The 144179-nt window shown below is 42.5% G+C and overlaps 3 protein-coding genes across 6 annotated transcripts in view; 1 reads left to right on the top strand and 2 right to left on the bottom strand.

The window, feature by feature from the left end:
* Window positions 1-470: 470 nt before the first annotated feature.
* Window positions 471-44796, top strand: LOC129701136 (testicular spindle-associated protein SHCBP1L-like). Of its 2 annotated transcripts, XM_055642150.1 has the most exons (10): window positions 471-899; window positions 15893-16042; window positions 16439-16653; window positions 16740-16826; window positions 28015-28233; window positions 33433-33538; window positions 36259-36412; window positions 40516-40766; window positions 42049-42171; window positions 44151-44796. In XM_055642150.1, the coding sequence occupies exons 1-10, from the start codon at window positions 603-605 to the stop codon at window positions 44394-44396; spliced, it is 1848 nt and encodes a 615-aa protein (XP_055498125.1). In that variant the 5' UTR covers window positions 471-602; the 3' UTR covers window positions 44397-44796. The 2 variants fall into 2 exon arrangements, with proteins under 2 accessions (XP_055498125.1, XP_055498126.1); XM_055642151.1 differs by lacking the exon at window positions 16740-16826.
* A 2581-nt stretch (window positions 44797-47377) lies between these two features.
* On the bottom strand, window positions 47378-111868 carry dhx9 (DEAH (Asp-Glu-Ala-His) box helicase 9). 2 transcript variants are annotated; one of them, XM_055642148.1, is made up of 28 exons: window positions 111649-111868; window positions 109403-109549; window positions 103742-103882; window positions 103264-103366; window positions 102389-102486; window positions 98663-98811; window positions 88154-88200; window positions 85253-85389; window positions 84881-84970; window positions 83416-83577; window positions 82465-82542; window positions 78341-78532; window positions 76831-76972; window positions 73426-73508; window positions 71943-72099; window positions 70381-70484; window positions 70008-70221; window positions 69316-69410; window positions 67263-67336; window positions 64984-65136; window positions 63168-63328; window positions 59040-59151; window positions 57370-57531; window positions 57122-57249; window positions 55003-55232; window positions 54467-54582; window positions 51110-51307; window positions 47378-48476 (listed from the first exon to the last, which is right to left on the bottom strand). In XM_055642148.1, the coding sequence occupies exons 2-28, from the start codon at window positions 109511-109513 to the stop codon at window positions 47792-47794; spliced, it is 4122 nt and encodes a 1373-aa protein (XP_055498123.1). In that variant the 5' UTR covers window positions 109514-109549; window positions 111649-111868; the 3' UTR covers window positions 47378-47791. The 2 variants fall into 2 exon arrangements, with proteins under 2 accessions (XP_055498123.1, XP_055498124.1); XM_055642149.1 differs by lacking the exons at window positions 98663-98811; window positions 102389-102486; window positions 103264-103366; ... (1 more) ...; window positions 109403-109549; window positions 111649-111868 and adding an exon at window positions 89689-89826.
* A 3771-nt stretch (window positions 111869-115639) lies between these two features.
* npl (N-acetylneuraminate pyruvate lyase (dihydrodipicolinate synthase)) overlaps window positions 115640-144179 on the bottom strand; it is a 44099-nt gene continuing 15559 nt past the window's right edge. For both annotated transcript variants that reach the window (XM_055642152.1, XM_055642153.1), the window contains exons 5-12: window positions 141752-141809; window positions 131592-131667; window positions 129954-130046; window positions 129731-129876; window positions 127803-127849; window positions 124273-124357; window positions 120276-120315; window positions 115640-117298 (exon numbers count right to left, since the gene is read on the bottom strand). In XM_055642152.1, coding sequence (XP_055498127.1) covers window positions 117153-117298; window positions 120276-120315; window positions 124273-124357; window positions 127803-127849; window positions 129731-129876; window positions 129954-130046; window positions 131592-131667; window positions 141752-141809 — 691 coding nt within the window. In that variant the 3' untranslated portion in view covers window positions 115640-117152. The remainder of the gene's footprint in view (window positions 117299-120275; window positions 120316-124272; window positions 124358-127802; window positions 127850-129730; window positions 129877-129953; window positions 130047-131591; window positions 131668-141751; window positions 141810-144179) is intronic.

The raw sequence follows: 144179 nt of genomic DNA on the forward strand, positions 1-144179 counted from the left end.
GGGAGGGGGAGGACCACAGTCCAGGGTCCTTCCTCTGCTTCACATTGGGGGACAGGGTGTGGTGGAGACACCCCTCAAACAAGGGAAGGGATATATATCACCCCCGGGGGGGGGTCACACGAGTGGCAAGGGCGCTGGGTATAATTATGTTTTGGGGAAACACCACCAAAGTTTACGCTAACGAATGTATTATAGCAGCGGAGGAATTTTGCACAGTTCTTGTTCTGTGCGTATTTTTTAAATCATGAATAAAGTTTATTTTGATTTTGTTTTGAACGTAGCGGTTAGCGCACACATGCTCCCAGCCCCACCTGTTGCCGTGCGTCGCCGCCATCGGGCTGCCCGGGGAGGCCGGCGCTGGGTCCGTTGGGTCGGGTGTTTGGCGCCCGCCGGTTTAAATGAGAGCCTGTCGCGCGTTTGCCGCGCGTGCCCATTGTCTCGTGCCAGCGTGCCGTTGGTTTGCCCGCTGCTTGTTTCACCTGCGGCCGGGTCGGGGTTTAGACGCCGATTGTGACCTCCCCTCCCTTCCCCCACCCACCATCTCCTCCTCGCGCTCCCGTGGGCAGTTGGCCACAGCCCCAGAGCAACGGGCGGGTGTGGTCATGGCGTCGGCCTCTACCGAGACGGACACCTCCTGCGAAAGCAGCCAGAGCCAGGCGGCAGAAGTTGAGCTGGATGATAAAAGTGCAGGAAAAAACAGTGGGGCCAGTTCTGTTCGTCCGTTGACTTCATCTCCTCGGCCGGTTAAAGCGGCGCAGCGGGAGCTGAAGCGCAGACCGACGGAATCGGAGGAGGTGGAAGAAGCGCACGTTCTGCCCTCGGTTTACGTGTCAACTGTCAAATTCACCCCAGAGAGCAGGATGAACCTGTACTGCGATCAAATTTTAGCTTCTTGCAAGGTAGTGACATGTAAAGCAACGCTGGTGGGAAAGGAGGTGCATATATGTCTGGGTGGCAATCAATTCCATTCACCATTCCTCAGCAAATGAAGCAGCCCATGCCTGTTGAGTGCAGCAGACCTAGACGACAATTGGACATAATTTAGAAGTGGCGTAACTGTCATGCCACAAAAGTGCCAGGCAATGACAATGTTCCACAAGAGTAAATGCCACTGAAAAAAATCCTTACCCCACTCATCTCTGTCAATCTTTGCCCCTGCCACCTTAAAGTTATGCCCTCTACTCTTTGACATTTCCAACTTGGGGTAAAAAGTTCCAACACTAGTCTATCAATACCTCTCATAATAGTCTCCTCAGCCTCCAACACTCCAGAGAAAACAATCCAAGTTTGTTCAACCTCTCCTTGTAGCTAATCCTCTAATCCTGGCAGCATTCTAGTTTTTAAAACGGCTCGAAGTGCGGGAGTAACTGGGTCAGGCAGCATATCTGGAGATCATGATAAGGTGATGTTTTGGGTCAGGACCCTTCTTCAGACGTGCTCAGTGGTTCCAGCACTTTGTGTCTTTTTTATGTAAACCAGCATGTGCAGTTCTTGTTATCCAGCATCCTGGTAAACCTCTTATGCACTTTCTCCAAAGCCTCCATATCCTTCCTGCAATGAGGCGACTAGGATTGGACACTATTCCAAATATGGCATCTGAAATATCAAAACTCTGGAACATTGAATTACCAGTCATGTCCCTCTTCCAACCAAGCCTCTGCAATAGCAACAACATCACAGTTCCAAACACTGATCAGGCTCTAAGTTCATCTGCTTTTCCCACAATACTCCTTGCATTTGAAATAAGCATGTTCTTCAGTGCATCAGTTTCATCATATTTCTTAATCTTGCCTTACCTGTCCTTCCTTTGAGACTTACTGACCTAACTTCTACTTCCACATCGGTCCTCCTATTTGCTGACTTTGTACTCTGGTTCCCACTCCCCTACCACTCTTGTTTAAACTCTCCTGAGTAGCACCAGTAAATCTTTCAGTAAGGATATTGGTCCCCATGGGTTCAGATGCAGCCCATTCCTCTTGTATGATACGATATAACTTTATTTATCCCAGGAGGGAAATTGGTTTCCCAACAATCATAAAACACAACAAGATACATGAAACATTAAATTATAGTGACAAGTGGAAAGTCAAGGATTTGGGATGTGCACAGATTGGGGAGGGGATGACAATGGACAAGATATCTGAATTTTTAATCTGAAAAATCTGAATAAGATTAATGTAATAGAATTCTTGATTTCTGCAGGATATTATCGTTTCTCAGATATTGGTTTACTTATATCGATGTCAAGCATAATTATGCTGTTTGCAATTCCTTGGTTGGCCATCAAGGTTCAGTGATTACAGCAATAGGGTCTGCGTTATCCTAAAATGAAGCTAATGTAATGAGAGGTGGCGGAAGGGAGAAAACAAGCAAGATAATGACTATTTTCCTTTATCATATTATATTTTTTACAAATAAGCCTAGCCAAAGGCAGGTTGGATATTAGTTGAGAAAATTTCCATTTCACTCTACATTAGCTTAGATAGGTGGCATGGTGCCTAGAAATGTCTTTGCCTGTTTACTGTGACTCGCCAAGTCTACATTTCAAATTACCCGAAAGAAATACCACACTAGGATTTTGTTTTTACTGTAAGCAAGATTTAGAACAAGAATAAAAATCGCAAAGAAAAAACATTTTGGCCTGTTGTGATAACAGCTCTTTAACTGTTCCCTGTTTAACTTCCCTGTTTTCAAATCACTCCAGAAATAACCTTGGTACTACCTACATCTGCGATTTTTATGACTTACTGCCTTTGAAACTACAATTAGTATTTGGTCTGTTTGCCATCTATGATTCCTTTGATCCTATTCGAGCGGTGCAGGCTCAATGGACCGAATGGCCTACTCCTGCACCTATTTTCTATGTTTTCTATTCCCACTCAGATTCACACCTTTCAGATGATATGTGTATTCTGCTTTTCCAATTTAACTGATATGTGTCATTGTCTGTTATTGACCATTTGCAAATATATGAATATCCTCCTCTAAACTGTTCCAGTCCCACTTGAATTCACCATCTCCGCCCCATTTTGGTGTCATACACCAATTTAGAAATTGATTTTAATCCCATAATCTACAATGTTATTTTTAATTATCATTGGGAGGAGGTGGTATCCAAAACTCAAGGGCATAAGTGAGAGTAAGGAGGTTGAAAAGAGATCTGTAAGAATCCCCTGCACTCTAAGGAATAAAGACCTAAACTACACAACCTTTCCCTACAGCTCAGGTACTGGCGATATTCTTGTAAATCTTCTCTGTGATCCTTCTAGCTTAATGATATATTTCCTACAGCAGAGTGAACAAAACAGAACATAACACTTCAAGTAACACCTCACCAACATTTTGTACAATTGTAACATCATGTCTTTAGTTAATTCCCTGACTGATGAAGGCAGTATGCCAAAGGCTTTGTCACCTACCTGTGATGTCGCTTCCAGGGAACCATGTACATACTCCTCGATCCCTCTGGTCTGCAATACCTCCCAGGGCCCTGCCATTCTTTGTGAAGATCCTGTCCTGATTTGACTTCACAAAATGCAACACCCTACACTTACTTGATTTAAACTGCATTTTCCATTCTTCGGCCCCTTTGCCCAGTTGATCAAGATCCTGCTATATTTTTTGATAATGATCTTCACTATAAATGATGCCATCTGTTTTAGTGTCATTTTCAGATTTGCTATTCATGTCTTGCACATTCCCATCTAAATTGTTGATATAAATGACAAACAGCTGTGGGCCCATCACTGACCCCTGAGACACACCACTAATCACAGGTCTCCAATCCAAAATACAAGTTCTCACCGCCACCACTGCTTTGTACCAACAAGCCAATTCTGTATCCATTTAGCTAGCTCTTCCTGGATCCCATGCGATCTAACTTTTCAGAGTAACCTATCATATGGAACCTTTTTCAACTGTACTGATGTTTTGAGTTGATAACGGAAAGAGTAAACATCAATAAGGTAGTAGAATATTGTAGGAATTCCCAATCTCACTCGGTGACTCGGTGCCCTGCTCCGTCTGGGGCTCTCCAGGCGTTCTCAGGGGGCTTCCATGCACAGGGCATTGGGGTCGTTCCTGGAGGGCAGCTTGGTGCAGTCCAGGGAGTCGGGCCAGCCAAAGTTGAACTGCGTCATGATGGGGTCGCAGCGCTGGCGTGCCCGCTCACACAGGGTTCTGCAGGCAGGGATGGAGGTGGACACTTGATCGGTGCACATGGGGTTGTAGAGCGAGCACAGGGAGAGCCGGAGGTGGACGTACCAGCCGTACTCGACTAGCACTCGACTGGTGGCTTCCCGCTGATTCTGATGGCCCATGTAGTTAGGCATGCTTGTCATATTGTAGCCTGCTGTCTATGTTCATGGCATATGGACTTCAGCAAGGCCTTTTTGTAAGGTTCCATAAGAACGTTTTTTTCTTCTAAAACGTACACTTTATAAACATTTAAAAAATAATTTAAAAAAAACGTACACTTCCCCATATCTACTTGTCATTAAACTGGAAAGTCTACAGAGCAGATTTCAAAGGGTATGAGCCATAAGGAAAGGTTGTGCAGCTCAGGACTTTATTCCTAGGAGTGCAGGAGGCTAAAGAGTGATCTTGTAGAGGGGTATAAAATTATGAGGTGAATGCAGAGTCCATTACCCAGGGTAGGCGAATCAAAAACTAGAAGACGTAGGTTTAAAGTGAGAGGGCCAGGATTTAATAGGAGCCTAAAGGGCAACCTTTTTATTTAGAGGGTGGTAGGTATATTTAATGAGCTGCCAGAGGTGGAAGTTGAGGCAGATATTATAACAGCATTTAAAAGGCACTTGGTCAGGTATGCAGGCAAACACGACAAGCTTAGATGGGGATTCTTGGTCAGCATGGACGTGTTGTGCCAAAGAGCCAGTTTCAATGCTGTATAACTCCATGACTCTACTTTCTACTGTACTTTCTCTTAATTGTTTTTTTTTTCTACCATTAATGTTAAACTGAATGTGTTGTTATGCAAAATATGTGTTCTCTCCCAGCTTCTGTTCTCAGCCATGAATATCATGATTTCTCCAATGTATTCACATCATGGTTTACATCATAATTGTGACCTTTTCTGCACATGGCACAAACACTGTTCTCCACATCATAAATATACCGATTCACTTCAACCAATCTGTAGGCATTCTTTATTCTCACCATTCTTTGGGTAAACAAGATTCTTCTGAATTTCTTACTACATTTTTGGGGACCAGCTTGCAATGAAGACCTCCAGTTACGTATGAACCCTTTCAATATATATTTTAATGGTCACCATTGCCTAGATAGCCATCTGCTTTTGTGTTTTTATCTGGTGTAATTCATTCCCCATTGCTAGAAGATCCAATAGTAATTTCTCCTTCACTAGGATTTATACATCTTAGGTTCGAAAACATTATGTTGAAACTGATTCCCTGATTCCTTACCTCTTCAGTTCAGTTAATATTTTGTCGTTGAAATCTCCCATCATTATTATTCTGCGTTTTCTCTTTTCATTGATTTATCTGCATATTTCTTTATCCACCTTTCATCTGTTATGTAAACAACCCAATATAATAATAATAATAATAATAATGTTATTTATAGAGCACTTTAAAAACAAACATAGCTGCAACAAAGTGCTGTACATCACTAATCATTGACAAAAAAGTTAATACACACCAAAAATAACAATCAAAAGAAATAGTAGGAAAAGACATGCAAAATAAAGAAACATCAAAAACACCACAAACAGAAGCAAAGCCTCAGGCATGGTCAAAAGCCAGGGAGTACAAATGTGTTTTAACACTGGATTTGAAGATGGACAGTGAGGGGGCCTGTCTGATGTGATTGTTCCTTTATTAGATTTTGTTTTGATCTCAATGGATTATATTTTTGTCTTCATTATAGCTGTGTACCGATTTCCATTGCTTTCAATTTATCCCTTACAGGTACCACTATTACATCTTTCCAGTTACCCACTGTATCTTATGTTTACATTCCCTTACATCGGTGAAACCAAGCGTAGACTAGGCAACCGTTTCTCTGAACAGTTCTCTGAATAGTTATCATTTTTGTTCTGCAATGTGCAAAATATGGAAAATATCTGCATTGAACTACATCTTCCAAGACCCTGATTATCTCTATAATTATAAAACTCTGATCTAGGATGTGGATGTATTTTGTGTATTTGTTCGTTCGTCTCCTTGAAAACACGATGCGCTAACGGTGAAATTTTTACACATTCCGATAAAGATTTATGCCATGATGTCAAAAATCGCCTGGGAAATTGATCGAGGCGCCCATTACTCCCTCTGGGAGAGGCCGTCTATGGAGACCAGCGATTCCTCCGTCGATCGCAGGGACTCGGGGAATCGTGACACCTTTTCCCACCTGGTGATCTCTGGCCATCACGGGGGACAACCTCCTCTCCGCCTCCCCCGCCCGATCGTCTGTCACGCGGGTGGGTGGGCTTCCCCTCGCTGAAGCCACGATCGACCGCCCCCCCCCCCCCGCTGCTTTTGACCATCCTCAGATCGCCACACACACTAACCACCCCCCACACACACACTAACTACCCCCTTTGATATATTAATATTATTAATTTGCTCCTTTTACCCCATAACCACCCTATCCACCGACGCATAGCCCCCAACTCGCAGGCGCGTCTAGAGAGGGAGGAGGTGGGGGGGGTAGAGAGTGAGGACAGAGAGAGAATGGGGAGAAACAGAGAGAGAGGCAGAGACAGAAGGGAAAGACACAGAGAGGGGGGTGGAGGGGAGGAGGAGAGGGAGGGTGGGTGAGGGGGGAGAGTGAGGGAGGAGGGAGGAGAGAGAGATGGGAGGAGAGAGGGGAGAAAGGGGCTGAGAGGGGGTGAAGGGAAGGGGGGAGGGCGGGGTGGGAAGGGAGGGGAGAGGTGGGGGGGGAAGGGAGGTGGAGGGAAGGGGGTAGGGGAGGGGGTGGAGGGGAGTGTATGGAGGGGGAAGGGGGATTAGGGGAGGGAGGGCAGGGTGTTGGGGGAGAGAGAAAGAGGGGAGAGAGAAAAGGAGGTAGGGAGAGGGAGAGAGAGGCAGAGAGAGAGAGGGGGGAGATAGAGAGGGGTGAGGGGGGGGGAGGGGGAGAGAGAGGAGAGAAGTGGAGAGAGAGAGAGAGGGGGGGAGAGGAGGGAGAGAGAGAGGAGGGGGGCGGGGAGGCAGCCCGAGTGAGGCATGGAGCGATCTGAGGACGATGAAAAGCAGCTGGGAGACCAGCCGATCATGGCTTACGCAAATGTAAGCGCACCCACCAGCGTGACAGAGCCGGCCCGGGGGGGCAGACGATCGGGCCTCCCTGGAGAGGAGGTCGTCCCCTGTGACGGGTAGAGAGGAGATGGGAGAGAGGTGAGAAGTGGGAGGGGGGGGGGTGGCGGAAGTGGAGGGGAGCCGGGCGAGTGAGTGCGCTATGAAATGCGGAGACAGAAGCGGCTTCTGACTTTGGAAACCCACAGCTGGAATGAGTGCGCAGGGGATGGGAGGGGCGTGGCTTCACGAGCTGCGCCGACAGTGAGGAGAACCTCGTTCAGCGCGTGAGCGATCTGCAGAACAAAGATCCGATAGCTGAGCGCAGCTCTAGGATCTTTGCTGCAGAACATTCTCGTTCTTTCTGCGCTTTTTGAAAAACGGGGGGTGGGTGGAGTAACGTACCTCGTGGAAAACTGCGCATGCGCGATGAGAGCAGCTGCATTAATCCACAGCGGCGGGGTCAGGAGGCAGGCGGGCCTTGATTGGTGGGCATGTGGGCATTGTGATGTCAGCAGCTGGGAAGTGGTGTTTTTTTTTTTAAGTGAGTTTTGTGAATAATTTTATTCAAAATTGGGGGAAATAATTGATCAAATTTAGAGAGGAGTGGATTTCTGAAATCATGTTAAATCCCTGCCGAAATATGTAAAATCTCTGCGTTTTTGCGTCTGGTTCTCAAGGTAATACGTTTCTAAGGCAAAATGACACCCACCCACACACAGAGTTTTAAAAGTATACTAGACCAAGTCTGTTACCCCAACGCGCATTTGCGGGGGGGGGGGGGGGGGGGGGCGGCATGCGGCGTTACACACACTAACAACCCCCACACACACATGCGGCGTTACACACTAACTACCCCCCTTGAGATTGGAGCAATATATTAAAAACAGAATCCTTTTTTAACCCCATAACCCGCTCCAATCCATTCAGAAAATCATAGCCCCCAACTCACCAGGCACGGCTAGAGAGGGTAGTCTCCCCATCTCCCCTGGCCCTCAACAGAGCGTGATCTTTGATTCCACCCTCTCCCTTGAGCCTCAGGGAGCCAGGTCATTAAAAACCTCCTTCTTTCACCTGGCAGGCCAAAATCAGACCCTCTCTCACACCTGAGGCTGGGAAGACTCAGGGAGGAGTTCAAGAGAAAACAGAAAACTGCAACTCACTCCTCCTTGGCTCCAAATCAGCTCCACCTAAATCAACCGACCCCACTGGTCCAGAACATCACTGTCAGCCGCCCCATCCCCATCTCCATCACCCCCACCAACCTTGGCGTGATCACATCACTCCCACCCTCTCCCAAGCCTCACATGGCTTCCCATTAAAACCCGGATCACTACAAAATCCTGGTCCATCACCAAAAAAGACCCTCCCTCACACATCTGGCCCCCACGCTCTGAAAGACTCATCCCATGCCTTCACCAACCCTCACGACTGGACTACTGCAACTCACTTCTCCTTGGCATCAGCTCCACCTACATCAACCGACTCCAACCTCCGCAGTTTTGGGGACAGAACCTTCTCCAGGGCAGCTCCCAGGCTCTGGAACTCCCTCCCCCAACTCATCCGCAATTCCGTGTCCCTCACCATCTTCCAGTCCCGCCTCAAGACCCATCTCTCCACCTCTGCCTATCCTTAGCCCCACGTCCCCCTCCCTTTTCATCTATGCTTGATTTGCCTCATATTGTGTTTTCTATTGAATTCTGTCTTTAATTTGTGTACTAGTCATTATCTCTACTATTTATTTCATTCCGCTTACATGTTTTTCCTCTACTTGCTAAATTTTTGTAAGGTGTCCTTGAGACTCTTGAAAGGCGCCCATAATAAAATTTATTATTATTATTATTATAAGAGATGGGAGGGGAGAGAAAGGGGGAGGGGGTGGAGGGATGGGGGTAGGGGAGGGGAGACGTGGAGGGGAGGGTGTGGAGGAGGAAGGGGGTTTAGGGGAAGGGTGTTTAGGGGAGGGAGGGTGGGGGAGGGCAGGTCGTTGGGGGAGAGAGAGGGAAGGGAGGGAGGATAGAGAGAGGGAGGGAGGGAAGAGAGAGGGGAGAGAGAGAGAGAGAGAGAGACGAGAGAGGGGGGAGAGAGAGAGGGGGAGAGAGAGAGAGGAGGAGAGAGAGAGAGGGGGGGGTGAGAGTGAGATTGGGGGAAGGAATGCGGCGTCACACACACTAACTACCCCCCCCCCCCTCCCCGCACACAGGCTAACTACCCCCCTCGGTGCGTCTAGAGGGGGGGGGGGGTAGAGTGCGTGGGGCAGAGAGAGAATGGGGTGAAAAAGAGAAAAGGGGCAGAGACAGAAGGGCAAGAGACAGAGGGAGAGGGGGGGGAGGAGGTGAGAGGGGATGGGTGAGGGGGGGGGATGAGGGGTGAGAGAGAGGGGGGGAGAGAGAGGGAGAGATGGGGGCTGAGAGGGGGGAAAGGGAAGGGGGAGAGGTGGGGGGGGGGGGAGGGTGGGGCGGAGGGAGAGGAGGAGAAAGGGAGGGGGAGAGGGAGATGGGAGAGAGAGAGCGAGAGAGAGAGAGAGAGAGAGAGAGAGAGAGAGAGGGGGAGAAAGAGAGAGAGAGAGAAAGAGAGAGAGAGAGGGAGAGAGAGAGATGACCTGGCAGGCTGGGGGGCGGGGCCAGGAGGCAGATGGGCCAGGTGCAAAGGCATTGTAAGGTCAGCAGTTGGGCACACACACTAACACCACCCCCCCCCCCCCCCCCCCCCCACCCACACCACACACACACACACAATGGGTCCGATCTAAAACTGTCAATGAAGAAAGCAATTTTTTTTTTTAAACTGTCTGAAATTACACGTAAATGTTAAGAATTAGTGATGTTAAGTGAGAAATAATTCAATTCAATTCAATGACAAACAATGGAGTCAACAACCTGGCAAGCTGGGGGGCGGGGCCAGGAGGCAGGTGGGGGGGGGGGTCAAAGCCGGGCAGGGCCAAGAGGCAGTTGGGTCAGGTGCAAAGGCATTGTGAGGTCAGCAGCTGGGCAACCTTAATATTTTTTTTAAATGTCAGTTTGGTGATAAATTTTAGTAAATATCTCGGGAAATAAAGTACCAAATTTATAGAGGATTGGATTTTTGAAATCATACGGAAATTTTCTACCAGAAGATATAAAAGTGTCACTGTAATTGTAACGTCAGCAGCTGGGCAGCGGTCAGATTTTTTTTTAAAAAGTTTAGATTGGTCAACAATTTTAATTAAAAAGTCAGGAAACTAATGTACCAAAGGTGCAGAGGAGTGGATTTCTAAGCTTGCAAGGAAAATCTCTACTGAAATATGTAAAAAATTTCCCGTTTTGGCGTCTGGTTTTCGAGGAGATACGTTTCACATGCAAAATGACACACACACACCCACACACACACAGAATTTTAATATATACTAGACCAAGTGCAGACCAGTTGGGTCTGTTCCCGCAACGCGCGGTTCCAAGGGGGGGCGGCCTGACATCATCGCGCAACGTCACACGCTAGGCGTATGGCGTCAAGACGCTGCATACGACGTCAAGACGCTGTGTACGACGTCAAGACGCTGCGTACGACGTCGAGACACTGCGTACGCCCATCGAGACGCTGCGTACGGCCGTCGAGATGCTGCGTACGCCCTCAATGCACCTGCGGGCCAACAGGCCATTGACACGCGGGATTTTCAGAGAGTGCAAACCAGCAAGGACGGTGAAAAGCAGCGGGGGGAGCATGCGATCTTTGGCTTCGGCCATTGTGACAGAGCCGGGGGGGGGGGGGGGGGGGGGGGGGGGGGGGGAGGCAGTGGAGGAGAGCCAGGTGGGAGCAGCAGCGAAAATCGCTAACAAAATGTGAAAAATGTCAGCGTTTTTGGAGGAGAGCCGGGCGGCAGCAGCTGTTATGGTGGCTGGCAGCAGGAGGCGAGAAAATGAGTGAATGGGGGGTGGGGGAAGGATTTTATTAAAAAATGTGTACATAAAAATGTCTAAATGTAATGAGTGCATTAGTGAATGTAAAAGTGAAATGGCTAGCGAAATGGAAAAAATCTCGGAGTTTTTGCGTGTGGTTTTGGCTGACCAACGAATCAAAGGCCAAAAATCTAATCTGAAAATCTAATCTGACATACACCCACAAACAAACACACACACACACACACACACACTTTTAAAAGTATACTAGACCAAGTGCAGACCCGTTGGGTCTGGTCCCCAAACGTGCTTCAGACCCCGAGTACGGGGAGGGTGGGGGGGGGGGGAGGGGATGGGGATGGGGGTGAGGGGGGGTTGTGTAGTTACTGAACTGAACTCACTGTGGAATGAAGTAAGTGAAAGTGGCGGTTAGAGAGTGTGAGGCCTGGCAGCCTCGACACTTCTGAGATGCCGGGTCTGTCGCGCTGGCTGTTCCCCCCGCTGCTGGAAAAGCAGCGGTTGAAGATCCGATCCTCGGCACTTCTGAGACGCTGGCTCTGTCGCACTGGCTGTTCCCCCGCTGCTGGAAAAGCAGCGGTTGAAGAAGCGATGTTTGGCTTGAGGCAGCGTGACAGAGCCGGGCCGGGCACCAGCTGTAGGGAAAAATGTCGGCGTTTTTGGAGCAGAGGCGGTCGTCAGCATCTGTTATGGTTGCTGGCCAGCAGGAGGCGACAAAATGAGTGAGTGGGGAGGGGGGGGGGGTGGAGGATTTTATTTAAAAAATGTGTACATAAAAAAGTAAATATGTTTTGAAGAGTGCATAATTGAATGTAAAAGTAATGAGCTAGCGAAATGGAAAAAATGACGGAGTGCTGGCGGACCAAGGAATCAAAGGACGAATCTGACATACACCCACCCACACACAGACACACACACACATACACACACACAGAGTTTTAATATATAGACTAGACCATGTGCAGACCCGTTGGGTCTGTTCCCGCAACGCACGTCATCGCGCAACGCCACGCGCTAGGCGTATGATGTTGAGACGCTGCGTACGCCCTCAATGCGCCTGATTTTCGGACAGTGCAAGCCAGTGAGGACTGTGAAAAGCAGCAGGGGGGAGCAGGTGATCTTTGGCTTCGGCCAGCGTGACAGAGCCGGGCCGGGGGAGAAGTGGAGGAAGTAAAATCGCTAATGAAATGGGAAAAAAGTCGGTCGCTAGCGAAATGGGAAAAATGTTGGCGTTTTTGGAGAAGAGCAGCCGTTATGGTCGCTGGCCAGCAGGAGGTGAAAAAATGAGTGGGGGGGGGAAGGATTTTATTAAAAATGTGTACAGAAAAGTGACTAAATTTAATGAGGAGTGGATGAGCGAATGTAAAAGTGAAATGGCTAGCGAAATGGTAAAAATCTCGGCATGTTAGCGTCTGGTTTTGGCGGAGTAATGAATCAAAGGCCAAAACAATGACATACACACATACACACAGAGTTTTAAAAGTATACTAGACCAAGTGCAGACCCGTTGGGTCTGTTCCCGCAACGCGCGGTTGCAAGGGGGGGCGGCCTGACATCATCGCGCAATGCCACGCGCTAGGCATACACCGTCAAGACGCGTATGACGTTGTGACGCTGCGTACGCCCGTCGAGACGCTGCGTACGCCATCAATTCGCCTGCAGGCCGACAGGCAGTTGAGAGATGGGAGGAAAGAGAGGTGGGCTGAGGGGGGGAAGGGAAAGGGGGAGAGGGGAGTAGGGAAGGGGTGGAGAGGAGGGGAAGGGGGTTTAGGAGAGGGCAGGGGGGGTAGGGGAGAGGAAGGGAGGGGTAAAGGGGGAGGGGGAGAGAGAGAGAGGGGGAGAGAGAGAGAGATAGGGGGGAGAGAGAGAGAGCGGGGGGAGGGAGACAAAGAGGGGGATAGAGAGAGAGCTGGGGTTTCCGATTTGCGGCGTCTATTGAGTGGGCGACCATGCTGGTGCGAGTGGAGAGCTAACGATCAAATGCAGCAGAGGGCCGGCCAATGGAGAGAGAGGGCAGTGAGAGAGGGGAGAGACAGAGAGAGGATAGAGGCATCGTTTGGAGACCCCTGGTATGCAGAGTCACCGGTTTGGCACCATTTCCAATTCCCAGTTGTAGTAAGTGAAGAGGTCTTGACCTGACCATGAAGGTCTGTTTTCTGAGGGGGGGGGGGGGGTGTGAGGACAGAGAGTGAGGGGGGGGGGGGAGGGAGGGGGAGGGAGGGGGGGAGAGAGAGAGGAGAGAGAGAGGGCAGAGACAGAGAGACTGCTGGCGGGTATGGGGCGGCTTCTTTTTGGCCTCGGTCACGGCCCCATCACAATCCCAAAACCCGGGTTTGGCCCTCACTCCAGCTCCAGGCTCTGCTCAAGCACAGGCTCTGCTCCAGCCCAGGCAGCAGCCTCCCCACCAGGCGCTGGGCGGCGGATATAGACTCGAGGGAGGCCACAGGCGGGGATCGACCTGAGGACCTCGAGCGAGGCAGCAGGTGTCGAGCCGGCTTGGCCTGGGGCAGCAGCCTCCCCAACAGGCGCCGGACCCGAGCGAGGATGTGGACGGGCGTGGACCCCGAGCAAGGCCGCGGCGGGCGGGCTTTTGAAAACCTTTCTCGATATTTCTGAGCTCCATGGGCTCGCATCCTCAGCGCTTCAGACCCCGAGTAGAGGGAGGGGGGGAGAGGGCGGAGTGGGGGTGAAGGGGGGAGAGGAAGGAGAGGATGGGTAAAGTGGGGGGGCGGGCAGGCGCAAAAATTATAGTATCCTCTAGTATCTGGGCAGGCAGGCGCACTGGAGTCCAGCAGCGGGAGCCATGGCGCGAGCATACTTGGAAGCATACTGGAGGCAGATTGGTCGGCATGTGGGATTGTGACGTCAGCAGCTCGTTTTAGATTTTAAAATGAGTGAGTGTGGTGGGGGGTAGGATTTTATTAAATAAACATGTACATAAAAATGTCCAAATGTTTTGAAGAGTGGATGAGTGAATGTAAAAGTGAAATCGCTAGCAAAATGGAAAAAATGTCGGAGGTTTTCAGTGTTTTGGCGGACCAAGGAATCAAAGGCCATCTGACACACACAAAAAACTATCTGAAATTGAATCTGACACACACACACACACACACACACACACACACACACACACACACACACACACACACACACACACACACACACACACACACACACACACACACACACACACACACACACACACACACACACACACACACACACACACACACACACACACACACACACACACACACACACACAGATACATAGATAGATAGATAGATAGATAGATAGATAGATAGATAGATAGATAGATAGATAGATAGATAGATAGATAGATATGAGTTGGATCAGTGGCTATAATTCTTTTAGTTTCAAAAATAGTGAGAAAAAAGATAAGGCAGGTTTGCAAATTAAAATCCCAGATTGGGAAAGGGCTAATTTTGATGGCAAAAGGTGATTGGGAGAGACTGTTAGCAGGTGGTGGCGGGTCTGGCAAGTGAGAGGCTATAAAAAGTAAAATAGGGAGAGTTCAATCAACCATGTTCCATTTAGAGTGATGGACAATGCTGGCAAAATTATGGAAACCCAATTGATGACGGATATTGAAATATTGTGGAATATGTCATGTAAAGGCAGCTAGGATGAAGCAAATCCCGTAAGGATTGTAAGAGATGTAGGAAAACAATTAAGAAGGGGATATGAGATATTTCTGCCAGACAAGGTAAAGAAGAATCCTAAAAGATTCTATGAATATATTAAAAATAAAAATGTAGCTATGGAGAGAGAGTAAGTTTGGTTGCATATGTGTGGAGCCATTGGAGATGGGGTAGGGCTCAAATGAATGCTTCTTGTCTGTATCTTGGAAAAGAACATGGGCAGTCAGTTCACGGAAGAGAACAGTGGTGTTCTGAACATTCAACGTTATGAAGGAAGAGGTGTTGGGGTTCTTAAAACATATAAAGGTGCATGTTTCTGGGGTCTGACCAGGTGTATCCAGGACTTTGTGGAAATTGCTGGGCAGGGCAGTAGACTTTGGACAGAAGAAATTGCTGGGCAGGGCAGTAGACTTTGGCTACACAGAATTTAGCAAAGCCTTTGAAATGGGATAGGCTGGTCTAGCAGGTTAAATTACAGGGTGAGCTAGCAAAATTGGCTTGGTGTTAAGTGTCAGAGGGTGGTAGTGGAGGGTTATTTTTCACATTGAAGACCTTTGACATGTGGTGTGCCACAGGAATTGGTTGTTTGTCATACAGATGATTTGCATGAGAATGCAGGTGGCATGATTAGTAAATTTGTGGATGACACCATGATTGGTGGTATAGTAGACAGTGAAGAATGTTGTCTATAGTTGCAGGTCTAAAACAAGAAGGCATAGGTTTAAGATGAGAGGGAAAAGATTTAGAGAGGAGAAATTTAAAGGGGATCCGAGGGGCAAGTTTTCAGAATGTGGTAGGTATATGGAACAACATGCTAGAGGAACTGATTAACTGATATAACCATGAAGTGTAAAAGACAATTGGACAGGCACGCGGATTGGGTAGGTTGAGAGGGAAATTTACGAAACGCATGCAAATGGAACAAGCTTTGGCAGGTACCTAAGTTGGCAAGAATAAGAAGGGCTAAAAGGCCTGTTTCTGTGCTGTATAACATTGATTTAATATTAAGTATAGTTTAGCCAGAATAGAATATTTAAAAAATAATACATTTGTCATTTCTACAAAGGCGGAAGAAGCAGATGAAGCTATGAGCAAGTACCTCACTGAAAAGCTACGTGCCAAAAGCACATGGTTGGGAATATGGAAAACAAATCCTGAGCTTTTCTTTGTAAAGTATGATGAAGGATCTATACCATATGTTGGTATTTTAGTTGAGGTACGTTATTTTTTTTTAAATTCCAGAAGGTTCTAAAGCTAGCTCACTAAAATTGTTCTGTTTGTTGAGAAATGGGGAGAAGCATGAGTGTATGAAGCATGACTATATCAATGGCAGACAGCCCAACATTCTTCCTTACCTAGTTACCTTTTCAAGCTCTTAAAGTTACTTGCCTACTCTAGTTATAAAATCAAAGTATGCAGTGAAAAAAGGGTTATACAAAGGTACGTAGAATACCAGTTCATGCAGAATTAAGTAATGTTGAACAGATGGTGCCTTAAATGATTTTCTCAGTATGATGATAATCTTTTCACATATAGAACATGCGCTTCTTAGTGAAAATTGAATTTCACATTCTAGGCAATAACTTTTCATGTTGCATTTAATGCTTTATAGGTTACATGTAGGCCACGACAGAGCCAATCTTCTCATCTGCGAGCTAAAGTATCAGTTATAGAACCATATTCTTCTAATATCGCTAATCTGCCAAGAGAACTTGTTGAGGAAGTTTTGGATGAGTTAGACCACTGTGTTCCATTGTTGGAAGTTTATCCAATAGATGATCAGGATCCTGTTGTATGCAGTATTGCTCAAGCTCTGGAAAATGTTAGGTAAATAAAAAAAGTATTATATCAATAATTACTTCAATTTCTGTTCATCCTTTTTTCCAATTATATATTTATTAATGACTTTTCAGGTTTTTTTATGATTTTCTATGGAGAGATTGGGATGATGAGGAAGGCTGTGAAAATTACACTGCACTAATAGAGGAGCGCATACGTTTGTAAGTTATTTCCATAAAATTGTTTCCAACAGTAACAACTAAAGACCAATGGAAATTTTAGAGAGCACTGAATGGAATGGAATGGAATGCCTTTTATTGTCATTCAAACAACCAGGTTTGAATGAAATTTCATTTACTAGTTTTTTACATTACAAAAAAACCCAAGACCCACGCTTAACACAGTTTACATAAACATCCATCACAGTGAATCTCCAACACCTCCTCACTGTGATGGAAGGCAGTCCAACTGCAGCATCGAGGCGAACTGGGGCGCCGATGTTAAGCCCCCGGCGGGGGATGGTAAGTCCTGTGGCCGTTTAAGCCACGCCGGGCGATGTTAGGCCCAGGCTCTGTGTCCTTTGAACCCCGCGATTCCAGCAGGAGAAGCTGCCGTTGCGGAGCTCGGAAAAGCGGTCTCCCACCCGGGACCTGCGAGCTCCGATGTTACTGTCCACCGGGTTTGCGGCCGGAGCCTCCGAAGTTCCAAAGTCGACTCGCAGCCGTGTGCCACCACAGCTCTTCCCGCTCCGAAGACAGCCAGCTCCGCGATGTCAGGTCCGCAGCCTCTGCGACTGGAGCCCTCAGGTTAGTCCCCGGCCGGAGGCCCTCGCCGGCTCCTCGATGATAGGCCCAACGACATCCAAGACCCGACAGGGAAAAAGTCGGGTCCCCGCACAGGGCAGAGATTAAACAGTTTCCCCCACAGCCACCCCCCACCCCCCACATATACACAGCTAAAAAAAAAAATAAAATCTAGCTCAAGACATACATTTAACAAGACAAAATTTAAAAAGAGACAGACGACTGTAGTCGAGCTGCTGCCGTTAGGCGCCGCCACACCACATTCAGCAGTATATTGAATGTGCGTGAAAATGAACTTAGAAATTGAATTGATTTTAAAATAATCTATAAATTCCAATCACTGTAGGCATAGAGTGTCCAAATACTGATGCCATTTTACATGCCAGCACTATTTCTGCCGCTGAATATATTATATTAATCTTTACATGAGGCTCTAATTTTGCAGAGGCTTGGAGGCATGTTCAAAGCACTTCACAGTTGCCTTTGAAGCAAAAAAACTGCAAATTATGTTTGATTAGGTTTAATATAGTTGTGGATAGGGATACAGAAGGGACACAAGTTATAATGCAAAATTGGGGTACAGCCAACTTTGAGGGTATGAGAGTGGGACTTTCTCAAGTTGATTGGAGTAGATTGTTTGAAGAAAAAGGAATGTCAGGAAAGTGGGATGTTTTTAAAAGAGGGCTAACAAAAGCTAAGGACATGCATGTCCCTGTTGGAGTGAAGGGCAAGGCAGGCAAATGTAAGGAAGCTTGGATGATGGGGGAGCATTTAGTCATGCATCTCATCAGCTGAACACAGCACCAGTGCAGGGCATTCAGAGGCAATCTAAACACAATCGCTCAAACAAGCAGTGTCCGAATTGTGGCCGGACACACGCTCCCGGGGAATGTCCAGCGTACGGTAAACGATGCGACGCATGTTCAAAGCTGAATCACTTCGAGAAAGTATGCCGGTCATCGAAGGAGAAGACGTCATCTGTCCGCCACGTAGATGATGAATCTCCGGGCAGACACGACGTATACTCCATAAAGGACAGGGCTGACCAGAATGTTCGGTCAACAGGGACTTTCAAAGACTGCATGGTCGCGATCGCTGGGACCTTGGTATCGCTTCTCATAGATGTGGGCGAGAAGGTTTCTATTTTGAGTGTCGACCTCTACAAAAGGTACTTTTCAGACTACCCACTTGCTCCCCCGAGGGACACTATTCACGCTTATGATGGTTCAACCATACCCACGAGAGGGCTAGTGACCGTTCCTGTTTGCGACAAAGGAGTTAACCTCGATAGCTTCACATTCTACGTCGCAGAAGGAAAGAGTCTGATGGGAGTCAATTTGTTTGATCAACTAGGGTTCAAGCTTCAGGACTCAACCGGCATGAACATCAATGTGATCAGCGACACGGACTATAGGCATGAGTACCCCTCCCTTTTCTCGGGTTTTGGGATAGTTAAAGGGTACTGCCACGCACCTCGTGTAGACACATCAGTCTGGCCTGTTTCACAACACCTACGGCGTCTACCGTTTTCCGTTCACATGGAAATCTCAATGTAACTGAAACGATTCGAAAAGGATGGTATCATTGAGCGCATCGATTCATCCCCTTGGATATTGAATCTGGTCTTCGCGCGACGCAAGAACGGTGAACTCAGGCTGTGGATCGATCTCAAATTGGTCAACAAAGCCATCATTCCGGGCAAATACCCTCTGCCAACAATGCAAGAGCTAGCTGTGTCGTTCCATGGTTCAACGGTGTTCACAAAACTGGACATACGCCGAAGCTACCTTCAGGTACCACTAGCAGAACGCAATCGGCATTTGTCAGCATTCATTACACATGAAGGAGTATTTCAGTACCGTAGAATGCCGTATGGACTGTGCTCAGTGCCTAGCGCATTTCAAAAAATCGTGGCGCCGGTTCTGGCAGGCATTGATGGAGCACTCAATCTCCCCGATGATGTCATGGTCCATGGAAGGGACAAGGAGGAACACGATCGACGACTGCATGCAGTGTTAGCTCGTCGGGCGCAACACAACTTGACGCTCAACGCAGCAAAGTGCACATTTACAGCATCCATATAACCATATAACAATTACAGCATGGAAACAGGCCATCTCGGCCCTACAAGTCCGTGCCGACACAACTTTTTTTCCCTTAGTCCCACCTGCCTGCACTCATACCATAACCCTCCATTCCCTTCTCATCCATATGCCTATCCAATTTATTTTTAAATGATACCAACAAACCTGCCTCCACCACTTCCACTGGAAGCTCATTCCACACCGCTACCACTCTCTGAGTAAAGAAGTTCCCCCTCATGTTACCCCTAAACTTCTGTCCCTTAATTCTGAAGTCATGTCCTCTTGTTTGTCCGAGATTGACTTTCTCGGGTACAGAGTGACAGCGACTGGAGATGAGCCAACTCAGGACAATGTCCAAGCATCAACGTGCTCCCCGCCCCAACTAATGTGAAAGAGTTAGCGTCATTTCTGGGCACCACCAACTTCTACCGCAAGTTTGTGCCGCAGTACACGCAGATCGCAGAACCTCTACAGATGCTGCTACGGAAAGACACACAGTGGGAATGGACGGATGAGCAGGACTTTGCGTTCAACACGCTGAAAGACAAAATAGCATCTCCGCCCGTTCTCGCACACTTCGACCCAAGTGCGGAAACATACGTCACAACAGATGCTTCCGGTATAGCCATCGGAGCAGTGTTCTTGTAGAGTATCGATGGAAGCGAACGACTGATCGTATATGCGTCCCGTCCCTTGACTGCAACCAAACGCAAGTACTCCACCGGGGAGCACGAAGCATTAGCGTGCATATACGTGTGTGAACACTGGCACGTATACCTATACGGGAGACTATTCACTCTCCGTACAGATCACCAAGCACTAACTACGTTGCTGGACACGTCAAGCTCAGGACATCGTCCGCTCAGGATCTACAGATGATCGCCTTGACCAGTACAACTTCAAAGTAGAATACCTCGCAGGTTCACGCAATCGCATCGCAGACATGCTCAGTCACATCCCGACGGTGGCACCCGCAAGCACACGCGATAGCGACGCATCAAGCGACATCGACAAATACGTTCTCGCGGTAATTTCGCATGCAATGGCGAATCTAGTGACGCGGGGAGAGCTGAAAGCAGAGTCGACAGCTGACGGCACACTGCAAATCGTCTGCCAGTATCTCAGGACAGACTGGCCCAAGGAGATAGCAGACGACTTGGTTCCTTACCACCGGGTACGCCACGAACAGCCTGTGGTTGACGATACATGTGTCACGCGCGGAACCCGAGTGGTTATACCCAAATCACTGCAACACCACATGTTACAACTGGCACACGAAGGACACCCGGGCATTGTTAGGATGAAACAACGGTATCGTGAGGCAGTGTGGTGGCCAGCAATAGATCGTCGCGTAGAAGATTTCGTAAAAAATTGTGAAGCGTGCACAATTAGTGAGAAAGCAACTAAACCATGTCCTGCCCCTCTTCAGCCAATCCCATGGCTGTACAAACCATGGAGGCACTTGCAGGTCGACATCTTCGGAGAGGTGCAAGCTGCGCCAAGAAGCCAGCAGTTTCTACTTGTAGTACACGATCTCCACAGCAAGTGGCCTGAGATCGCAACTACTTTCTCAGTCACGACAAGCTCGATCATCGCGATTCTCGAAAATCTGTTCACTAGGTGGGGACTGCCGGAGGTCATAATGACTGACAACGGCCCTCAGTTCATATCTGAACAGTTCTCCACTTTCCTCGCGAGTTATGACATTCAACATCAGCGGACGTCAAGATACAACCCCCAATCGAATGGTGGGGTTGAACGATTCAATCGCGTGATCAAGGAAAGCATAAAAGTGGGCATGTCGGAGGGGAAAACGTTCGAACAGTCAATCCATTTCCTCCTCCGATCCTACAGATCCACACCACACACGTTGACTGGGAAAATGCCAGCAGAGCTGATGATAGGGCGAAACATGCAAACACAACTGAATGCTTTTCGACCATCATTGCACCCAAATCCAGACACAAAAGCGAGGGTGAAATGATAGCACACAGACAAGCAAAGGGGAAAGCGTACTGTGATGCCAAACGCAGAGTACGAGCGCCGCGGTTCAGGTCGGCTACTGGGTACGAATCAGCTGCCCAAACAGACAGCATAAGCTCGCAAGCGCACTATCCAAGCCGATACAGATTAAACGGAGATTTGGCGAGAACGCATACCTCCTCCAAGATGACACCAGATGGAACGCGAGGCGTCTAATTGCAAGTAGACAGGGGCAGGAAGAAGACGAATTGGACATTTTTCCTTTCCCAATATCCAGTCAAGACAATGATTGTGGTCAGCATACAGCAGAGCAGTCTATTCCCGCTCGACGCTCTCAGCGACAGAAGAGGAGACCTCAGTGTCTGCACGATTATCAGCTGTGAAGCCATAAATGTTATGTTCACTGAGCTGTTATTTTGGACTGATTGCATATGGACATATTTGGGTGGATAACTGGAAAGTTATCACCTTCATTTACAAGGAGGGAAAAGTGTTGTGTCCTATAGTCACCACTAGAGGGCTCTGTCTCGAAATGAATGTTTCCTCAGGGAGGGTCCCTGGGAATCTGCTTGTAATAAATACACTTCGGGTTCTGGACACCAAGTGTAGTTTGTGAGTTATTTAGCCCTCGAATACAACAGTATCTACCATGGAAGAGGACTGAGGAACTTGGGGCAGTCAATGGAAGTGGCTTGAGAACAGTCAGTATTATGGTCGAAGAGTTGCTGAAGGTCCTGACACTTATGAAGGTAGACAAATCTCCCAAGCGAGATCGATATATCCGAGGACATTGGGAAATTAGAGAGGAAATTGCAGAAGCATTAGCTGAAACTTACGAGTCATCATTAAATACAGGAGATGTGTAGGAAGATTGAAGGGTGGCAAATGTTGTGCTTCTATTCAAGAAGGGCTGCAGGGAAAAGGCTAGCAACTATATGCCAGTGAGCTTAACATCTGTAGTTGGAAAGTTACTAGAGAGTATTCTTAGGGATAGGATATACATGCATTGAGGTGGACAAAGACTGATTAGGGAGAGTCAGCATGGTTTTGTTCGTGGGAGGTCTTGTCTCATTAATCTGAATGAATTTTTTGAAGATGTGGCCAAAAAGGTTGATGAGAGCAGAGCTGTAGATGTTGTATATATGGACTCCAGCAGGGCTGGCCTTAGGAGATGCGGGGCCCGATTGGGAACAATTTTGGTGAGCCTCAGGTTCTCAGCCAAGGTCTGTAGAATCATAGAAATACAAATAAAGTCTATTATAGACTTTATATCTCTATGGTAGAATGGAAAGTAATCAAAAGGTGCGCTTAAAAAGTACCTGTGAGTTAATGGACCAAACAGATCTAAGCTACATTTATCTATGATATCATATCTATCTATATAATAAACTGTGCTGTGTGTGTGTGTCAGATTCAATTTTCAGATATTGTTTCAGATTACATTTTTGCCCTTTGATTCCTTGATCCGCCAAAAACACACGCTGAAACTCCATGTTTTTTTCCATTTCGCGAGCGATTTCACTTTCACAGTCGCTAATCCACTCCTCATTAAATTTTGACATTTTTATGTGCACATTTTTTAATAAAATCCTTCCCCCTCCCCCACTCACTCATTTTAAAATCTAAACCGGACTCACGAGCTGCTTGACGTCACAATGCCACATGCCGAACAATCCAGGCCCACCTGCCTCCAGGCCCCGTTAGCTGTGGATTAAAGGATTAAAGAATTCCATAGAGCTGCCGACAGAATTCGTGCATGAGACGTGCACGCTTCATTTCCACAACATTCTGAACGCGTGACGAACTGTTGCCTTTTGCTCTCTCTGTGTCTCCCCCCTCTCTCTCTCCCCATCTCTCTCACTCTCTCCCCCCTTTCTCTCTCTCTCCTCCCACTCTCTCCCCCCTTCCTCTCCCCCACCCCCCTGCCCTCCCCCACCCTCTCCCCTAAACCCCCTTCCCTCCACCCCATCCCCTCCCACCTCTCCCCCCCCCTTCCCCCCTCTCTCCCCCCCTCTCCCTCTCCCTCCTCCCGTCTCTCCCCACCCCTCCTCCCCCCTCACCCCCCCCTCTCCCTCTTGCCCTTCTGTCTCTGCCCCTTTCTCTCTGTCTCCCCCCATTCTCTCTCTGCCCTCATTCTCTACCCGCCCCCCCGCCCCCTCCCTCTCTAGACGCGCCTGCGAGTTGGGGGCTATGCGTCAGTGGATAGGGCGGTTATGGGGTAAAAGGAGCAAATTAATAATATTAATATATTATCAAGGGGGTAGTTAGGGTGTGTGCGGGGGGTAGTTAGTGTGTGACGCCGCATGATGCCCCCCCAGCCCCCCCCCTCCCCCGCAACCATACATTGGGGGGACAGACCCAACGGGTCGGCATTTGGTCTAGTATACTTTTAAAACTCTGTGTGTGTGTGTGTGTGGGTGTATGTTGTTTTGCCTTTGAAACGTATCTCCTTGAAATCCAGACGCAAAAACGCGGCAATTTTTACAATTTCGGTAGGTAGGGATTTATCTTATGAGTTCAGAAATCCACTCCTTGATCAATTATTTCCCCAGATTTTGAATAAAATTGTTCACAAAACTCACTTTTTAAAAAACAATCACTGCTTGCCAGCTGCTGACATCACAATGCCCACATGCCCACCAATCAAGGCCCACCTGCCTCTGGCCCCATACTTGGGCTGCCCGCACCCAGCCCAAGTACGATCGCACCACGCCTCCCGCAGCTGGACTCCCACGCCCGCCCGCCCACTCCAACCCTCTCACCCCCACTCCCCGTACTTCAAAACGCGCAGAAAGAACGAGCGTTCTGCAGATCGGGAGGTCACCGGAGGTCACAGCAGGCTACAGCCGGTCACCGGAGGCTGAATCCTCTCTGTCTCCCCTGCCCGATAGTAGAACATGGTGGCGACGGCGGCTGTTATCGTCACGCGGGGCACCCGATGAGAAGGCGGGCCTGGCGGCCATTACTCCATCTGGGAAACCCGGCGCAGCGAGTCAAGTCACGCCCCTCACACCCTCCCTCCCGCTGCAAACCCAATGCGCTGCCTGTCGCGCCGCTTGCAGGTCCTTTGATAAAAACCTTACGACCCCCCCCCCCCCCCTCCCTCCCTTTCCCCCCTTCCTCCCCCCCCTCTCTCTTCCCCCCCCCCTCCCCCCCCCCCCTCTCCCTCTTCCCCCCCTCCCTCTTCCCCCCCCTCCTCTCCCCTTCCCCTTCCCCCCCTCCCCCCCCCCCCCCCCCCCCCCCCCCCCCCCCCCCCCCCCCCCCCCCCCCCCCCCCCCCCCCCCCCCCCCCCCTCCCCCCCCTCCCTTCCCCCACCTTCTCTTCTTTCCCCTCCCCTTCTCGCCTCCCCCCATCCCTCCTTCACCATTCTTTCCCCCACCCCCACTCCTTCCCTCCCTCCCTCCCTCCTCCCCACCCCACAACCCCCCCCCCCCCCCCTCTTCCCCCCTCCCTCTTCCCCCCCTCCCTCTTCCCCCGCCCCCCCTTCTCTCTCTGCCCTCACTCTCTACCCCCCCCCCCCCTCTAGCCGTGCCTGCGGGTTGGGGCTTTTGCGCCAGTGGATGGGGCGGTTAGGGGGTAAAAGGAGCGAATTAATAATATTAATATATTAACAAGAGGGGTAGGTAGCGTGTGTGCGGGGGGGGGGGGGGGGGGGGGGTAGTTAGTGTCTGTGTGGTGGTGGTTAATGTGTGTGACGCCGCCTGGCAAACCAATAACTATTGGCGAAAAACCAGTCCAGGCATTAAATTTTGTGCTTCAGCCCCATCCTACCCTTTGGGCTTCTACACCATCCTAACTTAGTTGTGTGTGTGTGTGTGTTAGTTGTCTGTGCGTGATGTGTGTGTGTTAGTTGTCTGTGCGATATGTGTGTGTGTGGGAGGGTAGGAGAGAAGGGAGGGAGGGAAAGAAGGGAGGAAGGAGAGAAGGGAGTGAGGGAAGTAGAGAGAAAGAAGGGAGGGAGGGAAGGAGAGAAGGGAAAAGAGAGAGAGAGGAAGGAGAGAAAGAAGGGAGGGAGGGAAAGAGAGAAGGGATGGAGGGAAGGATAGAAGGGAGGGAGGGAAGAAGGGAAGGGAAGAGGAGAAGGGAGGGAGAGGGTCGGCGGCGGGAGCGGATGCCGGAGTCCGGGCGAACGCATGTGAGCTGAGACCGAGGTTTGTAAACGTTGCTCCAAATCCCGGCCCGGCCCTCCCTGTATTGTTCACCGCGTCTCCCCGGGGAGAGAGAGAGAGGGGTGGAGCCGGGTCTGTGTGCGTGAAGCACGGCGACTGAAGGGCGGGAGCGCTGCCCTGGGACCATGGGGGACCTCCCCCTCTCCCCCTTCTCCATTCCCCCTCACACCCCCTTCCACATCTACCCTCTCTTACCCCGAGCCGAGAGTAGATTACTCCAAAGATCCTAGAGCGGAGCTTTGGATTACGAGCGTGGGGCCACCCTTAGGCGCGGGGCCCAATTGGGAGCAATCGGTCCAATCAGCTTAAGGCCTGCTCTGGACTCCAGCAAAACATTTGACAAGGTTCCACATGGTAGGGTGCTCTGGAAGGTTAGGTTGTATGGATTCCAAGGAGAGATAACTGAATGGGTAGAAAATTGGCTTCATGGAAGAAACAGAGGGTAATGATGGAAAATTGCTTCTCAGATTGGAGGCCTGGGACTAGTGGTGTGCCTCAGGTTCGGCGCTGGGCCCATTGCTGTTTGTCATCTATATCAATGATTTGGATGAGACATGCATGACAAGATTCGAAGTTTGCAGATGATACAAAAATGGGTAGTGTAGCAGATTGTGAAGATGGATGTCAAAAATTGGAGCAGGATCTTGATCGCTTGGCCAGGTGGGCTGAAGAATGGTTGATGGAATTTAATACAAAGAAATGTGAGGTGTTGCATTTTGGAAAGTCCAACCTGGGCAGGACATGCACAGTGGATGGTAGGGCTCTGGGGAGTGTTGTAGAGCAGATGGATCTAGGAGTGCAGGTACATAGTTCCTTGAAGATGGCATCACAGGTAGATTGGGTGGTCAATAAGACTTTTGACACATTGAGTATTGAGTATAGTAGTTGGGAGGTCATGGTGGAGTTATATAAGACGTTGGTGAGGCCACAATTAGAGTATTGTGTTCAGTTCTGGGCACCACTTGACATATGCTGTCAAGTTGGAGAGTATAGAGAAGATTTACGAGGATGTTGCCAGGACTCAAGGGTCTGACCTATAGGGAGAGGTTGAGCATGCTGGGACTATATTCCTCGGAGCGCAGGTGGATGGATGATTTTATAGAGGTGTACAAAATCATAAGAGGAATAAATTGGGTAGATGCACGGAGTCTCTTGCTCATCAAAGTAAAGGAAACAAGAACCAGAGAACATAGGTTTAAAGTGAAGGGGGAAAGATTTAATAGGAATCTGAGTGGTAGCTTTTTGACACAAAGGGTAGTGGGTGTATGGAACAAGTTGCCAGAGAAAGTAGTTGAAGCAGAGACTATTGCAATGTTGAAGAAACAATTAGAGATGGATACATGTTACATGGATTGGGCAGCTTTAGTGGGATATGGGTCAAACGCAGGCAGGTGGGACTAGTGTAGATGGGACATGTTGAGCAGTGTGGGCAAGTTGGGCCATCCTGTTATGGCTCTATGATTATTATGTAAATCTGAATCAAAAACAAAATATACAGAAACAGATCACAGCTGAGTAGTTCTGACATTTTCTGCTGCTGTTTCATAATAGACAACCATTTGGATGATAATAAGAATCTGGACCAGCAATACATTTGTACATTTAAAGAGACACAAAGGGAGCAAAATACTGATTTCATCCTCCAGTTATTAGTAATAAATTAAGTGATGGAGGAATTCAGCGAGTTAGGCAGCATTTGTAGAGGAAATAGACAGGCAATGTTTCAGAGGAGCAACAGACGAAGAAAGATCCCAGCCCAAAATTCTGCCTGTCCATTCCATCCACAGAAGCTGGCTGGCCTGCTGAGTTCATCCAGTACTTTGAGTTTTGCTCAAGATTATAGCATCTACAGTTCCTTGGGTCTTTGTTATACTTGTTGGCCTTAATTTTGTCTTTGCATTAATACATTGGCCCTGAACTCTCCCTGTTTGAATGGCTCCCACAGATCTCAAGTAGACTTACCTGCAAAGCAGCAGTTCCCAGCTGCATTTAACTAACATGTAACACATTGTAAAAATCCTCATTTGAAAATGGTAGCCAACAATATAAAAACTCAGTGTGCTTCTTACAAGATTACTGTATGTGCTGGTACCAATCAAGTTCATGTAAAAATTTATGCTGAATTTTATTTTTAAATGTAACAACTGTATAAGCTATTTCATAATTTGAAGTTAGGTACTGGGATAAATTCTCCATTGAACTGTAACTTAGATCTGATTTATTTTTAAATGCTACCAGATGGGGAATAATTGTAATTGTTAGTGACCATATGGTGGCAAGCAGATTTTACCAAGCTGCTGTTAAACTGCTGTGTTATATTATTTTTTGTTTGCATATATTCACCGATTGATCTTTGTTAACCTTTTTTAGATTTTATGATATTCAAGACGGTACAATACCAGGCCCTGTAGGCCAAAGATTTAAAAGAACTCTGGAAAAATATAGGAACAAACGTGTAGAGCTGATTGAGTACCAGAGCAATATAAGAGAAGACCCATCAGCAGCTGAAGCAGTGGAATGTTGGAAAAAATACTATGAGATCCTAATGATTTGTGGATTATTAAAAATCTGGGAAGATTTGCGTCTTAGGTAGTAACATCTAAATACATCTTCAATATGTAACAGTTTAATCCTAAATCAAATGTTGAAAACTTAATTTGTATTTTGTTACTCCTATTTTACAATAATCGTTCCCTTGCTCACTGCACAATTATTGCATTAGCGTATATAAATTACTTTAAAAGAAATTTGGTAACCATTTGAAAAAGAGGAATGTCAGTAGGTTCTCAGTTGAGTAATGGATTTAGGAGACCAATGTACAGAATTGCACTGGCACACACTTGACCAACTGAAAGCTTATTTCTGAGGTATCATTTTCAACTCCTTTTTCACACAAGATTATTCTTGGCTTCTGTTCCTCTTTATGTATGTTGTTGTGAAACTTTCTATCCTTTCCCCACTGTCTTGTCAACTTTGAACGTTTTATAGATTACATAATGGCAACGTGGAAATTCTCTATTGATTTTCTCTGACTACCCTAGAAGCTCCATCGTCTGACACACGAGCGAACGAACTCCGATCCTAGAAAATCACAGTTATCGTTGCATTTTTCTCCCTTGTTAAATAATAAGTTAATTCTGGTTGAGTGACAGCCGCCAGTCAGTTCAATGTTGTTTTGAGTCCTTGGCGATGCTGAGCGCCCTCCGCAGAGTGTTTGCTTTGGACAGACTCAATGGAGGGGGAGCGTGGAACCGGTGGTGATGCGTTGGGCAATTTTCACCACCCTTTCGGAGACAGAGCAGTTGTTTATTATTCCTCAGGAAGAAGAGACGCTGATGAGCCTTCTGCAAAGAGTAGAGGTATTGTGGGTCCTTTCATCGGATTTTCTTGGTTGTCATATTTACTCTCAAACTCAAGCTTGAAAGCAAGCAGTCAATATAAACCCTGTACCTACCAAACATTTTACTGATACCTTGCAAGTGTCCTTATTATTCAGGGATTATAATCCCAAATAGCTAAAAAATATACCTCTGAAATTCATAAAGCACATAAGCATATTCAAGTCAGGAGCAGGTACTTTCTTCTGAAAATATATCTTATCTTATCTGAAACTTATCTGAAACATTATTTATTTGAAAGCTCAACTATTTTATGGTGTATCTTTCTGGTGGTTTTGTAATCATTTTCTTACAGTTTTGCATATTGATTGGATGCAAGTTTTTGGAAAAGTCCATAACTTTTCAATAGAGTGCAACAGATCCAGCCCAACATGCCTGAGGTCTCAATCAACAAAGGATTTAATTCTATAGGAAAGCAGTGCCATCAATGCCAGTATACCCTTCAACCTCTTTAAATCTGGATCAATGTGGTCTTCCTTATGAGAAATCGATAATCTCAGTTATTCTAACGTTCATACTTTAAATAAATTAACAATTGATGTATCATTTATCGCTCTTCCAAGAATATCCCTAAACAGCTAGTTTAGACTCATAGTTTCACACAGGTTGCAGAACTCCCGCATATTCAAGATGTTGTTGACATTACCACGCAGGCTCTTTGAAACAAAGTTGTCACATCATGAATTCAGTCATATAGCATGCAACTGTTGTTTGATGTAAACATTCTTGCTCTTCTCGAAACTGCCGTAATGTTTGTATCTATGAATTCTGCACTTTCTCACTATTTGCAATGATTAGTAAGATAAAGCGTGGCTGCTTGAACATGTAACTATACCGTGCACTCAGCTTGTATTAACTCCTCTGAATCGAGACTGGACACCAAGATTCTTGTTTGTTTCACTAGAGTCATCCAATGCCATCATTAAAACATGTAGATGATTAATTATACTTTTCCCCGAAAGGAGATTCGAGAACCTGTCATAAATCCTACATCAGGGACTGAAGTGAGGAGAAATGTCTTCCGTCATTTGGAAGTGTTTGAATTTTCCATCTCAGTGGCCTATGAATGCTTGGTTGCAAGGTTAATTCAATACTGAGGCCTCTAGATTTTGAACCCTAACACAATGGAAACAGCCATAATAATAATAACTATACTTTATTAATCCCCTTATTCAGGGGAAATTCAGATGTCCTTGCAGCACACTAATAAAAATACAACATAGCATTCAAGAAGTTTAACATTAAAACATAAAAACATCCCCCCACAATGGTTCCCCAGGCACAAAGTCCAGTCCCCATCCTCTTGTCCACCCAGAGTCGGGCCTATTGAGGCCTCCACAGTCGCCGTTACGGGGCCCGATGTTCCCGGCCGTTCTTGCCGGATGATGATACTCCGGCGTCGGGAGAACCCTCAGCGGCTTTGGGTGCCAGGAACGGCCGCCTTCTTATCGGAGACCGCGGCTTCACAAGCCAACAGACCGCGCTGGACGAAGCTTCACACACTGGCGATCTCGGCGAGAGATCCCAGGCTCCGGGATGTAAAGTTCAGCGCCGCAGCTGGCCGCTCCACAGAACCGCGGCTCCATGATGTTTTTATTGGCGGTCCCAGCATACTGGAGTTCCAGCGCGGCGACTGAGGCAAGGCATCGCCCGCTCCGCGATAGCGCTCCAGCGCTGTGCCACCGCCAAAGCCGACGTTCTGGCCAGGTCCCCTCAGGAAACGTCGCTGGACCCGCTGGTAGGCCGCGAGGAGAGGTCGAAGGTGCTGCTCGGAGGAAGGCAGCCTCTCCGACCAGGTAGGGACTTGAGAAAGCAGTTTCCCCCTTCCCCCCACCACCCCCCACACATAAAAAGATTAGACCCCCCGACTACACACTTTAACGTACTAAAAATAATAAAAAAGAAGTGAAAAAAACGGACAGCTGCAGGACTGGCAGCCGTACAGGACAGCGCCCCCACTCGAATACAGTCCTGCATGTGAATATGTAGAAATCTTATAATTTTCCATTTGGCCAAAGATATAATTACACAGGGAAGGAAAATATTGGTGTTGCTAGTGCAAAACTAGTGTCATGTGGAACAATGCAATAAACAGGAATAATGTGAAGGAAAATAAAACCTTGGAATGCCGGAGAGTTCATTCCATTTATTTATATACTGCAGGTTGATCCTGGACATAATGCATATTATGATCACATGGCCATCTTTTGCCATGCATGTTTGCCAGTTTTGTTTGGTTTAGTTTTGTGTGAAAACATGCCACCTTTCTCTTTTAAATATACTGCACCAGTAATTTTTTACAGTAGTATCTGAACATTTTGGGAACTTAATGGGTCTTTTCTTCCTGCACCTTGAATACATTGCTTCAACAGAGAAAATAAAACTCTTCTTCAAGATTCCACAGGCATTTAAGAACTTGGAGTAATGCTCAAATTGATAACTCTTAAATGGCAAACCACTAGTTTTGTGCTTGCTGTTTGTTTTAACTATGCAAAGCAACCACACATTATGGAAATTGATTCAGTCCCTTTTTTGAAAATTTAATTAATCATGTCCATTTCTCATCTGCAAAAAAACAAAGTGCTGGAAGAACTCGGCAGTCAGGAAGCACCTGTGGAAGGAAATTACAAACCTTTTGGGTCGGGACCCTTCTTCAGACTGATGGAGTAGAGGGGACATATCTGAAATAAAGAGGTAAAGCAGGTGTGGGGCAAGACCTAGCAAGTGATAGGTGGATCCAGGTGAGGAGAGGTTGATTGGCAGATGAGTCTGGGGGAGAAAAGGGTGTCGTAAGTCTCTTGTGTCTCCATCTCTCATCATTTTTTGTTACAGATTAATGTTGACCCCAATGATTCTTCTATCGTCTGACTTTATTTCCCTGCTCAGTAATATTGAGTTAATCGCTAGTGCAAACGCCACATAATATATCTGTGGACCCGCAGTTATTTTAAAGATTTTTTTAACAGAACCTCTGAACAACCAATGTATGAATATTTTTACTATGCTACTTTTGGAGCATGGTGTTCCGTTTTAGTCACCCTGTTACAGGAAAGATGTTGTTAAGGTGGAAAGTGTGCAGAGAAGATTTACAAGGATGTTGCCAGGACTCAAAGGCCTGAGCTATAGGGAGAGATTGAGCAGGCTAGGACTTTATTCCTTAGAGCGCAGGAGGATGAAGGGAATCTTTTTGAGGTGTATAAAATCATGAGGGAGATAGGGTAAATGCATAGAACCTTTTGCACAGAGTAGGTGAATCAAAAACCAGAGGACATAGGTTTAAGGTGAGGGGAACTATTTAATAGGAACCTGAGGGACAACTTTTTCATACAAAGTGATGGGTGGGTATATGAAACGAGCTGCCAGTGGAGGTAGTTGAGGTAGATACTATCACGACAGTCAGAGATTTGGACAAGTACATGGATAGGAAAGATTTAGAAGAATATGAGCCAAATGCAGGCAGGTGGGACTAGTGTAGGGAGTATCTTGGTCAGTGTGGGCAAGTTGGGCTGGAGGGCTTTTTTAAGGATTAACAAGGCTATAAAACAATTAGGTTATGGATTCTGCTGTACTGTGAAGACAATTGCAATAAAAATCTTATTGACTTTGTCACTAACTAAAATTTGAAAAGACATAATAATCCTAATTCCCTCAAATTTCATACCAAGGTAGATTTCTTCAAAAGGAGATTTCTTCAAAAAATCTACTTTTTTGGAGTGTGGGAGGAAACCGGAGCACTCAGAGAAAACCTATGCAGTCACTGGGAGACTGACTATGGGTGCTGTCTGTACAGAGTTTGTACGTTCTCCCTGTGACCGCATGGGTTTTCTCTGAGTGCTCCGGTTTCCTCCCACACTCCAAAGGAATAGATTTTTAAGATAATTGGCTTTAGTAAAAGTGTGTAGGATAGTGTCAGTGCGTGGGGTGATCGCTGGTCAGCACGGACTCGGTGGGCCGAAGGGCCTGTTTCCGTGCCGTGTCTCTAAAGTCTAAACTAACTAACTGATCACTCTCCTTTATCGCCCCTCTTCCATACCATTCCTTAGAATCTGATTATAGGCCTGATTCATGTGGACTCACTCAATCTACTGTGCCCATCCCAGCAAATAATCATGAACTTCCTACTCAACTTCTCCTTGCTTCAACCCATTGTAGGAGATCCAAATTCCCTATCAACTCAACTTCACCTCCAAAGCAATCTGTTTCCCCGCTCACAGCTGCTACCTTCATCTTCCACCCAGAATCTCCAAGCTACTCTTCACACCTACCTATTTTCATTCACATAAAGAAATATTTTACATAACAAGGTAATGTAACTTTGGGTAAAAAAATTGGTGTAGATATTTAATGCTATGGAGTTAAAGCAGTTTAATTTGCTTAATGTTCCTTTCAGAGCACATGGACCTTTCTTCCCACGAATACTACGACGCAGGAAAGGGCAAAGACCTTCTGGAAAAGTTGTTACTCATATTGTGGCAAATATGATGACAGCTGACATGGTGAGTTATTTCACTTTGTTGCAATTACCAGCTATTTAAATCTGTCAGTCTGTCCCTTACAAGTGTTCAATGTCAGCCCTGGTATTGTGCATCATTAATCATTGATGTTTCTGACACAAAAAGTTAAATAATTTATTATAAGTAGCTTTTTCAAATATCATGATCAAATGCAATCACATGCTATTGATTCTGATCTTCTAAACAGTTAACGCATTTGTGATTCACACAAAATCTATTAAACATCTCTGAACTTCGCAACACGATGCATTTCCAGGATTACATTTTGAGCACTGACTTCTATTTCATCTGCATTGCTTTGAATAATTTCCACTATCAATTCTGCAAGATTTAATGAATGGCTGATGCCCATCATTTTCACTTGTTTTAATTAATTCTAGCTTGGCATTACGCTTATAGCTTATCTTGATTTCTTGGAAGTGTAATCATCAGAACTGCTGATTTTTAATTCATCTCTGAGTTTGCACTGAATGAGATAATGAATCCTCATAACACGTGGAACATTATGATTTCAATGAAGACAAAACAGCATGGAGGAAAGGAAGAACATAGAACAGTACAGCACCGGAATGGGCCTTCAGTTAATAATGTTTGTGCTGAACATGATGCCTAGTTAAACATTCTCATCTACCTGTACATGATCCCTATCCCTCTATTCTCTGCACTTCCTTGTGCCTCTCTGAAAGCCTCTCAAACGCCACTATCGTATCTGCCTTCACCACTAGCCTTGGCAATGCGTTCCAGGCCTTCGCCGCACTCTGTTAAAATTTTCCCTTCTCACCTTATAGCTGTGCCCTTAAGTGTTAGTTATTTCTAGTTTATTGTCACGTGTACCGAAGTACAGAGAAAAGCTATTGGTCATTTCTCACTAATTCTTGACAACCATCTTACTGTTTACGATCACCTATTTTACTGTTAACTGCAAACTTACTAATCATGCGTTGCTCATCCAAATAGTTTATAGATAGCAAACAGCAATTGGATCAGCATCAGTCCTGAAGCACTCCACTTTCAGTCCCAAAAAACAATCTTCTACCACGCCCTCTGCTCCTTTCGTTAGCCTCCTCATATGAAAAATATGAATGATGATGGCATATATGATACAATAGAACTTTATTTATCCCAGGAGGGAAATTGATCTGCCAACAGTCATAAAACACAAAATGAAATTAAAGTGACGAGTGGAAAGGTTTGTGGATGTGCAAAGATGGGGGGGGGGGGAGGGAGTCAGTCTACCCCACGACAGAAGGGGGAGGAGTTTTATAGCCGCGGGGAAGAAGGATCACCTGTGGCGTTCTGTACTGCATCTTGGTGGACCCAGTCTGACCACCTCCTATGAATCCAACCTTGCCCCAGGACAGAGCCAGCCTTCTTGAAGAGATTGTTAATCCTACTGGCGTCCGCGGTCTTCACCCTGCTGCCCCTGCACACAACAGCGAACTGCGGGGGGTCCAGGTAGGGTTTAACCAGGGGTCACAGGTGAGTGAGCACCAGCCTCTGCAGGAACTTCATGATGTGTGAAGTCAGCGCCACCAGTTTATAGTCATTGGAGGAGCTTGGATGTATCCTCTTTGGTACAGGAACCAGACAGGATGTCTTCCATATCATAGGAACCTTCTCCAGGCTCAGGTTGAAGAAATGCTGGAGTACTCCGCACAACTGGCAGACACACGCCTTGCGTACCCTAGGGTTGACACCATCGGGGTCCCGTGGCTTTCCCTGGACGGAGTCTGCTCAGCTCTTTCCTCACCTGCTCAGCCTTGATGGTCAGGTGCGACACTAGGGGCACCGCATTGATGGCAGCCTCTGCCTACAGTCTGTCTGTTTTTCTATCTTTTTTTTAATGTTTAGTCTTTTTTTTAAGTGTGTTTGGAGATTTATTTCGTTTTTCTATGTGGGGGAGGGGGGTAGGATAAGGAGGAAACCGTTTCCCAGTCACTTCCTGGCTACCAACTGGATTGGCGTGGCCTGGCGAAACCATTTCCCAGTCACTTCCTGGCTACCAACTGGATTGGCGTGGCCTTTCCTGCCGGGGACCGGACCAAAGCCTCAGCGGCGGCGGCGTAGCTCTGGATTCACCGCGGAGCGGGCAATGCCTACCAGGATCACTGTTTAAAGCTCCGGAGTGCTGGGCCTGCTGCTTCAACATCTCGGAGCTGGGGTTTGGAGAGCTCCCAGCGCAGGCGGCACTGACCAAAATCGAGGAGTCCTGGGCCCCTTTGCCGAGGGCTGCCGGCGTTGAATCTCCAGCTAGCGCAGCCTGTGGACTCCAGTAGGAAGTGGCCGATTCGGATGTCCAAGCCATTGAGGTGGTTCTCCCGTTCCGACGTCGGAGTTCCATCATCCCGGCGAGAGGGCCTGAACATCGGGCCGCCCATGGCGGCAACTGCAAGGGGTTCGGGAGCCCCCGACCAAGGGTGAACAACGGAGGAGGATGACTGAATTTTGGAGCCTTCCCTCACAGTGTAAAATTTTGATTTCGCTGTGTGGGGATGTCTGTGTTAAAGTCTATCATGTTCTTTGCTCTTTATTATTCGTATGGCTGTATGGTGACAACATATTTCACTGTACCAATTGGTACATGTGACAAATAAATGTATCTTGTATCTTGAAAGAAACATTAATTACTTCATCATATGGCAATCAGAAAGCAACACATTTCATCTTTTAACATTTACAAGTGTTTATTTGGTTTACTGTAGGTTAAGGATTTCTCTGCTCATACGCTGATTCAACAACATGATAACTTGGACGCATCCTTGGATAATTGTTTCAGTGGTGACACAGTAGTAATTTTTCCAGGAGAGTATCATGCTTCAGGATTTGGAATGCTAACAGATGATATCATCATAAAAGGTATATGATGAAATAATTAATGTACTCAAAAATATCACCATTTTGATATGTTAATTACGTCTGGAGGTTGATGAATGTGAAGTATGGTGTATTTCAGATTGTATAATATCTGCATAGAAGGTTCCCTTTCAACGTGATCCCTCATTGTACTCTTTTCTATTGCAGTTTCACTTGATATTTCTACATTTGATTATTGAGAGACCTGCTATCTTCTCTAATCAAAGGGAAACACTATTGTGAAAACAAATTGCAGGAAAATCACTGCTTTTTTTAATGTATAATTTTCATTACAATATATTAAGATGATTTCATAATTTAGGTGCAAATCCAAACACAGATTTTGAATTATTTAAGTGGGCGGTATAGAAATATTATTGAATTTTACGCATGAAAATACATTTATATATAAATTCCTATTTTCACATAAATTATTTTATAGCATCGATGTACCTTTGTTTATTTAGCTGCTGATACCTCTGCAAATGGATGTGTAAATATCAATATTTTGTTTCTGTATGAGGTGCTCAGGTGGGAGTTATAACTCTGGTTGTAACTCAAAGATAAAATCTTTGCGCGCCCAAGTGGGACAGGCCCTTAAGATACTGGCAATCAAAAGGGCTGCTTTGTCCTGGTAGATATTGAGTTACTTGAGCATTGTTGGAGTTACATTCATCCTGATTGGTAGAACGTTCTCCATCGTATTCCTAACTTGTGCCTTTAAAATGATGGGAAAGGTTTTGCAAATTTAGTGGTGAATCTACTTCTACAAATAACAATTCCAATAAGGAACGATTCCAACCATTGGTGAGTTTAATTCCTGATTTCCATTAACTTCAGCTTTATTAGGGCGCCTTGCTACACAGGAAGGTAATCATTCACTCTGAATTTAGTCTTCCTTATATAGAGACTACATTTGGAACAGCAATGCAGCATTAAATTCTGCATACTGCAGCTCAACAAGCGAAGTTAGGATGTCCGTGGTTCTGGGGAGCAGCCCAGTAGGTTAAACAGTTATCCCTTTGTTCTCAAGATAAACTTCACTCGTGTAGCATTTTTTTCAGTGGTAAAGTATTGTATTAAAATATGAAGGATTATAAAAAGCATCTGGACTTTGACTATGTTTAATGACAGTCTTCTCTGAGTTTATATGTTTGGAAGCATGAGTTCTAAACCATCATCAGGAAGATGCTTAGTCAGAAATAGGAAATAAAAAAAGAAGTTAAGTTTAAGTTTCAGAGAAGGTGGAAAAGGACAATGAATATCTCTGATCGAATGAGCCTTTCGTGAGATCTGGTTGATAGGTTAATGACAGAAATTAGGGACAAAACATGAACAGAAGATTGTAGAATTAGACTTTCCTTTATTTACTTAAATGTTGACGTTTCTCAGATATGCCTGTTTAACTTTCTGAATAAAGTGGTCAGTTTTTCACACATGTAGAAATAAATATTACTAAATTTCCAAATATTCAGATTCAGATTCAATTTTAATTGTCATTGTCAGTGTACAGTACAGAGACAACAAAATGCATTTAGCATCTCCCTTGAAGAGCGACATAGCAAACGATTTGAATAAAAAAAATAATAAGTGTCCGGGGGGGGGGGGGGGGGGGGGGGGGGGGGGTGGTGGTGATTGGCAGTCACCGAGGTACAGGTGCACAACCTTTTATCCGAAAGCCTTGGGACCAGACACTTTTCGTAATTCAGAATTTTTCGGCTTTCGGAATGGAAGATTTTTAGCGTAGTGGTAGAGTGCTCGGCTCGTATCCGCAAGGTCGCGAGTTTGCGCCTCGATCCCGGCAGTTACTCAATCGCGAGTTTGAGTCTTCAATGTAGTTTTTTCTTGCAGAATAGGAGAGAATAGGGAGGGTTAGGCTGGGATCATTCTCTGCGAGATGATCTTAGTGCGGGAGACAAGTGTAGGAGAGGTGTACTGACTGTGTGGGCAGAACTTTGGAAGTGATTGCCCACCATTCTCAAAAGCCGCTGTGTCTCCCTGTCCCTCCAACTCCAGAGGAATCCGCTCCCCGATGGGCCGCTACGGCGACAAGTGGCAGTTCGCCCACAGCCCGAGCTGCGGCCCCTCATCCGCAACCCGGGTTCCTCTGGAGTTGGAGCGGGGCTGGGCTAGAGTTGTTGCTGGCTGTGAGTCTCTGGGATCTCCGTGCTTGCAGTGGGCCTGGGGGTCGATGTCCCGATGAGGGGGCGCAGCTCGGGCTGTGGGCGAACTGCCACTTGTCGCTGTAGCGGCGCATCGGGGAGCGGCTTCTGGTGGTCCTGATGTCTCTCAGCTCCTGTCCAGGGGGATGGCCGGAGACGTCAGGACCAACAAGAACACGTTCCCCGATGCGCCGCTACAGCGACAAGTGGCAGTTCGCCCACAGCCCGAGCTGCGCCCCCTCATCCGCAACCCGGGTTCCTCTGGAGTTGGAGCGGGGCTGGGCTAGAGTTGCTGCTGGCTGTGAGTCTCTGGGATCTCCGTGCTTGCAGTCGGTGTCCCGTTGGTCCTGACGTCTCCGGTCACCCCCTAGAATGGAGCTGAGACTGGGAACTGTACCGCCCCTACCCCCTCCCTCTGCAACTGCAAACAACCCCACAGTTCCCAGTCTCAGCTCCTGGTGGCCGGAGACGTCACAGACCGAGCTGCGCCCCCTCATCCGCAACCCCAAGACGTACTTTGCACACCATCAGCTTCTGTCCCTACGGGGAGCGTGTTCCTCTGTGGTTGGAGCGAAGCTGGGCTGCTGCTGGCTGTGGGTCTCTGGGATCTCCGTGCTTGCAGTGGGCCTGGGGGCCGGTGTCCCGTTGGTCCTGACGTCTCCGGTGACTGGCACTGGCTCCGACGTGAAGACAGTGCAAAGCCCCTGCGCCGGTGCAATGGGCGGGGAGCTGGAGAGGGGAGGGAAGGGGTCACACACATGGCCGGGAAGCAGAGGGGTGTAGGTGGGGTGAAACTGAAAGGAGCGACAATCTGCTGCTACCTGCCCGCTTAGTTAAAAAGTTCCCACGCAAGACTCACAATGCACTGTGTATCGTGAGTCTACCGTGGGAACTTTTTAAACTCAGCGGGCAGGCAGCAGCAGATTGTCAATTATTAACCCTCCCGCGCAATATACCCTCACCTTCTCTTTTATGAATGGGGATTTAGTTCCCCTTTCTTCGAGAACCGACCGGAGGTTCCGCTGTCACCTCTGCGGGCCGTCCTCGGTGAACGTCTTCAAGGACCTTTTTTCAAGGACCGAAAAAATGTCCGGTATTCAGAGCTTTTCGTTATTTGGAACTTCGGATAAAAGGTTGTGCACCTGTACGTTGTTGAGTAGAGTGACAGCCGCCGGAAAGAAGCTGTTCCTCGACCTGCTGGTTCGGCAACGGAGAGACCTGTAGCGCCTCCCGGATGGTAGGAGGGTAAACAGTCCATGGTTGGGGTGAGAGCAGTCCTTGGCGATGCTGAGCGCCCTCCGCAGACAGCGCTTGCTTTGGACAGACTCAATGGAGGGGAGCGTAGAACCGGTGATGCATTGGGCAATTTTCACCACCCTCTGCAATGCCTTCCGGTCGGAGACAGAGCAGTTGCCATACCATACTGTGATGCAGTTGGTAAGGATGCTCTCGATGGTGCAGCGGTAGAAGTTCACCAGGATCTGAGGAGACAGATGGACCTTCTTCAGTCTCCTCAGGAAGAGACGCTGATGAGCCTTCTTGATCACAGTTAGAGGTATTGTGGGTCCAAGAGAGGTCATCGGAGATGTTGACTCCCAGGAACCTCCGTCCCGTTAATGCGGATGGGGATTAACGTGGATTAATGTGGTTTATTGTGATTAATGTGGATTATTGATATTTAATCAATGTATTGTTTGTAATACTTGGAATTATATAATTACATCTGGCTTTCCAAAGCGTCCAATTAAGGCTCCATGATCCAGAGAGGATTAAACTGTATCAACTGATGGGAATTATTTTTTTAGAAATTTGCAACGGTAATGAGATTGAAATTGATAGAATGTATTTATAAAGCAGAATTTGAACTTTGTCCTAATCAAAGGTGACTACATTAAATAAAATGTTAAAACAAATTCAGGGCAAAAATGTTTGTTTCACTGACAGGCGCTGGAAACCGTGAAGAAATCGTAATCTTATCAGATCCTACACAAGACAATTTTGTCGCATCTAAATCCCAAAACATTAGCTTAATTCACCTTACTTTAGTGCAGAGGGGAACTACTGATGGCATTGTGGTAGTAGAATCAGGTCACATGATGCTTGAAGACTGTCTTTTGAAATGCGAAGGCACTGGAGTTTGTGTACTCACAGGAGCAGCCTTAACCATGAAAAACTGCGAATTGACAGGAGCTCAGGTTAGTATACTTAAGTGACAATATAGAAACTGCTATCTGCGTAAATACTTCACTGCCACAAGAAAAATATGTAACTTGATACAGGATTTTGCATTGTTAAAGTCAGGACAAATGTATGTTTGTTGCCCTAAGTTTGGGAAGTGATCTATATGCAAATAAATATATCAGATGTCTCTTTGAAGAGACAAATTAAAGACTTACTACTCAATAACAGGTTCATATAAGATTTTTTGTTGTTTTCAAGCCAATATATTGTACCATCAAATGGAAATGCATGGGAACCACCATGCTCTTTTCCAAATCACCTATCTTCCCGACTTGAAAATATATTGTTTCTTCTTCAGCATTACTGAGTTTAAATCTTGCAATTCCCAACTTGAGGCATCAGCTGCATTGAACTTTAGCTTGGACCCATTGGGAACCATGCAGGTTGGCTTTGTGGCATTTCTTTTGGGGCAGAAAACACACATAAATTTCACTTTTTTTTTGAAGATGCTTTTAACAATGTATTATCAAAATCAAAAAAGGTGAAACCATCTTTCCCATAATCATTGCAGATTAATATTTTGTGCTATGGTGACCAAAGTGTATAATGTAATCCTGATCTGGTTAGTCTAAACCCATTGTTTTTTTCATGTGGCTTAAACATGTAACACAATACCAATAGAAATTTTGTTTAAAAAAAGTGAGTTCTAAATCAGTTGCAGTTTGTCTGAAAACGAATCCAAGTATTCTTGATGTGATCTGTTCAGTTCTTTTTAACATCTTAGTAAATCTTCATTTAATTAGTGTTCTCATTCTAATTTTGACATTCTCTAAAGAATAAAGATAATTATTTCTGGGATAATATGGATGGGATACATTTTCATAGTGTTGGTGATTGTGTTCTTTCTATAATGGGTATTTAATTAATCAAGTAATACGTCTCCCAAACCCATAAGTTCAAAATGAATTTTGACACGTCCATTATTCCCAGATTTTCCCATTTCTTTATTAATTCACTGTAATTATATTAAAACTACATTTTTCAACTAAGTGCCCCGCAATTCATGAGAAGAACAAATTAAATGGATATTGTTTATTGATTGCATTTTCCCCTAATTTATCTTTGATATTTAATTATTTTGTTTGATTAATTTAAAAACATTACATCTAAATGTAATTCAATTTTGCATAGGCATCGATAATTTCATTATCCATAGGTTTCAGTGACCACAAAAATATTAGATACTTGCTGAGTATGTTATGTGGAAGTTAAACTTTAAAATAATTATTTTAACAGGGACCAGGTGTTGAGCTATATCCAGGAAGTGTTGCTTCTTTAGAAGGAAATAATATACACAAATGCAGTAATATTAAAAGTTCTGATGTCCTCAAGAGCATGTTAGGTGGAATTAAACTGAAGGTAAGACCAATATATTTTACATTCATTCCTTTTTAATACTTCAATATTTCACAAGAGTAATTTAATTCTGGAGAAATGACTGTTAACATTAGTTGTTGACATGTAATTAAATGATATTTTATGATGCAGAGGCTGCTGTTTTAGTTAAATAATTTACCGAATATGAGTGTTATGAATGGAGCCTTCAGTTATAAACAGTTAAAATATATTTTACACCTTGGTAATACATTAACAAGATGGAATTTAGATTTCTCGCACAATGTTCCATTATTTACCCCACTTTCATGAAGGTGTTGCTGTAGCCAAGTAGTCATCATAATCTTTGGATAGTATCCCAATTAGCTCAATCCTGGGGAAATAACAAATTGTTGGAGGAACTTGGGGTCAAAGCAGCATCTCTGCCTCACAAACCTACCAACGTATTTCAAATTAACTTTGCACATACCTTCATATTTTCAAACACCATACGATTACCTGGCCTAAGAATTGCGGAAGGCGAGGAAGAGACCCACGTCATTTTCAAACACAAACACAGATGCAGACATTTTGCATCATGTAAAATTTAGCTTAGCATGCTATTGGACAGTCTGTGTGGAGTTTGCATGTTCTTCCTGTGACCATGTGGGTTTCCTCCCACATCCCTCAAGACCCATCTCTTCACCTCTGCCTATCCTTAGCCCCACGTCCCCCTTTTCATCGGTGCATGAATTGCCTCATATTGTGTTTTGAATTGAATTTTGTCTTTAATTTGTGTACTAGTCATGTCTCTACTATTTATTTCATTCCCCTTACATGTTTTTCCTCTACCTGCTAAATTTTTGTAAGGTGTCCTTGAGACTCTTGAAAGGCCCCCATAAATAAAATTTATTACTATTATTATTATTCCCAAAATGCGTGGGTTTGTAGGTTAATTAGCCGCTATAAATTATCCCCCTTGCGTGTAGGAAGTTGAAGCGAAAGTGGGATGATAGAACTAGTGTGAACCAGGTGATCAATGGTCGACGTGGACTCGGTGGGACGAAGGGCCTGTTTCCACACTGTACCTGTAAACTATCTCTAAACCAAAAAGATGGATTGGGTAGCTAACATACCAGTTCTACAAATAACTCAGCTAAGGATTTGAGTGGGACAGTCTACTGCTGCAGCTGATAGGGTGTGCATTATGAATTTCCTGTTATTTTGGCAGGAATATTGGGAAGTATCTGTTTAATTTTAGGGAGCATGAAAAAATCCTTCATTAAATCCTTTGTGCATAGGTATGAATTTATTCTCAGCGTGAAAGTTGTTGCCTACCACATACAGGCCAGCCATTCTGCAATGTTATCAGGCTACTATGGTAGTTCAGACCTCATTAAAAAAAAGTACAGCTTTCTGTCATTTTGCCAAGAGCGGTCGCCACATATTGCTGGATTGAGAACCTGGTGTAAGAAGCCAGATATGTTAGGCACGGAATTCCATGTTTAAGAGCTGGAGTGTCAGCTGGAGCCATGTGTGGATAGCACAGATAGGAAAGTGGACACACTACAATTTAACAGGAGCAAAGAAATCACCAGGAAGAATAGGAAATGGTGCAGGAGTCATCTAATTAGTGCCAATCTGAAACCAATTTTCCCCTGTAGATAATATGGTAATTGTTTTTAAAGGGATTATCCTGTCAGTGATCTTCCATTACAGCAGCTCACTTGATTCCCAAAAAAGCAAGCACACATACGACACTAAATTGGAAGCATATTAGCGTCCATTGTTGGTCAAACAAGCAGCCAAATTCCGTGTCCAATTTCTCATACCGAGTGAGATTCTTTGATAACGTATCTGCAAAGTCTTTCAGGATAGTTTACTCTGATAGTGGATATATACAAATGCATGTTGTTTGTTTGTCTTCTAGGGAAGGTTTTTACAAAGGTAATGAATGTGCTTGAAGAATTGCTGAGATAGGACCTGATATTTCATTGTATGAAAACTGCTTTTTTTCCCTTTAGGTTCTGCCACCACCAAAACTGAAGCTCCATAACAATTATGTTCATTCCAACAATGGCTACGGCGTTACCATAATTCAGCCGGATGATAGATATTGTCATGATGCAGATGAGAATGTATTGGAATGTGCTGCCGGAGGTGATAAGAGGGATGATCTTGTCAAAGCAATGCAGAATATGAGTCTTGAAATGAACAATAATAAGTTTGAAAACAATTCAATGGGAGAAATAGGCGTAATTGTTTGTTAATTACTCTGATGGGAAATACTGCAAATTAGAAATGGTTGAATTAGTCGTGAGTCAAAAACAGATCCGTAATTAACTGTTAACAAAATTTGTTCAATATTTTTTATTTGTAATGAATACATCATTTAAGAAAGCAGTATACCTCACATTTAAACTCAAAAACAAAAAATAAAAACGGTTCATTCGTTCTGTATATTAAACTATTTAAGCTAGCTTCTCCATCAACATATTGCGCAATAAGAGTGATCTGTTCATTAGCTGTGGTTTTAAAACTTTAAAAAAAAGTTTCCAGCCTGCTGCCAGTTTTTTTTTAATTCTCAATTAAAAGCTGATTAAGGACTTGGGAACAACCCTCCCCCAGAGTTCATGATCCTTCAACACTTGTGTTGGATTGACTGTTTATATTTAGGAACAGGAAAGTTGAACATAGAGTAAGCTTATGACAAATTCCAAATGGCATTGAAATGGTGCTGATTTTCAGAAAAACATCAAATGTCTGGGAAAGTTTGTGCACATAGACACACAAGTTCTTAGAAGATGGAACTATCTCTGTAAGGCCCCTAGAGCTTAATAGTCTTTCTAGCCTAACATCTAACAGCACTCAGATCTACAAAATGAAATAATGTACTTTTCACTACAGGTTGTAATTGTATTTAAGGGTGTAATGGAGTATGTATGTATTTCATTAAATGACGTTTAATTTTGCAGTGTCTATTGACATTGCATTATGAACAAGGCATATGTATGGATGTAAATCCTCTGCAGAATTACAAGCTTTGTGCAGATTGATTTGAAAGCCTTAAACTATGAAACAAAATAAATCTGCATCAAAAGAAGAATTGCTTGACTACTTTCAACATTTAAAGCTTGAATCGCTTTTACAGACAGGAAAATGGTGTATTGATTTTTGAATTTACACAATGATTGTTTCTGTAATATCATCACAGATATATGATATAAAAATGGCAAATAAAATTTGGTGTAGATTCTCAATTAAAAGAACATGTTCTCTATTCCTCTGGCAAGAACTGGGCTGTGGTCCCTACCCTTGGCTGAATATTCCAAAAAGAAGCATTTAACCACTAAATTGGTTCTACCACAAATCAAGGTGCTGATATGACATAATATGCCCAGTTAGCTGAATACTTCATTTCCACCATCTTGTTGGTCAATTCAGTTAAATAAGAACTTCCATGGAATCCTAAATTAGAGACGACAAACTATTTATCTGCCTAGACAAAAGTGCTGGAGAAACTCAGCGGCCCGAAACGTTGCCTATTTCCTTCGCTCCATAGATGCTGCTGCACCTGTTGAGTTTCTCCAGCACTTTTGTCTACCTTCGATTTTCCAGCACCTGCAGTTCCTTCTTAAACTACTTATCTGCTTATTTATTTCAGTTTCAAAAGTCATATATTATTTCTGTTCTACTTTTACCCATCACTACCTCTACAATTCAACAGCTTCACCGTTTGTCTTGGACACTAAGCACCATGCTCTAATAATTCACTAACCTTACATATTATGTCCCACAAAAACTCCAATTCATTTATTATTCTACCCTCACTGACTGATACTGGTTTCCTGATTCCCATCATGTTAACATTCAACCAAACCCCATCAGTGCAGTCATTATTCAGCCTGCAGAATATATTTTTATTCAAATGAATGAATTCACCCCAAATCCAATTGTTGGTAGCAGAAAGATAATGTGCTCATTTCACGCTTTCTGGAGATTTATTTAACTCTTCTTCACCAACTCAAAAATGATCAAGTACCACAATAATGTCTGACATATCTGTAGTTGATGCCCAAATTAAAATTGAATAGGAACAAAGATCTAACATTAAATGACAACTCTGCCACTCTGCTGTTTAAGAATGATGCGAGAGGTAAACCATGGAATTACAAACCAGTTAGCATTCATAGTGTTCAATTATAGAATTTATACATATAGATAACATGGATACCTTGAAAGGTTTTAGGTAAATCAGTGTGATTGACATGTTTAGGAAGGAATTGCAGGTGCTGGTTTACACTGAAAAAAAGACAAAATGGTGGTGTAACTCAGTGGGTCAGACAGCATCTCTGGATACAAGGAATGGGTGAACATCTACCATTTTGGGCCTATCTCCGATGATTGACATGTTGCTTTCTACCCTATTAAATTTGCCAAGATATGAAGTTTGGCAGTTTGGTAAGATTATAGTTAGAAGCATAAAATCAGAAGGAAATAAATGGTAAGTGCCTGGGTAAAATTGGAGCAAACAAACTTTTTAGCTAAATCTTTCATGCTCTAGAAGACTAGTGTATTTTCTAAATGGTGAAAGGCTGAAACCAGTTGCTTGGACTTGAAATGTTCATGCAGAGATCATTAAAAGTATCATGATCTGTACAGAAAATAATTTAAAAGGTTAAAGATAAAAGCTGCAGACTTTGGAAATCCATATATACCGGCTATTTGTTTTATCATTACTGGAATAAAAACATCCCTCAGTCTATGCTTCTCAAAACAGAACACTGTTCATTGTATCTACCCTAATAAATTCTGATGCTGCAAATACAACAGTAAAATTGACTGCTTCAGCACTTTTTTCAACACCTCACTATCACCCATTCTGTGGGGAAAATAAAATGAATGGTTCTCTACCACAAGTTCAAAAAAGTGTGCTTTGTCTTCAACTGAACCTTTCTTGAAAACATATTAACACCCTTTGCTCGGCAAAGCAATGATCAGCAATCATTTGATCTCCATGTACTAGGAGGCCTGGGTCTTTCCCTTACCATATTCCCTTGGTTCACTGGTGCAGGACTCTTCACAGCAAAGTGAAGGACGCTGCAATCTCCAGCTTACAAAACTCAATTAATTTTAAAATAATGCAACAAATTATCATTAACAGGCCATATGACAATGCCTCTCCTCTGAATTCCTGCCTTTGAGCAACATACTCCACGATTGAATTAATCTAAAACCAGCCATTAAAGAGTTTGTTTTCATTTTGATATTTCTCATTGATGCTTTTAATGTATTACTTCATTACGCAAATACAAATCCTTCCAGTTTTTATTTCTTCTGCAATACAATTAAAATATGAAGACATTCAAAACTAGCTATTCACTATATAAACGTTAATGTGCTTGGAAATTTTAAGTTGGTATTTAGATGTGTCATAAGTATATGCCCTCCCTGTATGATTGCACCTTAAAATGCAGACCATGTAGAAAACATTTGCATTAAAACAAACTGAAACTGATTACATTTGCAATGTGCATGCACTGTTGTTTTACTTAAAACAATTAAATACATAGCTGTATTACTATCAATGCATATAAATTGTGCACAAATGCAACTTTTGGTCATCTGTATTTTTCTAAACGATACCTCAGTCTTCATATCTTCCTCAATACCCTCCACCACCCCGGTTACCACTGTATCCTCCACCACCTCGGTAATCACCATATCCATCACCACCCCAGTTACCACCACCACCACCACCACCTTGGCTCCCACTGCCACCCTGGTTCCCACCATATCCACTGACACCCTGGTTCCCACCATATGCACCACCACCCCTGTTATCAGCGAAACTATCACCACCCTGGTTCCCCCCATATCCACTGCCACCCTGGTTCCCACCAAATCGACCACCACTGGTCTGGTTACTACCGTATCCACCACCACCCCCAGTGTCACTGTATCCATCATTGCTCTGGTTACCACTGTATCCACCACCTCGGTTGCCACCACCTCCACTTGCACCACCACGAATACCATCATTATTATCACCACCACTCTGGTAGCTTCCACTTCCACCTTGATAGGTACCATATCCTCCACCTCTACTTTGGTAGCTACCATATCCTCCACCACCACTATTTTGGTAGCTGCGATATCCACCACTTTGGTAGTTTCCCCCACCACCTCGTCCTCCTCCAAAATATCCTGAGCCACGGGAACTACCATATCCATTTCCTCTTCCATAACCGCCTCCTCCCCTATAACCTGAACCACGACCGCTCCCTCTTCCACCATATCCTTGACTGTCAAAACGTGCCATCTTGGGAGGACGAGGACCATCACCAAATCTGTAAAAACAACAAAAAATATTTCATTAGTCAAATTAATAGCATGAAAAAATTAAGAAAAAGTTAGTGTGTAAAATAATTTATACTTTTCTATTTTCTCTCCAAGGTAAAGCTTTCAATCCTGTTAATATTAAATACAAAATATATGTTGCTTATAAACAACACACAATAAATGAATTGTAATTGCACTGTTATGTTCCTCCTAACAGAAATTATTAAATTTATTTCTGTTTCATGTTCTAAAACCATCGACGTTAATAGTGGCAAATCTCTTCGCACAACAGCCACATGCTGAAGAACCAGAATGTTGGCTGAAGTCTATAACAGATATGAAAGTAAAACAAATCAAGCTTGTCCAGGTGAAAAGGTATATTTGGTATTGGCGTTTTATTGTCAAGTGCACCAATGTCATAGTCATAATCAGTGAAAAATTTAATTTTGCTATTCAGCCAATCATATTACATATGAGTATAAAACAATCAAGCCATACACAAGGTAGTGCAAAGCAAAAATAAAAGAATGCAGAATGTAGTGTTATAATAGTTTGGGCAGATTGCATATTGCTCATGGTAGATAGGAGATTAATTTGCATGCAATTAGGATGTCCTGACCACAAATTTAAAAAATATTTTAGTGTGCAATAGTGACACTGCAGGTGGTGGTGCTGTCTAACTGTTCCAGGCGCTTGGCATTGGTTTCATTCTCCAGTGCTGTTTTTGTAATATTGACTAATGTGTTACGGTGTATGGGGGGAGTCTCATTGACAATGGTATTATTTTATTATTTACACGTGTACTGAGAGATAGTGACATTTGTGTGCTATCCAGTCAGATTACACACAAGCATTATCAAATAAATAATAATATAAACACACAAATAAAAAGTAGTCCAAAGAGAAAAAAATGCAAAAACGAGAAATAATATGAAACAAAAATAACCTCTCATTATTTACTTTGGAGGTTTAAGTTTAGATTTATTGCTGTTACGTGTACCTAGGTACAGTGCTGCATGTTATTCAATCAACTCGGATTCATAAATACAATCAAGTACAATAGGTAGAGCAAAGGGAAAGATACAGTGTGTAGAATAAAGTTATCAGCAGTGTAGCTTACCAGTTTCAGAGACAATGTGCGCAATTGGGTAGAGGTGAATTCAGCCGGTACCCTACCTTATCAAAGGACTGTTCAAAAGGGCAATCTCACCCCTGTCAATGCACAGTCCTCCACTCACTCAGTACCAATCATATTATTATTTCAATCTCATTGACGAGAGGCACATCCTCATACCTACCCCCTTGACCATGACCCTACTGATGAACCAGGCCACAATCTCCCAACCATCACCTTCAGCGATCTCTCTTGCACAGCCTCCCAGTTTATTGCTCCCCAATTGCTGTCCATTTCTATCTCCTTCCCAAAATTCACAAGCAAAATTGTTTCTGCCTGATCATGCCCCACCACATTTCTCCAAATACTTTGATTCTATCTTGTTGACCCTTGTCCCATCCTGACCTACATCCAAGACACCTTGCATGCTCTTTGCCACCTCAACAACTTCCTATTCCTTGCATCCTATCGCCTCATCTTTACCATCTTTCTGCACCTTCATTACAATCAAGGAGGCTTCAGGGCACTCTGGTTCTTCCTCAAACAGAGAATCAATTAAGTCCCCTCAACTAACACTTTTCTCTGCCAGGAGGAACTTTGTTGTCACCATTAACTACTTCACCTTTGACCTCTGTCTTCAAGTTAAGGGAGCAGTAAAGGGCACTCGCATGGGCCCCTAACATGACAGCCTTTTTGCTAGTTATACTGACCATTCCTTGTTCCAAGTATACCCCGGTACCAATAATTGATTTAATCAACTTTACTACTAACTTCCACACTGCCCTCAAATACACTTGGACTATCTCCAACCCCGCTCTCCCCTTTCTCGACCCCTATCTCTTCTACTATACTTACGTCTCAACAGTATGAACATTGAATTCTCCAATTTCAAGTAATGACCCCCCTAACTGCACTCTCCTTCCCCCGCTTTTCCCACCTCCCCACCCTGGTGCACACCATCTTCCCCACTACCCCAGTCCTGCTGCTCCCTCTTCCCCACCCCCCCCCCCCCCCCACCCATACTCACTTCTTCCCCATCCCCATGTCCCATATTTCCTTTAATTCCCCTCCTCCGTCTTCAACCATGAAAATAATAGAAAAAGCATTAAAATTCCCTCCAAAACACTGCACACCACCTTTGCCGCACCACAACACTAATGCTGCCTTGATTGCCCAGGTTGATTATGAAGCAAATGAATAAAACAGTAGTTAACTGCCTGTAAAGCTTCTTCCAAGCACCAAGGTGGTGAGACTATGTGGGTGCAGCAGCAGGTAGGGGTGCAAAAGTAATTGCACCATCCCATTTGAGGTAACACTTATATGATAATCGTGGGGTGGTAAATACTGTAAAGACTGTCCCTCTTTGCATACCTTGTGAAGATTGCAAACAAAGCTTTTGACTGTAAAACTCAACTGCATTGAAATACTAACATTCACATTGATCAGAATATGCATTCTAATTCATGAGCACATGAACTTCAAAGAACCACACTTAAAGTGCTTCCTAAAACTTAACATGCAATTCACCTTGAGTTTGCCATAAGATTAATGCCGGCTGCTCCAGGTTTTGAAATCTGCCGGATCACATTCAGCAGCCGTTCATGTGCAGGGTCCAGTTGTCGTACAAATTCAGGATCCTTAGCAACTTCAACAACCAGTGCTTCCATTCCTGCACGCAAAGCAACAATTGCAGCTGCAGCATAGTGTGACATCTTCAACTTTATCCTACAAAGCAAAAACTACCATAAGCATTAATGCAACCAACACTGAAAGGATCAACATGGTAGACATAACCCAGTCAAATAATAAAATCAGACATCAACATGTATTAATTCTTCAGGGAATGTGCCTTAATAAAAAAAACATTGTAGAACTGTAGGATTAAACAATGCAGATGCTGGTTAATACACAAAAGGATTCAAATGGCTGAAGGAACTCAGCAAATCAGGCAGCATCTCTGGAGAACATGGATAGGCGACATTTCAGGTCGAGACACTTCTTCAGACCTTCCAGAGATACTTCCCGATCTGCTGAATTAGTCCAGTAATTTGTGTCCTTTTGTAAATTATATAACTTGCTTCACTGTTTCTAAATTGGCTATACTGCACTTAAGTTTTATTAGGACACAAGTAAAATGTTACGCCATAATTTTAGTATCTCCAGATCTTTACATTATTAAGGTGAGTATCTCAATGCATACGGGGGTAAACGTCAACGTTTGAAGAAGCAGCAAGTATTAACTGAATAGAAACATATTAGCATGGGGCTAACTTGAATTTTTTTTTAAAAGCAGAAGATTTATGTGAACAATTGAGGCAAATCAAGGTAATAGAGAGGGATAAGCGAGAAATGCAATTGATATGGTGCAAATTGATTTTTAAAGGGTTGTTTGATAAAGCTCCACATAATTTGCTTGCCAAAAAAAATGATGCCCTTGGCAATAACAGGAGCAGTAGCAGGATGGATTAAAAAAAATCAGGAACACATTAGTGGAAGACTGCAGTTTTGGATAAGAGTGGAATAAACTGTTAAAATGAATCCCTGGATTGGAAGCATGACCAATACAAGTTTCTAATGTATTACACAATGAGATACAGGAATAAAGAGATTTGGGAAATTGCATGCATAAATCATAAAAAGGAGAGGTAAATAAGAGCAAACAGGACACTGAGAAGATGGTAAAATGAGCCTGTGGGACCCAAGAACAGGAGCAAAGAAATCAGATGAATCTTTGTCACAAATGGAGTTTTGTGTACAATTCTGCACCGTTTTAAAAGAAGAACTGAGGTCTTAGAATGGATGCATGATATACCAGAATGATTCTGGGGATGAGTTACACGCATAAACTGGAAATGCTGGGGTTGTTCTCCTTGAAACAAAGGAAGCTGTGAGGGGATCTTTTTAAAGGTATTATTTATGTTCCCATTAGATGGGTCAAAACACAAGAAGCTTAAATTAAACTGTGGGCAAAAGAGCTAGAAGTGACATGAAAACAGCTATTATGCAATGAGTGGTTTGGGTCAGGAATGCACTGCAAGGGAAAATAGCGGAAGCATATTCTATTATGGTATTCAAAGACGAGCTGGGTAAGTACGTTAAAGTAAAAATTTCTAGGACTATGGGAGAGAACTCTCGTAGAGCCGATTCGGGACTCAAGTAGCCTTTCACAACGCAACGGCTAATACCTCAATTATCTTAATTAACAAAATCATTTTTTGAAACTTCCATTTGTCTTAACTGTGACAAACTGGATGTTGCACTCATTTATCTCACACAGGACTGGGAACAATTCTAAACCAAAAAGTGAAAGTAAATTAACAGAATCAAGTCAATGCAGTAAACCCTCATTAGAACAAACCATGGGGGGGGGGGGAGGGGAGGCGATGTCTATTATTGACCACTATAGCCGAGTAAAGGGTTAATGAGTAATAGAGTATCATATATATGAAGTGGAAATAAAGAACTGCAGGTGGTAGTTAATACACAATAGGACACAAAGTGCTGGAGTAAATCAGCAGGTCAGGCAACATCTCTGGAGAACATGGATAGGTGATGTTTTGGGTTGAGAACCTTCTTCACGCTCCCAGTTTGGATCTGGGCCTTGAATCCAGGTATGTTGATGGCCCCGGCCTGCTGGCGACCAGGGGAGAGGCAAGGATCAGTGGAGTCATTAGTCGCAGCCCGCAGGCAGCTGCAGAGCAGGTAAGGAACAGTGGTGGCAGGTGTAGCCTGGAAGCGACCAAGGAACCTGTATAGGCAGGCAGGTAGGTGGCGTCAGCACCTATGTGGCTGGGGAGGAGGTGAAGGTCAGGGGTGGCATTAACAGCCTGGCCTGATGATGATGGTCGGTAAGTCTGTCTGCTGTAACTGAAATCCGTTATAAAGAGGTCTGCAATAATGAGGGTTTACTGTATTGCCTTTCTGAGACACAAAAGACCCAAGCAAGCAATAATTTTTCAGGAAACATTGAAGACTATATCACAATTTTTTAATTATGAATCACCTTGTATGTCTTTAACACTCCTTGATTATAACAACGCTACAAAGTGTCATTGTCATCTTGCTGAATTATCAACATTGGAAGAAAATATAAAAATTGGAAATCACCACTAAAAACAGAAAATGCTGCAAACCTTCTGGAAATAGACGCAGTGGAAGAAACTTTACTGCTCAATTGAGGTTCGCGGCTCACCGTCACCTCAAGAGCAATTGGGATGCACAAAAAATGCTGAACTTGCTAGCAATGTTTATAACTTTAAAATAATATTAACATTTTTTGCATAATACTCCCATAAATAACAGGTTGAATTTGGAGTATTGTGTTCAGTTTTAGTCACCCTGCTCTAGGAAAGATGTAATTAAACTGGAAACAGTGCAGAAGATTTACGAGGATGTTGCCATAACTTGGGATCTATAGGGAAAGTTTGGGATTTTATTCATTGCAGCACAGGAGGCTGAGGTGTAATCTTTTAGGTGTATAATATCATGAGGGGGAATCGATAGGGTGAATGCACAGAGTCTTTTACCCAGATTAGGGAAATCAAGAATAGGTTTAAGGTGAGGGGAAAGATTTAATAGGAACCCAAGGGGCAACTTTTTCCCTCAGAATGTGGTGGGTATATGGAACGTGCTGGCTGCCAGAGGAGGTAGTTGAGGAAGCTAATAAATAACATTTAAAATACATTTGGACACATACAAGGTTTATTGGGATATCGGCCAAACACAGATAACTAAGACTAGCTTAGATGCAAACATCCCAACTCGGCATGTATGAGTTGGGTCGAAGGGCCAAGTTTCACTGTAGATTATATCTCAAATACCAATTTGATATTCTTCTTTAACAGAGATTAAAATTAAATGACTGTAAACATCAGAGATACTTACCATTCATCCATCAAAATGATTTCACCATTTCCTGTCACCTTCTTTGAACCATAAAAGAGTAACTGGAATGGACTAACTAAAGTCATCGCCTTTGCAGATACAGCACGGGTTCGGATCTAGAAAAGAAATAACCAATCACTAATACCCAAGTATTACACTACAGCCAGTCCCGGGGCTCGCAGGTGACCAGAGAACTGCAGCTATCCCCGGGAACGCAAGGGATCTGGGAACTGAAGCCAGTCCCAGGGACACGAGGGATCTGGGAACTGCAGCTAGTCCCGGGGCACGCAGGCGATGTTGCCGATCTCTGGACTAAACCAAACCCTTGATCCTGTCCCGCCATCCTTTTCTCAAAATTTAGCAACTTAAAGTGGGGTGAGTCTTCTACGCAGGTGCTTCTTCATTTCCGGGAAATACGGTACTTTACAATTGGAACCAAGGGGAATATGGCAACAAAGCATTTGAATGTAAAATGATGCAGAACAGGTATTCATCTTGTTCTGGGCAATGAGAAGTGTGTAGCTGGTGTTACTCACCTTTTCTCCAAACACAAAGAAAGGAGAAGGATATTTTGAATCCTGATTGCTGAAGGGACAATTGACAGAAGACTTATGGATAAGTGCATTACGACCCTCTGTTGTTAATATTTTTCGTTTTTCCTTGTGGTAGCACACATTTGGATAAAGTCCAAAGCAAAGAAGTGTGATAACCAGATCAAGGTTATTATCTGGTCCAGTATTGTTAAACACTTGAGTCATCAGACAATCTATTTAGAAGGAAAGGAAAAAAGCATTGATCAATATTGAAGTCATACTTATTTAAAAAAAACACCTATTCTATCCAATTCCTATCCAGTCAAGGAACACATCAGATAGCATGAACCAGGGTCAAAATCACAATATAAAGGATCTGCCATTCAGTACCAAAATGAAAAAGAATCTTCAGCTAGAGGGTAGTTAACCTTTGCAGTTTTCTCTTTTGACCCGTACCCCACAAAACCTACCCTTTCCATGTGCTGGTCTAAATGGTTTTTAAACATTATGACAGTACTTGCCTCAACCACCTCTTCCGGCAGCTTGTTTGATACATCCATCACTCTTTGTGTATAAAGATTACCCCTCAGATTCCCATTAACTGTCCACACCTCCCACGTACAAAACCATGCATGTTTAACACAGATGTTAGACTCACTGGCCTGTGGTTCCCTGGCTTTTCCCTGCAGCCCTTCCTAAATTGAGGCACATCATTTGTCAACTTCCAGTCTTTTGGCACCTCACCTGGATTTAATAACGACTCATAAATCTCAGCCAGGGCTCCTGCAATCTCCTCTCTAGCATTCCACAGTGTCCTTGGATATATCCGATCTGGCCCGGGAGATTTGCCTACCTTGATAAGCGCAGCACCTACACCACTTCCTCGACCGTAAAGCTGACTGCTCTCAAAACTATTCCATTGACTGCCTCCTCATGTCTTTCTCCACAGTAAAAACAGGGGAGAAATACTCTGAGGACCTTGTCTATTTCCTGTGGCTCTATACAGAGTTGACCATGTTGATTCCTATGGGGTCCGTTTCTCTCTCTGGTTACTCTTTTCCCCTTTATTTTCATAAAATCTCTAGGGATTATCCTTAATATTACCACACATGGCTATGTCCTGTCCCCTTTTTGCCCTTCTGATTTCCTTTATCTTGCTCATTTCCCCAAACTCCTCTAGGGATACATTTGATGCCAGCTAATTATACCTGCCCCATGTCTCCTTCTTACTCTTGACCAGAGCCTCCATTTCCCTCCTCATCCAAGCTTCTTTATGATCACCTACCTTTCCCTTAATTCTAATAGGATCATGCATGTCCTGGACTCTCGTTAGCATACTTTTTGAAACATCCCCCATTCTGGACGTCCCTTTACCTTCAAACAATCTGTTCCAATCAACTTGAGCGAGTTCCTGTCTATACTTTCAAAGATGGCCTTGCCAAATTTAGAATTTTAACTCATGGGACCTCCCTGTTGCTATCCATAATTGGTCACAAAAGGCTCATCCACGAATACTTCATCCACTTGCCCCTCCCAATACTAGATCAATAGGTTCTGAATATTAAGTGAATCAAGGGATTGGTTCATACCACCAAAGTAAAAAAAGAAAACTCAAAAAACAGTGAAAGTAGATTTAACCGTCACATTTCAAAAAGAAACTGAAACATATTTGAAGGAAAAATATAATTTTGATGAGAGGAAAACAAAACGTGTGGCTACCTCAATAGTTCTTTTAAAGTGGTGGCAGAAATTAATATTACAAATTGTTATGCCCTAAGTTTTAAGATTCCATGATTTCTGTAATAATTTGCTTCCCTGACAGACTGAAGGCATTTACCCCGATGCTCACCCACAATGCACCCTATCAAGGCCACTGTCTAAAAAAAGCAAGAGATATTATTTTTTCACTAAGTGAACAAATTACATTATTGTGCCCTATAATTCCTTTTTCTTGAAAAAAGTCATCACTAAGATAACATACTAGAATGTATAAACAATTCAGAAATACAATGCATCAACTGAAATTGACCTTTCTACTTAACATCACAATGACAAGCTACTTGTAATAGTTACATAGGCATTAAACTTAGATTTGATATGATCAAAAAATATATAAATTTACCTTCAGGGAAGCCTGAATTGATGAGGATGTCCTTCAACTGAACCTTAGCTTCCCATGTCATCCTCAAAGTAGCCATGTTTAATCTTTTATGTTCACAAAATCGTATTTCTGCATCTTCTCCTCCCATTCTAGAAAGAGGAAAATAGAAATGCTCAAATTAAATATATTTCACAGAATTACAACAACCCAATACAATAATGGAAATGCAGTTGGCTGATCACAAGTCTCCCTATTCATGATTGGAATACCTTGCATCGTCCCAGGCCTGGAAAACTGACAGCAGAGCCACATGATCTGAATATCTGGTTCCTGAAAAATTCCTGTGCACATAACCAAGGCGTTTGCCTTCATTAATGAAAGGCTCTGGAAAACAGGTAGCAGCAGATATGGTGCACACAGCATCGCCAACACTGCAACAAAGAAAAACAATTCACTATAAAAGTTTCATTGACTGGAACATCTTTCCAACCTCATTTGTAACTAAAGATTGACACATTTGTCAAACTAAGAACATTCAAATAAAATCAGAAAGGCAAAAGGGGAACAAATTTCCCACACACGGCTAATGTTTATGGAGCAATATCATTAGTTTAATTCACCTCTAAGACAGCGCCACCCACAGGAAATAATTAAAAACGTGTGCTCCAAACCTAACTAATTCTTCTTGCAACCAAACCATTAGAAATTCATACTGTAATTTGTCTCACATTTATCAAATTTAAGGAATCTAAAAGTAATATCCCTGAACATTCTTGATTGTGTGCAAAACACTTTTGTGTTCCCACATAATCCTACCATTTCCTGCACCATTTAGGGATTAATTTTTACATTGGAATTTTATAATTAAAGCCTTACAACGTATTCGTGTTTAATGTTTGTCCACTTGGAGCATTTTGTTGCGTACTTACAATTATGAAAGGAATATTGGAGCATAAACATACTGACTTTCTCAGAAACCAATAATTCACAACTATTGAATGAGAACATATGGATCAAAGTGCATATTATGCTATTATATCAAATATGTATGTCTAAAACTTTATTTGGACTGACAATCTCACAATAACAATATACTTCGATAAATGACCATTGGGCATGTTACAGACACATAACCACCATACTGTTGAAAGGTAAAGTAATGTAACACAAAAATGCCAGAACTCCAAGATATCCTTCATTGCTTCCACTCTGTAACAGTAGGAACTGTGTTAAGTGTTCAAAATAAATTAAAGACTTCAATACGTCAGAACTAACAAGGCTTCATGTGGGTTGGATCTGTCCTAAAATTTCAAGTTTTATAAATAAGTTCAACTTTGAAAAATTATTCAATAAGAATCTGCTTTGTAGTGACATTTAGAAAGTTTCTGTCAGGGTGAGGGCTTATCCTTTCTCATAAAAATGGTGGATAACATCTCAACTCACGTTTCCATTTGCATATCTTTAATGTGATGTATAACAAGAGTATGGTAAATGTGTTATCTATGGACAAATAAGCCAATTATTATTAAAGAGGTTTGTTTCAATAAATCGCTCATCAGTTCCACATTTCTAATTCCTGGGATCCAAATAGTACAGATCATCCTCGAGTTACAAAAATTATGTCCATAAGTTGATTTTGTTCCTAACTCGGAAAATACACAAAATCAATCAGTATGGTAATCGTACCCTCCATAGTATGATGATGAATCAAAAGCACATAAGACTGTCAAGAAACAGATAGTAAAAGTGGAGAGAGGAAACTAACTCAGCTATTCATAGGAATTAACATATGTAAAACGACTAAATTTTGTAATAAAGGGAGCACCTTCGTATGTACAGGTGCCCATAAGCCAGGCTTTCATAAAACAGAGACAGCCTTGGATTGTTGCATTGGATTCAGGAATACGATACTTTCCAAGTAATCACTGTGTTAACTTACTGGAAGATGCAGCCCATAATCATCATTTTGCCTAGACGTGGTTCAATGGGAAGACGAGCCAAGATACGGCCCAATGGAGTCAGTTCATCATTAGTATCCAAAGCATCAAGTTCTGAGAAAGAGAATAACTTTTATTAAGCCACATCACATCCAATATATTAAATGCATGTGTCTTTTTACAATATTGCACACAAATGTGACAAAGGGGGTCAAATTTCAAATTCCTTCAAAAAAGTTGACAAGCACTTTTTTGGGTTCATGGCTAACATAGTAGCAACAAAAAAATATAAGACAGCATATTGATGGTAAGTTTCCGAAAATGGCATCAGAATACACAAATACATTTTGTGTAGCGCACAGTGACCTGGTTGGCACAGTAAGTGTACGTATTTCTTAATCCTTTCTACGTTTATGAATGCCACATGGAACAATAAAATTGCAAACACCATTTCCACTTCATTCACCTGATCATGTAGTAGAATACTCCATCCATCTGAGGGAACACCGCAACGCACGTTACACATCATGCACATAAACGTACGTTGCGGTGGACACTAAAAGGTTTGGTGTCCCAGAAAACGAACGTTACATTATTAGCGAAAACCAAACATTTTCACCAATGTGATCTAAACGGTACATCACCTTATGGATTTGAGCTATCGATGGCCAATGATTCGTCAGATCATTTGATTTGGGCTGATTTTTTTCTAAGTAAAATGTCTCTGTAACAGTCGTTGCGGAGCTTCCCGAAGTTGACACGAAGGAATGAAGTTAGCGACTTGGTCCGTACGAACGGTAAACAGGCGACAGGTAGCCAAATTTGTTGCCAAATTAAAGATTGGCTCCGTTTCTTAGTTTTGATAACCAATTTATGCCCAAAAAAGATTTTTTAATTGACTTTAAAAAGTCGTAAAATATATCGTAAACGATCGTTGCGTTTTTGACACCACGATGTTTTTGATATATTAAATTGGAAAATAAGAAAAAAATAATTAACTCACCCAAAAATCGCTGCTACCTCGTTGGGTTTTTGAAAAGCTTTAGAGGTTTGGAGCCTCCATGATTTAACTTACAGTCGTTAACTTACCCCGATAACGGTCGTTGTGACAATGGACACCAAGCACAATGACCATTACGGGATCTTTACTGTACTTTATTATCTTTATGTTGCAGTATTCTTTCTCCTGGTATTGATAAATATATTTCCCTACATCATTATCAAAATGTATATGTATGAGGGGCCATATGAAGTTTATTTATAAATGAAATATCCATGATTAAATGTGGCAGAGTTTTTAATGTCATATTTTTGGTGTCCAAATTAGTGTTAAAATTATGAATCTATGTCTGTCATAAAAAAAGATTTTGACTTAAAGTCTTAAAGATATCTAATTTATATCTGTTATTAATAAGGTTTCACATGATGGGTAGTTTTTTTGTTAAGAACAGTGTATGGGTGTAAAAACTGAATAATAACATTTTTCCTCAAAATCTCTCCAGTATTGTAAAAAGACACATTAAATGCATTTGGTGTGCAGTCATAGCTATACAGTAAGGAAGCAATCACTTTGTCTATACTGATCAAGTAGCCATTTGGGCTAGTTCCATTTGCCTGTTAGAGAGAACAAGTCAGTAGATGGGCTTGCAACCTTCACGTGGTCTGCCCTGTTTCTACGAATGCAATCAACTCGGCGTGCACAATCAAATAAGATCAAATAGAACAAGTTGTCCTACAACTTTAGGTTGTGCTCGCCATACACAAGATGTAGATGGGCTGTTTTCAAATAGTTTAGTTTAGATATACAGTATAGAAACAGGCCCTTCAGCCCACTGAGTCCACACTGGCACTGATTACCCATTCATACGAATTCTGTTATCCCACATTCTCATCCACTCGCAACACAATGGGGGCAGTTTAAAGAGGCCAATTAGCCTACACTCACACATGTCTTTGGTATGTATGAGGAAACAGGAGCACCCAGAGGAAACCCACATAGTTACAGTGCAAACTCCACACAGACAGTACGAAATGGCAGGTTCATATCCAGGTCTCTGGAGCTGTAAAGCAGTAGCTCTACAATGTATGGAAGAACTCGTAAAAACCCATATCCCAAAGACATGGGTTATTGGGCCATTGTAAATTGCCAATAACATGTGGATGAGTGGTTAAGGTTAAAGTGATGGGGATCATTGATGGGAGCAAGATGGGTCAGGGTAGGATTCATGTGAAAGTGGATGCTTCGTGTTCAGCATCGACTCAATGGGCTGAGGGGACTGCTGCCATGCTGTATCAGATTCTAATAATCTAATCACAAGGTTCAAGATATTAGAAAAAGTAGCAGGACTGTATAATTCTTAAGGTTTCGAAGGATGTGTCTAAAAGAGAGTGGCTGTATATGTAACCCAGCAATTGATTGAAAAAGCTCAAAGCTCACCAATTCTGGGAGCATATCAGTGGATTGGGGAGCAGTGATGGGATTACCGAGAAAGAAACTTTACGCCTATTAGCATATTATCTGTTGTGGTAAAATTCTGGAAGAAACTAGCTATTCGTTTAAAGAAGGTTAGTACAATCATAACAAGTCAACCAGGGAAATTCATCTGAAGGGTCATCTGAAGAAGTCTTTAAGAAGGGTCTCAACCCGAAAAGTCACCCATTCCTTCTCCCCAGAGATGCGGCCTGACCCGCTGAGTTACTCCAGCTTTTTGTATCTATCTAAGGGAAAATCATCTTTGACTAATGTGCTAGAGTTCAATGAGGATGTAACAAGCAGAGTTAATAGAAGAAAACCAGCATGCAGTGTTTTAGAATTTTCAGAAGGCATTTGATAAGATGCAACATGGTGCACGAGGCAAGAGCTCATAGTATTAGGTGAAGTGTGTGAATATGAGCAGATTATTATTGGTAATCATAGAGAAATCTGAGTCAGAATGAATGGAACATTTTCAGATTATAGTCATCGAGTCATAGAGCGTGGAAACAGGCCTTTCAGCCCAACTTGCCCACACCAGCCAACATGTCCCAGCTACAAGTTCCACCTGCCTGCATTTGGCCCGTATCCCCTAAACCTACCCTATCCATGCATCTGCTTAAATGTTTCTTAAACATTGCAATTGTACCTGCCTCAACTATCTCCTCTGGCAGTTTATTCCATACACCCACCTTGTGTGGAAAAAGTTACCCCTCAGGTTCCTGTCCCACCTTTCCCCCTTCACCTTAAACCTATATCCTTTGGTTCTCGATTCCCCATCTGTGGGTAAGAGACTACCGCTTGGGTAGTTTACACCCCAGCGGTGTGAACATTAACTTCTCTAACTTCAGATAGCCCTTGCTTTCTCTCTCCAACACCTCCCCCTTCCCAGTTGTTAATGTCTCCGTCTACATTCTACCTTTGTCCCACCCCCTCCCGACATCAGTCTGAAGAAGGGTCTCGATTCGAAACGTCGCCCATTCCTTTTCTCCAGAGATGCTGCCTCACCCGTTGAGTTATTCCAGCATTTTGTGTCTACCTGAGAGACTCTCTACCCGATTAATTCCTCTCATGATCTTGTACACCTCTAGAAGATCACCCCTCACTCTACGTGGCAAGAAATAAAGTGCTGTCCTTCTCAACCTCTCCCTATAGCTCAGGTCCTCGAGCCCTGGCAATATCCTCATAAATCTCTGCACCCTTTCCAGCTTTAACATTCTCCAGTACTTTCTCCAGTTTTGATTTCACATTTTTCATTAGCTCCTGAGTTAACAGTGAATGGTTCATCCTTCCCATTGAGAGCCCCCCCCCCTTTCTAATTGGGCTAAAATAGTCATTTGGGTTATGATGAATACTAGTTTTGATAAATGAATAATTCAATCTGTACTGATGTTAATCCAACAATACTTCACGTTTAGGTTTTCAATGTTTCAATATTACTGAACAATCTACCGATGATTAAATTGAACAGAATTTCACAATACAAATCACAATGCAAGTGTATGTATCTTAATTTCTTTCTAGTATTTCCCGTTCAAAGTTGCACAACTTTTAAATACAATTTAGCAGTAATTTACAGCAAGGTAGTTTCACGCTTTACATGTAACCATTAGTTTTATATATAAAGCAGATTTTATATCATGTAACTAGGATTCACCTCGCAAAGTGTGTTCTGCCTCAATAACTGCATCCAAAGGTGGGGGTTCAATAGCTTTAGCCAAGAATGGTCCAATTCCTCCCAGGCGAAGAAGTTTGATGCTCAAAGCCACTTCGTGAAGAGGTGTGCGGAATATCTCAGGAGTCATGTGAGTCTCAAGTCTGAGAGTAGACAAAGTTAGACTGTTAGTGAAACACCACCAGAACCTAATTCTATCCACAAAATCATATTTTTCCATGTTAATTTATAATTAGTTCTGAAAATGTTGTTAACCATTTCAACTCCCCTTCCCATTCTGACCTGAGCCTCCTTCATTGCCAGAGTGAGGTCACATGCAAACAGGAGAAACATCAAACAGGAGGGATGTTGGGTAGCTTACAACTCAACTGTATGAATATTGAATTATCCAGCTTTAGCTAACTACCAAACACTGCTCCTCCCCTGAGCCCCAGCTGACCTTACACGTATCGGTCAGAGGGGACGCTGCAAGACGGTTGCCCTGCCAGCAGCGTGCTAGTCATTTCTATTTTTTTTTAGTATGTCCAAGTGTGTGTTTTAATGTCTCTCAGTGTCTTGTGTGGGGGGTGGTGAGGGGGGGAGGTAAGGGGGAAACCGCTTTCGGTCGCCTCCTCCACGGAGAGGCAACTTTTTCCATGTCGCCTCCCTCGCGGCCGAACACCAAGGATTAGTGCAGCCCTTCCCGGAGTCGGGCCCAGAGCTTCAGCAGTGGGCGCAGCGTGGACTATTTCCGATCGCTGGCCCGCGGCCTACAACATCTGAAGCCACGGTCTGCGGAGCTTCCGCGGGCGCGGCGTCCGGAGCCTGGGATCCCTCTCTGGGGATCCCCGGAGAGGAAGAGCTCCGACCCACCAACCCACGGAGCTTTTAGCTGCGGGCATGGCGTCCAGAGCCTGGGATCCCTCGCTGGGGTTCCCTGGAGAAGAAGAGCTCCGACCCGCCGGCCTGCGGCCTTCAACATCTTGAAGCAGCGGACTGCGAAGCGTCTAGCCGCGGGCGCGGCGAGGACTTACGGACTTACTTACCATCGCTCGCCGGGGATCCCTGGAGAACAGCTCCGACCGCCGGCCTATGTCATCTTGAAGCCGCGGTATGGAAGCACCGATTCAGACGAGAGGGCCTGTACATCTGGCCGCCCGCAGTGATGACTGCGGAGGTTATGGCCCCGACCACGGGGGAAAAATGGAGGAGGACTGACTGTACTTGGTGCCTTCCACCACAGTGAAGAATGCTGTGGTGGATGTTTGTGTTACATTTTTATTGTGTGTTCTTTTTTGATTGTACCGCTGCTAGCAAGCTCATTTCACTGCACTTTATTGTGTGTGTGATGAATAAATTTGATTGATTGATCTCACCCCTCCTCTCCCTCTCCATCTCAGAACAATTCGCACCTCATCAACCTTTCGGCTACACAATTTCGCAACTCTCTAACTTTTTGTCTCACACCTTGTGTGTGTTCATCTCTGGCCTTTGTCCAACCAACTGCCTAGCAAACCCCCACCTTGTCTTTGTTCACGTATAACCTGCCATGCTTTGTCCTACTCCTCCACTTATCTTTGCTCCCAATACTGCAATCAGTCTGAAGAAGGGTCTCGACCCGAAACAGCAACTAGACATGCTCTCCAGCAATGCTACCTGATCCAGCATTACCTTCCTCTGCAAATTTAAACATGTTTCAACCAATTTAAAACTTGAATACAAATCTATTGAAAATCTAAGTTCAGTGACCTATAGTGCAAGGCTCACATAAATACTTCTGCTCATTTTGGATTTTAAAGGTCAATTATTTCATTCATACCTCTCAAATCGTGCCCTGCTGCAGAGATGGAAGCAGAAGCCAGGTCGGACACGACCTGCTCTACCCCGTCGCTGCTCCAAATTGGTTTTGGAAGCCCACACTGTGGCGTAGTTGGTCATATTGTTGTGAGATGTAAAAAGCTTCATTTTTTGCCTAAAAAATACATTTAAATAAAATGAATGCAGTTAACATGTGAATTACCAATTTAAACTTGTTAATGAACTTAGATTTCTGAGTATTTCTTTAGCTATGTCTAAGGCACGAGATCATATCAAAACTCTTAGAAATACAATTCAGACATGCAAAAGATGAACCATCAATTGAAGCAATGGCAAATCATCGATCAACTGTTTATAAATTCTTCACTAATTAAGGGCAAAAAAAAATTGCATGTCTATACTACACAAGAACTTTATGTTTTATTAAAAGCACAAGAGAATCACAGCAGTCAGCGCTAAATTATGGCAAGCTTATTTTCTCTTGAATTACAGGGCCGCTGAAAGAGGGATTCATGTTGAAGCTGATGTGATGGTGGCACTCTGACATTAACAATACAATACAATACAATACAGATTTATTATCATTTGAGCCCCAGTGAGACTCAAACGAAATGTTGTTTCCACAGCCATACAAACAAAGACACTGTCTTACAGACATACACATAATTAATTTCACACAAACATCCATCACAGTGAAGCCACTGTGATGGAAGGCAAGTCTTTTCTCTCCCCTGTTCTCCGTGTCTCTCCCGATGTCCAAGCCCCAGGCGGGCGATGATGAGTCCCACGGCCATTTTAGGCCGCGCGGGGCGATTTACGGCCCCGCTCCCGGTCTGAAAGTCCAAGGTTGGAACCCCCACGGGCGATGGTGAGTCCCACGGCCATGAAGCCGTGCCGGGTGATGCGTCCCGGTCCGGGTTGTTCCAACCCCGTGACACCGGCTGGAGATCGCGTTGCGGGAGCTCCGGGAAGCGGTCTCTCTCTCTCCTCCCAGACCCGAACCGAAGCTCCCGATGTCCCAGTCCACCGGACCTGCGGCTGCGTTGCTGGAGCCTCCGAGCCCCAGGAGTCGAGCCGCATGCAGCGAGTCACCGCCGCTCCCCAGCTGAGGCCGGCCATGGTGGTCCGCACTCCGCACATCCGCAGTCTCCCCGAGCCCCCGGGTCGTTCAGGCTGGAGGCCGCTCCACGGTCAGGCCCCACGACAGCCGAGACCCGACAGGGAAAAAAGTCGGGTCTCCCGGAGGAAGAGATTTAAAACAGTTTGAACATTTACACATTTAAAAATACTATTAAAAAACACCAAACACTACATTTAACTAGACAAAAAATAAAAAAAAAAGACAGACAGGCTGTAGGGGCCGCTGCAACGGGTGAGTCGCGCCGCCACACAATGTGTGAGGATACCAATCAGTTCTTAACCTATGTGGAATAGGAGGTTCAACTGTTTGAATTAATATTTCTTGACCTTTGCGTACCAAGACCATAGTATTAAATGTGCAAACTTTCACTTTCTTAAAACGTTCCCCTCTGCCCACACTTTCTTCCAAAATGTTTTCCAGAATATCCAAATAATGTTTTGCACCCTTATTTAAAAACTTTGCTTCCTATCTGGTTCAATACCTGATATATTCATCCCACCACAAATAAGGGATCATTCATTCAGGACAGATGCAAAATAAAATCACTTCACCCAGGGGGTAATGAGTCTGGATTTCTCTAGGTACCAGAACAATGGAGGCTTACTATTATGTTGAGAAATGTTAAGGAAACCATGGGGTAGAGAGTTAGTACAGGAATGTGGAACTGATGAAAAGTATCAGCCTTGAACTTATGGAATTGCAAAGCTAGCATGTGGACAAAATGCTTATTTCTGTGGTTTATTATATTTCTACGAGATATTTGGAAGGATTCATATATTTATTGTTATCTGGCCAATCTTTCATCCAAATGCAAGAACAGAGCAAATGTCCATTGACAGTTGCTATGCAGATTTTCTTTGTTATATCTTCTTTTCAAAATACATACAATATTCTAAAAAGATTCTTCTCGAAACCACTTTAGGAAAGGTTTAGAACAGGGGTCAAAAACAGGCAAATGGGACTAACTTAAGACAGTCATCTTAGCTCGAAGGGCCAGTTTGGCATGCTCTATGATTCTAGAGAGATTCTGAAACATTAAAGTTGTTGTTATACACATATGAACTCCGGCAATTAATTTTAGTCAAATATTTACAAATGTATATTTTGCTTAAAAACCCAAAAAGTAAATAATCACTTACTTGCATGAATCAATGACATAAACCACATCATTGATGGTAATACTGGTTTCTGCAATATTTGTGGCCAAAATGACCTGGTGAAGAATAATTAAAAAAGACCATTGCACATATATTTGATTTGTTTCACAGAATTCCACTGCTTAATATTTATTGCAAGGATACTGAAAAAGCTTCATCTACCTTGCAGGTTTTTTTGCCAGTACAATCTAGGAATTTGCTAGGTCCTCCGAAAATTCAGTGCTGAATATGGAAAAGCCTATTTTATATTCCTTCTATAGGTCCACAACTCACCCTTTACCCCTCATTCCACCCTCACCAGAATTCATTTTTTTTTAAATTTTATAATTGTAGTTGTACTCTAAATACAATATTATGAACTAATAATAATACAGGTGCACAACCTTTTATCCGAAGATCCAAATAACGAAAACCTCCGAATAGCGGACATTTTTTCGGTCCTTGAAGAAAGGTCCTTGAAAACGTTCATCGAGGGCGGCCCGCAGAGGTGACAGCGGAACCTCCGATCAGTCCTCGAAGAAAGGGGAACTAAATCCCCATTCGTAAAAGAGAAGGTGAGGGTATATTGCGCGGGAGGGGTAATAATTGACAATATGCTGCTGCCTGCCCGCTGAGTTAAAAAAAGTTCCCACGGTAGACTCACGATACACAGTGTATTGTGAGTCTTGCGTGGGAACTTTTTAACTCAGCAGGCAGGCAGCAGCAGATTGTCACTCCCTTCAGTTTCACCCCACCTACACCCCTCTGCTTCCCGGCCATGTGTGTGACCCCTTCCCTCCCCTCTCCAGCTCCCCGCTCATTGCACCAGCGCGGGGGCTTTGCACTGTCTTCACGTCGGCGATGCCAGAATACAGTGCCAGTCACCGGAGACGTCAGGACCAACGGGACACCGACCCCCAGGCCCACTGCAAGCACGGAGATCCCAGAGACCCACAGCCAGCAGCAGCCCAGCCCCGTTCCAACTCCAGAGGAACCTGGGTTGCGGATGACGGGGCGCAGCTCGGGGCGTCGTAGGGGCCCATCGGGAGCGGGTTCCTGTTGGTCCTGACGTCTCCGGCCACCTGCCATCCTCCGGGAACTGTACCGCCCTTGCAGGAGAGTCGGGTTGTTTGCAGTTGCAGAGGGAGGGGGCAAGGGCGGTACAGTTCCCAGTCTCAGCTCCAGTCCAGGGGGGTGGCCGGAGACGTCAGGACCAACGGGACATCGACCCCCAGGCCCACTGCAAGCACGGAGATCCCAGAGACCCACAGCCAGCAGCAACTCCAGCACAGCCCCGCTCCAACTCCAGAGGAACACGTAGGGGCGGAAGCTGATGGTGTGCAAGGTACGTCTTGTTCTTGGGGTGGCGGATGAGGGGGCGCAGCTCGGGCTGTGGGAAAACTGCCACTTGTCGCCGTAGCGGCCCATCGGGGAGCGGCGGATTCCTCTGGAGTTGGAGGGGGAGGGGGGTATTGTGCTGTTTGATCGCCCCCTGCTATCCCAGGGACAGGGAAACACAGCGGCTTTTTAGACTGGTGGGCAATCACTTCCAAAGTTCTGCCCACACAGTCAGTACACCTCTCCTACACTGCATTTCATACAAACATTTATTCTGCAAGAAAAAACTACATTGAAGACTCAAACTCGCGACCGAATAACTGCCAGGATCGAGGCGCAAACTTGCCTACATGCCTAAGGGCATGTAGCCCCGCTAGGGTGACATGAGTGTGAGAGGTGATTCAATGCTGCAGGCACATTTACACTGCATTTCATACAGACATTTATTCTGCAAGAAAAAACGACATTGAAGACTCAAACTGGAGACCGAGTAACTGCCGGGATCAAGGCGCAAACTCGCGACCTTGCAGATATGAGCCGAGCACTCTACCACTGAGCCAGCCATTAAAATCTACGCTAAAAAATTTCCATTCCGAAGGCCGACAAATTCTGAATTACGAAAAGTGTCTGGTCCCAAGGCTTTCAGATAAAAGGTTGTGCACCTGTAATAGTAAATTCACATTCGGATCTAAATTAAAAATATACTGCTGTATCTAACCTTTCTCACTCCTGGTGGTACAGGATCAAACACCCTGCGCTGTTCTTCTCTTGGAATCTGCGAATGTAATGGCAGAATTCTGTATTTGTGGCTTCCTGTTAAGTAGAAAAAGGTTTTAGTGCTTCATAAAATACTTCAATATTTTGCATTAAAAACATACTCCATCTTTAAAAAGTATTCTACAAAATGCTTCAATATGTCGGGTAACTTTCTGTAAGTATTAACATTGATTTTTGTAGTTTACATATACATTTAATAATTAACAAGTTCAAGATTCAGAAACTTATTTGGTTCTAAACTTTGTTTTACTTAGTTATCTTATATCAAAGAATTTTTAGGACAAGGATTATTTCCATATTAAGTTGCATATCAAGATGTCTTAGCTGAACACAATTCGCAACTAGATTGATATCAATCAGGATAGACATAATAGTTATTCTTAGTATTTACTGATCAAGTTTATAAAATTTCAGAAGATAAAATACAACAAAACTACTTTTATTTCACACCTTTCTATGTGTTATGAATAAATGAATATGGCTAATATCTTTTTTTAAACTATGGACAGTAGGAAAACAATAATTACTCTCAAATCACATGTCATAAAAGTTGGACTGAAGATAAAAAACATTATTCAGATCAGTAAATAAACTGGAGAAAATAGCTTGCATAAAAGTAAGATAAGCACAAACCAAAGTGTGAATTAACTTCCAGATGTCTTTGCATGGCAAAAATCAAGTTCCACCCAGGCAAGAAAATAAGAACTGCACCATCTACATTCAATGATTCAATATACTTGAGTAACGCTTCAATTAGTTCAAATGGGGTCTCCTTTTCACTCATCTGCGACAGAGCACGTTTGGTTTCTGGCCCATATTCATCACCACAAATGTTGTTGCAGTTAACCTGTAACAATGTAGACATTATTATAATTCAAAAAAATTGATTCCATTTAAATGAAAAAAAAACTACTACTTTCTTCTAACCAGTTGCTGGTTTTAATGGACAATGTGGAGATTTATATTGATAGTTTAAATATTAATGAAATTCCAGATTTGTTTATACCTCCTCATCATCACCACCACCATCCTCATCTCGGTCCTTTTTCTTCTTGTCCCTCGGAGGAGGAATAAAACGAGTCATCTGGATACCGTCTTCTAAGAAATATTCTGGAATAATCAGCAAAAGTACTTGAGGTAGAAAATTAATCAAGGCAGAAATAACACAAATCTGCCATAATTTGGAATCGAAAAAGGCAGGTCACAGAGTACAAATGGTAAAAATCTGTAGCTGAGGGTTAATACTTTAGGCTGATTTCAACACAGACAAACCCACAAATCAGACAGACGTAACAATTATACATATGCTACTAAGATGTACTGAATTGTTCAAATAATCAATACAGGGATGCATCTAAAATCCAGTCAGTCTTAACATAAAGGGTCAGCCAACTGGGATTGAATTAAGAAACAATTCTTTTACAAAAATATTTGCAAATCTTCAGACATGAAGCGTTAAAATAGATACGAATAAGTCAGTCACATTTGTTACTGTTCTCCTCGGGAGATTTTTCTCCCGAGGAGAACAGAAGATTTTTCTTAGATTGATGTTTTAGAAATCAACTCATTTTCTCACTAAGCTCTCTTTCAACTAAATTACTTTCTTTGTTAACTAAAACAATATGCACACAATGGAGAAAAACACAAAGAGCTGGAGCCATTGTGTGTGTCATGCAACATTTGTGGAGAGAATGGATAGGTGACATTGTGGGTCAGGACCCTTCTCCAGACATTGTAGTTGGAAGGAGAGCTGGTAATGGGGCACGGATGCAACAAATCCTGCCAAATAGATAGAGGTGAGAAGGTTTGAATGGCACATGGATGAAGTGACAAAGGCTAGAGATGAAAAGTAGACAAAGGGTGTTCAGATGAAGAGGAGTGAAATGTAAAGCCAGAGACAGGGATATAGGTGGAAGGGGACGTGGGGAGATGGGCAAGAGAGTGAGAAAAGAGAGCAAGATAGTGGGAGAATGGGTACACACCAAAGTAGGGAGAAGGATTTGGGACACAAGAAAGAGAGAGGGGGAAGGGGAGGGAGATGTTACTTAACACTGGAGAATTCAATGTTCATACCATTTGGGTTGGAGGCTACGCAAGAAAATTTACTTCTCAGACTTTACGTAACATGAACCATTTCCTATGCCCCAAAACCCACCCCAAACCCGCCCTGATGCGTGCCCTTTTCTCCCACACTATCGTCCCCTTTCCCCCCACTCTCTTCCACCTATAACCCTCCCGCTGGCTTTACCTTTCTCTCCTGATCTGGCATTCTTTTTTCTGGCCTTTGTCAATTACTCCACTCATCTGCCAATCAAACCCTCCTCATCTGCACTCACCTATCATTTGTCAGGCTATGTCCAACCTCACCTTTTTTTCCAGGTTTCTCCCCCTTACTACAATCATTGTGATGACCCAAAACATCACATAATCTTTCCCTTGGCAGATGCTGCCTGACCTGCACAGTTAATCCAGCACTTTGCATTTTACCAAGACCACAGCATCTGCAGTTTCTTGAGGCTCACGCACAAACAGAACGTGCATTAAAAGATGCACAAACCAAAATTGTACCTTGAACTTCGAATGTTCTTCCATGCACTTCAATTATTGGACAGTTAAAATAATACTCTCTGAACATGGTCGTGTCAATGGTGGCAGACATGAGAATAACATGGATATCAGGGTATGTTTGGACAACATCACGTAAAACCACAAGAAGAAAATCAGTCTGAAAGAAAATTATGGATAATTTTGATTTACAATATTGAACTGTTCAATACAACACAAAGATTATTTGTGAACTTCGAAAAATAATCAAAGATGTATAATTACACTGGAACTGGGTTAACAAACTCTTCAAATTCAAGGGATATTTGGCACACTCATTGAGAAATGTAAAGTAGGGAAAATCTTAAACTATGAATGCAAGTATCTACAATCAAGCCTTGGTCAAGGTTCAAGACTTTAAATTCAATCCACAGATATATCCCAAACAAGTATGCAGTGAAAATTAATTTAAGCATTTCAACATCACACCTATTTCTCATCGATTAGAAACTTACAAAATTCTTAAGGGGTTGGACAGGCTAGATGCAGGAAGATTATTCCCGATGTTTGGGAAGTCCAGAACTAGGGGTCACAGTTTAAGGATAAGAAGGAAGTCTTTTAGGACCGAGATGAGAAAATCATTTTTTACACAGAGAGTGATGAATCTGTGGAATTCTCTGCCACAGAAGGTAGTTGAGGCCAGTTCATTGGCTATATTTAAGAGGGAGTTAGATGTGGCCCTTGTGGCTAAAGGGATCAGGGGGTATGGAGAGAAGGCAGGGATGGGATACGGAGTTGGATGATCAGCCATGATCATATCGAATGGTGGTGCAGGTTCAAATGGCCTACTCCTGCACCTATTTTCTATGTTTCTATGTCTATGATTGTCCCAAAGAGAAAATTTGTTCTTTTACATTTTGTCAAAAATATCTTGTTGATGTAAAACAACAACCCACCATTACCCACATTACTGTGGTGATTGACAAATAAGTGAGGATCTCTAAATCATGATCTGGCACATACTCATTGGTAATAAATCTTTCGAAGTTCAGGGGAAAAAAATCATATAAACATGAAACTATATTTTTCAGGCTGAGGGAAAACTTATGGATGCAAGATGGCACATAATTGATAAACATCAAGAAATGGGAAAATTGAAGCAATACTGCTAAATCACATCAACCATGCCCTTTATCACATTCACAGTTTGTAACGGCAAAGGGATAGATTCTAAAAGTAATACATGCACTACATTGCTAACTGGTGGCTTGTAAAATCAACAGAATATCTGCAACAACAAAAAAAACCCAAACATGTCGGCAAATTATATTAGCAAGAATAGTGGCAATGGGAGTACGCACTTTCCTAGTCAATAAAAAGGATGTAATTTAAGGTGCTGCAAGGTAATAAAAGAATTACTGCCTCTGGGGGAAAAAAAAGATAAAAAGAATATCACTAATAGACAGAGCCACTAACAAGACATCCCATAAAGAGTTTGTGTACTTACATTAATATCTCTTTCATGAATTTCATCCACAATTACATGACTTATGCCACGAAGGCCAGCTTCTAACTTCCTCAGTAATACACCTAAAATAATATAAAATGCATCATATTTACTAAGAACAAAGTATTACATTGATGTCTATCTTTGGGAAGACTGCAGGGTTTGGTCCTGACCCATGTGATGGTGTAATTTTACTTAACTGCACACTGCTCAAGATCTGTTATTATCTGTCAATGCCACCTCAGTAAAGGCTCACCACATTGAAATTTGCAAGGTATACCTATTGTGAAAAAACAGCAACTTTCAACCTAATCCTTTAGCCAGAAAGACAACAGTGATCATTTATCTTCAATGTTGGACTTTTACATTTCTTCAAGTCTTCCTTCCTGGACTGAAGATGAATTGGTTTCAGTTCACAGGTTGGGAAACAGTGCCATCCAGTTCAACTGACGGCTCTAAAATTAAACATGGATAAATTGCCAAGCATAGAAATATGCATGCCATCATTTAAAACAAGCAAGGGAGGAAATCGCACAGGCTCTAACATTTCTCAATTCGTTCTGGTTGCATATGTGGTATTGGAGGACTGGAAGACCACTCAGATGACACTGGCATTCATAAAAAAGGAAAGAGAATGACAGTTAACTTTGGAAAAGAGAGCCCAGCATCTCTGATGGACATACTATTGGAAAAGTTATGTTGGGCAGGAGCAGGCAGAGTGGCAGAGGCCTAAGTAGATCAGAAAAGTAATTTTTACAAGTTGATTGTGGATATAATGTTCAACTGAGCTCAGTGTGAGTCTCAGTAACAATTTGTACTTAAATGCAGGATCATAAAAAAAGACCAAAAACAAAAGTCTAGAGGAACTCAATGGGTCAGGCTTCATCTGTGGAGGGAATGAACAGACGACGTTTCAGGTCAGGACTATTCTTCACACATGGTCAGGACTATTCTTCACACATGGAGTAAAAAGAAAGGTGGAAAAGAGGCATTGGGGTGGGGTAAATCCTGTCAAGTGATAGGTGGATACAGATGAGAGGGGCAATAGGCAGATGATTGGAGTAAGTGACAAAGGCTAGGGGTGAAAAAAAAGAGACAAAAAAAGATGGTAGGAAAAGGTGGAGTGGAAAGGTTTTTTCTCTCTTTCCCCCCCCCTCCATCACAGTGAGGAATGTGGAGGAGTCACTGGGGTGTATGTTTAAATTAAAATGTATTTTGTGTGTCTTGTTGCTTTTTATTGGTATGACTGTATGGCAATTAAAATTCCTCGTATGTTGCAAAACATACTTGGCTAATAAAGTATGATTATGATTATTATAGACAATAGATGCAGGAGTAGGCCATTCGGTCCTTCGAGCCAGCACCGCCATTCAAAGTGATCATGGCTGATCATCCCTAATCAGTAGGTATGTTGCAAAGCCTACCTGAAGCATCGCTGAAAATCTGTCCCAGCCCGTGTGCGCGATTTTGGTGCCGTTTAGAGCGGGACGGATGCTGTTCAAATCGAGGTTTTTCAGCCTAGTTAATTATTAACGAAAAATCGCTGGAAGATCCCGTAGCTGGAGCTATTTTTAGTTTTAAGGGATTTCTTTACTTGTTATAGCAGGTTAAAAATTAACCTCTAAACCCCCGACAACGGGTCGGATCTCATACAGGGGAAAACGGAAGGTAGGCTGTTTATTTTTACGTTAAAAAGGGCTTCTTAAGATCCCTTTATACAAAGTTTAATGTTGCGAGTAGCTAATTTGGGCCCCATTATATCCCGCAGTATATTTCTGGGCATTTGAGGGCACAAATCTAGCGCAATGCGAACGTTCTAAACCAGCGCGTTCACAGGATCCCACTAGAAAGCTGATTTAAATGGACTTTAATTTATAGCAATTGAACACTAAATTCCTTCCATTTGGCCTATAAATTAATGTAAATGAGATTTAAAAATTATGTTTTATTGTGAATTATTTGTGAATATTATTTGGACACTTAGGCTATTTAAAAATGTTAATCATTTATTAAGAAATGGATAGATGTTTAGATCTAGTAATTGAAGTCTGAAATTAGCTACAATTGGGTAACTAACTAATTATATACTTTAATTTCAGGTCATCCAAGTAAGATTATTTTATATTTGTTTCAGAATGCTTCAATCTATGATAACTGAAAATTTCATTCAGTTCTCTTAATTTTTAAGAAAGTTATGGGCTTTTGACTGTCCACGATCACAGCTTTTTTGTTATGTCCATAGAAAATCAATAGGGAACAAGATGCTAATTTATGAGTATGAAAATGGCCATAACTTTTTAAATACTTGAGATATGAAAGTGAATTAGGTGTCAAATTAAACTTCTTTTTATGCTTTATCTGATGGGATGAATTGCAGACTTGATCTCAAAATTGTGTAACATTGCTATAATCAGTACCCCGTTCCTGCCTTCTCCCCATATCCACTGTCTTTAAGAGCTCTATCTAGCTCTCTCTTATGATTATGAAATTAAAGCTGGAGGGTTATAGTGAGAGGATGGGGGAGGGGAGGGGAAATATGGGACAGATGGCACATGAGCATTTGGACAAGGGAAAAGGACAGGGTGGCTTAGGTAGTAGTGGGAGAAATGTGTGCGCATAGGTGTGGGAGGGGGCAGGCGGTGTTCTGGGGATGTTTTCTGTCCATTTTCTCTATAGATGTTGCGTGACCACCGAGTTCCTCCAGCAATTTGTTTTTTTGCTCAAGATTCCAGCATCTGCAGTTCCTTGAGTCATCATAGTAGACAATTGCCAGTGTTGGCAGTGAAAAATAGCAAAGGAAGAAAGTTCCAGACCACAGAAGCTATTAATGACTAGATTGTCACAAATGTTGCAAACAGAATTGAATTCAGAGAAAAATCAACCAAAGAAAAAGCAGACAACTGGTCCCAACACTTTCTCTGCCATTCAACAGCTAATCTGAGCTCCATTTTTTGTATCAGTTCCATCTTTTAATTCACCTATTTAAAAAACCTTTCAATGGCAGTTTTGGATATACTCAATAACCAAGCCTCAACAGCCTTAGTAGTTGCATCACCCTGCTGCAGACTTCTGCTGCCTCAAACGCAAGAAGAAGAGTTGAAGCACTGCCCTTGAAAGAAGAGATTTCATCTCAGCTCTTGCCTGAATAACCAATGTCTCATTTTAGTTCAGTAAGACAACAACTTGGACATTGTGGTTTGGGACAATCCAAAATAAAGCTAAATTTCAATAACATTTGCTTCCAAAATTAAAACTTTCCCACCGTGAGCCATTCTAACTTTCCCTATATATCTGCATCTTGCACAAGGCTTTCCAATCATAAAAAAGAAACATTAAAGTGACATGGTCTATAAGGACTGACCATGGTAAATTTTACTGTAAGATAACTGTCATGCAAATACCAACCTACAGTACAGAACATTATGCTGCCATGTGGCCTTGGCAATATGGATTCAAATCGAACACTGTAACCACAGCTCTTGCCGAGCTCTTCTCCTCGTTCACAACCAACACGCTCTGCAACTGACACAGCACTAATACGTCGAGGCTGGAAAAGGAAAAAAAATGTAACAGTGAAAGCGTAATGTACATAACTTCCAGTACTAAGGGCTTACCATAAATCATACCAAAACATCTTATGTGTTCTTACAGCAGGCAGTACCTAATCCACTATTGCTTACAAGTAATTTGCTTTTATAGTTGTTTAAATAATTAACTGTCACATTAAAAATAATATACCTTTGTGTAAGAAAAATATTTGTATTTATTCATTTAAATTGTGCATTACAATTGTTTTTGTGTGTTATGTGACCTACGCATAATTTCTAATCAATAGTCATAAAATTGCAAACTGGTGTTCAGTTATTGTTTATCAGTGATCCACATCAACACACACATGGTGAAATCAATCTTTATTCCATAGGCAAACAGGAGCATTCAGCCAGCTGCTCGTGTCTGGCTCCGCTGGCTTGTGTGTGAGTCTTTGTGTAGTACCGTAATGCCATGTGAAGGGTGGCATGCACATATGTGTGGTGAAGGTTATAAATGGCATGAATTAATAAGGGTTAATCTAGTTATTTGGAAACATTTTTTGAAATGGGTGAGAAAAGAGAAAAATATCTTTTTTTTGTGATTCCCAGATATTTCAAGAACCTCTAAATCTTCTAAACTGTTGGGAAACTCCATCACAGTTTCTAACTACACACAAAAAATGGACTCTGTACAAATAAACTTACTCAAACCTATATGAACTGTGGAAAATCAACTCGTATTTAAAACATTATGAGTAGTACAAATTGATCCCAAGGCACTTTGCAGGAATATTATCAACCAAAAGAACAGATGCTGAATCAAGAAAATTGATTTTAATGATTGTTAAAAGTGATCGTTAAAAGGAGAGGTTTAGGATTTAATTTCAGACATCAGGGCTTTGGGAGTTGAAGGTGCAGCGCTCAATGTTGGAGCAATTAAATTTGAGCATGTTCAAAAGGCCAAAACCAAAGGAAGGTGGACGTCTTGAAGAGTAATAAGGTTTAAGAATGTTTAAGAAATAGGAACGGGCAGGAAAGCAAATAATTTGACGAGGAAAATAATTTAAAAATCTAATGTGCTGCTAAGCTAGGAAGCAGTGTGGGTAAATACAAATGTGATGATTTGACTCGTGCCTGGGGGAACGATAGTATACTGGTAGTAGTTTAGAATGGCTTCATATTTAGTAAATAAAGAAACACTAGCGAACAATCTATTAGAATTGTCAGGTCTAGAGGCAGCATGGAGGCGATTTTTAGCAGCAGTCAAGCTGAGACGGGATAGAAAGAAGCATCGTTAAGATTGTGATGACATGGGTACAAAATCCAAATCTCAGTCCAGGATTATGAACAATCTGGTTCAGTTTCCGCAAGTATTTCTCACGCACCTGTGTGACTACAATGTTACATTCGGAACCTTTCCCTTTCTTGATATAATCATCCAGAATGTATTGAGGAACCTGAGTAGTTTTACCACATCCCGTTTGCCCTCGAATAATGATTACTGAACTACAATTGACTGCTTCAAGAATTGCGTCTTCAAAATTTTTGACCGGCAGTTGCTTTCTTTCACTCATTATCTGTGGAAGACACAAAATCCAACTGTCATGTTGAAAACTATTGCACGTTTAAAAATAATTAATTAGTGGGTTCAATACATCTAAATTATTCCAAATTTCTAGTGTTACAAATAAAAATAACATATCAATTTGGAAATATGAAAACAAGGTAAAATATTCACAGGTAGACAAAAATGCTAGAGAAACTCAGCGTGTGAAGTTTCTCCAGCATTTTTGTCTACCTTCGATTTTCCAGTATCTGCAGTTCCTTCTTAAATAAAATATTCACAACTAGCTACATAAAGAAGCACTAAGATTGATAAAAGTGTAGTAAACAAAAAGCTAGAATTTGAGGAGCAATTTAAAAGGAGAAAGAGACATTAGAGCTTTACTTTAAGTCCCAAGTGACACAATGATTAAATTCAGGATGCGCAAAGATTGCAGAAAACAAAGATGTTGCCAGATTGTGAAGTCAGGGGAGTTTTCAGAGTAAATGGGAGGTATGTAGCCTCAATGAGATTTATACTCAAAAACAGAGCCATTGGTAAATCGGTCCAATCCCTCATAAGATTTTGTTTACCTCAGAGAATACTCATTTCTCTCAATTTTAACATGAATCGGTGCATCTAATTCAATATCTCCTCACAGGGTAATCCTCACCCCACAATAAGCGAGTTCGGTATTACGACTGGGCATGGCCAGGTCATAGATCACTCGCGATAAACATTCTCGGCAGCTGTGCTGCTGCATGAATACAGACCCGCGTTTCATCCGTAGTCAGGATCGAACCCGGGTCTCCAGCGCTGCAAGCGTTGTTGAATTGTTACTGGACCATCCCCGTCCCCTCCCGAGTGTCCAATCCCTGTCCGGGTTGACCCTGGATTGACGGGAGTGGCGACCCAGACTTACAGCAGACCTGCCAAGTTTTGTCAGAGCATTTCAGTATTCAAGTACCTGAAAATTAGTATTTTGCTGAGGAAATCAGTATTTTCACGCAGTGCCATTTTGCTGAAAAAAGTGTCATTTTTTATGTGCGGTCATACCCATGGAAGAGTACAAGAATGCATAATTTTGCTACCAATTGACATGTCTTCTACGTACCTTACTTGACAGTGCATTCATTACCATCTCTTTGTATATTGCTGTCTGAACAGCTGCTTCCTGCTTTTAGCACCAGATGCTGATGTAGAAGCCATTTTGGAAGCCTCCCTCTCCCTCCCTTGCTCTCTCTCCCTCCTTCCTCTCTTTCCCTCTCTCTCCCAATCATCCTCCCTCTCTTCCTCCCCCTGCCTCTTTCCCTCCTACCCTCCCTCTCCCCATCCTTTTTTTCTCCCTCCCTCCCACTCCCTCTCTCCTTCTTCCTCTCTCCCTCCTTCTCCCTCTCTCCCCCCGCTAACAGTCTGTGGCCATAGCGCTGTGTGAAAAGCCCATAGCGTTATTTGTAAAGGCAATAGCGCTCCAGCTGGGAGTGCTATTTTTAGAATCCATAGCGTTTAAAATTCCAACGTGTTAAACTGACAGCGCTGTTTAAACCTGGAGCGGGACAGGCAGATCAAAGCTCACAAAAATAACTATCCAGATCTTGAAATTTAAAATACTAATAGATTTAATCTGCTATAATTTTTAAAGATACAGTATGACTTTTTATATCCATGCAATTTTAAGCAGCAAGATGAAACAGGAAGTCGGGCTGATTTTTAAAAAATCCATATTTTACAAAGCAAATCCGTACATCCGTATTCTGATCACATTTCCGTACAAAATACGGAAAATCCGTAAAACTTGACAGCTCTGTTACAGCCAGCGCGGAGAAGAAGTGCTAACTCCAGCTCACTCTGGGTTAACCCTGTCCTGCCGAGTTAACCAACAGCCCTGGACTGACAGGACACTGGCCCGTTGCAGTGGGGGCCCAGGCTTACAACCAGCTCGGAGAAGCGCTAACTCCAGCTCAAGTCTGCCTGTCCCGCCGGGATAACGGACAAGACACCGGCCCGGAGCAGTGGAGGTAGCGCTTCTTCTCCGCGCTGGCTGTAAGCCTGGGCCACCACTGCAACGGGCCAGTGTCCCGTCAGTCCAGGGCTGTCGGTTAACCCGGCGGGACAGGAAGAGTTGAGCTGGAGTTAGCACTTCTGTTCCGTGCTGGCTGTAAGCCGGGGCCACGACTGCGGTGCACCCGTTTCCCTCAGTCCAGGGTCAGCCTGGACATCTCCGGCCGCCCCTAGACAGGGGTGGGACACTCTGGAGGGGACGGGAACGGTCTAGTAACAATTCAACAGTGCTTGCAGCGCCGGAGACCTGACCACAGATGAAACTCAGTTCTGTATACCTGCAGCAGCACAGTAGCAGAGAATGCTAATCGCAAGTGACCTTTGACAAATCCCACCATTCCTTGCATTTTTCGGAATACTGAACTCGATTATTCAATCTTGTAGATTTACACTGCCACTAACTCACGTACTGGACCAATATTGTGCAAAGTGTGGTCTCACCAGTGCCCGATACAACTTTAGCAGGAATTGCTAATTTACTTTTTGGCATCTCTCCAACTGCATGTTGTACCTCTATATCTCCTTCCTGCACCTATACATACAGATGTTTACCGATTTATCACCATAAAATATATTTCCCACATCATACTACCACCTTCTTATTCATTTGACAAACCTGCCCTTGTGCTCATGCCTCACAGGCCACAGTCCCACCTAATCCTCCATCAACATCAGTATAAACTTAGATATGCAACATTTTGCCTTTTCAGTTAAATAATTTATGTAAATTGTGAACATACGAGGGTCCAATATGGATCACTTTACTGTGACACCAAATAAATGACACTGAAAAATGTCCATTAATTTCAATTCTTCTTCATTAACTGATTTCCTATTTCTGCCTCTCTGCCAGTAGATTACCCACAACCTCAGCAACCTTTGTGTTATGAAACAAACTTTTAAGTGGCTTTAAAATTCAAATATGCTACATCCGCAGAATCCACTCCATCCGCAGTTAGGTCATTTGGCCCATCAAGTCTACTCCGCTATTCAATCATGGCTGATCTATCGTTCCCTAATACTCCCTTAACCTCCCATCACTTTCACCTGTCCTCCACACCACTGTGCACCCAACTCCCCACATCAATCACTCTGCTCCTTCACCCCTTCCCCATTGTCCTCTCGAATCCCATGTATCCCCATCCCTCCCTCCAGCTTTACATTCTTCCTCTTCTTTCTATGTCTGACACCCCTTTGTTTCTTTTTAACCTCTAGACTGGTCACTATCTTCACCCATTTGCCAATCATCCCACCCCCCTCATCGTATCCACCAATCACTTGCCAGGCTTGCCCCACACCTCACTTTCCAGCTTTCTCTCCCATACTTTAATCTAGCGATTTCTCTCCCATATCTCTAAACAAACCTAAACCATAATTCTGAGAAGGGTCCCAACCTGAAAGGTCGTCTGTTGATTCCCTCCACACATGCTGCCTGACCTGCTGAGTTCCTCCAGCATTTTGTGTTTTGCTCAAGATTCAAGATGAATTATTAGGTATATTTCAATGAACCAGGTATGTCAAAAAAGGGCTAACTGAAATCAATCAACAGAAACATGTGGACAAAACTGAACAGAATTCAAATTTACTGATAATGAAGTGAAGTAAATGTGTTTGTAACCTGGGAACAGTATCAAGTACGTGGAGAAAGTAATGGATTTCCTAAAATGACACTGTTCTAACAATACTGAACCACTACTCCCTACTTAAAACTACCAGCTCAAAATGAGACAAACAATATCAGAGACAAACTCAAATTGTGAATCAAATCTAAGAGTCCTCAATTAATACAAAATATCAACATGTTATAACAGGCACAATTAAAACTGGCAGGTGATTGAATAACTGGTATTTAAAATTACTAACTGAATAATGCAAGGTGACCATTAAAAATATATAATTACATACATTTTGCAGATTGGTATCATTCTGCATCTGAAAATGTAGCTCATCCTTCAAATCCAGACTGATTTGCTCAGGCGTTGCCTATAAAAAGGATAACCAAGTTATACCAGAACATCTGGCTGTGTCTGTTAAATAACAAATGGGAAAAACATTTGCAAAGCAACCTTTCACTCATAAGATCAGATGAAATCAAAAAATCATGCAGCTGTATTGCTGAGGAAATCGTGTACCATTGACTTTTTACATGTGGGCAATGTTTTTGAGTCGCTCTTTGTTGGATTTGAGATTTGAATGAAGGATGATTACAATTAGCAGCTTGTCTTCGTAAACAATTCAATTATAGTAAAATTGATTCTCAGTGAAACAATGACAGCAAATGTTGGAAAATAGCTGGAGTGGCCAAACGATAATGGATATTTTAGAAGTGGCTTTAATTTGGGGACCCTTGATTGTACAACAATCCATCTTCACCATTTTAACAGATGATGTTGATATATTTAATTAGAACAGACTTTGATTTCATGATAACAATTTCAAGTTTACAAATCAAAATAATAAAAACCATCTGATGAAATGCTTCAAACCTGAATTTTCGAACCTAGTGTGAAACTGGCATCTGTACTGAAATGGGGATTGAGTAGTCAGTATTTCTAAAATGGATTTAAATGTTGTTACATTTACATTACACTGCCCTCTTCGATATAATCTGTACCAAGAATGCCATATTTGATTGGAATATTCAAGCTACATATTGAGGCCTCTGCCTCCATAATTAAACCCCTAGGCTTGTGATTGAACACCTCAATTAAAGATGTCTGTCAGTTAGAGCACGAAATTACACCTCAACCTACAAGATCGTGATATCCATTGTTGTACACCTCAAGCAAAAGATAACATATAATGAAGAACTTCTTTAGAAATTATGGATTTATACAGAGCATGTATTGAACTTACATATGCAAGAGGTCCTTCATCTATGTTGCTGCTGGTCCAAGGATTCCAGTTCACTTGAGGAGGTGACCATGGTACAACTCCTGCAAAGCTCTGTCGCATAGATGGTTCAAAATGGGCAAGCTTTCCAATCGTCAGTGAAACTGGACTCTCTGGGTCTTCGGGCTACGAAATAAAATAATTGCAAATTAATAATGACAATTAGCCTGTGAACACACCAATAAACAAATTAATCATGTGAACTATCAAAATTATTGCTTTGGGACAATTCCTCTATGCCAGCTTCTCTTGTGGGAAATACCTCTGTAAAAGATGAGGAAGTAAAATCATCAAATCTCTTAAATCTTTAAGAAAGAACTGCAAATGCTGGAAAAATCAAAGGTAGACAAAAATACTGGAGAAACTCAGCGGGTGAGGCAGCATCTATGGAGCGAAGGAATAAGTGACGTCTCAGGTCGAGTCCCTTCTTCAGACTAATGTGGGGGTGGGGGGGCGGGAAGAACAAAGGAAGAGGCGAATACAGTAGGCTGTGGGAGAGCTGGGATGGGAAGGGAGAAAGCAAGGACGACCAGAAATCAATGTTCATACCGCTGGAGTGTAAATTGCCCAAGCAAAATATGAGGTGCTGCTCCTTCAATTTGCGGTGGGACTCACTCTGGCCATGGAGGAAGTCCAGGACAGAAAGGTCAGATTCGGAATGGGAGGGGACTTGAAGTGCTGACCCACTGGGAGATCAGGTTGGTTAATGCGAACTGAGTGAAGGTGTTGGGCGAAGCGATCGCCAAGCCTGCGCTTGGTCTCACCGATGTAGAGCAGTTGACACCTAGAACAGTGAAATCTCTTAAATCTGTCTCTAGACATAAAGTCTCTAAACGTCAATTACTTTAAAAAAATCACCACCGCTTGAAGCATTCCAAGCACTTCCGTGATGACCGAGAACCTGAACACACACTTGATTTTGAGTATAATGCAGATAACAGAGGGAATTACAGAGAAGAAAGCTGAGCAATTCATGTGAAACATAATTTAAAATTCTATAAATGATTCACCCTAAATTGACAATCGGCTTCTGAGGTGAAAGTTATGCTCCGTCATTTTCAGTCCTTTCCTTCTTTACTCCTTTCATACATTTGCAAATTCTATCAAAAAATCTATACCTAGACGTCCAACAGTAGCTTTACTAAGAGCAGTCCAGTACAGTCTCATTCAAGTATTCCCATCTCTTCGTGTGGTTCTACTGATCACTCATCAATGATCTGATTATCGACAGGAACATTGTATTAAGTGTGAAAAATCAGTACACTATCCAAATATGTGGCATCACTGCATTAAATACCATCAAAAATGGTAAACTTGATATCACAACACAGAAAACCATGATGTAACATTTTAATCTAATTTTTAATCAAATCAAAACCAATTGGAATAGATTCTCAAGATGTTTTCTTACTCAATTACATATACTTACTGGTGGGGCCAACTGCAATCCCAGTTCATTGATAACAGATTCAAGCTGGCGTTCCAACTCCCCGGCAATATTCACCTCATATGGTTCCACCTGAAGAACAAACAATACTAACATTTAAATCTGTTTGCCCGTGATTATGGTATCATAAACAATTACACTTTAATGCAAAACAAAGGTTACATGCTGGAGTTAGATAAAAAGCAAAGTATGGCACAAAACCATTCTTGAAGTAGTTGACGTTACTGTGCATTTTGCAAGAACTTTAATGTTGCATGGAGCTAGAACCCAAGTGATCCTGGTCGGGCATTAACTGCTGCATTTTTCAACGTAACATCCATAAATAATTATTTTGTGAGTCATTAAGTTACATACTTTTTCAGTCTCTTTCTTTTTTGTATGTCCAGTGAAAGCTTCAAACACTCCTAGATGGTAGAGCTGTCGGACCAATGACAGTGCACATGATTGTGCGGCCAGCTTCTTGTTTGAACCATGTTCACGGGCTGTGATTTCTTGAGGGAGAGAATGATAGAAAGTTCAAATTCATACGTCAGCATGGCTTGCTTATTTATTGATCAGCATTTTTATTTTTTCAGACTTTCCAATCTGCTAACTCAATAAAAGACAGATAAAAATCAGGTCAGGCAATAAGATGCTCAGATTATCATTTGCAAAGTTACACTATCACTGTTTTTTGATATTTTACCATTTCAGATATACTCGAGTACTAATCCTCAAATGTTTTTTTTTAGAATTTGGTGATGACAATCAAAAAGAGCTCTTAAATTAAACAGGAACTTACTTTTCAACCACCGAAAAATAATGTAACATTAATTTTCATGGCAGTTGCCTTCTGAAATATTGCTAATATTTCCAAATATTCCATATAATTCCAAACCAATTCACTTTAAATTGTGACCGACACCTTGCTTTACAAAATCACAATCAATAATCAAAATTATTCAGCTGACTAAATTCAATACCAATTTCAGTTAATGCAGTTTTGATAACTAGGATAACAGATTGTCCAGTCAGGATATTTCACTGGCATTATCAGTTTATTATGGGAAATGATTACAATAATGCAATGTAATTAGTAAGAACGTTCTAAAAACGGACCATGGGGGGGGGGGGGGGGGGGGGAAATGATGTCCTTTATTGCCGATTATCCACAGTAAACGCGTAAGGGATTTATTCCAACCACCCAGCAGTCACTCTGTGAAACAACGAGCTGTTTTCAAATGAAAAGTTATTTTTAATAGCTCAAAATTTATTTTGTTACTGCTAATAATATTTAAGGCTGTTTGTAACATTGTATAACAGTTAGATGTCCATTGAAGCAATTCCTTGTCCATTTCAATTCCTTGTCAACTTCGATAGTCTCCAGTGTAACAAGCAGCCTGTGTTCTTAAAGAGACAGTACATTACAACCAAAATCCATAAGAAGTCTGTAATAATGAGGGTTCATTGTAACTGAATGAAAGCTTGACATTCTTTGCAATCTTCAGGGCCTGTCCGACTTGGACGACCTAATCCATGAGTTTAGAAGATCCTGGACAAGTTGAAAAAAATGTCAAGGTCGTGTTGACTCGCCGAAGTAAAAGACCTCCTACGACCCGTCTTGACCTCAGTATTCCACACCTAAGACCAACTACGAGTAGCTACGAGTGGAAAATGATCACATGATAACATGATGGCATGTTTGTATTTTTTTCTCGGGCCAATTACCGACCTACGACTGCACAGGGAGCAGATCACGACCTACCTACGAGTAAAAAGTATCAATTTTTTCCATGCCAACCTTTTTTTACTCATGGACATTTTTTATCAGGCTGGAAAAAACACCGCAACCTACTTGAGGCCACGATTACGCAGAGACCACACTCGAGCATGAAGGAGAGTTACGAAGACCTCCTACGACCTTGTGGCGTCCATGCTGCGATTATGAGTCAAGGGCAAACTCGGCAGAGGTCACCAATTAGGTTGTGAAAGTGGGACAGGGGGTTTATGCTTCTAGAGGTACAACATATTTTTCAAAGATATGTACAAAGGAAAATAAAACGAGAACAAATACCAAGTACATCCTTTAATACCAAGTACATATTGATGGGAATTTGCCTGGTCCAAAACCCAAGGATAAAACAATGCTAAACTAATTCTGAAGTGGATAGAAACATAGAAAATAGGTGCAGGAGGAGGCCCTTGTTGGCCCTTCGAGCCAGCACTGCCATTCATTGTGATCATGGCTGATTATCAACTATCAGTTACCCGTGCCTACCTTATCCCCATATCCCTTAATTCCGCTAGCCCCTAGAGCTCTATCTAACTCTTTTAAATTAATCCAGTGAATTGACCTCTACTGCATTCTGTGGCAGAGAATACCACAAATTCACAATTCTCTGGGTGATGGCCAAAACTGGGAGGTGCGTGTTTCTGCACAGGGAGCAGAATACTTCCTATTCCTTTGATTATTACGTTTTTCTGTTTCATTTGCTGGTATTAACGTGCCATATGCCATGATCACCCATGTGGCAATTCATTCTTAACAGCAGAATGTGAATTATGATATCTTTATTGCACAATGCAGCAAATGTGGGACAAACAAACCTACACTCAACATTCAAAATGAGACACTGTCCAAAATTCCATCATAAAACACAAAATCCCACCCAATACTATAAATCATGAGTACAAACCTCTATCCAACAAGAATCTTGCCTTCAAGTTACTGCTGCCTAAAAGCACATTTTCTTTTTACTCGTGCATTCATCAAATGTTGACTCAAGTGCACTCCTTCCCAAATGTTAGTCCTGACGCAAGCTCCTGATATTGTGCTAATCATCTACATTTACTCTGGTGGGTATTTTCTCGTTTTTAATTCATTAAGAGTTGCCATTTAAATAGCTCAGCACTTACCAATGTACAAAACAATAAAAGACAATGTGACTGACAGGAACATAGTGTTTACTAATTTTTGCAAAATTTCTTTATTGAAAATTAATAAAACATAAATTGTCTACTTCTTTTATTTCTTTTAATTCAATTCACCTCCACAACTACAATCTTCACTAAAGTTAAAAATTCTGTGCTGCCCTGCAGAAATATTCTCTCAGTTTTATTCTCAGTGTACTTCATTTGTTAATTCATATGCTACGTTAAAGTCCTTGAGAAACTTTTAAATCAGCAGTCAAGTTTTGATCCCCAATCATTTGAACAGCTTCCATACAATCTTTATTATCAGCAGCTGTTCACGTCAAAATTTAAGTGGCTACTTACTTCTGCCCAGCTGTCTCACGTGAATAGACATCTCTGCAATAAAACTCCTGCAATGACATGCACATCATCAAATTAGCTCCATAATTTTAGCACTTCTACATTCATGATTATACCAAATTGTAAAATAAATTCCAGAAAAGCACACGACATTTGATTAAACTGTTAGAAATATTTTTTTAATTTATGATTTAAGAAGGAATGCAAGACTGCAAAGTTCTCATTTTGCAGCAGTGGTCACAAACTCTTAAGGTAAGTTTTAAACATACAATATATTCTACCTTTTGATGAGTACCTAAATAAACCAGATCAATACGCAAAGCATTTTCACAACAAGCACAATTAATTTTAACAAAGTGATAGGAGTATTTGGAACAATGCGTTATTGATGGCACATGTTACACTAGATAGTAATTAAAGATGAAATGTTTATACTCATAATTGCCCATCAGGTGACTTTCTAATTTGGACCATGGGAGATGGGAGAAAATCCAGGGGAGCCTCAGTTACAAACACCGGCACACCTCAAGGGGAACAAGTATAACAAAGCACTATAGCCGTTTACTGCAAAAATATCAAATTGCAATAGAAGAAAATCAATCAAAATTAAACACCAAAATTCTGAGAGTTTATGGTTAATTTCTGGGTTTACGTCAATACATTTTTTTGCCTAAAACTCAGGGTATCCATCACCTACAACTTAATTTTAAACCTCCCATGCACAGTTTGATCTTGTTGAATATAGCAGTTTCCATCATCCACACTTTGGCCATTATAAACAGAAAATTTGGGTGGGGACATTCAGATATAAAGGATTTAATAAACCATAAACATTTGAGAATCCACTTTGCACCTGCGTAGGAAACAAAATAGATGACTGATGCAATGAATAAAACAACGCTAAATCGAAAGCATCGAATTTCCCAGTTTGAGGAAGAACAGTGTGCTCTTAACACTGGAGCCCAATTTTTTATTTTATAATTCTGCATTACTATTTGGAGGCAATTGCCCACTAAACCACATAATTAGTCAAGAGAGATTTTAATTATAGAGACAATCTGTAAAACATGCACAGACAAAAATAAAATTGTGATTGGCATGCAGGTTTTAAGCTGCACAAAGAATTTCTTCATTTAATCGACTACAACCTGTAACTTTGAACAAAATATCAACAGGTCATATATAACAAAAACATTCATGCGTTTAATACGAAATAAAACGGCCTTTAACATTGGTAATAGCATTTCATAAATGATTAATTTCAACTACACATTAGTATTTAAATGGAAAACTGTTGAGCTGGAACTAGTTTGCTTTTCAGACAATCCCATTTAGGAATCTTATTATTCAAATGCTCTGATGCCTTAAACATATGCATCAATACACAAGTTATTGGTATGCATTTTCGAATACATCAAATGATATGACCGAAAGGTTAATTTTCAATTTACCACTCTGGCCAGGAAACAAGTTCTTGGTATCCACAGTTTTCCTTTGTTACTTTACTTAACATGCTTCTTTTTATCTGTGCAACTCACTTCCGATCCTATATTTGGTCAACTGAGATCAAGCACAGCACCTTCACGATTCAGAGAAGCCTGTTTATAGGCCCAATATCCACCATTCTTGGATGCCAGTATGTTTCTCTGCCAAGCTCAATAAAGTTCCAATCTCCATCAGCCCTAGGTCCCCTAGAATACCTACAGGAAAAGTGACACCAGAAATCAATAGCTGTGTATGATTGCTTTGACCATTATCCTACAATGGAAGGATTCCATGTGACAGCTTAGTGCGGCCTAAGCAACGTCACATGTTTGCAAGAGAGATTTCTGGTGTCACCGCACTCCCATGAGAAATTAAATAAGGGATGGACAGATTTGTCACTTTAATTCAGAAAATTTATATCAACATTTTATTCATTACAGCAGTCAAAATATCTGCCACAAGATAGACTGTAATTTTGGAAATTAGCGAATACAGTAATTTAATAAAAACATGACAGTACATTCACCCCAATGAGTTATTACAATTAATTTATAGTGATATTAAGATAGAAAATATCGGCAGTACTCAGCAGGTCAGGGATCATCTGTGGAGAGAGAGGCAATTAACATTTTGAATCTATGACCTGTTGGAAGTAGATAAGTTAGAAAAGTATAGGTTTTAATATGCAGCAAAGTAGAACAGGGGTGAGAAGGAAAAAAATGTTAGGCTGAGAGACAGAAGGAATTATTGATTATTAGTCAATAATGCAAGGTAAAATAAGAATGGATACACTGTTTAAAGGGGACATAAATGAGGCGCAAAAAATAATTTGAAATCAAATGCAAATGGAATAACTCAGCAGGCCAAGCAGCATCTGGAGTCATGGATAAGTAGCGTTTCAGGTTGGGACCCTTCTTCAGACTAATTGTGGGGATGGGTGTGTTAGAAAGTTGGAAGAGGGAGGGTCAGAACAAAGCCTGGCAAGTAAAGGGTGGATACAGATGAGGGTTTTTTTTAAATAGGTAGATGGTTAGATCCATTGCCAGAGATGAAAAGACAAGAGGTGTGAGACTAAAGGATTGCAGAATAGCAAATTGTGAAGCTAGATGACGGAATGTCGGTAAATGGGAGAGGGAAGGGTGAAATAGGAGCAAGTCCAGGTGGGACACAAGGGAGAGGGGGAAAATAGGGGAGAGAGGGGGAAAATAGGGTGAGGTGGGTGGTTACCCCAAATTTGAGAATCCAATGTTTATACTCTTGGGTTATGCTACTCAAGCAGAATATGAGATGCTGTGCCTGTTATTTCCAATGTGGCCTCACTCCAGCAATGGAGTCAGCCCAGGACAGTAAGGTTACCATTCCTATACTAACCCTTCTGTCCTGGACCGCTTCCATTGCCAGAGTTAGGCCACATGCAAATTGGAGGAACAGCATCTCATATTCCACTTGGGTATCTTACAACCCAACTCATTGAATTCTCCAATTTTAGATAGCTACTAAACCATTCTCCTCTCCTCTGTGCCCCACCTGGACTTACACATATTTCTCCCTTGACACCTACATTTCTCCCTCTAGTTTCATAATTTGCAACTTCAATCCTTTTCTCACACCTTCTATATTTTCATGTGTCCAACCATCTGCTTATCAACGTTACTCCCCCCATTCACCTGTATCCACCTATTACTTACGGGACTTTGTCCCGCCCCTTCTCTCGTCCAGCTTTCTTCCCCCTCCAATCAGTTTGAAGAAGGGTCCTGACCTGAAAAGTCACCGATCCATGTTCTCCAGAGATGGAGTTACTCCAGTAATTTGAATCAGAAGTTAATAGTGTTCCTCAGACTTACCCTGAGCTTCTTTGGATCAGCATAGACAAAAAATGGGAATATGAAGAATAGGCAAATAGAAGCTCAGGTAATCCATGTGAACTGAAAAAAGACATTTGCAACCAGCAATGGGGCCAAGGTGTGCCTCTTTGTGCATTATTTGAAGCAATGTTAAAGTCCTAACAGAGCTCCTATCTCTGTCTCTTTTCCAAGACACTAAAAGCTGTAAAACTACTTTGTACTTTGGGTCTGAATAAAGAATCATCAAATTTGTTGCCATTTTCCCTTTTTTTGTTCATCTTCATACAATCTCCTTCTTTCTATGCTTTGTTAACCTGGCACCATTTTCCAATGACGTCAGAACTTTGCAGTTTCAATGAGGAATTTAACAATTGCAGCTAATTTGGGCAATTTCATTTTCCGGCAGTAATCTCCCTTAGTAACTGCAGATATTGATCCTTGTTTCCTAAATACATCTTCTCCATACCTTTGTTTCTTTCTTTGTCTCATTATCACTCTTCTGTTGCTTACAATATTTCCCTTCCTATCATTTAATTTTTTATGCCTTACACTTTTGTTCTCTCCATCTCTCCCTTAAAATTTGTTTGTCTAATTTTTCATCATTCTGTTCAATGGTCATCAATTTGAGTCTAAATTGTTCCAGTATTTTTTTTCCAGATTTCTAACATCTGTAGTATTTTTCTCCTTACACCAACAGACTAAAACGTGAGCGGGTGTTGAATATTTTGCACCAACAAAGTTTACAATCTGAAGACCCAAGTAACTGCAGAAGTTGGAATCGTGAGCAAAACACAAAGTACTTGCGGGGCTCAGCAGGATAGGTGGCATCTGTGGAGGGAATGGACAGGTAATGTTTTGGGTTGGGACCCTTCTTCAGGACAGGGGATTGGTGGGAATGGGACAAAGCGTGGCAAGTGAACAGTGGGAGAGCAGTGGAAATCAGAGGGGGAGTGATAAAAGAGGGTTTTCACTGAACTCCAGTCAGAGCGAGGAGAACTTCTTCATAGTGAGAATTCTTTATGGAGATTTGGTAACGGAGCAGTAAAATGGACACACTGGGAACTACAGATGCTGGAATTGTGAGCAAAATACAAAATGCTGGTAGATGTCATCAGATCAAGCAGCAGCAAAACACAAAGAACTAGAGCAGAATTGCAAACATTTGTAACCTCTAAACATAACAATCAACTTGGATGATTCGTCAACAGATCTCTGCTGTTTGACTCAAGAAAGTCACCCCCCTCCCAATGGGAATCACCCAGCTGCAGTATAATGACGCAAGAGTTGAGTGAAATTTTCTGATTTTCATCCCCAATTTACAGATGTCTACTACAACATAGAAGTGCTCTTAGCATTCATAGGGGTACCAGGTTATTACCCCCTAGAAAGCTGCGTGTAGCAAGGCAGGCTGGCTGAGAAACATACTGGTACCATAACCATGACATACAGAATAATTTGTATGTAATTTACACAGAAAGTTTCATGTGTAACCAGTCACATTTTTGTCATTCAAGTTTTAAAAGACCTGCTTATACTGGCCTTTTCACAGATCAGTATACAATACATTATTTTGATTTTTGCCCTTTTGGTATAAAATGATAGGAGAACTATAGACACAAGGAATTAGATGATGGTTTTCAAAAAAATACACAAAGTGCTGGATGAACTCAGTGGGTTAGGCAGCATCTCTTGAGAACATGGAAGGGCGACGTTTCAGGTCTATCTCGACCCAAAATATCACCTTTCCAAGTTCTCTGGAGATGCTGCCTGACCCGCTGAGGTACTCCAGCACTCTGCCTCCTATTTTTGTTGTTGGAGAACTGTACTCTGAAAAATCTATTTGAATTGACTATCAGTTAAATTAGTCAATTCTTCTTCTTTCATATTGAAGTATTCAAAACCAGTTAAAAGACAATATCCAGGAAATACAATGAAGGCATTGATAGCAAGGCTAGCATTTATTATTCATCCCTTACTGCCTTCAGAAAGTGGTTAGACATCTTCTTAAACAGCTGCAGTCCTTCTAATGAAGGTAATAAAAATAAAAAATGCTTGAAACACTGAGCAGGACAGAAGATTCTTCATCAGAATTATGACCTAAAATGTTGCTTTTTCCAAATATGCTGCCTATCCTGTTGATTGCTAGAAGTATTTTCTACTTTTATTTTACATTTTCCAGTATTTTGTATTAATTCTATATTTTAGATTTTTAGTTTAGTTTAGAGATACAGCACAGAAACAGGCCCTTTGACCCAACATGTCTGTGCCAACCAACGATCCCCATAAACTAGCTCAATCCTACACGAGGGACAATTTACAGAAACCAATCAACCCAACAAACCTGTACAACTTTGGTGTTTGGGAGGAAACCAGAATACCATGAGAAAACCATGCGGTCACAGGGAGAACGTACAAACTCCATACAGACAGCACCCTTAGTCAGGATCGAACCAGGACCTCTGGCGCTGTAAGGCAGCAACACTACCGCTGTGCCACCATGCCGTCGTCACACTTTCTGATTTTAATCTTTGGATGAAATACTCCATCAGTGCTTCTGGATTGGGTGTTTCCAAGATTTAGGCCCAAAGGCAACTTAAGTCGAGATAATGTAAGTGACTAAGAGTCATCAAGGCATACAGCGTGGAAACAGACTCTTCGGCCCAACTTGACATTTAAGGCTAGTCTCATGTGTCTGTTCGAGAGAAACCTTCATGAGTTGGCAGAAAACTCAGAAGCCCCCAGCCTCTGACCTGCTCTTGTAGCCAAAGTATTTTCATAATATTTCACCCCCATTAACTTCCTTGAATTTCCATTGACTAAAATGTATCTGGTTTTAATGGAAATTCAAGGAAGTTAATGGGGGGGAGAGGGTGTGGGAGGAGGGGGCATTGTGCTTTGTGATAGCTGAATGTCAAAGGTAGCTGCCATAATCCAAATACAGAATTTAGGCCAAAATAATCTAAGTAAATTATGTAACCTAAATAATACAAATCCAACATCGAATAGTTGCTTGGGTTTACATATCACTTCAGACACAAATGAAGAAAATTAAAATTTCTAGTCTATTTACATTCATTTAACATTATGAATTTTACATTATATCAACTTTGCATTCGCTATTGTGTTCAATAATATTATATGTGTTTGGTTCATTATGCTACCATCTTCTTTGGCATTCTTTTTCTTGATGACCATTATAAACCACTGCATGACATGACAGTGGTCAAATGGTCAGAATGTTTTTAAAGTATTTCTGCACTTAACATAACATTATCTAAGTGGCATTGGGGTTGTCTGGAAGAGGATTCACCCATATTTCCATCTCTGTCAATGCAAAGTTCAAGTCAAATGGGTAAAATACAGAAATATTTAGATTTTGCTCTCAAATATATTATATGTTGTTTTAGCTATCTAGAAAATCTGCATCAGACAAATCAATCGTGCACATAAAGTAACCAAGTGCCAAAAGTTGATAATTAAGAAATGCAAGAACAGTTTGAAATTTAATGAGATGCATTTTCCTTTTATCATTAACTGTTTATCCCAGCTCTTAAGTGGCGCACTGTTTATAACACCATCTGTTCTACTTTTGGGATGTTAAGTTCCAAGATTTTAGATGTAAACAAACCAAACGATGAAGGTGTGAATTACGAGTTGGGTGTATCAGGAAAATATATTAAATGATATATTTATTACAGTAAATGAGAAAGGAATATTTAACAAATTAAATATATTTGTTAAACCTATACAAAAACCTAACATGAAGTGTGGTCAAGCCGTCCAACAAAACGTTAAGTAAATATCAAAGGAAGAAGCTAAAAATGTTGGGGAAAAAAGCAGAACAAAATACTTTAGATGTCAAGAAACTGATAAAGAAAAATACAGCATACCGCAAAACTAATTGAGGAAAAAGGACTGCAAATGTTTCTGTAAATATGCAAATAAATTAGAAGTAAATCAAGCCTCTTACAGATTGAGATACATGAAACTGCAATGGAGAAGAAGAAAACGGCAGAAATCAAACCAATATTTTGGTTATGGAAGAAAACACAGAATACCTTGGGGGGGGGGGGGGGGGGGGGGGGGGGCAAGTTGGGGTTGAACGAGGAAAATAAAAACGAAATAAATCAAGATTAGTTAAAATAAAAAACACCAGAGAAATTAAAGGAGCAAAGAGCAGATAAATTACGACATTGCAGAGGCTGGCATTCAAAATTTTTGAAAGCGGTGGTAATTATTCTGGTAAATGTCAGCTTTCACAATTCTGCAGCTTATTGAACGGTTTCATAGATTGAAAAATCACAAACGTAATTCTACTAATTATGAAAGGTGAGAAACGCAAAACTACTACCACTTAACGATATCAATCGTTGAGAAATCGCTAGAACCCGTTATTAAGTGGGATTTAACAGCATATAAAAGCAAAATAATTGGATACGGTTGAATGAAGAAAAGAGAAATAATGTTCGGCAAATCCAACAACAATCAGAACAAGTCCTATTTGGGTTGAGGTGCTGCAGATTTGTGCAGAGGGGTGCTAGCCTTTCAGTTTGCTGATAAAACATCACATGATTGTGCAGAGGATCCAGAGTGGCTTCAAAGAGATAAAAGCAGGCTGAACTAATGGAAAATAATACAGCAAATGGAATGGAATGGAAAAACTGGAAAATCAGAGTACTTAACAAACAGTAAGATTGAAAGTTGTGGGGGGATCAGAGAAAGTCAACATACAGGCAATATTAATTAGGGGGTCACATGGATTTTGGTCTTTACTACAAGAGGATTACATGCAAGAATAAAGAAGCCTTAATGCAATCAGGGACTTGCTTAGATGGCAATCAAAATATCATGCACAGGTCTGGAAGGATACAGTTACATTTAGAGGTAATAGAACAATTGATTTCTGAGATTGGAGAGAAGTTGTACCAATGGTAGCTGTGTGGAATGAGCTTCCAGTGAAGGTGGTGGAGGCAGGTTCGTTTTTATCATTTAAAAATAAATTGGATAGTTATATGGATGGGAAGGGAATGGAGGGTTATGGTCTGAGCGCAGGTATATGGGACTAGGGGAGATTATGTGTTCGGCACGGACTAGAAGGGTCGAGATGGCCTGTTTCCGTGCTGTAATTGTTATATGGTTAATGTAAAAAGAGGTTAAACTTATGGCAACTGGCACAAGGCTTCATGGTGGCGCAGCGGTAGAGTTACTGCCTTACAGCGAATGTAGCGCCGGAGACCTCGGTTCGACCTCGACTACGCTGCTACGGAGTACGGAGTTTGTACGTTCTTCACCTGCGTGGGTTTCTCCGAGATCTTCAGTTTCCTCCAAAGACGTACAGGTTTGTAGGTTAATTGGCTTGGTAAATGTTAAAATTGTCCCTAGTGGGTGTAGGATAATGTTAATGTGCGAGGATCGCTGGCTGGCACGGACCCAGTGGGCCAAAGGGCCCATTTCTGGGCTGTATCTCCAAACTAAAGTAGCGGCCATATACCCTTCTTGTTTATGCTAGGCTCTTATGTTGGCTGTCGTATATTGGATAATAGTTCACCCAAAAGCTATGTAGCACTCTTGTAATATTGCAATGTTATTAGCCAAGAAAAATAAATCTCCGGAGTAGAATGTCAACCTGCTGCTCAAATCAAGGGTGAATATGCTAGAATAAACCAAGTATAAGCATTATAAAAATGTTTACGTTAAAAAAAGTATATTGATCCAATCGCTCACCAGAGCTAGGTTACTTTACTTATTATTTTCTCTGGATTGCATTACACGTTATTTCCACTTCAAACAAAGCAATATACCTATCACCTTCTTCAATGTGGACTGATTGAAATAGCAATAGATATATATCTGTGTACGAAGGAACTGCTTCGTACACAGCTGGTTTAAACCGGGTGGCGCCAGCAATGGCTGCCTCGCCAACTGATGTCTGTCCTTGTTGTTTTATAGTATGTGTTAAATGTATAGTTTAGTGTTCTTTAGCTTGTTTTATGTGGGGGGTGCGTTGAGGGAAACTTTTTTAAATCTCTTACCTCGACGGGGATGCGATTTTTCCCGTATCGTATCTCTGTCCACACTGCGGCCTAACATCGTGGAGCCGGCGGCCTCTTGCTGGAGTCAGACTTTGTGAGCCTGCAGGACTTAACATTGTGGAGCTGGCGATCCCTTTGCCTGGGATCGACCTCAGGTGCTCCAACCGCGAGAGCCTGCGGACTTTAACATCGTGGAGCTCGTGGTCCCTGGTTAGAGACCGACTTCAGGGGCTCCAAGCCGCAGGAGCTTCGACCGCCCGACGCAGGAGCTATGATCACTGGCTGTGGGAGCTTTGATTGCCACGACGTATGGTACGACCGTGGGAGAATAAAGAGGGATGAAGATTAGACTTTATTGTCTTCCATTACAGTGAGGAATGTGGGGAATCCGCTGTGGTGGATGTTTATGTGGTCGTGTGTCTTGTTGCTCTTTTCAGTATGGCTGTATGGTAATTCGAATATCACTGTATTGGTACACGTGACAATAAAAGACCTTTGAACTGAAGATAAATACAAAATGCTGGAGTAACTCAGCGGGACAGGCAGCATCTCTGGATAGGAGGAACGGGTGACGTTTCGGGGCCAAGCCCTTCTTCAGACTGAAAGTCACGAGAAAGGGAAACGAGAGATATTGACGATGATGTAGAGCGATATAGAAAGAATGAAAGATATGCAAAAATGTAACAATGATAAAGGAAATAACCCAGGGATATAAATATTGATTTATCTTTAATTAACCCCTGCATTCTCTCTCCCCAGCTTTTCAAGTCACACCAGCTTTTCATTCTCACCTCGCTACAGCTAACAATGACTAGTTTCCTTTATCATTGTTACTTTTTTGCATATCTTTCTTTCATTTGTTCTATATCTCCCTACATCTTCGTATATATCTCTCGTTTCCTTTCCCGTGACTTTGTCTGAAGAAGGGTCTCGATTCCAAAACGTCACCTATTCCTTCTCTGCAGAGATGCTGCTTGTCCCACTGTGTTACTTCAGCATTTTGTGTCTATCTTCAACATAATATATCGATAGCAGAAATCCAATCGTATTTCTGAAGTAGGGATTAATAGGATCGCATGAAATGAAAACCTTGAACAGAATTAATGCAGAATTCCTCAAGTTGATTACTCCCCAACCAAAATATGTCAAACCTGTTGTGATCAGGTCCCACTTGAGCATATTTATAGTCAGCTTGAATCTTCTCTTTTTGGAAGAATTGATTGAGCTGAGCTTTGGAATTTTCAAGTGTCCAGTTGCCATGAAGACCAGCATTCAGATCCAACCCTTCAGACTCCAGAGTCTAGAAAAAAAAGTTATTGTTTTAGAGATATATACAGAAATAAAGTAAAATTTTAAAACAAAGATATTGGAAGTAGATATTTGATCAGGCAGCATCAATAAAGGGAGAAAAATTATCTGAAAACTTTTTCTTAGTATTGGTTGAACACTGAATTTCCGGAACCCTTGGCTCCAGAACCTTTCTGGATTATCAGATTTTCTGGACTAACAGGTCATATGATAATGAAAGAACAATACGTCTCTAACCCGCAAATGACACCCCTCTCGTGTCTCTAGTCTAAAGCACCATGGAGTGCCAGAAACATAAATAAAACAAATATAAAATGTAAACTGAACGTGATTGGAATGGCCTGCCGACCCATCCCCAGCTCGTATCGTCTCCCCGGCCATTTAGAGCCCCAGTTTCCGACCCTACTCCCGGCCCACAAGGCGGACCAGGTGGGTCCTTCTTCACCGAAAGGAAACAATGTGTTGGAGTAAATCAGGGGGTCATGATCTCTGGAGGGGTGGAAGATTGCAACCTTCACGTGATCCGCCCTGTTTTGGCGAATGCAACAAAGTGCACAATCAAATAAGATCAAATAGAACAAGTTGTCCTACAACTTTAGGCTGTGCACGCCATACGCAAGAAGAAGATGATCTCTGGAGAACACAGATAGGTGACTTTGGGACCCTTCCTCAGGCTGATTCATTCATTTTTTGTCGTTTCACTTTAAAACCAGGTGCCAATGCCATTGGTCTGCACTGGCGAGCCCATCTTAATCCATTCACACAGCTGATGTTGCGACGCATGTTATAGCCCCTGGCGACAGCACTTTCTTTGGGTCTCCGCCCCCTCCCCCTTCTCCCCCCCTCAATCGCCGACGTACTCCACCTTATAAGCAACAGCAGATGAGGGGGAGGGAGCCCTACAGCGACCAAACGCGTTCGATCAGTTGGGGCACACTGAAGAAAACATGAGCCTCAACAACAGCTGTGTGAACCGGTGAAGAAGGGCTTGCCGGTGCAGACCAGCAGTACAGCGTCAAGTTTTAAAGTGAAATGACACACAATGCTGAAGTAACTCAAGTCAACTGAATCAGTCTGAGGAAGAGTTCCGATGTCACCTATTTTATTCTCTAGAGATCCTGGCCCGCGAAATTACTGCAGCACTTTGTCCATTCGTGAGTGCACTTTGCGAATCGGGAGTGGGGACGGAAGCCGGGGCCAAGGAAACGATGCAGGCTGGAGATGGTCAGCGGGTCCGTCCGCTATATCTGACATCTGTTATAAGGCTTACTGTCTAGTCTATGAAAAACAGTTAGGAGAGGATTGAGAGCATAGTGGCGAAAACAAAGGCTTACTGTCTAGTCTATGAAAAACAGTTAGGAGAGGATTGAGAGCATAGTGACGAAAATGTTTGAGGATTATATGCTGCTATATAATGTTATATACAGCATATAATCCTCCAACATTTTCGCCACCTCCAAAGGGCTCCCACTACTTCCCATCTCCATCCCTTTCTGCTTTCCGCAGGGACCGTTTCATCCGAAGCTCCCTGGTCAACCCGTCCCTTCCCACCCAAACCATCCCCTTCCCAGGTATTTTTCTTTGCAGCCGCGGGAGATGCAACACCTGTCCCTTTACCTCCCCCCTTGACTCCATCCAAGGACCCAAACAGTCTTTCCAGGTGAGGCAGAGGCTCACTTGCACCTCCTGCAACCTCATCTACTGTATCCGCTATTCCAGGTGTCAACTTCTCTACATCGGCGAGCCCAAGCGCAGGCTCGGCGATCGTTTCGTTCAACAACACCGCTCAGTCCGTCTTAACTTACCTGATCTCCAGGTTGCTCAGCACTTCAACTCCCTCTCCCATTTCCAATCTGACCTTTCTGTCCTAGGCCTCCTCCATTGTCAGAGTGAGGTCCAGCGCAAATTGGAGGAACAGCACCTATTTCACTTGGGTTATTTACACCCCAGTGTTATGAACATTGGCTTCTCTAACATCAATTAGCCCTTGTTTTCCCTCTCCAACACCTCCCCCTTCCCAGTTCTCCCATCAGTCTGTCTCTGCCTACATTCTATCTCTGTCCCGCCCATGCTCCTGACAGCAATCTGAAGAAGGGTCTTGACCCGAAACGTCACCCATTCCTTCTTTCCAGAGATGTTGCCTGTCCCGCTGAGTTACTCCAGCATTTTGTGTCTACCTAATCATTATACTGGTTGGATGGATAAATGGTATGACAAATGTAGTGTGGTATTAATTCTTGGTTTGGATGAACTGAATTGACTGATGCAATATCTCTTAGCTGGAGAAAGCATCAGATTAAGTTGGTCCATGCTTTGATTTGTGTAGGGTCATTCCTAGTCCAGTCTAAACTTATCTTTGCACCATTGTAAATAACTATGTTCGGAAGTAAAAATCTTGGTTGGTGCTAACCCCGTAACATAGAAATCCATTATAGCTTTATTACCGTCTACCTACTATAATTCTGAGACTAAATCCCCATGCCACATAACAAAGTACCGTATTTCCCCAAATGAAGACAAACCCCTATTTTGAGTCACTAAATTTTGAAAAAAGGCTGGCGGGACACGATCAAGGGTTTGGTTTAGTCCATGGGCCGGCAACCTTTTGTGCATAGGTGCCAGGACCCGTGTTTGTGAGCGGATGGCGGGCCACATCTATCGCCATAGTTAATAAATGGAGGTAATAATACATACTAACTAAATTAGCTATTAATAATAATACATACTAATAATACATAAATTAGTAATAATACATAGTTTTCACATGTTCTCAATTAGTTTTCTGCTGTTTCCAGATCGCCTGCGTTCCCCGGGACTGGCTGCCGTTCCCAGATCCCTCGCGTCCCCGGGACTGGCTGCAGTTCCCAGGTCCCTGCAAGGCCCCAGGGACTGGCTGCAGTTCCCAGGTCGCCTGCGAGCCCCGGGATTAGCTGCAGTTCCCAGGTCGCCTGCGAGCCCCGAGTCTAGCTGCAGTTCTGCTGTCCAGTCCCGGTGGCTGCTCACAGCCACCCGAGCTACTGAGTGAATTACTGACATGATTCCAGACCCCTTCCTTCTCAACGCTCCTGCCCTCCCCGCAACTTTACCCCTGGCGGCCCAGCCGTGTTGACCCGGGCCAGACTCACACCCCCCCCCAGCAGTGCTGTCCTTTTATGGCCGCTGTACGGAGGGTTAGCCAAGTCTATCTTTCTTGGCTAACAATCTAACCTTCAGCCTCCAAGGCTAGGTACATTTTCGGGCCTTATTTTAGGGTTAAAAAAAAAAATAGCGTCTTCGCTGCGGGGAAATACGGTATATTTATCAACTAGGCACTAAATGTTTTATTAACATGCAGTTATGAACCTATGTAACAAGTAAACCCAAATAAATTCCTGAATCTATCTCAATAAAGGTGCCCTCTTTTCAGGTGATTCATCTTTACTGTTGCAGTAGGATTTGTTTCAATCTGAAAACTAAAAGGCAAACAGCTGGTCTTGTGTTTGGCGAAAAAATAATCAAACTGTGGTAATGAAGCTATCAAAGTCCTTCACATTACCTTATTATTTCACAAGAACAACACAATCACTTACTGCTTGGGCTTCCTGTTCATCCCGCTTATCATAATACTCCTTTAGATTGGCTCCACGTTCCCAATAACCTCCGAATCCTCCTTCCTTGCCCCCAGGATCTAGATCAAAAGTCATTTTAAGCAATATTGAATAAATCAACATTGTTACATTCTTTCACATTATTGCTAGTGTTGTACATCATAAACAGCCCTTGCAACCCACTGCATATTCGCTGATCATTATGCCTGTATACTGATCATAAGTGTTTGCGCAAGTGTTATATGCCTCTATACCCTGCTCATTCAAGTACCTGTCAAGATATCTCTTAAATTAAAAAAAAACACACACTTCAGGCTGCCTCGGCAAGGCCATCAGCATAATTAAGGGCCAGTCTCACCCCAGTCACTCCCTCTTCACCCCTCTCCCATCAGGCAAGAGGTACAGAATTTTGAAAATGCAGAAACGTCCAGATTCAGGGACTGTTTCTTCCCAACAGTTATCATGCAAGTGACCAGTCCTCTCCTCATCAGCTAGGATGGATCCCAACCTCCCATCTACCTCATTGAAAACCTTTGAACCATCTTTCATCTGACTTTATCCTGCACTAATAGTTGTACCCTTTATCCTTAATCTTTGCACTATGGAAGGTTTGATTGTAATCATGTCTTGTCTTTTCTTTGACTGAACAACATGTAAACAGAAGCTTTTCACTGTATCTTGGTACACGTGACAGTAATAAACTAAACTAAAAATACAATTGTACATCCAGCTTTAGTCTGATTTTTAGTTGAGTTTGATTTTTGTCTCATTTTGCAGTCACATAAACGGGAATAACTGACGTATGTTATCAAAGGTCTGAAATTGTCAGCGCACTCAAAAAATACAGAAATACTCACCATCAGCCTGTTTTGTAGCTATATGAGGAGCACATGCAACACTGGGTGGCAATTCCCCTGGCACACCAGTTTCACTGTTATCAACAGCATTAGGTTCAATTCCCTATCAAAATTAAATAACCTAACATAAATATTCATCAAACAGTACTGATTTAGTTGTTTTATGTATTAAGTTCAGGTAACGAACAGCAAGCATGAAACGTCTATTCTGTGATATGCTTAAATCTTTCCACTTAAATGTTAAAGTTGAAGAAAAGTACTAACAGATAGAAGTATTCCAAAGACTGAAAGAAATTTAAAATGTGTTTCTCCTTACAGTGCTGATATTCTAACTATTGTTAGAATCCACACAGAATTGCCTCAAAAGCAAACATGGAAAATATAAAATAATTAAATATCTGTTTCACTCTTTATTAACGCAAACTCTAATATGGAAAGGGGAGTAGGAGAAACATTGATCAAAGCTATGTGCACTAGCCTTCAAGCTGGGAACCTCATCTGCTTTCATCTCGCCAGTTCGAACCAGGTAATTGACAAAGTCTCTGGCAGCATTTGTCTGGGCATCCTTCTTGCTGGTAGAATTTCCCATACCAGTGTAATTAAATCCATCTACACGGACCTAAAGGAAAATAAGTTTGATAAATGAGCACATTTTCAGATTCTCTTTTCTTAGTGTTGTTTTGTACCGCTGCATTTAAGCTACATTATATACAGCTGCTTATCGCAGGTCTTAGAATATGAAAATGATCGTTCCACTCAATATCTCAAAAGAGATAATGACCAATGCTGATTTAAATGACAAGATCCAATTCAACATCAGAACATAAGCAACAGACGTTGGCCAGTTTGTCCATTATATACACACTCCATCTTTCAATAAGAACATGTCTGATCTTTTGCCACAGCGCAACTTTTCTGCACTAATCTATGTCCCTTGATTCCGTTAATATCTAAAATCTGTCAATCTCTGTAATGCACACAAGTGACTGTGCCTGTACTGTGATCATAGGAAGAAATATACAAAAATTCATGTTGCTTGGATTAAGAAATCAGCTCTATCCTGAGGGGAAAACAACCTGGGAGTATGCTCCCAGGTTCTCAATACCCGAGCCAGAGCAAACATCATCTCTGTGATTTTAATGTTGCAATAAGATCACCTCTGCTTGTTTAAACTCAAGAGTATAGACCAGTCTGCTTAACTCCTCAAATTATCACCTGCACATTCCAGGAATTAATGTAGTACTGACATTCAACAGGCCTACTGCACTTGCGCCATTGCAAATAAAACTTTGCAATGAAGCAAGCTCAACCCGCACTAAATATTCTAGTTTCAGTAGTGTGGCCAAGCACTCCTCAAAACAGTGAGCTGAGATTTACGCAAAAAATAGACAAGCTGACTCTGGACTAACGTAAAATCCCTTTTCCACAAAATTAGCTGGATCAGACAATCAGTCTGCACTCACAGGTAATGATCCTATGGCAAGAATAGGTGCTATTGACCTCAATGCAGGTCCATTGATTTACCGATTGAATATTTAAAACAAGTATCAGTCCAGAATCAGAATCACACTTTATTCGCCAAGTATGTTTTGCAACATACGAGGAATTTCATTTGCCAGATCAGTCATACACTTAAAAGCAACAGATCACTCAAAAACACATTTTAACTCCACACATTCCTCACTGTGATGGAAAGCGAAATAAAGTTCAAGTCCCTTCCCTTAGTTCCTCCTCGGTCGGGGGCCTCGTGCCCCATTGACAGGATGATCTTGACACCCGTAGCAGCGTTTTGGCGGGGGGCTCCTGCATCGGGGGGATGTCAGCTCCCCCACGCCGGGCGATCGCATCAGGGCTGGTCGAACCTTCCGCAACGTTGGAGCTTCCCGACAGCCTCTCCTGAATGCGAGTTTGATGGTAAGTCCGCGGTGGTCGAGGTCCCAGGCAAGGGATCAGCTCCGATGTTAAGTCCATCCCCCGCGATAGGGCTCAAAGTCTGTCCAAGGAGGCTTCCCGCTCCATCGATGGAAGGCCGCAGAGCACGCCGGAGAATGTGATCCGAAAATTAATCACATCTCCGGCAAGGTAAGAACTTGAAAAAAAGTTTCCCCCGATCCCCCCCCCCTCCCCTATAAAACAAACCAAAGAACATTAAAACAAACTTTTAACACACTAAAAAATAACAAAAAGAATGAAAAAACGAACAGACTGCCGGCAGGGCAGTCATCGTCCCAGCGCCCTCTGGTCATGGATTGGCAGCATCGAGCTTTTGTGCATCTGCCAAGCATGTCTTGCAGCCTGTGATGAGCCTAAGGCAGCGTTCCCTAATGGATATCTTGCGTCTGAAGAAGGGTTTCGGACCGAAACGTCGACTATTTCCTTCGCTCCATAGATGCTGCTGCACCCGCTGAGTTTCTCCAGCATTTTTGTGTACCTTCCCTAATGGATATCTTGCTGCGCTGGAAGACCAATAATTTTCAGGCAGTTCATAAAAAGCATCTTTCACCAAATTTATGGCTGTCCAATGGAATTTGACATCTGTCTGTTATTCTGGGAACAGCCCTTTAATCAGAAAGTCCTTTCTTATGCAGCTGCTAAGGATGAACCCTTGCATCATTTCACCATACGTTCTTCGCAAATCCAGTCTGCAAAAAGGTGAGCAAGGTCTCCTATTTGCCTCAGCTGGAAATGTCTACTTCCAACGGTCTACTATTTGCCTCACCCTCTGACACCTGTGCTAATGAAGAATCTATATCTGCCGTAAAAATATCCACTGACTTGGCCTCTACAGCCTTCTGTGGCAAATTCCACAGATTCACCACCCTCTGACTAAATAAATCTTTTCTCATCTTCTTCCTAAAAGAATGTCCTTTAATTCTGAGGCTATGACTTCTAGTTCTAGACTCTCCCACAAATGGAAGCATCCTCTCCACATCCACTCTATACAAGCCTTTCACTATTCTGTTGATTTCAATGAGGTCCCCCCCCCTCATTCTTCTAAACTCTAGCAAGTATAGGCTTTGTGCTGACAAACCCTCATCATAGGTTAACCTACTAATTCCTGGGATCATTCTTGTAAACCTCCTCTGGACCTTCTCCAGAGCCAGCACATTCTTCCTCAGATATGGTGCCTACAATTGCTCACAATATTCCAAATGCAGCCTTACCAGTGCCTTATAGAGCCTCAACATTACATCCCTATTTTTGTATACAGGCCTCTTGAAATAAATGCTAGCATTGAGTTTCCTTTCTTTACCACCGATTCGACTTGAAGATTAACTTTTTGGGAATCCTGCACCAGCACTACCAAATCCATTTGCACCTCCGATTTTTGGATTCTCACCCCATTTAGAAAATAGTCTATGCCTTTATTCCTGCTACCTGGGTGGTTGGAGGTGTTACATCCCCTGTGGTTGCTGGGGAAAGTGCCAGGGGTCAGAAGGTTAAGAGGTGGAGGGATGAGTGGACTAAGGGGTCGGAAGAACCTGCAGAGGGCGGAATGCAGTGGGGCAAAGACGTGGCTAGTGGCGCGATCTTGTTGCAGCTGGTGGACAAAACAAAGGATGATGTATTGAATGGGAAGGCTAGTTGGGTGAAAGACGTGGACCATATCTTTGGCGCGAGACGGGGTCAGAGCATAAGTCTGAGAAATGGAGGAAATGTGAATTATATGTGAAATGTGAACTATAGTAAAAGGGAAGCCTTCATTCCTGAAAATGGGGACATTAAAAAAAAAATCCTACAATGGAAGGTCTCATCTTGAGAACAGATGAGGCAGAGACAGAGAAACTGGGGGAAAGGGGTAGCACTCTTACAAGAAACATGGTAGGAAAAGATGTAGTCCAGGCAACCGTGAGTCAATGGGTTTATAATAAATGTCAATGAATAGATCGTCTCCTGAGATTGAACCAGAGAAATCCAGAAATGGGAGACAAATCGCTGAAATGAATTTGAAAACGCGTGGATGTTAGTAGCAAAGGCGTTTAAATTGATGTTCCGCACGGGTGCAGGAGGCAGCATCAATACAATGGAGAGAGTTGGAGAGTAGTACCAAAGAAGGTTTGGAATAAAGACTGGACATTCAATTAAGGTTAGCCTCTGGAGGCCAGGGAAGTTGAATTTGTTAAAAACGTGGCGAGCATGCAAACTATCCCAGATGCAAGTGGGAAGGGACTGGACAAGGGGAGACAAATAAGAGTCAAAGTACGAGGAGAATGAAGGTGGCTGCAGAAAGTAATTCCAAGTTCTAAAGGGCCTGTCTTGAAACAATGTCTGCCCACTTCCCTCCACAAATGCTCCCTAACCTGCTGAGTTCCTCCCGCAGTTTCTTTTTCACGCAAAATTTCAGCATCTGCAATCATTTGTGTCTTCATTCAAGTACCTGTCAAGATGCCTCTTAAATTATGTTATTGTTCCTATTTCCACCACGTCTTCTGCATTTATTCTAGATAATAATTGCTCTTCTTGTGAAAACGTTACCGCTCAAATCTCCTTTAAACCTCCTCCCTTAAACCTATGCCCTCCATGAAAAACAGACACTGGTATTATGTCCTAAATATACCTCTCTCAATTGTATATACCTTTATCTGAAGAAGTGTCTCGACCCAAAACGTCACCTATTCCTTCTCTCCAGAGATGCTGCCTGTCCTGCTGAGTTCCTCCAGCATTTTGTGTCTATCTTTGATTTAAACCAACATCTATAGTTTTTTCCTACACATTATACCCTCATCATGTCTGCTCTCAGCGTTCTTCATTCCAGGGAAAATAGACCAAGCATACCCAATCGCTCTAGATTACTTAAGTCCTCCAAGCTAGGCAACATCGCTGTAAATATTTTCTACACCCTTTCTAGCTTAATCATGGTGTGGTCACCAGAACTGCACACAGTACTCCAAGTGCGGCTGAACCCTTGTTTTGTTCAATTGTAAATGATATACCAACACTAATACTCAATGCCTAAGCCAATGAATGCCATACATCTTCCTCACCACCTGTCCACCCATGTTTCCATCTTCAGGGAACTAAGTTTGTGTATCCCAAAGTCTCTGTTCAACAACACTTTTTAGGACATGTGATTCAGTGTTGGTCATGACTTGTTTTAAATTCTCAAAATGCATTACTTCACGCTTGCCAGTTAAAATTCCATCGACCATTGATCTCATAAGAAGCTTTTGATGACACAATGAGATCACCTCTGATTGTTTAAACTCAATAGAATAGACACAGTCTGCTCTTCACAGACCTAACCTACTTATAAGCCCTGTCCCACGGTTCGAGTTCATTCCAAGAGCTCTCCCAAGTTTGCCCTGATTCGAACTCGTAGATTTACAGTAATGGCCACTCGTCGGTACTCGGGGCTCACGTGGACATTTTTCAACATGTTGAAAAATCTTCACGAGTCTTCCTGTGCTTATCTGCCGTTAGCGAGTCTTCCCGAGTACCTGCCGTTAGCGCTACGAGCCACTAAGAGACGTCCCCGAGCTACGATGTACCCTCAACGTTCATTCTCCGTGCTTACCACGAGTTTGATTTTTTTTTAATTCGGGAAAGCTCTTGGAATGAACTTGTACTGTGGGACAGGGCTTATAAGTAGGTTAGGTCTGTGAAGAGCAGACTGTGTCTGTATTCTATTGAGTTTAAACAACCAGAGGTGATCTCATTGTGTCATCAAAAGCTTCTTATGAGATCAATGGTAGATGGAATTTTAACTGCCAAGCGTAACCCCTTCAAGGTTTGCACAAGATTATAAGGAGACCCTCAAAAGTTTGAATAACCTAATATCCATTGCATACAACTGTTTTTCAAATAGATTTTGGCAAAAAAAAAGGAGAATTAATATAATTCAATACAAAATATGCAAAGAATTAAAATAAATGAACAAGGTGTCAGACGTAGAATTTCAGTGGGTGCAAGTTCAATCAAAGTGCGAGACAAAACATCATTCTGTTACAATTTATTGTTTAAGAGGGAACTGCAGATGCTGGAGAATCGAAGGTTACACAAAAAAGCTGGAGAAACTCAGCGGGTGCAGCAGCAACAATTGCTTCCCATCCAAACATTTCTGCAAGCAGATTTGGTTTTGGACCCAGAATTTTCCATTTTCAACAGAGTAAATTTACACCAGAAATCAAAAATGCCATACCTCACACACAAACTTTTGTCTGTTCTTATTACCAGCTGCACGGATGTCATAATTTGGTGTAGCCTTGCGTTTTCCGCACCAAGCGTACAAAAAATTCTTTATGTCCGTCATGACTTGATTGTCAACATCAATGTTAAATTCTGCTCACTGAGGAAATGAAACATTAAACACATGTAAATAATAAATTATAACTGGTCATTCTTGAAAAAAAATCACAATTTGTTTTGCTTTCCCATTTAGTTATCCAATCTTTGTTATTTCCCAGTGGCAATTTCTTGCCAGTCTGAATAACTTCTCTATACAAATGCTAGTCAGAGGAGTGACCTTAAAAGGTATACAAGATTTTGACGGGATGGTCGAAGGCGGATAGTCAGTCTTTATGCAGGGATGTAGAAGCTAAAACTAATGGGCATAGATGTAATGAGGCACAGGAGACTGCAGATTCCGACAACTGTGGTAAAAAAAAAAACTGCTGAGAACTCAGCAGGTTTTGGCAACATCCGGGGGGGAAAACAGTTGACGTTTCGGGTCAAGACCCTTAATTTACACAGCAATGATTTAAGGCGAGGGGGAAACTATTTAAAGGAATCCATGGGGCACATATGGAATTTTTACAGAGAGTGGTATGTGAAACAAGTTGCCAGAGCAAGTGACAGAGGTGGGCACAATTGCAATTAATCATACTTTAGTAATTAATATAATTTAATTACTAAATTGAATATAATTTAGAAAGGTACATGGTTTAGAAAGATTTAGTGGAATATGAGACAAACACATACAAATGAAATTGCTTGGATAGACAATTTGGTCAGCACGGTTAAATTGGCCTGTTTTCTTGCACACCAACTCAATGCCTATTTTAAACATCACTTTGATATCAAAGGAATTATATTTACAGGTGAAGCAAAGATTTAAGCTAAACTGGAAGAGATGAAAAAAAATGTATTTAGTGATCACAATATGCTCTCTGCAAAACAGGGGAAACTAAAAGTAGATTGAATTACTGTTTTGCAGAACACCTTATACATACTACAAGGGTGAACCGAAGTTACCAATTGTGATTTTATTTCTACTTCTACTAAGCCATCTGTATATTTGGCATCATACACTGTAGTAACAATGTAAAATAAGCTCAATGAATAGCACCTCGGCCTCCAAATAAACATGAAACAGCCTTCCAGAATCAATCAAAGCCTGTATAAATAAGATGATCAACTTTCCAGATCACTTGTGTCAGTCGGCTCCCCAATAAACACTGTAATAATATAGAGGGAGTCTTTGTTTACGCAGCTCCGTCTTGAGATTTCGAAAGCAATAATTGCTTGTAAGTTTCAATATACTCAAAGGAATGTATTTATTTAAACGTGAATACGTTTAGAAACATTATACCGTGTTTAAGGGGGGGATTCTGCTGGTTACAAAGACAACATATAGTGGCCTCAATGTGTAGGAAAGAACGGCAGATGCTGGTTTAAATGGAAGTAGGCAAAATGCTAGAGTAACTCAGCGGGACAGGCAGCATCTCCGGAGACAAGGAATGGGTCGATGTTGCCTGTCCCGCTGATTTACTCCAGCAAAAGTGTCTACTTTTATAGTGGCCTAATTTTTCACAGAAAATGTATGGCCCTATCCCTTTCAAACAACAAGAACAATGCTTCAGCAGATGTGTATCATAATTTATATATTAGATTGGTATAACTAAGTGGAATGTGAGTTTGAGTGTGGTCTCATGGTGGTAACGGGGGAAGCCCAGGACATAAAGGTATGGGAAGTGAAGATACAATGGTCAGCAACCGGGAACTGGAGTTTGCCCTGGCGGAATAAGCGTAAATGTTCGGCGAATCGGTCTAATTCCCACCCACCGACCGCTACAGGGAGAGAATTAAGCGCATCGCACTAGCTCCCGGATTTGAAGATAAGTTTCAGCCGATGGCAGCTCTCGCTTTGTGCCGCTGAGCGCCTCGCAGGGACCGGGTCACAACGTGCGGGCAAGAGCCCATCGCAGCCTCCGCCGGCCTGCGGGACCGGACCAGGCGGCTCCGAGAAACAGCCAGGCCGGAGCCGCGGCTCAGGCCGAATCCGACATCACAGCGCGATGTCCACGGCCTCCATCGGGGGGGGAGGGAAGGTGCGGTGATGTCGGGATCGCCTCCTTCGGCCCGAGCGGCGGCTCCGGCAGCGTCGTTTCTTTCTCCTCCTCCCCCCCCCCCCCCAGTTCCCTGATCAGCGAACTTCTTTCTCCTCACCGTCAGACCGCAGCTCCGGCGAGTGTGTCCGGTCGGCGAGTGAGAGTGTGTGTACGCGTGTGTGTCCAGAGCGGTGAGCGGGTCCTGTCGTTGAGCGCCGGCTGAGCCGCGATCACCCGCAACCGCACAAAATGGCGCCGGCTGGCCACCCGGACAACCCAACTTGACAATGGAGAGGGGAGACCCATAACATCTTACAGCATATTTCTTTAAAAAAAATCATTTTGTCCAAGGCTTTTTAAAATAATGATTATGTAATATCATTTTAATGTAGTAAGCTCATTAAATATTGTGTCCATCATTTGATTTAATATCATGATTTGTTTAATTTCTTGATTTGATTCCCCTCCCGGTTCCCATTGTGCACCATTGGTTTATGCTGCAGGTCTGCGTGACGTCAGGGGCTGCAGCAGTGGGCGGGGCCTGTTGCAGTGGGCGGGGCCCGTGCAATGGTTCCCTTCCCTTGTTTAATTGTACCGACCACGGAACAATGACATTCCTCGTTGCAGCAGTAAAATAAGCCTGCACCACTTCTTGCGTATGGCATGCACAGCCTAAAGTTGTAGGGCAACTTGTTCTATTTGATCTTACTTGATTGTGTACGCCAGGTTGATTGCATTCGTCGAAACAGGGTTGAAGGTTGCAATCTCCCACCCCCGCCTGCACCACAATGCACAGAGATAATATATAATTAACATGATTTCAATAATCTAATAACCCCAATACCGGTGCAAAAAAAAAGCTTAGACCCCAAAGTGCGTTGTGTTGAACAGCTTTATAGGATTGTTGGGAATATGCTATTCTTAAACCTCATGTTCAACATTGCAGCGCCCCCACACAACATGATGTTGTGTGGGGGCGCTGCAACGGTGGCAGCCCTGTCAGCAGCTCGTTAGTTATTTTCAACTTTTTTTTTTAGTATGTTTTTAATGTTTCTTTGTGTGTTTTGTGTTGGGGTGGTGTGGGGGGGTGAGGGGGAAACCGTTTCGGTCGCCTCCTCAAAGGAGAGGCGACTTTTTCCAGGTCGCCTCCCCCGTGGCCTAACAACAGCGAGGATCGGCGCGGCCTTTCCCGGAGACGGGCTCGGGGCTCCGGCGGCGGGTGCAGTGTGGACTGTCAACGCAGAGCGGGCAAGCCCTCGCTGGAGGGGTGTGCTCCGTTTCGTTGGCCCGCAGCAGCCGGCAGCCTGAAGCCACGGTCTACAGCCCGGGATCCCTCGGGGGGGGGGGGGGGGGACCCGGGGTAAGAAGAAGCTTCCACCGCCGGCCCGCGGCCGTCTTCTACTGCGGGCACGGTATGGACTTAACATCACCCCTGGAGGGGAGCTTCGACCGCCAGCCTTGCAGTCTGCGGTGCTTCTGGCTGCGGCGTGGTGGGAACTTTAAATCTTCAGCCGCCGGCCTGTGGCCTACACCAACTTAAAGCCGCAGTCTCCGGTGGGGAAGAGCCGACTCTGGACTTCCCTGGACTCGTACCTTGTCCTTACCATCTGGATGCCGGAAGCGGCGGCTGCGGAGGGTTGAGGTCCCGACCACGGGGGAAAATGGAGGAGGACTGGCCAAATTGTGTGCCTTCCACCATAGTGATGAATGCTGTGGTGGATGTTTATGTTAAATGTTTATCGTGTTTTTGTGTGTGCTCTTTATCATTGTATCGCTGCTGACATATTCATTTCACTTGCACTTTTTGTGCAATGTGACAAATAAACCGTATTGTCACCGTCAGTTTATTTGTCACATTGCACATAAGTGCAAGTGAAATGAATATGTCAGCAGCGATACAATTATAAAGAACACACACAAAAACACAATAAAAATTTAACATAAGCATCCACCACATCATTCATCACTGTGGTGGAAGGCACACAATTTGGCCAGTCATCGGACTCCTATACCTTCTCCCTGATAATAGGAGTGAAATGAGAGTGTGGCCAGTGGTGATGTGGGTCTTTGAGGAGGCTGACTGCCATTTTAAAGTAGAGCCTTTTATAGATCCTTTTGATGGTGATGAGGGCAGTACCTGTGATGGACCAGATGGTATTCATCACTTTTTGTAGTTGGGTGCGCCAGCCACAGACAGGGGCCGCGGAGCGTTTTTGAACATGTGGGGTGTGGGGGGCGGAGCGATCACTGATCATTGGCCTTGGGGGTACCCGGCGAGGGAGGGAGCAAAGATTATAGAGGAGGGAGTGCAGTGACTGAGTGGGGGGATGGTGTGGGAGGAGGGCATCTTTTAATGCATTGTAGAAGTATGATTTCAATGTTTTTTGTTTGAAGTATTTTTAAGATAATGTAGGGCCTACATGAGAGATAGGAGCAGGTGATTGTTATTTTTGTTTATTGCTCGACCTCCAAAAATTGGGGGATAATAATACAGGCCATCCCCCACCTCAAAACGTGGGGGGATATATCCCCACCCCACCCACTCCCGGATCGAAGCCAGTGCCTGCCATGGTACAGAAAATTTGACAAAATAACTTTTAAATGCCTTATAATTTCAAGTGCCACATTTTTGTTTGTAGTTGAAAAAAGGGACAAGAAATAATCATAACCTTTCCCAATTTTGCAAAGTCATACAAATAATGTTTTGCTCGGAGAAAAAAAATCAGAGTATTTTTAAAGTATGCGTTCTCCTTTTGACGTATATGTCATTTTGATTTGAATTTAGAATCATCAAACCATGACATTAACAAAGGCTATATGTTTGTGGAAACTTTACTTTTTTTAAAGTAAGATTTTCGAGAAATCTAAAATACATTAGAATACTGAAATTGCAAACCACCTGATTCAGCGTCAAGCAACTGCCAGGAAGATGAACAGAGATGGTGAATACAGAATAGATTTTGCAACAGAATTGAAGATACTGGATGTTGGAGGCCAGGGAAACGAACAATGATAGTCAAAACAGATTTTTTTAAATCCCTTTTGTAGCTTATTTTGTTCCTTTCTTTCTTGGTACAAATGTGTTTTTCCCCAAATTTACTGTATATTTATATTACCGCATTACGCCAGTGATAACTCCCATTCCCTCTTGATTTTGGTGTCACTGATATTGCAAACATTTCCATAAGATCTTAATAGTCCAACCATTCTCTTATATGCCTTTACTCACCATTTAATTTTACTATAAACTGCAATTAGAAAAAACATTATTGCAATGGCTACATATGGAAATCCATCTCCATTTCAGCATAATATAGATGCACCTTTTTTATCCCTTTCCCAGTTGAACAAACACAGACCCTGTCCCATCATTTACTAAAGCCTTCACATTTGCCATATCATAAAATAAAATGTCCAGGTCACAGGTGCAGTAGCCTGTAACAGATTTGTTCAAATAAAAAACAAAATAAAATAATTTTTTTTTTTCAAATGTTAAAATCTGGAAAACATAAAATCTCGTTAATGCCCTTTCTTCAAATTGAATTGAATTGAATACCTTTATTGTCATTCTGACCTTACGGTCTGAACGAAATTTCGTGCCTGCAGTCATACATACAATCATACAATAATAAACAACAATAAACACAAATTAACATCCACCACAGTGTATTCTCCAAGCACCTCCTCACTGTGGTGGAGGCAAAAATCTTAGGGTTATTGTCTCTTCCCTCCTCTTCTCCCTCTGCGCTGAGGCGATTCCCCACCGGGCGATGGCATAAACAGTCCCGCGGCTCACCGAACCCCGCAAACGGGCCGGCTCAAACACCGCGGCCCGGGGTGGTCGAAGCTGCCGCCCTCCAGTCCAGCGGACGCGGCCGCTGGCCCGCGGCTAAACCCAGGACTCAGGTCACCGCCGCCAGAACGCCGTCCCAGCCACCGGAGCACTGTTCCAGCCCCAAGCCGGATCGCCCTCACGTGAGTGCCGTTCCTCCTTTGAGCTGGGCCGCTCCGACGGGAGCGCCATACCTCCCTCGAGCTGGGCCACTCCGACGGGAGTGCCGTTCCACCCTCGGGCTGGGCCACTCCGATGGGAGTGCCGTTCGGCTGGGCCACTCCGACGGGAGTGCCACAGCCCCTCACGGGAGGGTCTCAGCCCCTCGCCAGGCCGCCCTCACGGGAGCATCACAGCCCCTCACGGGAGCGCAGTTCCAGCCCCGAGCTGGGCCGCCTTCACGGGAGCGAGCCCAGGATGAGTCCTGACTGGCTGCCTCCGGAGCCTCGAGGTCGCCAGCTCCGCCATTAGGCCTCAGCGCAGACGGAGGCAGAGAAGGGGGATACGACAAAAAAGTCGTATTCCCCCGAAGGGAGAGACAGCAATCCCCGTTTCAACCCCCCCCCCCCCACATAAACACAACCTAAAAACCAAAAACGTAACTAGACAAAACGAAAAAAAACAACACAAAAAAGTAAAGACAAACGGACTGCAGGCGAGCTGATGCCGTTCACCAGTGCCGCCACTTCCGCAATGTATAGTGTGCAGCAGAACTGATTTAAATTGATGCTTTGTCCAAATATACATCTTATGCATCTCTCATAATGTTACATTTAAGGCAGAGTGTGTAAACTTTGGGAAGCACTGTTACAAGATTATAAAGGAGCATTGATTCTTCAGTTCACATGCCTTCTCATTCTGTGAACTTCCAGTTCAAGACAAAATTACATACTTCACCTGAAACATGATGAACATTATTCCTAAAATTCAGTAATGCTAATACAATTATTCAATTAAATTACAGGTTGAACACCAGTTTTCCAGCACCATTGGTTCCTGAGCCTTTCTAGATGACCTGTTTTTCCGTATAAACAGGATCACGTGATAATTAAATGACAATACATCCTTGGACTGCTAATGACACCCCTTCCGTTTCTCTGAAGCACCATGGAGTGCCAGAAACTTAAATAAAACAAATGTAGAATGTAAATTGATTGTGAATGGAATGAATAGCCTGCCGACCCATGCACCACTCCCACCATCTCCCCGGGCATTTAGAGCCCTGCATTTTGACCCCACTCCCGACTCGCAAAGTGCACCAGCGAGCCCCTCTCACCTGCTGCTGTTTATCCACTCCTCGCTTGACCATCACCACCTGCTTCTCTCATCTCGAAGGGGGAGGGGGGGGAGGAGACGAGGCCGACAAAACAGAGCAACGGAGAAGCAGGCGCGGTGCTCGAGCGGGGAGCGGATAAAGCCACCGCCAACAGCATGGAACTGCAGTAGGTGAGAGGGCTCGCAGGTGCACCTTGAGAGTCGGGAATGGGGTCGGAAGCTGGGGGCTTTAAATGGCAGGGAAGACGATGGGTCGGAAGGTTATTCCATTCGCACTCAATTTACAATGACATCTGTAGCCATTCAGGGAATTTTAACTGAGATCTCTTAATTTTGTCCAGGTTATAAGGCGGGGGGGACCATCAGTTGCCGGAAAATCGTCGTTCAACCTGTATTGATTTACTTTTTTCCTTAGTCCCCGAGATATGCAGCCATGAGAGCAAGATGAAATATGCATTCTAATTGCCATGCATGATAATTTAAGTGTATTAATCACTTATTATTATTGGGGATATTTAGTTCAACAATCCCAGGATTTTCAGTTTTGCCAATATTTGTGCTTTCTTCTCCTCACTGCATTTCAGCAATGGTAGCCTAGGTGGTCCTAATGGAATGCCTGAAACCAGCATCATTGTAGCCTTGTTTTCTGCCACACCAAAACCTGTGGAACCAATTAAATTATATATAAATATAATACATGATGCATGATTTATTTTACTACTGCGTTCATTCCAAACAGTTTGATCAAATTTCATGACTTCTAATCCAATTAAAGTATTGTCACACTGCAAAAAAATTGCTGCTTGCCGTTTGGCATAATTGTTTTTGCAACACGACTTTTTACAATGCTGGGTTTCTTCGGAATGCAACTATCATGTTATAGCAGAACTAGATGCATTAACAGAAAAATATTTGTAAGCTACACTGGTACTAAACATGGTGTTGGCTGTGATTGAGTGGTTAGAAACCTCATTTGAAATACAGTCTGTGGATTCAAGTTCCACTCAATTGAACCCAAATTGAACCCAAAAATCTAGTGTAACACTCTTGAACAATGACAATGTGCTGCACTATCAGAGGTGGTGATTTTCTGACTAGATGTTAACATGTGGTCCAGTTTGATCTCTTTAATGAACATGAAATATCTCATGGCATTTCGAATAAATACAAGAAGATTAGTATTGATGTTTAGATGATATTTACCTTCAATCAGTTTACAAAATTGCATTACAGGTGCACAACCTTTTATCCGACGATCCAAATAACGAAAACCTCCGAATAGCGACATTTTTTCAGTCCTTGAAGAAAGGTCCTTGAAAACGTTCACCGAGGGCGGCCCGCAGAGGTGACAGCGGAACCTCCGGTCGGTCCTCGAAGAAAGGGGAACTAAATCCCCATTCATAAAAGAGAAGGTGAGGGTATATTGCGCGGGAGGGTTAATAATTGACAATCTGCTGCTGCCTGCCCGCTGAGTTAAAAAAGTTCCCACGGTAGACTCACGATACACAGCATGAGAACTTTTTAACTCAGCGGGCAGGCAGCAGCAAATTGTCGCTCCCTTCAGTTTCACCCCACCTACACCCCTCTGCTTCCCGGCCATATGTGTGACCCCTTCCCTCCCCTCTCCAGCTCCCCGCCCATTGCACCGGCGCGGGGATTTGCACTGTCTTCACGTCGGAGCTAGTGCCAGTCACCGGAGACGTCAGGACCAACGGGACAACGGCCCCCAGGCCCACTGCAAGCACGGAGATCCCAGAGACCCACAGCCAGCAGCAGCCCAGCCCCGTTCCAATTCCAGAGGAACACGCTCCCCGTAGGGACCGAAGCTGATGGCGTGCAAGGTGCGTCTTGGTCTTGAGGTTGCGGATGAGGCGGCGCAGCTCGGGCTGTGACGTCTCCGGCCACCCCCTGTACAGGAGCTGAGACTGGGAACTGTGGGGTTGTTTGCAGTTGCAGAGGGAGGGGGCAAGGGCGGTACAGTTCCCAGTCTCAGCTCCAGTCCAGAGGAGTGACCGGAGACGTCAGGACCAACGGGACACCGACTGCAAGCACGGAGATCCCAGAGACTCACAGCCAGCAGCAACTCTAGCCCAGCCCCGCTCCAACTCCAGAGGAACCCGGGTTGCGGATGAGGGGGCGCAGCTCGGGCTGTGGGCGAACTGCCACTTGTCGCTGTAGCGGCGCATCAGGTAGCGGGTTCTTGTTGGTCCTGACGTCTCCGGCCGTCCCCCTGGACAGGAGCTGAGAGACGTCAGGACCACCAGAAGCCGCTCCCCGATGCGCCGCTACAGCGACAAGTGGCAGTTCGCCCACAGCCCGAGCTGCGCCCCCTCATCGGGACACCGACCCCCAGGCCCACTGCAAGCACGGAGATCCCAGAGACTCACAGCCAGCAACAACTCTAGCCCAGCCCCGCTCCAACTCCAGAGGAACCCGGGTTGCGGATGAGGGGCCGCAGCTCGGGCTGTGGGCGAACTGCCACTTGTCGCCGTAGCGGCCCATCGGGGAGCGGATTCCTCTGGAGTTGGAGGGACAGGGAGACACAGCGGCTTTTGAGAATGGTGGGCAATCACTTCCAAAGTTCTGCCCACACAGTCAGTACACCTCTCCTACACTTGTCTCCCGCACTAAGATTATCTCGCAGAGAATGATCCCAGCCTAACCCTCCCTATTCTCTCCTATTCTGCAAGAAAAAACTACATTGAAGACTCAAACTCGCGATCGAGTAACTGCCGGGATCAAGGCGCAAACTCGCGACCTTGCGGATATGAGCCGAGCACTCTACCACTGAGCCAGCCGTTAAAATCTACGCTAAAAATCTTCCATTCCGAAAGCCGAAAAATTCTGAATTACGAAAAGTGTCTGGTCCCAAGGCTTTCGGATAAAAGGTTGTGCACCTGTACTTGGTCACTACCACATTGTTATTTCACAGAGTTTACCTCCTGTTGCACTTTCTGCAATACGGTAGCTACTACATTTATAAAGTTCTGCAATGGTCACAAAACATTTTGGTATGTTCTGAAGTGAAATGATTGGCATTTTTTCTATAATCAATATTGCATTCACACAAACATGGACAAATATTTTACAGCATTGTAATCATGAGTTAATTTATGTTAATCATTAGTCAATTTATGTATAAATTGAGTCAATTTATGTTTTTTTTAAGATTAATTATAGGTATTAATTGGGGTGGCACAGAATCTAGTTCTATACTGTCCTTTGAATCTAGTTCAATACTGTCTGTGTGGAGTTTGCACGTTCTCCCTATGATTGCGTGGGCTTCCTCCAGGTGCTCCAGTTCCTTCCACATCCCCAAGACATGTGGGTTTCTAGGTTAATTGGCCTCTGTAAATTACCCCTAGTGTGTAGGGATGGATTTGAAAGTGGGATAACATAGTACGAGTGTGCAGGGGTTATCAATACCTACATGGACGTATTGGGCCGAAAAGCCTCTCAACGCTGTTGCATTAAGAATCAGCATTGTTCTAGGCAGTGGACACAATCAATAATCTATCTGTGAACAAAGTTATTATATTTAAGAATTGCCCAGTGTTGAGAACTTGCCTATCATTACAAATAGACCTCCAACAGAAAAGTCATACAGTAGAGAATCTTGAATAAGTCAGTCAACTTACCAAGGCTGCTCACATAGCCAATGAATTCCTGAACTATAGCCTGCAAAAGGAAACAGGTTAAATAAAAAAGTGCACAAGAATGCTTCCTAAAAGTATGCATATCTTTCTGCTGATTGGATAACATACAACAACAGTTTTTCACTGTACCTCGGTACACGTGACAATATACTAAACTGAACTGATGTGGCAAGGAAGGAAATTGAAAATAGATATAGCTATCATGTTCCCAACAGTTTTCTGTCTTAAGAACCAAAATATTCAGTTCAATCGAAACAAAATCCTCTTCTTCACTTGGGACTTAAACAAGGTTTCTCAGATTATGCATTGAATTCCAAACTGCTGAAGCCCATCCTGCCTTTCGCAGTTTTTTCTTATTTTCTATCACTGTCCCGCAAAAATCAATCCCATATTTAAAATTCACAAATTATTTATAATAAATTGTTGTTTGAGGAAGAAATTTTTAAGTGTCTACCATTTTCTGCATAGAGGCCAACATCTAGCCCAGTGGGGCAAACTCACCATCCACATGGAATAATTTTAGGACACATTCAATGCATGAACAAACCTCATTGACCCCAAATAGCAAAATCCTAAAGTCTAGGAAGTAACTGCAGATGCTGGTTTACACCGAAGATGGACACAAAGTGCTGGGGTAACTCAGCAGGAGTCAAGTCAAGTCAAGTCCAGTTTATTCGTCACATACACATATGAGATGTGCAGTGAAATGAAAAGTGGCAATGCTCACAAATTGTGCAAAAAACAAACAAACAAATTACAAACAGAATGGAACAGAATCACATATTCACATATTACATATTTGTGGGAGGGAGGGAAGAAAAAAGAAAAAAACAGCAATTTTAAAAAGACACCACACAACAGTAAAGTTAGTCCCTGGATAGATAGGAGTTTACAATCCTAATGGTCTCTGGGAAGAAACTCCTTCTCATCCTCTCCGTTTTCACAGTATGGCAACGGAGGCGTTTGCCTGACCGTAGCAGCTGGAACAGTCCGTTGCTGGGGTGGAAGGGGTCTCCCATGATCTTGTTGGCTCTGGAGTTGCACCTTCTGATAGTTCCTGCAGGGGGGCGAGTGCAGATCCCATAGTGCGTTCGGATCGAAGAGATGGGTGACATTTTGGGTCAAGACTCTCTACCCAAAAAGTCACCCATTCCTTCTCTCCCGAGATGCTGCCTGTCCCGCTGTTACTCCAGCATTTTGTGTTTATCTTTAGCAGAATCCTAACTTCAATGTCTCTCAAAGACTCTTGTTGGAATGTGTGGAAGCCATGGATGATGGAGCCATCTGCTGGACGAATGGGAGATATCAGCTAAGCCAAAGCAAACTCTATTCATGGGCCACAATGACTTGCCCATCAGAATCTGTTGCTGATACATAGCTCTGACTTGACATCTCAGTTGACTGGTCTGATGGACTGAATTTTTAGCTTTCTATGTTATATGGAGGATCGCTTAATAGGCTACAATCTGAAATATAAACAGTAAATGTTGGAAATTAAGTGGCATCTGCTAAGAGAGAAACGTGAATTTTGTTTCTATCTCCACATACGTGACCTGCCCGGACTATTTACAGGATCTTCTGTTTTTATAACATTCATGGAAGGTATGGATTTAATTTTTAAACTATTTCCTCTTATCCTGGATGCCTATCTAGCAAAAATAGCTTCTCATTTACTGTAGCAGCAGTGCCTTAAATATCTTGGAAACTTAAATCAAATAACCTTTAACCTTTCAAATTTCACAGCATACAATCCTTACTTGTGTAATGTCTCTTTATAATTTAATGCTTGGAGTTCAAGTATTATTCTGGGTGAACTATACTGCATTCCTTCCAAGGCATATATATCTTTTCATGGATTCAGTGACAGAAACTGCTCACTAGCTGGGGCAGTGACTAGTGGGGTACCACAAGGCTCGTTGCTGGGACCCCAGTTGTTCACAATATATATTAACGATTCAGACGAGGAAATTAAATATAACATCTCTAAGTTTGCGGTTGACACAAAGCTGTGTGGCAGTGTGAGCTATGAGGAGGATGCTGTGAGGTTGCAGGGTGACTTGGATAGGTTGGGCGAGTGGGCAGAAGCATGGCAGATGCAGTATAATGTGGATAAATGTGAGGTTACCCACTTTGGTGGCAAGAACAGGAAGGTAGATTATTATCTGAATGGTGTCAGATTAGGATAAGGGGAGGTGCAATGAGACCTGGGTGTACTTGTACATCAGTCACTGAAAGGAAGCATGCAGGTACAGCAGGCAGTGAAGAAGGCCAATGGCATATTGGCCTTCATTGCGAGAGGATTTGAGTTTAGGATCAAGGGGGTCCTACTGCGGGGCCCTGGTGAGACTGCACATCGAGTATTGTGTGCAATTTTGGTCTACTAATTTGAGGAAGGACATTAGGGAGTGCAGCGTAGGTTCACTGGGTTAATTCCAGAGATGGTGGGACTGACGTATGATGAAAGAATGAGTCGACTGGGCTTGTATTTGCTGGAATTTAGAAGCATGAGAGGGGATCTTATAGAAACATATAAATTCTTCAAGGATTGGACAGGGTAGATGCAGGAAAAATGTTCCCGATGTTGGGGGAGTCCAGAACCAGGGGTCACAGTTTAAGAATAAGGGGTATGCCACTTAGGATTGAGATGAGGGAAAACGTTTTCACCCAAAGAGTTGTGAATCTGTGGAATTCTCTGCACAGAAGGCAGTGGAGGCCAATTCACTGGATGTGTTCAATAGAGAGTTAGATTTCGCTCTTAGGGCTGAGGGAATCAAGAGATATGGGGAAAAAGACGGAACGGGTACTGATTTCGTATGATCAGCCATGATCAACTTGAATGACAGTGCTGGCTCAAAGGGCTGAATGGCCTACTCCTGCACCTATTTTCTATGTTTCTAATCAGGATATTGATTAGCTGTAGCATAATGCCCAATTCCTTGCACTCATATTTTTTAGACATAAACTGACATTTCAGGTTATTTTCTGAATTTGTCCACAATATTCTAAAGTACAATATTGTCCAGGTACAAGGACCAGCAAATATCACAACTTCCAATATTTGCAACATTTGAACAGGATTTTAGAATCAAAGTGACCATGACGGAATCTATAATCCATTGTTTTAGCTATATATTCTGTTAATATTTCTCCATGACAACCCCCTATTTGATGATCTGTGCTATCGTTGTGTCTAAATAAACCTTAAAGTGGTATTCTACCCAAATTATCCAAACTATTTGGATATACAATGCACCTTCATAGATTCTATTGGCACACCGAATTTGTACCTTAAACAAACTACAAACTCAGCACATGATCCTAATTTTTGGCTGAATATTTAATTGCAGGTGGAAATAAAGTAGAATCTCCAAATTGCAAGCCAATATCTTATAACAAAAAAAACCCACCAGATAATGATCATGTGAGAAGAATAGTCAATGTCACTCCTTGCATTTGATTTTTGAGCAACTTGTTTTTCTGTGGTACTGTTCCCATAGAACATTCAAACACTTAAGGAGAAATAAACATTAAGAATAACAGAAATTGAATACAGTCAAAGATGTGGCTGAAGTTGGGGGATTCTGAAGATTTGTTTTTAAAATCAGTGGATGATGCAAGGCGGCAGATCACCACAGGGAATATTAGAGGACAAGCTATCATTAGATTTGGGGCTGAGAATTGGCGGATTATCTAGAAGAACTATTTCAGACTAGAATATTTGAGATATATCTACACATAGTGTAAAAGATCAATTGTTGTTGTCTTCACCCATGAGCAGAAATAATCCTAAATGACATATAAATAGGGTTTCTCAAGTCATTTGTACAAATCTGTCATTTGAAACAATACAAAGCATCTTCATTATCCTGAAGTGAATTTTCCACTTTCCCCATGAAATTTAGAAAACAAAATGCTGATGATGAGAGCTTGAGTGGGTGCTTAGGTAGAAGTAAGATTTCAATGGAAATTATTAATTTACCTGCTGCTCCCGAGCCAAGTTGTAGTCTTGTTTCTCAAAATAACTCAGCATCTTTTTATTCAAATTCCCAAAATAATTGTATGTGCTAAAGAAAAATGGTACAGTTTAGTTAGTAATAAGAACTTTGCATTAATTTGACTTCAACTTTAACTTTTCAGTCAACAGTTGATTAAAAAACATTGAAAGGCTCTAGCTACTGGTTAATTTTCGCCTTATGATTTATAAGTTTTCCAGAGATCCAAACAGTATCGATGAAAGACAACATTAAGAAACAGCTCACATGCGAAGGCACTTATTTCAGAAGACTGAATAAATGAAATGACTGAATGAGTAAATGAAACTTTCTGTGACATCATCAGGCAACAGCATGATTTCCTGGTCCGAGAACACTAATGCAATTATCAAGAAAGCTCATCAGCGCCTCTACTTCCTGAGAAGATTACGGAGAGTCGGTTTGTCAAGGAAGACTCTCTCTAACTTCTACAGGTGCACAGTAGAGAGCATGCTGACCGGTTGCATCGTGGCTTGGTTCGGCAATTTGAGCGCCCTGGAGAGGAAAAAGTAGTAAACACTGCCCAGTCCATCATCGGCTCTGACCTTCCTTCCATCGAGGGGATTTATCGCAGTTGCTGCCTCAAAAAGGCTGGCAGTATCATCAAAGACCCACACCATCCTGGCCACACACTCATCTCCCTGCTACTTTCAGGTAGAAGGTACAGGAGCCTGAAGACTGCAACAACCAGGTTCAGGAATAGCTACTTCCCCACAGCCATCAGGCTATTAAACCTGGCTCGGACAAAACTCTGATTATTAATAACCCATTTTCTGTTAATTGCACTTTATCAGTTTATTTATTCATGTGTGTATATATTTATATTATGGTATATGGACACACTTATTTGTTTTGTAGTAAATGCCTACTATGTTCTTTGTGCTGATGCAAAGCAAGAATTTCATTGTCCTATACAGGGACACATGACAATAAACTCACTTGAACTTGAGTATGAAGACCATGATAGCAGCCTTTACTTAAGACAAGCCGATGAAATGGGGATTGGCAATATTTCATGAAAAACTATTCATTTTGGGGCAGACATGGTTCACAAATAAACAATGTCTCGATATCGGTAACATGCACCATGCATGCAGAAAGTTCAGACCAACAATAACCAGTCAAATTGAACAAATATTTAGGAGAGAAAGTGCACAGGCAGAAGAGAGTTTACAGAGCATGAGGGAGGGCGTGAACATGCATCGATAAAGTGAGAAAACAGCTGCTCTGTAATGCAAGGAATTAAGCAAACTTGCATTGCGCACCATGACATCAAATCTGACCATATATGGTTCACTGTTACTGATAAAAGATTCATATCTTTGCGGGATTATCAAATCAGCCTGTTAAGATGCAAAATATGTTATTCATCTTTAAAAGCAAAAAATATTTTAAATACCATTCATCATTTTTTAAGGAGCTTTTTTTTAAATCTCAGAATATTTTTTTTTTGAGATTTTGCAATTCTGCTTTGCTGTAGGGGCCTGAGTTAGTCAACTGTCAATTTTTTTACAAACTACTTTCATGGACAGTAAACATTCTGGCCATCTCAGGATTCCCCTTACAACACAGGTCATTATGACATCCAGGATCTTAGCAAAGAGAAATTGCTGCTTGTTTCTGCAAGTTGCTACTGGGAATATCACCCAAGGCAAATGAGTATTTTATTATTATACACATAAATGGGAGGTAGTACATCTGACCACATGAATATACATTAAAAATAATAAAATAATATTTTATGCCAAAAAACACAACTATGAAATGACCTTGGAAAATATACAATAATACTCTGTCGGCCACGTTACCAGCAAATAGCAATTTCAATCTCAGTACAAAAAAAATGAACTGTTTAGTTAAATATTTAAGAAAGAACTGCGGATGCTGGAACAATCGAAGGTAGACAAAAAATGCTGGGGAAACTCAGCGGGTGAGGCAACATCTATGGAGAGAAAGAATAGGCGACGTTTCGAGTCGAGACGTCTCGACCGGAAACGTCGCCTATTCCTTCTTTAGTTAACTATAGACATGCAGAGATACACAACATTAACCCATACATTTTTGTTGGTTGTTAGTGGTTCAGAATACAGTTAAAGAGATGTGGAACTTGCCAGCACCACCCGCCCAACTGCCCCACCCCTTCCGCGCCCCCCCCCCCCTCCCTGCCCCCACCCACAGATAAAAAGAAAACAAAGTTTACTTGAAAGTGCCGTCACAAGTAGATAGTGTGGTTAAGATAAGAATCTTAATGTATAGATTATTACAGTCAAATTATTGAGTATAAAAGTCAGGAGGTCATGTTACAGTTGTGCAAGATATTGGTGAGGCTACATTTATAGTATTGTTTTCAGTTTTGGTCACCCCATTATAGGAAATAAATTGTTATGTTAGAAAGGGGGCAGAAAAGATTTATGAGGATGTTGCCAGGACTCTAGGGCCTGAGCTATAGGGAGAGGTTGATTAGGCTAGTACTTTATCCTTGCAGCGCAGGAGGATGAGGGGTACAAGATCATGAGAGAAATAAATAGGGTAAATGCAGAGTCTTTTACCAAGAGTATAGAAATTGAGAATCAGAGGACAAAGATTTCATAAGAACCTGAGGGACAATTTTTATTTTACACAAAAGGTGGTAGGTGTATAGAACGAGTTGCCATAGGATGTAGTTGAGGCAGGTATAATCAGAATGTTTAAGAAATTTAGATTGGATAGGATAGGTTTAGAGGGATATGGGCCAAACGCAGGCAGTTTGGTCTAGTGTAGATGGTGCATGTTGGTCAGCGTGGGTAAGTTATGTTGAAGGGCTTGTTTCCATCCTGTTTGACTCTGAGTCTAAAGAGAAACCAAAGGATACAAAATAGTAAACAAAAGACGAAACCAAAGGCAGAAGGATAAAACAGAACAGAAACCAGGCACAAACTGACTCAGAATACAAGCAATAACCAAAAAATTCAACAATCTCTTTGGTCTATAAACATCAGAAGTACTATTCCCTGCCTAGAGAACCTTTGCGCAAAATTAATTCACCAATCAAATGACCTCAGAATGACATACCAGCGTTTAACTAATTTTACAGTGCAAAAGAAACGTACAAGCATAACTAAGAAGATATTTGTCGTCTTTCCTCAGAGAACAAATAACTAGTTTCACTTTCCAAGATCCAAATAAAGAGACACAGGTCCAGGAAAAGAGGTGAGAAAGGATGCACGCTAAGATGTGGCAACATTAAAGGATGTCGAGTGACAAAAATCAATTTCTTGATATGCTCCTGCCTTAAAGGGCTTGTGTTTTTTAGATTAAAATTGGATGCAAATTGAGAATATTGTTCCAGAAACAATAATGTAATTTCCAGAGCCTCAGAATGAAAAATAAATTTACCCAGCCACCAAATGGCCTATTGATAATTCTAATATTAAAAAAATCATACACTGATTACTAAAACATTCTTTATTTAAATTATGAGGAAAATCTCAAAGATTACCTGCCAACAGCTCCAGTTGCTCCTAACACCATTGCAGCCAAGAGTAGCTGGAGAACAAAATCTTTGGTTACACAGCAATTGTAAACTATGAGATGTGTCCAGATTGCAAACCATCAGATGTGTCTAAATTACATGAGGGGACCATGAAATCTGATCATACTGACTACATTTATATTTATAACTTGCTGGGTTTTTTTCTTGTTAGGATTTATGGGCCTAGAGATTGGATAGGGTCCTTTCAAATGCAATTGTTCTATTATTTTTGATGAAATTAGATCACAATCTTTGAATGGCAGCAAAGCAACACACATTCAAACTAATAAATGTTAATTTTTTAATCAGTATCTCCTCACCATCTATTATTTTTTATTGAAGACAGATAAAAAAATCGTGTTCATCTACTTCTGTCCTTTAAGGCAATCTGATGAAGACTCAAAGCAAGCTCTCTAATCTTGCAAAATCAGTCAGAAAATAGAAATTAGGACGACATGGTGGCGCAGCAATGGAATTGCTGCCGTACAGCGCCAGAGACCCGGGTTCTATCCTGACTATGGGTGCTGTCTGTACGGAGTTTATACAGTCTGCCCGTGACTGCTTGGGTTTTCTCCGAGTGCTCCGGTATCCTCCTACACTAAAGACGTACAGGTTAATTGGCTTTGGTAAAATTGTAAATCGTCTCTAGTATGTAGGATAGTGCTAGTGTAAGGGGTCGGCGCAGACTCAATGGGCTGAAGGGCCTGTTTCAGCATTGTATCTCTAAACTAACCTAAATAAAATATTTCAAGCAAGGAATCCATACATAAATTAGGAAGAAGAGTGATCTGTCTTCCAATGGTTACAAAACATTTGCAGAACAATGAACAAATCGCAATTGCTTTATAATTAGAATTTAACATTTTTGACATAATGGTAAATCTGTGCAATATGATGCCTGGCTTAGACTTTTGTCTTTGCTGAGCCACTCAAAAGCGGACTGTCATCAAACTGGTGTTTAATGAATGTTCTCTACAGATTTATTACTTCATATGTCCTCAAATGATTAATTTTTAAATCTCAGAATATTTTAGGCCTTTTACACAGCTTCATCTGCATGGGTATAGTTTTGCACTTTCGAGTCTATCTGCCTCTGCAAAATCTCTAAAGTCAGCATGTGGGGGATTAACACAATTTGGATCAAGGACTAGAGAACCACTTGAAAGGTATGCGTAGGAAGGAACTGCAGATGCTGGTTTAAACCAAAGATAGACACAAAAACTTGGAGTAACTCAGCAGGACAGGCAGCATCTCTGGAGAGAAGGAATGGGCGACGTTTCGGGTCGAGACCCTTCTTCAGACTAGTCTTAAAAGATACTTTGGAAATTGACATGCTAAAACAAAAAACTACATTGGATTTTAAACAGTATAAAAAGAAGATTCCATGTGATCAGTGGCGGACTGGATCTAAAAGATTTGTTGCCAGGAGACAAAGGGGGCCCACCCACAACTACAATGCTATCATTTAACAGGGGCCCACTTGCCATCACTTGCTATCACTTCATCAGGGGCCCACTTGCCATCGTGCAAGCTGACATCCTGGCCTGTCCGCCACTGCATGTGATCACCCACAGTACTCAGGTGTCACTGTCTCTTAGGAATGCAGCTAATACGTTAACCATGAGTGACCTTTGAAACTGACAAGCAATTGGTTCTATTAACACTTGGGCAACCATATTCTTAAATGACGTAACATATATCCTTCACTATTTTCGTGGCGGAAAAATAACTTTGTGAATACGAGTCCAAAACTCTCTAGCCCAAACCCCCTTTCCCTGTTAACATAATTGTCTTGATAACACAAACTGCTATCACACAAAGTTTCTTAGGAATGTAACTACTGCATCATAGCAGAACTCCTTGTAATTAATCATAAAATATCAAAACTTCCATACCTCATCTTTTCCATAGAGCAAGTCAAATTTATCCTTGTAATTATTAACACATTGACCCAAATCCAACAAGTCACTGCTGGTGAACTTCAACCCCCGGAATGTTGGAATCTTTTTTTCAATTCCATCTAGCAGTTCCACAACTTTAACTGCAAGGAACAAAAGTTCCATTAGATCTCAGTGATTATGACAGTTGTGAGTCTCAGCTGTACAATTCAATACTTACAAGATACTCCAGTTAGCTCAGGAAGGTGGTAATAATAGAAAGGGATACCAGGGGCAGCTGATGCAACTTCCTTAAGATACTCCACCAAAGCATCTGAAATAACAAGTACATTTGTTTACCCGTATTATATCTTCCAGATGGAAACTTTTTAAGCTATTGCTCTTGGAATGTAATCCATTGTGCAAAATATTCTGTGATGTTCAAATATGAAAACATTGAATAAATGAAAAATGTATTATTGGTGGATCTCTCCAGACATTGCTTATGGTACAATAATAGCACTGAATGTATTCCTCGCTGCGGCAAGAAAGTCAGGACAAAAACAGTGGGACTTTAATTTTTTAAAAAACGGTTTGAAATTTGAATCAATGCTAAGGTGACGTTAATAATAACATTAAGGTGTTTCTGCTGTGCTGAAGTTTCCAAGAATGCATTAACAGAGGGAAATAAGTGTTTCTCAGCGCCAATCAAAGGGAACTTTTTTTCCCTCACTTGCTACAGATGTGAGAAATCTATAATTTAATTGTAGAAAGTTATTTAGAGAAATTCAGATCCAAAATAAACAGTGATCTATTATACCAAAACAAATGCCGAGATCCATGCATCATGAAGTTGGCTTGAAAAATTTGCAAACACTCTAGAACATTTAATTTTGATTTTCCCAATCCTTCAGATTTTATAATGAGCAAAAAATCCAGGTAATCAAATAGCTAAGTGGTGAATGTGTAAATTAGGTGCCAAATTTAATATTCCCTCCAATCCTAATCTCAAACCAATCTTAAGTTTCATTTCCATCTCCTTTCATACTGTATCCTCTGCATATCCACCTTATCCAGCAAACTCATATCTTGCTTTCTCAATGTGTAAGAAGGAACTGCAGATGCTGGTTTAAAATGAAGATGGACACAAAATGCTGGAGTACCTCCAGGTACAAAATGCTGGAGTACCGAAGGATCTGAAGAAGGGTCTTGACCCGCAACATCACCCATTCCCACTCTCCAGAGATGCTGCCTGTCCCGCAGAGTTACTCCAGCATTTTGTGTATCTCCTGTTTTCCCAATCCAGTTTCCAATAAATAACTGATCATTCCACCTCCACCCCGGGCCCAAATGTTAGCTGATTTTCTCCCCTCAGAACCTGATCGTTCATGCTTACAATCCTTGAACCTGCTCAGTTTGCAAGCCCTTGCTTTCTTCTCCCAAGCCCTTGAGCACATTGTGACCTTTGAAATCCATGCTCAGTTACCATGAACTCTTCCTTAGAATCGCTCCAAATCATATTTCAGCAACAGAACTCTACGGCCACCTCTTGCTCCACTATGGATGTGTTTCCAATTGTATTTTCCACAGTATTTTACTTTTCACTGCCTTGTATAATTTATGTTCTGTATGTTGCCAGAGCCGTTGTGACTCACTGCACATAGTGTTGCATGCAAGCGTTTCAAGTCTATTATTTGTGACATCACCGTACTTGTGCATATGATAACGAATTTAACCCAAAATATTGTATCCACAAATCATTTTTGAATGTGCTATTCCATCCATATTATTGTGGAAATACTGTTCAAATAATTAAAATCTCAATATATCAATTTACTCTTTATACTATTGCATGGAATAATAACATAAATACACAAACCTATACTTTGAGGTTTGAAAAAAAATGGTGAAATAACTGCAATCCCAGAAGCATTACACTTAGCAGCATGCTCTGCCTGCAACAACAAAAACAATGTTACTTTCTTCTGCATGTTCTTGTTTTGCAAAATTATAACACTAAATATTAAATAGAGCACATTCATACATTTTAGCAGATCCTGTGTTACCATTAAACAAATTGGAAAAGACGAAGATAGACACAAAATGCTGGAGTAACTCAGCGGGACAGGCAGCATCTCTGGATAGAAGAAATGACTGACGTTTCGGGTCATGACTGAGTGTCGGGGAAGAGGGAGTAAAGGGCCTGTCCCACTTTCCCGAGTTACTCACGAATTCTCCCGAGTTTTCCCCTTGATTCAAACTCGGAGAATGTCCGTAGGGAGTCCGTAGATATATCGTAGCGGCTCGTTATGCCAGCCGTAGGCACTCGGGGCATCAGGTAAGTCGGGACGTTTTTTCCAGCATGACAAAAAAGTGCACGAGTAAAAAGATAGTCGGGAGGAGGAGTTCGTAGATCACAAAAATCTTGATTTTTTTTTAAAGTCCTTTCAACTCGGCAGAGGACTCGGGAAAGTGGGACAGGCCCTTTACAGAGATAAGGAAGTGTAAGAGATCAAAAGAGATGAAGTGCAAGGAAAATGGAGAGTAGATTATTGTTAGCTTGGAGAAGGTGACAACAAAGCAAACAGAGATACAATGTAAACAGGGGGACAGTCAGACTGGTCAGGGAACTGGGAAGGGGGAGGGGATGGAGAAAGAGGGAAAGCAAGGGCTATTTGAAGTTAGAGAAGTAAATATTCATACCGCTGGGGTGTAAGCTGCCCAAGCAAAATATGAGGTGCTGTTCCTCTGACAAGGGAGGATGCCCAGGACAGAAAGGTCAGTGTGGCAATTGGAGGGAAAGTTAAAGTGGTTAGCAAAGTTGTTTTGCGTGCTCTTCAGTCCTTTAAAAAAATGAAAGAAAAAACCCACAAAAACATCAAAAGGAAGCAAAGTTAAAATTTACATTGTACAGGAGTCATGAAATGTTTCTAACATATTTGTAATTCCAATAATTAATTAGGGAATTTCCACATAGGTCATTAACTTGTCAGATATATTTTCTTTGTCAGAAAATAATGGGTTATAGCCCACTTCCAGCACTTCGACACAAAATACAAATTGGCTGTTGTTAATGTAGTGTTTGAGGCGATTAAATTATCAGGAAGTATTCTTTTTTTGCACTGAACAACGTCACATTAACTGAACCCTGAACACAAGTGGAAATCCACACATCAATGCATCAAAATATTCAGGGGGATAAAATTTTAAAGAAATATCACAGTAAATTTTGATCTTAAGTTTTTAATCAATTGTACATGACCACTCTTGAATGGACAATAAGATATATTTTGAACCAATTTCTGTTGATCATTTAAAAATTTAAATAAAAAGGACCATTGAGCAGGTCAGGTAGTGTCAGTGTAAATAAAGTGTTAATATTTCAGGCTGAAGACCAGGTCATAAAGGTCTATGTGTGAAAACATGTTAAATTGCAAAAGAAGTTGGGGGAAGGGATAGACAAAGGAAGTAGCTCTGATTGGACGAGGTCAGGGTTGCCAAAATCATTCCAGTCACTCAGTTAACAGTTGCTTTATTTACCCACACCTGCACTCATTAATCGTTTTACCAACTGGCTTCATAAATATTGGAATCACCTCATCAATCTTGGCCCCATCCACCAGATATTTCTCTCTCATGCTCACTAACTCAAGTCTAACTTGAGTTCTCATTTCGGATGACGACTCGGCAAACTGAAATGTTCACTCTGCAGCTCTTTTCACAGATGCTGCCTGCCCCAAGTGTTCCCAGCATTACTATTTTACTTCAAATTTCTGGAAAATGGACATATTGATTTTCTGGTAGTCATTTCTCTATAAAAACCATTGCCTGAGATTGGCATAATTGCTTACCTATATTGACTTTGCCAGCTAATCACAATTATTTCAATAAGGAGATTTGTTCAGTGCATTGTTATTGGTTAATAGCATTTAATATCATAAAGTACTTCTGTAAACTAACTAAAGTTTTTGATGTTTAAGAAGGAACTGCAGATGCTGGAAAATCGAAAGCAGACAAAAGTGCTGGAGAAACTCAGCGGGTGAGGCAGCCTCTATGGAGCGAAGGAAATAGTAGCAATGTTACAAATTTTTGAGATTTAAAAAATCAAGTCTGCAATTTATCCCATCAGATAAAGCATAACAATAAGTTTAATTTGACACCTAATTCACTTTCATATCTCAAGTAATAAAAAAAGTTATGGCCATTTTCATACTCGGAAATTAGCATCTTGTTCCCTATTGATTTTCTATGGACATAACAAAAAAGCTGTGATCATGGACAGTCAATAGCCCATAACCTTCTTAAAAATTAAGAGAACTGAATGAAATTTTCAGTTATCATAAATTGAACCATTCTGAAACAAATATAAAATAATCTTACTTGGATGACCTGAAATTAAAGCATATAATTAGTTAGTTACCCAATTGTAGCTAATTTCAAACTTCAATTACTAGATCTAAACATCTATCCATTTCTTAATAAATGATTAAAATTTTTAAATAGCCTAAGTGTCCAAATAATATTCACAAATAATTCACAATAAAACATGATTTTTAAATCTCATTTACATCAATTTATAGGCCAAATGGAAGGAATTTAGTGTTCAATTGCTGTAAATTAAAGTCAATTAAAATCGGCTTTCTCATGGGTTCCTGTGGAACGCGCTGGTTTAGAACGTTCACATTGCGCTGGATTTGTGCCCTCAAATGCCCAGAAAAATACTGCGGGATATAAAGAGCCCAAAATGAACTATTCGCTATAGAAAACTTTATATACAGGGTTCTTAAGAAGCCCCTTTTAATGTAAAAATAAGGTACATACCTTTAATTGTTTGCTTTATAAAACCCTGGGGCTGCGAGAGGTTGCGGGTTGAGAGAGTGATTTTTAAACTACTATAACTATTATACAAGGCCATAAAAACTAATAATACCTTTTGCGACGGGGTCTTTCAGCGATTTTCCGTTAAAGATTTACTAGGCTGAACATTTTCGATTGCAACAGCCTAGTAAAAATTGCGTTTTAAACCCGCCCCCTCTAAACAGCGCCAAAATCGCGCACATGGGGCTGGGACAGATTCTCAATGACGATTCCGGTAGGTTTTGTAACATACCTAGAAATAGGGTTTCGGGTCGAGACCCTTCTTCAGACTGATTGGGGTGGGGGGGGGGGGGGGGGGGGGGGCAATGATGACAGTGGGCTGTGGGAGAGCTGGGAGGGGGAGGAGAAAGAAGGAGAAAGCAGGGACTACTAGAAATTGGAGAAGTCGACGTTTCATACCGCTGGGGTCGAAACCCTTCTTCAGATGTTTAAGAAGAGCTGCAGATGGCCCGAAATGTTGCCTATTTCCTGCTGGAGAAACTCAGCGGTTGCAGCAGCATCTATGGAGTGAAGGAAATAGGCAACGTTTCGGGCCAAAACCCTTCTTCAGACTGAAGTGGCCCGAAATGTTGCCTATTTCCTTCGCTCCATAGATGCTGTTGCACCCGCTGAATTTCTCCAGCATTTTTGTCTACCAAAGGTTTTTGATGTGTTGGTTTTGTGCGGCATGGTGGCGCAGTGATGGAGTTGCTGCCTTACAACGCCGGAGACCTGGGCTCGTTCCTGACGATGGATGCTGTCTGTATGGAGTTTGGACATTTTCCCCGTGAGCATGTGGGTTTTCTCTGTGTGCTCAGGTTTCCTCCCACACTCCAAAGACGTACAGCTTTGTAGGTTAATTGGCTTTCATTAAAATAACATTTTCATTAAAATAAAAGTGTGCTGGATAGTGCTAATGTACAGGGTGATCGCTGGTCGGTGCGGACTCAGTGGGACAAAGGGCCTGTTTCTGCTCTGTATCTCCAAGGTCTAAAGTGTCAATCATTGGAACAGACACTGACTATGTACAAGCAACCCCCACATTAAGGGGGAGGTTTCATTCCGAGAGAACAGTTCATATTGTGATTTTGCATAACACAAAGCCGCATCTGTGCATGTGCAAAAAACAATTTGAACAGTAACAGGAGGGTTACCTGTACTGCAAAGTTTGTTAGACACATAATAGTACAGGAGGGTCAACTATACTGTAAAATATGTTAGACACAAAATGCTGGAGGTATTAGCCAACATCTGCAGTTTCTTTTTATTACTGTAAAGTATGTTGATTGCCAACTTGCAGCACATTCAGTCCTACCCCTGAGCTGTATTAATTGGCTACCACAAAAGGACATGTTATACTCTGGTTCATAATTCCTCGCAAGAATTCTATTAGAAACATTCAAACATTCATAAGGAGCAGAGTGAAGGCAAGATAAAATTCTTGTCAGGTTCAAGTTTGTGCACATTGTGATTAATAAATATCTGTTGCACATTTACGAGTCAGTTTGTCTGATCACAGTGATAAGGTTACAACAATTATTTTAACATGATCAATAATGTGGGTTACATCATTCTCTTTAACTGTGTTGCAACTTTCTCTGAATGGTTTAGGTCCAGTCTGTCTAATTGAGCAGCTGACAGACATTCATATCATCAATGATTCGTATCATTTGGGGGCATCTCAACGGCAAGGGTTGTCTTCGTCCAATGAAACAAAACATGATTCAGAAGATAATGTTAGTAAGGAAACACAAAAATAAACTGCAATAAAGTAATCCAGAGATTTATGCGATACTGCATGGGAATTGGCTTGTTTTGTAATATGAACTAAAAGTACTAGTCTGGCCTACAGTCAATTTCCAATTCAAATAAACCATCTAATGCTGGGTTACTTCTGAATATCAAAAGGAGAGCGATAAAAGTTCAAATTGTAGCTGAAAGGACTGTTAGCTATTACTGCAAGCATATTTAAATTAGAAACGGCTTTCAATAAGTACCCATATTACAAATAATAGTACCATAGTGATTACAATTTATGCAATGAACAATGAGTCTCAAATTTTCCCCTTGTAGTCCTAAAAATTCTCATGACAATAGGGTGTTACTTTTCAGTGAAATCAAGCACAGCAAACAGGGATTTTTTCAATTTATCTGAAAATCAGAATTAAAATCTTAATATGCTGATAACGAAAATCCCAGACCAGCTGGAAGTCTTCACTCAAAAATGTGATTCCACAACACAGGCCCATCACGTCCACGCCAACCATCGATCACCCAATCGTGGTATTTCTATGTTATCTCACTTTCACATCTACTCTCTAAACACCAGGGGACTATTTTTTTTTTCTGTCCCGCTGAGTTACGCCAGCATTTTGTGTTTACACCCAGAGGAAACCCACGAGGTCACAGGGAGAACGTGCAAACTCCACATAGACAGCACCCAAGGTCAGGATCAAACCCGGGTTTCTGGCGCTATGAGGCAGTAGCCCTATCAGCTGCACCAATGAGAATATCACTCATTCTTCTGAACGTCAAAGGGTACAGGCTCATTCTCTTCCAACTGGACAACTCCCTCATTCCAAAAAGAAATAATGTTAGAACGTGAACAGCGTGAACAATGTGAATGTACCCAGAGTAGAGAGCCTTCCTTATATTAAATTCTACCTTTTTGATACAAGGGTCAGAGGCACACTACACATCTCCAGTTGCACTTGAGGTGATGATGATGAGCGGTCTCTTTAATTACCGGTCCTGCAGCTAAAGAGACTCCATAATGTTGTGGAGAAGGTAGTTCAAGAATGTCAACCCAATCTGAGAAAAGTAAGTTACTTTAAATGCAGTGGTGTGGGGTACAATTGGAATAGTCTAGTACGTTGCCACAGTGCATTTTGTAGATGTTATGCACTGTGATACCCATGCACTGGTGCCGAGGGCTAGTTTACTAATCCAGTAGGATGTCAATGATAGCCCAGCTCTCAGTGGAGGGAGAAAGTCAGCCGCATGAGAAGCGGACCAGCAGAGTAAAAAAAAACTGTCCACGAGAGAAGTGGACCGGTCGTGAGAGAGAGTCCGGTCGCAAGAGACGGCCGTGAGCAGAGAAAGCTCAGCCGGGAGCAGAGCAGAGTCGACTTTGGCAGCCCGACAAAAAAGTAACGTGAAGCCTGGGGGAGCAGAAAAGAAAAGTGGAGTCCGGCCAAAAGTACCGGTGGGGACAGCTAAGAGAAGCGGACCGGAGGTCGAGGGGGAAAGCCCGGACGTGAGAGGAAGTCGGGACGGCCCCGAACAAAGAGTGGGTCCGCACGAGAGAAGCAGGACACAGCGCGCTCAAGCACTTCAGCCCGGTCGTGAGCAGAGTCAGCCCGGTCGGGGGAGAAAGTGGAGAAAGCCCAGTCGCGAGAGAAAGCCGGCGGAGGGAGAAGCGGGTCCGCGCGAGAGAAGCGGGGCACAGCGCTTAGCCAGCCCCCGACGGTGGGGCACAGTCCTGATGCTTGGAACAGCGGGGACTAGCAGCAGTAACTAGCGGCGACACACCTTTGGTAGGGTGTCCACGGAGCCAGCGACGAGCCGAGCAGCGGGTCCAGTAGCAGCCGGGAGGGCTGTGGAGCCAGCGGGCAGGCAAGTCAGCAGAGCAGCAGGAGATCCAGAGATGGTACAAACCATGCAAAATAGGGCATTCCCAGTTTGTGCAATATTAGTCAATGAGGGATGCAACTATTACCATTCAGACTGCCTACAAGAATATGTTGATTAGGCAGTGGGTTAAGCAAAAGAGAGCTACTGTAAAAGTGCAGTCAGTACTCAGTATGAGTTGGTATAGGAAAGACCTAAGGAGACAAATAGATGCACAACAGAAAAGGCTGAAATGATACAAAAGGCTTAAACGATATAGGAAAGACTTCCTCAAACCGATTTATACAGCAGTTGTAGTGCAGTCTCACTACCGTGCTTATGTAGTAAGAAAAATATACAGAGCGCAAATCAAAGCCACTGTTGTATTGCAAGGACAATGTAGATCTTACTTCTTGATGAATAACCAGAAAGGTGATTTAAGAAGATAAATAGACGAACAGCAGAAAAGGCTTAAACGTGAACGGTTGAATAAATGTGTGACGATGAGCAAAAAGCTGTTAACAGAAAAGTCTAAAGAAGAGAGGCTTGTTGGTCGAGACAAAAGTATGCAGGACCGATTGCGATAAGGACACTTCAGTATAGTCCAGCATGGAGCTTCCTTCACTGAGCAATGGACAAATGGTGATGCATTGCAGAATGTCATTATACAACAAGAACAGATAAATACGTAGGGCCAGGAAATTGAGCGACAGAGAGCGACTGAAAAACAAAAACCTGCAGTCATGTGTCAGATCCCACCTACAAATAAAGAACGGAAACAGAGGAAATGTTAACTTTAGCAGAATTTCAAGAACAGGAAGAAATCTGCAAATTAGATTAGGATATTTAAAAAGGGAAGAGGCAGAGGTACAGGTAGAGCTAGAGTGATTAGAAAGAGTGTGCAATTTACACAGAAGGATAACACATAAACCAAGGGGTAATGTATTTGGTTTAAGGAAGATGAGTGGAATGAACCATTATAAGTGCTAAGTTTAGATACAGTTTACAGTTCTGAGGATGTAATGTAAGATGACTGCAATAATATAATTTTGCAACTGTGTGTTAATCAATTATATTTAATGTACTAGAAATGGCGTTATTTGCCTCCAAGCTAAAGGGGGAGCAGTGTAATGTATATCATGTAAATGGTGTTACCTGCCTCCAAGTTAAAGGGGGAGCAGTGTGATGTATGTAATATAATTAGCATATGTTATGTCTTGTGCGAGGGGACACATGCGCTGGGGGAGACTCATGGTGGCATCCTGCAATAAAGAAGCTTGTTAGTTTACTCCTGTATCTGAGAGTTCTTTTGAGTCAGTTCCAAGCATCCAAATACATTGAAATTAAATTTAAGCAGGTATGTCAGGTATGTCTTTGTGTGTTTTGTGTGGGGGGTGGTGTGGGGGGGGGTGAGGGGGAACCGTTTCGGCCGCCTCCTCCATGGAGAGGCAGCCTGAAGCAGCGGTCTACAGCCCGGGATCCCTCGTGGGGGATCCGGGGTAAGAAGAAGCCACCACTGCCGGCCCGCGGCCAACTTCTACCGCAGGTCCGGCGTGAACTTACCATCACCCCTGGAGGGGAGCTTCGACTGCCGACCCTGCAGTCTGCGGTGCTTCTGTCTGCGGCGCGTCGGGGACTTTAAATCTTCGACCGCCGGCCTGCGGCCTGCACCAACTTAAAGCCGCGGTCTCCGGTGGGGAAGAGCCGACTCTGGACTTACCTGGACTTGTACCTTGTCCTTTTACCATCTGGACGCCCGCAGCAATGGCTGCGGAGGGTTGAGGTCCCGACCACGGGGGAAAATGGAGGAGGACTGGCCAAATTGTGTGCCTTCCACCATAGTGATGAATGCTGTGGTGGATGTTTATGTTAAATTTTTATTGTGTTTTTGTGTGTGTTCTTTATAATTGTACCGCTGCTGACATATTCATTTCACTTGCACTTATGTGCAATGTGACAAATAAACCGTATTGTATAGTATTGTGTTGTATCTTTCGACCATGTGGAGCTATGCAGAGACATACGGAGTTTGACTAAGGTTAAAAAATACGAGTCAAAGAAGAAGGTTGGATGAATATCTTACTGTTTTGCTTTGACAATATAGAAACTATTAATCAAGAGATGAAGATTTATCTTTCGAGAGGCTTTGAATGTCTCGTGGAGAGCTCCCATGCGTAAAACGACACTCTCCTCACCCCATGTTTTTTCCTGTGGCTACAGGGAGCGATCTCTTGAACGATATAATAATCTGCCACTATAACAGGAACATAGATTCAGATAAACACGCAGTCAGAAGATGTGTCTCGACCTGAAACATCATATATCCATCTCCTGGGTTGCTGCCTGATCTGCTGAGTTACACCAGCACTTAAAAAAAAATTACACATAAAATTCTAAAAGAAAGACTGTGCTATAAAGCAAGACATTAGTGCAAAGACAGATTATTGGGAAAGAGGAAAAAAATCATTGCAGTGCAAGAGGTGGGCTGCAGTGTTCTGTTGTCAAGTAGGAGTGTAGGCTAGTTCAAAAACTTGATAGTTGTAGGAAAGTAGCAACTTGGTAGTGAGGGATTTCAGGTTTCTGTATCTCCTGGCTAATGAAGCAATAAGAAGAGGGTATGGCCTGAATGATGGGGATCATAGAGATGTACAGCATGGAAATAGGCCCTTACACGCAACTAGCCCATGCCAATCAAGATGTCACATCTACACTAGTCCCACCTGCTTGTGTTTGGCCCATATCTCTCTAAACCTTTCATATCCATATACCTATCCAAATGTTATTATGCTCATCAGGCAGCTTGGTCCATATACTCACCATCTTGTATGTTAAAAAGTTGTCCCTTACATTCCTATTAAATCTTTCCCCTCTCACCTTGAACCTATGTCCTCTGGTTCTTGATTTCCATGTGAAGACTTTGTGTATTCAACTCATCTATTCCTCTCATGATCTTTTACACCTTTATAAGAGCACTCTTCATTCTCCTGTGCTCCAAGGAATAGGTTACAGTGCAACAGTGAAAGTTGCTCACTAGCATAGAAGCAATTAAGGCAGCAATTCGTCTGAAGGCCATTCAGTATAACCTGCTATGGTTAGAACAGAATTAATTCTTACAATATAAGGAAACTGCATAATTGAGGTTTATATCTTTCCAATGGCCTAATAACAGTCCAGGTCCAGGAAGTAGTCTTTTGAATGCAGGTTTTCTAGGTTTTGGACAAGAACGGAAGATGATAAAATAATTGTCTCTCAAACTGGTAATTTTCAAAAGAAAAAATGTGAAAATATTATATCAATCTGGAATTATAGTTAATGATAAAAACTAATTTGAAAACAGATATTCAAAAAGCAGCCAATGAAATATTGTTTTCCCTCACTGCTGAGAATGGAAGATTAGTATTTCGGCCAAGATGATTCAATTCTGATGAATTTCAATATACATTTCATTTGAAATTGTCAATAATGATGAACATTCTTTGGATCTCAATTTCAGTCATTCTCTTTTCTTTTTTAATGTTGAGAACAAACAAAATGTAATTACAGCCAGAATATTTAATAATTATTGAAGCTCACCATTTGTCGAGATTCTTTTATACTCAACGAACCAACATGAATGATCACCTGATCTAACCTACAGAGGGATAGGGAGAAAGATAATACAATTAAAGTTAAACAAGTTCAAAAAGTAAATGTAAACTTTGATTAAAGAGGCAGATGGAAAACCAGAAGCCAGGATGGAATTTCTTGGACTTTTAGCTTTACAAGTCAACAGTTGAAAGGGTAACATCCTCTTATAAATTATTCATAGCTTGTCAGATAGGAATTCAAGTGCAGAAATCAATCCTATAGGCAATACCATGTTTCTGAGTTTGGTGCCTTCATCACTTGATGAAAGAGGTTAAAAGTTCTGGAAGGTCCATCAAATGTATCCTGGTTGAACCACTTTAATGCATTTTGTACATAGCAGACCCAGCAGTTACAGCAACACTGATGGGAGGAATAAATGTTTATGTCCATTGAATCTATCTACACTTCATTCTGCCTCGACGAGGTCACTTGCATAATCAAGGAGCAGTCTCACCCTGTTCACTCCCTCTTCTCCCCTCTCCCATCAGGCAAGAGATACAAGAGCTTGAAAATGCATACCTGCAGATTCAGGGACAGTTTCTTCCCAGCTGCTATCAAGCAACTGAACCACCCTCTCACCAGCTAGAGAGCGGGCCTGCCCTCACATCTAACTCATTAGAGACCTTTGAACTATCATTGGTTGGACTTTTGGAACTAAATATTATACCCTTTATCCTGTATCTGCACTGGGGATGGTGGGATTGTAATCATGTATAATCTTTTCGCTGACTGGATAACACCCAACAAAAAGCTTTTTATGGTACCTCCATACACATGCCAATAATAAACTAAACTTAATGTAAATTAACAGCATTCTATTAAATTCTTGATTTGAGATTGGATACCCTGCCTCGGGGCTGCTTTTGTAGCCCTGGAATGGCTGGTCCAGTTGAAGTTTTTGGTCAATGATGACCACAGGATGTTGATGATAGGTGCGCAATGTGTGACAATGATAATCACATGGAATATCTTGCTGCAAATAATCATAGCCTGGCATTGTAGTGGGGCATATACTAGTTAGTAAGCCATGCTCAAATGTTGTTTAGATCTTAGCAAAGGTGTCTTAATGTGGCTCAGGATTTGAGAATGGAATTGACTGTTGAGCAATCATCTGCAAACAAGCCCATTACTAACCTTATGATAGAATGTGATTGAAGAAGCACACTAAGTAGCAATGTTACAAAATTTTGAGATTTAAAAATCAAGTCTGCAATTTATCCCATCAGATAAAGCATAACAATAAGTTTAATTTGACACCAAATTCACTTTCATATCTCAAGTATTAAAAAAGTTATGGCCATTTTCATACTCGGAAATTAGCATCTTATTCCCTATTGATTTTCAATGGACATTACAAAAAAGCTGTGATCTTGGATAGTCAAAAGCCCATTTCTTAAGGAAAGATTAACATTTTTAAATAGCCCAAGTGTCCAAAGATTATTCACAAATAATTCACAATATAACATGATTTTTATATCTAATTTACATTAATTTATAAGCCAAATGGAAGGAATTTAGTGTTCAATTGCTGTAAATAAATGCCCATTTAAATCGGCTTTCTAGTGGGTTCATGTGGAACGCGCTGGTTTAGAACGTTGACATCGCGCTGGATTAGTGCCCTCAAATGCCGAGAAAAATACTGCGGGATATAAAAAGCCCAAAATGAACTACTCGCTATAGATAACTTGATATTCAGGGTTATATATATGCCCCATTTAATGTAAAAATAAGGTACATACCTTTAATTGTTTGCTCTATAAAACCCTGGGGCTGCGAGAGGTTGCGGAATGAGACAGTAATTTTAAAACTATTATATCTATATTATCGAGGCCTATAAAACTAATAATAGCTTTTGCGACCGGGTCTTGCAGCGATTCTCCGTTAATGATTTACTAGGCTGAACATCTGCGATTGGAACAGCCTAGTAAAAATCGCGTTTTAAACCCGCCCCCTCCAAACAGCTCCAAAATCACACACAAGGGGTGGGGCAGATGCTCAGCCACGATTCAGGTAGGTTTTGTAACATACCTACACTAAGAAAGTTGAGCCAAGACACCGCCCTGAAAAACTGCAAGTTGAGACAAGTGATCTTCAACGTCTACACCATATTCCTTTATGAAATTGTAAGTTAACCCACATGATGTTTTGTCCATGATGCCCATTCATTTCAGTTTTTTCTGGGACTCCTTAATGACTCACTGTCAAATGGTTCTTTGATGTCAAGAGCAGTCACTGTCACTTCTAGAAATTAGCTCTTAAATACATCTTTGGGCCACAGGCCATAAAGCCAAGTAGTCCTTCAAACTACAGACCAGGTACATGGGAGTAAGTAATTACTAAGAGCCAGTTAACAGCCCTGTTAGTGACACATTCT

Source organism: Leucoraja erinacea, chromosome 10 (genome assembly GCF_028641065.1).
Source record: "Leucoraja erinacea ecotype New England chromosome 10, Leri_hhj_1, whole genome shotgun sequence".
Classification (NCBI taxonomy): domain Eukaryota; kingdom Metazoa; phylum Chordata; class Chondrichthyes; order Rajiformes; family Rajidae; genus Leucoraja; species Leucoraja erinaceus.

Excerpts from the sequence above, each read along its gene's own strand:
- LOC129701136 (XM_055642150.1), top strand. The coding sequence starts at position 603 with ATGGCGTCGGCCTCTACCGAGACGGACACCTCCTGCGAAAGCAGCCAG. Across the intron at positions 16,827-28,014 it reads ATAGAGGAGCGCATACGTTT|ATTTTATGATATTCAAGACG; the intron begins GTAAGTTATTTC and ends AACCTTTTTTAG. Across the intron at positions 42,172-44,150 it reads TAGGTGGAATTAAACTGAAG|GTTCTGCCACCACCAAAACT; the intron begins GTAAGACCAATA and ends TTTTCCCTTTAG.
- dhx9 (XM_055642148.1), bottom strand. The coding sequence starts at position 109,513 with ATGACGGACATAAAGAATTTTTTGTACGCTTGGTGCGGAAAACGCAAG. Across the intron at positions 69,411-70,007 it reads GGAAGTTAATTCACACTTTG|GAAGCCACAAATACAGAATT; the intron begins GTTTGTGCTTAT and ends TCTACTTAACAG. Across the intron at positions 59,152-63,167 it reads GGCAGAACACACTTTGCGAG|AACTTGATGCTTTGGATACT; the intron begins GTGAATCCTAGT and ends TCTCTTTCTCAG.